The sequence below is a fragment of the Atractosteus spatula genome, chromosome 14 (genome assembly GCF_055471065.1).
Source record: "Atractosteus spatula isolate fAtrSpa1 chromosome 14, fAtrSpa1.hap1, whole genome shotgun sequence".
NCBI lineage: Eukaryota > Metazoa > Chordata > Actinopteri > Semionotiformes > Lepisosteidae > Atractosteus > Atractosteus spatula.
In genome coordinates, this window is record NC_142719.1 from 42,824,814 (window position 1) to 42,968,503 (window position 143,690).

The 143,690-nt window shown below is 43.6% G+C and overlaps 5 protein-coding genes across 6 annotated transcripts; 2 read left to right on the plus strand and 3 right to left on the minus strand.

Moving 5' to 3' along the window:
- Nucleotides 1-33,651: 33,651 nt before the first annotated feature.
- On the minus strand, nt 33,652-39,178 carry mrpl22 (mitochondrial ribosomal protein L22). Of its 2 annotated transcripts, none has more exons than XM_088932362.1 (7): nt 39,059-39,178; nt 38,930-38,972; nt 38,290-38,500; nt 37,440-37,505; nt 37,069-37,146; nt 36,161-36,230; nt 33,652-34,616 (listed from the first exon to the last, which is right to left on the minus strand). In XM_088932362.1, exons 1-7 carry the CDS (start codon nt 39,084-39,086, stop codon nt 34,408-34,410), a joined length of 705 nt encoding a protein of 234 aa, XP_088788488.1. In that variant the 5' UTR covers nt 39,087-39,178; the 3' UTR covers nt 33,652-34,407. The 2 variants fall into 2 exon arrangements, with proteins under 2 accessions (XP_088788488.1, XP_088788489.1); XM_088932363.1 differs by having other exon boundaries at nt 38,290-38,422; nt 39,059-39,172.
- A 422-nt stretch (nt 39,179-39,600) lies between these two features.
- On the plus strand, nt 39,601-59,859 carry gemin5 (gem (nuclear organelle) associated protein 5). The gene is made up of 28 exons (XM_088931827.1): nt 39,601-39,817; nt 40,213-40,367; nt 41,096-41,277; nt 41,881-42,035; nt 42,485-42,589; nt 42,837-42,969; nt 43,814-43,979; nt 44,864-45,076; nt 45,916-46,001; nt 47,072-47,154; nt 47,917-48,047; nt 48,443-48,516; nt 49,220-49,401; nt 50,428-50,567; nt 51,270-51,441; nt 51,682-51,912; nt 52,727-52,864; nt 53,661-53,783; nt 54,461-54,556; nt 54,694-54,831; nt 55,195-55,342; nt 56,047-56,166; nt 56,650-56,860; nt 57,082-57,336; nt 57,755-57,917; nt 58,321-58,777; nt 59,137-59,221; nt 59,517-59,859. The coding sequence occupies exons 1-28, from the start codon at nt 39,676-39,678 to the stop codon at nt 59,703-59,705; spliced, it is 4,473 nt and encodes a 1,490-aa protein (XP_088787953.1). The 5' UTR covers nt 39,601-39,675; the 3' UTR covers nt 59,706-59,859.
- A 2,010-nt stretch (nt 59,860-61,869) lies between these two features.
- On the minus strand, nt 61,870-68,224 carry cnot8 (CCR4-NOT transcription complex, subunit 8). Its single transcript, XM_088932557.1, has 7 exons — nt 68,083-68,224; nt 67,057-67,252; nt 66,132-66,325; nt 64,798-64,959; nt 64,250-64,394; nt 63,565-63,675; nt 61,870-62,771 (listed from the first exon to the last, which is right to left on the minus strand). Exons 2-7 carry the CDS (start codon nt 67,171-67,173, stop codon nt 62,643-62,645), a joined length of 858 nt encoding a protein of 285 aa, XP_088788683.1. The 5' UTR covers nt 67,174-67,252; nt 68,083-68,224; the 3' UTR covers nt 61,870-62,642.
- Nucleotides 68,225-70,193: 1,969 nt separating this feature from the next.
- fam114a2 (family with sequence similarity 114 member A2) lies at nt 70,194-82,666 on the minus strand. The gene is made up of 14 exons (XM_088931829.1): nt 82,523-82,666; nt 80,379-80,660; nt 80,092-80,188; nt 79,265-79,366; nt 78,994-79,103; nt 78,447-78,581; nt 77,613-77,771; nt 75,689-75,812; nt 75,096-75,181; nt 74,029-74,154; nt 73,415-73,554; nt 73,194-73,266; nt 72,409-72,462; nt 70,194-72,089 (listed from the first exon to the last, which is right to left on the minus strand). The coding sequence occupies exons 2-14, from the start codon at nt 80,583-80,585 to the stop codon at nt 71,988-71,990; spliced, it is 1,515 nt and encodes a 504-aa protein (XP_088787955.1). The 5' UTR covers nt 80,586-80,660; nt 82,523-82,666; the 3' UTR covers nt 70,194-71,987.
- Nucleotides 82,667-82,684: 18 nt separating this feature from the next.
- Nucleotides 82,685-89,809, plus strand: LOC148821401 (microfibril-associated glycoprotein 3-like). The gene is made up of 3 exons (XM_088931830.1): nt 82,685-82,742; nt 83,067-83,476; nt 84,217-89,809. The coding sequence occupies exons 2-3, from the start codon at nt 83,209-83,211 to the stop codon at nt 84,996-84,998; spliced, it is 1,050 nt and encodes a 349-aa protein (XP_088787956.1). The 5' UTR covers nt 82,685-82,742; nt 83,067-83,208; the 3' UTR covers nt 84,999-89,809.
- Nucleotides 89,810-143,690: the final 53,881 nt, after the last annotated feature.

Here is a 143,690-nt window from a genome sequence, read left to right on the forward strand (position 1 = left end):
AAATAGTGCCTTTCATATAAAATATCAAGAGCTCTCCTTGATATTGTATACAAATGTTACAATTGTTTCAGAAACTAAAAAGATGAATTAGAATTTTAGCATGAAGCACTAAAGAGCGTGGTCCCTTGTGATCGAATATTTTGTCCCTAAGCAACCCTGTGAGAGAGAAGCAGTGCATTTTTGTTTCCAAATATTTTTATATCTTCCAATGCAAATAATGAAACGTCTTTGCAAACTCAGAAGTAAGCCAGGCGTGAAGGATGTGCTCAGCCCTGGTTTTTCTCCAGGCAGTGACATCGCTGTGGAAAATGTTTAGGGGAATTTCATTAACTGTGTAAACAGCCTGAGTCTGTCAGCAAGAGACCTGAAATGAAAAACTTTACTTAAAATCACCCCTCATGGATACGGTTTATTTTTAACCCCATCAGTGCCATATTATGTGTATGCCATACACGAATGGCACCTCCACCTCCACAGCTGAGTGCTTCCTTCAGCCTCACTCTAAATGACACTGTCAGGACTGTGGGATTTATTGATCTATCTATAGAAAAGTTATTAAGATAAGCAACTTCACATCCTTTTTGTGTGCCTGAGCCCTTGCAGGTTACAAGAATGAATCACAAGTCATCACGTGTCATGTGGTGGGTTCCTCTTCTTTAAAACTAAAGTCGATACCCTTTCCTTTATTGAGTTCTGGGGACTTACCAATGAAAGTTTAGATTGTGTGTCATACCCTGAGGCGGTCTTTTAATAGGCAGATCTCAGCAACCAGACACAAATAATTCTCTTCATCTTATATAGTGAAATATATTTTTTTCTAACAAACAAAGCCTAGCTCTCTTTTCAAGCTGTATTCAAACTTCTTTACTGAATCCCTCTCTACCAGTAACTTGTCAGCTAAGCTTCTTACCTGCATCAAAAAACAATGTTTCTTGCAAACTCTTTTCCAAACTCCCTACTTCAGTTGTTCTCTCAGCTTCTGAAGCCAGACACTACAGGTGAATGAGCTCCTGTGTCCAGTTTGCACTTAATTTTCCTCAAATCATCACCCAAGCACTTGTCTTCTTCCCAGCTGGCCAGCTGAGGCTGAATCCCACTGCCTTCTGGGAAATGTGGTTCTGACCAGGACCTCCATCGTGTCTACACCAACCACACACATGCGACAGATATGAAGGACGTGTACCAATGTTGCATTTATACAGAAACTTTGAAGAGGATTGTGGGTAATTTGTATTGTGGAATCTGTGTTTTCTCATTCTTTTTCTTACATTGGAAACATATTTTAATGAGTATTTGCTCATTTCCTTGCAAGGAATAATTTCCTTATAGTATAATTTATAATGTTTCAGTCTGCATATAAATTAGGCATCAACGTTACACAAAACATCAAGGTTTTTAGAAATTTGCACTATACTGTACATTAGTCAAATAAAAAGGTCTCGGTGAAAGAAGAAGAAATATTAAGCACATTCTTGGAACACTGTTAGCCGTACAAGATAACTACACATAAGAGAAGAGTGTTTTGTCCAGCAAATTGTTAGCTGAATTATATCGATAGTGAGACGTTTAAAGAACATCGAGCCACAGGTGAAAATCTGCTATATGAAATCCAGATACACAGGTTCAGCTTCAGCTAAATTAACATTATCATTAACCTCTGAGAAACCAATTAGCACAAACACTTTATTTCAAATGACCAATCAATCATTCTTGCCATTCCACTGCGAACTTACCCGTCACCACAGAGAAACAAGAAGAACAAAAGTTATAAATAAGAGTAAAGATGAAGGAATAAATAAGGACGAATGTTGAAAATTAATCTGAATTCTGATTCTGTCAATGGTACTAAAAAAGAAGGCAGACTTGATCCAGGCTGTAAGCCTGTTAATAGGATTGTGTGGTATACTGCAATAATAGCAATAATTTAGATCGATTGCTGAGGTGTTAAAAGGATGACCCTCAATTGCCATATAAGTGCTGTCAAAATCATTGATTTCATCTTCTCCTTCTCCTCTTAGAACGGCTTGATTTTTCTATTAACAAAAACAGTAAGACCGCAAGCTTCAAGGATGTTATTGAAAGCCCATAAGCAACATTGTTTTTCAGATTTAAATTATACTACCGTCGTTTCCATGATAATATAGATGGGACATCTCGGGAAAGTATAAATTCTTCTTAAGTCATTGCATAGGTATCAAACATTTTTTGGAGGACAATAAATTGGTCTGTGGAACACATGGTATTTTAACATTTTCTCCCATGGAAATCTTGACATGTATTGTTAACAGCATTTGATCCTGCTGATATGAAGTCTAGCTGTGTGCTACATTCTTTAAAATTAGCGACATATTTTAACATAGTCTCTTCCTGCCTCGAATGATCATTTTCATGCAATCGTATGTAATTGTTCGGCATGAGAAGACTAAGTGGAGATGTGTTTCAACTCTTCAGATTCCCTCTAAACAGACAGTCAGTCGTGAAGCAGAGGACACAATGGGAATCACGGGGGAAGTGGTCTTGAAACTGAGAACAGGAGTTACACAAAGGAAAGTGGGAGTGTGGAACAAGCTACCCAGCCACGTCGCTGAAGCTGAGATCCTGGCTTCTTTCAAAAACAAAACCTGGTTGAGATTCTGAGATCTCTCTGCAAGCAAGTGGGCTAGATGGGCTGAGTGGTCTCCTCTCATTTCTGCCTTGTGTTTTATATCTTTATATATCAGAGAAAAGACCATTTTAAGATACTGTGCATTAATCAATATAGTGCCTCTGCTGTTTGTTTCCTCTATGTTAAATGTGGCATAGGAAACAACTTCTAGAATGGCAAATCACCTAAAAATTTCAGAAATCAGCAGCAATAATTTTCTTCCTTCCTAGTAGGGAATCTTCATGTGCCTCAGTTCTGCTGGAGAAAATGTGCAGGGCGTGACTTCCTGTATAATTATCCAAGCCCAGCAAGAAAACACCTCATAAAATGTTAATAATTCGCTTTAGGAATAATTACCAGGAGTTTAATGAACAATTACTTACATTTTTAATTTCCTTGAGCCCAGAGCAGCATTCCCTTATGACCAAGATTATACTAAATTACTGTATAGTAATGAGACTCGTGAATAACAAAGGCTTGACAATATTTTATTCCCATGAAAACTCTCTCCTTTCAGGTCTTTTTATTTAAGATGTAATAGAGCATTGTATGTGTCCAAAATGGCCCCAGATATTTAGAGATCAGGTCATTTTCAGAGGTACTGTTCCACATGCATCATCCTGCCAGGAAGCGTGCGAATTCCTGTATTGTACTATAAGTGAAACTTGGGTAAGCTCATTCAAATTCAAGACACGTCCCTTGGGAAGAAAAATATTTTAACATTCAAATTGAAAACATGCTTTTTGGGGGTTAAAAATGTGATTAATTATTTTTGCAGTATATATCAGCAGACCTTTGAAGTTATAGTGCTTGCCAAAAGGCGACATGTACAGGCCAGCACATGCAATACTAAAGGTGCTGTTTTCTCTTGTATTAAAACATTGCGTGGTCAAAAAAAGGATTTTTTTATCCCTGCCCGTCCCGATGACCTCAACAGTTTAAAATAATGAGCACTTATCTCACTTCTTATCGACTTCTCAGAGACCTGCGCAAAAGAATCTGGGGTGACAGTGTCGTTTGTTCTTGAGCCCCAGAGCTCTGATTGTTTTGTGTTCTGTATCCATCTCACTTTTGGCTTTGTAAGTTTCTTTAAGTTAATGTTATTGTGAAATGTGTTTTGAGCTTTGAGGTGCCTGCTTTTAAAGGCACTATATAAAATAAATATTCGGTGGCATATTATTAGCATTATTAATTTTCCTGGGGAAAAAACTAAGGAAAATGTAAAAAAATAAAGGTTGTGCCACTTTACAGAACTAATTGCTTCATCATCATTACAATTTGTATTGATTCCTCAAGACTTATGTCTGGCATCAAACTTCCAGACTACATTTTAGTCATACAAAGATCCATTGGAGCGTGTTGATTTTCCAAGATAACTCTATTGGACAAAATATCAGTACTGTTGTCTCCGCTTTGCAGTGTAAAAGGAAAATTGTGTTGAAAATAAAAGCAGATGGGACAATACCACACACATTGTGATTCACAGTGCAGACCTCCATTTCACCTACCTGCAGGCCTGTACCTTGCACGTCAGCCTCTCTTAAAGACCCACTTTCTCTCTAACACGTCCGGGTCATCCCTGCCCTTCCTAATAAACGCTTATCTGCCCTGCAATCACTGTGTCGCCTTGACCTCCCAGCTCTCGACTTCTCAGAGACCTGCGCAAAAGAATCTGCAAGAATGCAAATGACTCCAAGGCACCAGCCAGCAGACTGCAGATAGAGCATAGGAGGAAAATAAAATAAGAAAATATACAGTATATTATATATGAAAGATATTAAAAGACTGATTGTACTGCAGGATGGGCAAAATAATTTATTAACTCAATACAGAAGAGAGTAGAGGATGTAGCTGTGATTTGGTAAAGTGCAACATTTGACTGTACGCACTGTTAAACTCCACTTTCATCACCTAAAACTTCCCCAGTAACACAAACGATACTGCAGCCCTGCAGGATCACGTGATGCAGTGTGTCCCCAGTCACTGTTTAAAAATTTAGCATAAATGTCTCGGTCATTGTTATTATGAATAATGTTGCATTGATCTTCCCTGCTCTTGAAGTGAGATATCTAACTTTAATGCGAATGAAATATATCACCCAATGCCTGACAGACTCCTACATAAACAGAGCTGAGATGAAAGCAGAAGCATGCGTACTGCAAATGCACTGTGGTTTTGAGCATGCTTCAACAGCTATACATCTGTGGCACATGCATATATTTAATCAATAGTGGAATATGTTGGGTGGTGCAAATGCTGATCAGAAACGTAAAACCACCACGCTTCTGCAAGGCTTTTCCAGACGCCTGAGAAGAGAGTGGAATCAAAGAGAAGCAATGATGCATGGGAATAAGAAAAGATGTCACATTCCAGCACTGTAACAGCTATCGCACACCCAGCACTATTATTGATCTAATTTTCCTTTTTTTTCATAAACAGAATTTATTATTATTATTATTATTATTATTATTAATAATAATAATGTTGTTGTTGATGTTATTGTTATCATGTAGTTCTGTGCTCATTGTGCTGATACCCTCCTCCAAGGCAACTTGCAGTTAATTATACAATTAATTTATATGCAAGGGGAGGATTGACTTAATTCAATCAGCTATAGACTTAAATAAATAATGAAAGACACTGCAACAGGGTGACATGTGGTACAAGTGATAGAACGATTCAATAGCAAGCATGGACAAACAAAGAAGTGGATAGACCCGGTGTTCAGTAGTGAGCAGTGTAGGAGTGCGGTGCTGATTAAAGCAGTATGTAGGATGCAGTAGACTGCCTGAGCTTACAGTTTAGCACGCAGTGCTACAGGAGGTGGCATTCAATTGCATAAAGACATTAAAGTAGATCCAACTGCCTGCCTGTGGTTGTTAAAGACCATTAAAGACATTCTTTGTAAGAGAAAGCCAACTACAATCCATTATGCCTAAATTCAAACTCAAGATACAGGTATCACCTACAGGTACTGCATATAGATTTCTTCCTCAGCTGAAGTGGCAGGATCATTTCTTTACTTGAAGCGAAGGGAGTGAACTGAGTCCCTAGCTGTACGTTTTGTCAGGGCAGCTCGTTTCTTGCAAGATATCCTAAAAATTAAAATGCAGAAAATCACAGACTTTCAAAGAAAGACAAACTTAACAGGCACACAGTGTCATCGTCTGAGGTCCCCAGAGCCAATTTCCACAGACTTTCACAGAGAGGCAAGAGCCAGACATGATCAGACAAAGTGATCAGATGAGTGAAAAAGAAAAAAAGTAACAACAGCAAAAAAACTAAGCAGGTTCTGATACGTTCACACCAGTACAGAAATAATTTAATTGTTTTATTATCTAGATAGATAGCTGTTTTGAAAAACAGTACTTCATTTAAAACCTGTGCATTTTATCACAACTCTTGCCTTACAGACAGAACACACATTTCACTAGGGACAATATCATCCAGGAATTTGATGCTTTGTGAATGTCTGGATTATTTGGCAGGGCAGGTCTGGTTTAATCTGCTTGGTCAGTAGGCAGCTTCCTGGCCACAGGAACTCCTCTGGGCTGCTGGAAATTGAATGCGAAGGGAGGAGTTTGAGTTCAGTTATGTAGCTGGTTTGGTGGTGATGGTGATTAGGTGCAGCTGTGTGAGATTGACTTGGCATTGGTATTCCTCACAAATTTCACTTAATAACCTCCATTTAATGTTTAAACGTTGCTTTGGTTGAACTCTGTCCCAGCATTAATAACTGAAGGCTAAGGATTCATAACCTAAAGAACCATAAATCAAAGCAGTAAGCACAGCATGAATGACGGATATTTTAGGTTATTTTGAAGGAAACAAACTACTGTACATGCAAAATGAAATATGAAACCACCATCCTAGCAATGAAGATGGTGACAGACATTTCATGTGCAATTAAAAGGTGTGTGGTTTTCATTTGAAAGTATTACAATTTCAGTGTTGGTTGGTTGGCTGGAAGTCTTTTTTCACAACAGTTCTTTGTCTGCATGACAAGGGGCCAGTCTAAGATGGGCTTTCCCTGTTAACCCCCGAGATGCAAGCTAAGAAGAACATTGTTTGAAGTTGTAATAATAATTCCTTCCATTTGTACTACGGTCCTTTAATCCCAAAGGATCCCAGAGATCTTTCCATACAGTGGGGACCTTCTTCATTCACAGCTGAAGTTCAGTCTCACCTGGGTGATGCACAGCAGATTAGGTAGAGCAGTGAGAAATTACTTGGATGTGTTTGAGCTCCCACACAGGCCAGTCCGGGGAACAGTGGTACCCTTGCTGTCTCTGACACTGTCTCTGAAGAACAGAGGTGCGTACAGTATAGTGCGTACCCAGAGTACTGCTCGAGTCTGCATTCCAGCAAGGAGCCAGCCGCAGTTCCTTGATGTGCTGTATGTTTTTACTTCCTTGTCTCTTCAGTTTCTTTGTAATTGCTCTGTGCAGCAGCAGTGGAGAAGGGAAAGGAACGGTGTCAGAACCTCTTTCGCACAGCTTCTCCAGCCTCTTCCAGTCAGATTAATCAGCCTCTCTCGCGCTTACGTGTCCAGCTCTCAGTCATTTTCTCCTCACTGAGCTGCTCTTGAACTCGGCCTTCTTGCGTCCAGACTCCCATCATTACCCTTTCTTCTCGCTGCTCAGGTGGAGGTGGAGGTGCCAATTAGCACCACCTGTAGAAGCTGACCTCCTTCAGAGAAAACCCTCAGACTGCTTTGCAAGCAGGAGCTCATTCCCAACACCTGAGCTGTGAAGAAGTGAGCAGAGATGGGTTTCTTTCTTATCTCTCCAAAATGCTCAGGAAAGTATCACCTTATAAGCAAAGTGCCTTGTGAATGCATTGAAATGAAAGGTGCTATATACAAATACATTTGATTGCTTAACCCCTGTCTTTCCTACCTGACGGGCTGCTCATGAAGTCCTGTGATCACCACCTGGAAGAATGTCTTTAAAACTGGAGAAGGAAGGAGAAATAATCAGGGATATTCTTCTGAGAGGAGACATCAACCTGGATAAACAGTACAGTGCCTTGCAGAAGTCACACCTTGCCAATGATGTACTGTACCATTTTGTCACAGTACAAATAATTGAATTACAAATGCTTTCAGCCTGCATTGACTCAGGAGGGGGGGATATTTATGGAAAATCTAAAAGTTTTTTTTACTTTTCTTTGCAGTTCTGGCTAATCGTTAACATCTGGGACCCATAGAAGTGCTCAATACGATCTTTCAACTTTTGATTAAATGTCATTTATGAAGAGACATCATTGGGAGGGGGTGAATATTTCGCATATATCCAGTACACTGTCCGCATCCTCCTTGGATTCCAGATGTTCCACCTGTTACAGTTCCATCATCCAACCACCAGGGGGCTCCGAACCCACAGGCAACTACCTCAGTTACTCAGAGAAGACTCCAACGACCTAGACCTCGTCAACCAATCCCAGCACTTCTTCACCACCACGCCTCCCCTTCCCAGCCTACTTCAGCCCAGCTCTCTGGCCCTCCCCTGCTCACTGTTAGGTTTCACTGTGAGAGCAACGCCTCCTGTTCACCTTGGGACAGACTTTGCTTCCCTTTTGGCCTATGGATTCTAGCCTTGCTTTTGACCATGGCTTTTGGATTCTCCCTCAGGTATTTCCAGCTTTAAGACCCTTTGGCTATTTGTTGGGACTTTGTATTTCAATGCCGCCTGTTGAACTCTGTTTTCCAACTCTGGGGTTCCCTGGACCTGCAGAGGGTCCATTCCTTACTATTTCCTTCACACCACCCCTTCCTAGAGAGTCAAAGTCTATTAGCATTGACATCTGCAGCAGTGAGCAGGCAGGACACGGGAGTCTCGGTCCCAGCAGCAGGGAGTTTACTGCCCTGTGGCCAACGGGGGGCGTGCTAGTTGTTAGAGGAGAGGGAGGGAATGGAGGAAGTGTCCCATCATGAGACACCTGGGGGAAACAAAAGAGAAGAGAGGGGATGGCGTTATATAGTCAAATATAATATTATATAATTATAATATATATAGCATTATATCGTCAAAGATGGGTATCACATTCCCACACCGGGGGAAAGGAAAGCTACTGTGCATTTCATTCAGTTCTGTTACATGTTATGTTATGATTCAGTAGGATAAACATTCTTTTTTTGAAAGCATTTATGGTATGGATTAATACAAAGGAGTCTTGTGAGAGAAAGCGAGGTTTGGCACTTCAGGGGATAAGAGAATTTCACAGGAGTATGGCTGTTGACAATTCAAATCAGATCATTATGGGCTGCTGCACCTGTAGGATTTAGAGGTGAAGAGTGTTAACAGACAAAGTATCCTTGTCAGAAATAACACTCCCCACATTTTTTCTCAAGTGTTAAAGTGCACATTCTGAAAGTACTAACACAATTTTCAACTTACTTAAGACAAAAGCTGAAACTGTCCTCATTTGTAAGGCCGCACACATACTACAGTTGCTAACGGACAAAACGCAAGATTCTGCACCAGCTGTTCCCTTCAACTAGTTCTCATTTTCAGTTTGCTGTTGCATGCAATTAATCCGTAATTATTCGTTTTGGGGGGGGGGGGGGAAACCCACTCACAACCAATATCAATCTTGTGTTAAATATTAATAAAATAATTATGTGAGGTAGTGTTTCTTACCCTTTACAGACAGTTATTTTTCCTATTTTTTTAGTTTCTGTTCATGTATGTAGCTTTGCGTACTTAAGCTGTATGTCAAAAGTGCGGAGAGAAGTGAGAAGTTTCTGTCACGAACACGGACTGAAATCCGTGTCAGATCTTATAGAAGACCCTATGCGATGCGGTAAGAGCTGGAGAAAACAGGAGGCGTGGTAAAAGGGAACACACAGGGGTTTAACAGTGCACAAAATAATAGTGACAGTCCGTGAGACAGTGTACGGGGAAGACAAAACTGCATCCAAATCCAAACGGGTCCAAGGGCAGGTCAAAGCACAGTCCGAGAGTCCATCAACAAGGAATCCATCCTGGGACGCGACAAAGTTAAAACCCCCGGGAGGGGGGAGCACACGGACAAACAAAACATGGAGGTCCAAGGGTGACGGGGCGAGATCCTCCAGACCCCGGGCTCAGGAAGCGGGAGGTGTCGGGGATGAGGCCTATGCCCTCAGGAGACGGACGTAGGGTTTCCTGGTGCTAGGCGGGCCTCGCGACATCTTACCCTAAAGATGAGCCCCGAGGACTGGAGGAGCTGGTCTTTAAATAATAACTCTAAAAGGGTACACCTGGAGAGCTTAATCACACGAACAATCATGAGAGCAGTGGATCGCCCTCTAGGGAGGGATGTCGGGCGTGACAGTTTCATTTTTGAACTAGTTACGCACAGTTTACACCTTACGTCCCATGGTGTACTCATGGTATACAAGTAGCAGTACAGCAATATTTCATGAGCTATGCTGTTAATACAGTAAGCATGGACATTTTTTAAATGGAAAAACCAAATATTTCGCGCACTACCCCATTTTTGTTCGATAGGAAGCGTGCACTGACCATGATCCCCGTCCATTCCGCAGAGTGAACGCCGCAGTGAAGCTGTTCCTCTCTGGAACCAAGACACAGCAATAGAAAATCCCGAAGACATGTTCCAATATTAATGGTCCTTAATGCATGAGGTGTGAAGCATGAGCCCCAGAGGAAATAGAAATTGCGTAAGGACACACACGGCGTTACATTACAACACATGTGACAGAAGAAATAATGGAACTGAACAGGCTGAAAATGCACACAAAGAGAAATCATCTAAATTGATTTGTCTTTTGATTTTAGGCGGAGACTATTTCAAAGAAAGAAGTGATACAAAAAAATAAATCAATTAGCATGCGATAATTTGCTTTTTGTAGGCTGGGGCTCTGGAAAGAAATATTTCCCGGTGAGCTTTGTGTTGCGTCTGAAATTTAAGCAATGATTTTTGACAAACTAGTGGAACTTTCTAATGAGAAAAAAAATTTGCGTTTTGGATACGAATGTTACGGTGTTCACCTCTTGACTGTCATATCCTACTGTAAGTCCCGCCGTCACGTGATTCTGTCCTGAAAAGAAGGACAATAACAGTCTCTTCACTTTGTTCAGTAGAAAACTGTGCTATCATCGCAGGTGAGATACAGCTGTTGTGCCCTTACAAGATAATTCACCACTCCTAGCTGATTAGCTCAGGTGTGTAGGACCATTATTAGGAATAATGGTTAGGGCACAGGATCAATCCCTCTGTGGGCTGTTAGCTTAAACTCTAGAATACGTGATGGTTAATTCAAATCAAGCCTTCATGCTCCAGAACATATTTCATTTCCTTTCTTGCGTTCTTATCCCCGAGCGCGGGGAGGCCCTCCTTTACCCAAAGGGCGATGGGGGTGTGGGACCAGCTGCCCAGCCATGATGTTGAAGCCTTTCAAGAAACAGCTGGATGTGCCAATAAACACGGCAGTGTGAGAGCCCCCTGCCTAGAACACCCATCTACCCATCCATCCGTTTCCAGACCACTTCTTCCTATATAGGGTCTTGGGGATGCCAGAGCCTATCCCAGCAAGCAATGGGCGCAAGGCAGGGTACACTCTGGATGAGACACCAATCTAGGGCAGACTCAGATACACCCACACCAGGCCCCATTTTCTCAGAAGCCACCAGCATGTCTTTGGACTGTGGGTGGAGACCGTAGCACCCAGAGGAAATCCACAAGAACACAGGGAAAGATTACAAACTCCACACAGACTGCACCCCAGGTTTGGAATTGAACCCAGGGCCCCTGCGCTGTGAGGCAGCAATGTTAACCGCTGAGCCACCATACCACCCCTTTCACAGGATATCTCAAATGCATGAATCCGTGTCTCTCGCCTTTTCAGTCCTTGATTAAGTTCTCTGGCCGCTAAAGTAAAAATGTTGCCAGTTGAGAAACCGTTCTGGGGATTGCCATCATTGTTTAAAAATACTGTTACACAGACCAGCAGCTATGCCTGAGAAATTCTAGTCCAAATTTCTAATATACATTACTGTATTTCACTGGCCTGTGGTTCTACAAAGCAATGTATTTTATACACTTTTAACCCAAAATAAGCATTTAAACATTGACTGAAGAACACTAGGCATGCTTGGCCCGTTTGTTTATTTTCCAGTAATTAATTGATCCGAGAATTTCCCATTCAACCATCTCTTGAAGGAGGCCAGGGTATCAGCTTTGGCAGCTTCCATGATCCCACAAGCCTTTGTATTAAGAAACTCTTCCTGTCCTCTGTTTTGATTGCCTGTGTCCTCTGGCTCATTTTCCTGCTTCTCCCAAATATGTGCTCTGGATTGATTTTATCAGTGTTCTTATTCTTGAAGTACAAAAATCAAAAACCAAATCAAATGTAAAAACTGATAGATGAACCAGGGTTAGTGGCTCATGGGGTGGGTAGAGCAAAGAGTAAAACATTTCATATTCAAGCTGCTCAGTGACTGGAAACCTAGACCCGGTAAAACCCCAACCTTTGTAGTTGAGAAAGCCGGGACTGTCCCTAAACACTGATTCTTATAGAAGAACCTTTGGGATTCACCAAAGCTAATTTTGCAGCTTTTGTGTATCCCTCTACAATGTCAAATCCACACAGGGTGAGTTAATTTCTCTCTCTTCCCATCAGGCCATGAGCTGAGCAACTCCCTCGGTTGTGAAAGCAGTCCAGGATTTATGTCTCTCTACTTTCGGAGCCCAAGGTTGTCATCGGCTGTTTCTCTATTTATCTTTCTAACCAATAGCTGCCGAGACGCAGTTAGGCGGTGATTAAGTGCATCTCTCAGCCCCCTCTGTATTCGCTTGGAGGTGTGTGGAGGTCAGACTCTTGGCGAGGAATCAAATTTATAGCTGCCATCATGAAGAAAGCTGTCCGGATTTTAAGTGAGTCGACCATGTAAGGCCAAGCTTAGGGCACCTGGCTTAAGATGTGAGACAGCCTGGCTGCTGCCTGTCCTTGCTGGACAACCTGAAGATCACGAGGAGCTGATCGATCTTATTGGAAAGCCTTTCAAACCCTGATTATGCCTTTCGGCCCTGGCAAAGGCCATGATTCAGAACTCTGCATCTGCTGCTTCTCACCTCCGGCGCAATCTGACTCTCTCTGATTCGCCATCCTCTCTGCACCACCTGCAATTTGTCTCCTTTTGGCCCATTTTGCCACCATTCACCAAAGGAAATTTAAAACATATGTGCCTTGGACAGGCGACAGCTCCAGCTACAGACTGTGCTATCTGATAATAATGTGAGCTGGGAAAAGTAATTTTATTTCGGTATCTCCTCCTGAGCCAACCGATAGTCATAGTTTCTCTAGGCAATGAGACGTGATAGCTAGCCTTAACAATCCCGTGCGCAAACTCCCATTTATGTAAAATTCATATACACCCGTGTCCATTCCTACAAAAGGCATTCTTTTTCAGAAAAGGATTTCCTTTTACCTCAGCTTCTTTGCCTGGGCAGAAAAATGATCACTACATGAAATGGGGAGAAATGCCAGACTTGTCATACATATACTTTACCTGGTGGGTAGCTGCGTCAGCATGCGTAGGCTGCAAAGGAACAAGTAATAGGTTTATTCCATGCTGAAAAAAAGAAGAAAGAGAACACAACGTTTCGGCCGTGGAGCCTTCTTCAGGTGTTCTCTTTCTTCTTTTTTTCAGCATGGAATAAACCTATTACTTGTTCCTTCCCTGTCATGTTGCTGAGGCCAGCACTATGCCTTCCCAGGACATCCTGGGATCAATTAACTACTAAGTACCAATTGATCCCAGGATGTCCTGGGAAGGCATAGTGCTGGCCTCAGCAACATGACAGGGAAGGAACAAGTAATAGGTTTATTCCATGCTGAAAAAAAGAAGAAAGAGAACACCTGAAGAAGGCTCCACGGCCGAAACGTTGTGTTCTCTTTCTTCTTTTTTTCAGCATGGAATAAACCTATTACTTGTTCCTTTGCATATACTTTACCTGTTAACCCTACATTGTAAGACAGCTTGAATCAGTGCCGCCCTCCAGTCTGCTGTACCAGTAGAATCCTATTGGCTAACTGACATAAATTTAGTCATAGTATGTACTTACTTAGTACATAACACCTTGACTGGTGTTGGGACACTATTACTCTGGGACTGCTAGAGTGAGCCCTATACCTAGAAATTTTTTGCATATTGTCATGCTTATGGTTTATTCCGTGCTGAAAAGAGAAGAAAAGAAACACAACGTTTCGGCTGTGGAGCCTTCTTCAGGCTGTCTTGTTCATACAAGAAGCATGGAAATTTTCAAAATGTCAACCGCATGACCCCCGAAGAAGGCTCCACAGCCGAAACGTTGTCTCTTTTCAGCATGGAATAAACATTTACCTGTTCCATTGCAGCTTACACTTGCTGATACAGCTGCCTACTTGAACTACTTGTCATGCTTATGTCAATAATCAAGATGTCTTTGGGTCTGATCTCCTTCATACATGTCCAACACTACTACTGCATGGTTCCAGTGTGTTTGTTTCATACAAAGGGATTCTGTGTCTCGTTGTGTCATTTGGGCATAATATTCCAACACCGGAAATACCTCTTCTTAAGCACAAATGATGGTTTGGCAGTAACAGCTGCATTGCAGAGTTAGAAGGTAAGCACCTCCCAACACATTAAATTAAAGACCTCAACAGTCAAACAGATAACTAACTTAAAAATAAAAGGGATGACTGTTTCTTGGGGGTTTTTCTTTCATGATGCATTAGAATAGTTGGTGTTATTGCCCGTGGCAAGGATAGCATCTTCTAAAGTAGATAAGTGCTTAAAACAATGAAACAATTTACTTCTTAGCATTAACATGCTGTGTAAGTGAGATAACTTACCACTTTCTTTTTTCATTAAGAAGGAACATGTCACATCTTATTTTGTAGCTTGACATGATTATACAGCCTCTTTCACACCTCAGATGTTCAGAGATATTGATTACGCTGTAGTCTGCACTGGGACTGAACATTTCTGCTTCTTTCTTGTGGTATTAGAAACTGATGCCCTCCACCAGAAGTCGAGTGGAAATCTTTAAGTGAGGTTTTCCAAGCATAATTAATCTATTAAGTAGTCATGCCCCCTCCCCAGCGGTACCTCCCCCACCAGGGGTGAAGATTGTACAAAACTGGGCCAGCAGCCATATCACCCTGCAGCTCCCAGCTGGCAGCCCACTGGAGCCCAGCAGTGTGAACCTGGACAGTACCTGGATGGGAGACCTCCTGGGAAAAACTAAGGCTGCTGCTGGAAGAGGTGTTAGTGGGGCCGGCAGGGGGCCCTCACCCCACAGTCTTTGTGGGTCCTAATGCCCCAGTATAGTGACAGGGACACTATAGTGTAAAAAGGTGTCGTTATTCGGATGTGATGTAAAACCGATGTCCTGACTCTCTGTGGTCATTAAAAATCCCAGCATGTTTCTCGAAAAGAGTAGGGGTGTTACCCAGGTGTCCTGGCCAAATTTCCCATTGGCCCTTACCAATCATGGCCTCCTAATAATCCCCATCTCTGAACTGGCTTCATCACTCTGCTCTCCTCCCCACTGAGAGCTGGTGTGTGGGGAGCGGACTGGTGCATCATCCAGGTGGGGCTGCACACTGATGCTGGTGGAGGGGATCCCCATGTAAAGCGCTTTGAGTGGAGTGTCCAGAAAAGCACTATATAAGAGTAAGCAATTATTATTATTATTATTATTATTATTAAACCTGGACCCGGCTGAGGCCATCTCAGCACAGTCACAGAACTCCAATGCAAGAAAGAGAAAACCTAGACGATCGCTTGACGCCTGTGGGTACAATTGACGTGGAGGCTTAGGAATTCAGGCGTAATAATGAGACTTCATCCCAAACCCATTTAATCTCCACCTGACCATAGAAATACCTGACCATAGGATCAAAAGGCTTCTCGCCCTCTCGTGACCGAGCAGCACCACGCAGGAAAGCCATGTCTGCAGGTGTGGCCAGCACTGTCAGGGACAAGATGGCCCCCAAAGTGTGTCTAACAGCAATGCGCTTCATTGCTCATATACTGTACGTCTCCAGACTGGCAACAGCACTTCAAGCATGGCATAAGAAAGACACAGGGCGATGGCTCATGCATCCAGGATGGGATCGTTTCTTTTTTCAGCAAAATATAATAGCAGTATCATATAACATCTCTTCAAACAGAACCCACTGCCCTCAGTGGCACTATGTATCATTTCAAGCAGTGTAGGACCTAGCTGGGACTGAAAAGTCAAATAACACCCAGGAGAAAAGCCATCAGTACAAGGTGATTTACCATTTTGCAGTTCCTGCAATGCTTTCTCTAGCCCAGGCGGGGATATAGGATTCTCAAGTACACCAGACAGTAGGAGGAAGACAAGGTAATTGAAGAGATTGGAGGATCTGATTCAATTTTCCTGATCATATCGGATGTCTGAACTGCATAATTTGGAATAAAAAGGCAAAATGTGGAATTTATCTGCACGGCATCTGACAGCAGCACTCCCTTGTGCCTATCTAATGGATGGAATATCTGTAAAATGCTCATTGCTGCACAGGGAAGATTAAACTTTCTATAAACTTGTGCAGAAACTCAGTCAATAAGTCGCTATGTGACTCTGAGACCATGCTGACTGTCAGTTGGAAATACTAGCTCATTTTAGGAAATATTAGGCGATAATGGTTCTGTGCTCATTTTTGATACCCCCAGATGAACCTCACACCCTTTCTCTCAGAATGAAATTTAAAAAATTAATGTTTCTATTGCTTTGTCTGGATGTGTGTGTATATATTTAGGTCTCTGTTTAACAGATTTTATACACCAGTGTGAATTGCAATGTATATTTTCACTTGCCACTTGCCACTTGCCATTGCAATATATATTTTCTGCATTGTAAAATAATTACCAGAATTTTAGAAGTGATGAGAGGCAGTTATGAATGTTAAGGATGTGACATCAGTGTATTTAATCATTCTGATCAGCACAACCAGGGCATTACAATATATAGGAAAGAACAGCCCAGAAAGGGGAGAGTCTTCAAATCTGGTAATTGATTGTGCTCCAGAGTGTAGATAATATCCTAACATTATGGTGTCAGTGAAATATAAACCTTTTGCAGTATGGTTCTCTTCTGCAGCCCCGGTGAGTGATGGGCTCTGAAAAAAACAATTTGGTCTTCAAGTTCACTTGCACATAACTATAGTTTATGTGCTGTGTGTTCCCACTGAATATAACACTTACAGAGCTTATAGACAACCGTCTCTCACCTTAACACATCTTCAAAAAGAGCCCATTCTGGAGTGCATAGTCCTTTCTCATGCTTTATTTATTCCCTCTCCTAATACAATGTTAGCTTCAACAAGCCAACTGATTGAGATAATACATTTCAAGTGTTAGTAATGCCACCTTAAGGGCTCTTGGAGGTGCGAGGTAAATTAATAGTCCCAGCACCTCGATCTCCAGCAATTGCATTACCCTCTGATTTATGGAACAACAGCCTTAAATAAGCCTGTAACCTTGAGCCTGCAAAATGCAAAGTAAAAATGTGTTTACTGCTTCAGCGCCGGAATTAATCCAGCAGCTGAAAATTGAACTAAACTGGAAGACCATATGGATAAGCATCTGTTTTTTCAGTTAATGAGCTTGTTCTATTTTTATTTTTTGTATTGAGTGCACAATGTGAAGTTTTTAACGTCTTAGACATACACATCCTATTAGACTTTGTTGGGATGAAAAATGCATTATTCCAAGTTTCGGTGGGAGTTAAAATCAGCAATTGTAATTATTTATGGGCAAGAATGTTAATTGACTCTTCATCCAACCTTCTCTTGTGGTGTTGTAAATGGTGAAATAGCTACTTAATATTTATCATATTCATTTGTTTGACAGCTTGGAACAAAAGAGTTCAATGCATAAACCAAACAAATACAAGTGAATAGTGGGTCATACACTCTGTAACAATGATGAGCCGAGTACTGCACATGTCAAAGAGCACACTAAAGCCAAAGATCTGAACTCATCTCTGGACTGCTGATAAGAGTCTCTTTCAGCATAACCCTGCCCTGAGACAACAGGGGAGCCCAAATTCAACCAGATCTGCTGATCTGTGGCAGAGGTACTTGGAAAATGCAGTGGTTGGCCTTCTCAAAACGATATTGGACTGTCAGTTTTAATCTGCTCTCCTGGTTTCGAATGAGCTCCTTTGCACTAGCAGTCACCTTGATGAACCTCATCACGAGGAGGAGATGGATCAGTTATTACATTTCATCTTGTGCTGTCATTTAAAATGACAGCAATTCAAGGTTTAGAGTTCAACAGTGCTGCTCAACACTATTGAAGCCTCTAACTTTGCAACGCTGATGTTGGAGCCTGCAAGCATAACCTCAGTCTTGTCACAAGTCAGCTCTGGAAACTTTTGTTGCATTCAAACCTTCATGTCCTACAGTACACACACCTGGAAAGTTCAGAGACCAGGCCAATAACATTGGATTTGTTCTACAGATAAAACTGTGTGCCATGTTTCTATCTGTACAATTCTCATTGGTGATGGTGAATGCTCCGTCCAAGAGGTAACATACAGATACTTATTAGAAAAGAGCCCAGCACAGATCCTTGTGGAACATAAGTAAGTGGGACAACATTTATGTATTGGTTCCTGTCAGCCAAACAAGACGTAAAAAAGAGACACTAACTGAGGACATTCGTTGTTAATATTCTAAATACAGACCTACTGTGTTGGTCTGGAGTACTGCCCATTCTTAAACAAGGTATAAATATTACCATGTATGAAATATATTTGTTTTATTTGCTGATACCGTTCCTAACTTTCTATTATACTTACAGCAAAAAAAAAAACATTATGTTTCATTTCTTTGGTCTTGGAGTACAGTAATTCTGCAAAGTAATTCAGAATACATTTTTGAAATGGTATTTGGTTTACACCAGCATAAGAACTCTCAAACTTAAGTTTAACATTAAGGGTGTAATAATAGACATACTGGAGAGTATAAGAACACTGGCTTAAATGTTGAAAATTATGGTAACACCTGCATCAAGGCAAAACTATTGTTAAAGTGTGACACCTTTGCATCAGCAAATGGGAATCCTACAGGCTGGCTAACTTGACAAACAGTCCACAGGGAGAGGTGGATGAGTTGCTTCGAAGTGTCTCCATGAGTGCGGAGAGATCCGCGCACACACCCCTTAGTAGCCAACTGTCTCCTGATACTGTACCCCAAGTGTCTCGTCTCACAAGTGACACACAAGGTGCTGAGTGTTGAGGCAAAAGGGAAAAGAGAGGGAGAAAGAGATAAGTGTGAAAATCTTGCCTGGCCCCTCTGGGCAAATGACTCGCTGTGTTGAGTCTCATCTTCCTCTAAATTGACTCTAACGTCCTCTACAGAGTAGTTATTCAAACCACATGTTCGGATGAACCAAGATAACAACTCATCACTCCCACAAGAAAAAGGAAGCAGAAAAACTGGGAATAACCCAATGGAGACATAGTCTGTAAGAAAAGCAGTAGAAATAAGGTTGAAGGGAAGACCTGTAAAAGTGGGGTAAGAGGCTTAAGACTTGATAGAAAACGTGAGATCATGTGAAGAAAAACAGTGCCGAACATCTTTTAGAAATCCGAACCAAACAAAAATGAAGACAACAGATCAGCCTGAATATTTGGTTCACCCTTTAAAAAACAATGCTGGCAGTACTCCAATTTGAAAACAGAGGAAATGTACAAAACTATGGCAACAAACAATCATAAATATCATTTTACATTACTTGTAGGAATGGGTCTAGAAAACTAACTGCCTGTAATAACGGAGGTAGGACAATCGAACAGATGGTAAAGCTTGCTGGGTCTGGATTGCCGGACATTTCTAAAGACATGTTCCCAGTGAAGTCAGGCAACCATTAGGACAGTGCGTTGGATGGAAAAAAACAACCAGAAGGTTCCAAAATCAATCAACAAAACTAAAAGATTTTATTCACGTACGCTCTGTAAAAACTCCTTTATCTGTTTTCTTCCAAACCACAGTCTGTGTATGATACAGGATCATTTTAGGCCTTATATAACCTGTATGTTTGAGTATATCAGAATATTGTGGTTTTACCACACATAACTTGAACAAACTTTAACAGTATTGTACTGTACATGGATCCTGAGCTGAAATCCCTGCTGAATAAAGTGAAGTGCTTTCAAGCAGCCTCAGCACCAGCAGTTGACACGATGGGCAGATAAAGGCTTGGGACCATATGGGCTTGTTTCTGAGGCTCTGCCCTTTCATTCCCAAGCAAGTGTGTGTGTGGATTTGAACCCCCTGGGAAACCATTCTGACAGGCCAGGCAGCACGAGACAAATTACCATTAACACATACACACAGGTCAAGTGCAAGGGGTCACTGATTAATTATCAGAGGCAGGCTAAAAGGGGGTACAGATGTCTAGACACACCGCATATAAATGATTGAGAGGTGAAAATGATGGCATCTTTACTCATACTGAAAGGATACTTTCCTTGGCTGGTGATTAATCATTAGCACTCTAAATTACAGCAGCTCAGCTGGTCTCTCTATGTTCACATTAGGAATTCAATTTTTTGAAGGGGTTTCTTTCAAAATTTTACTTCAAAAGCTTGGAAACACGTTAGTTGTTGCCTCTACAATCATAGATATATACAGTATGCATATATAGTAGCTTATCATTACTTGTGTCTCAGTTTTATCGTGTATTTTGAAAAACATTGTATATTTCAGATGCAGTAGTTAACAATGTCCCTCAGCAAAGGAGCTATTCGATTTGTGGTTCTCGTGTTGGATACTTTTGCACATTTATCAATCATGCAGAAATCCGGTCCAAAACAAGATTTTTTTTCTTTGATAGGAAGTATATGGTGTAGTAGTACAATCTTTAATTTATAGGAACGCAGTGTAAATTTTGGAAGATTTTTGCTCTGTAGTCTTTTGAATGAAGCTCGTGGAAGAGTGGTAAAACGTGATTCAGTCTGTCTGAAATTTCACCATTTCCTGCTTGTACTGCTGTTCTTCCATCCTTCAGTGGAGGTGTTATGTCAGCCAAAAAACAAAAGAAAATCCACAATCAAAGAGTTCACCCCTTAAACCATTCTACACATTCTTCCTTGTGAAAAACATCATTTGTACAGCTACTGTATCCCTTTATTTACAAATGAAAAGGTATTTTCCCTGTCTTTTAAACATAAAGCTATAACTCTCACTGTCAGATTATTATGTTTCAGGCTGCCTTCAGTTTTTCAGCATCCAATCCTTCTGTAATGTGGGCTCCTCAATGGGCACGAGTGGAAAATCAATGTCAATCATCTTGTTCTGGACATCCTGGCCTTGAATCCAGTGATCATCACACTTAACAATCCTCCAGAGTCTAACAACCACCACTTTTATTACATCCGCCCATCCCATGTCATCTCCATCAGCCGTGAGCATCTTCAGCTAATGCATGGCTAAAATGATTATTATTGCGATCACTTTTGTCTCTCAGGAAGACACAGAACTGACACTGGCGAACAGTATTTTCTGGATAGGCCTGACAAGCACAAGCACCTCCTCCCTTCTAAACAATTTTTAAAAATGGCTGGAGGCGTTCAGGAATGGGTTTTGCCATTTAGATTTGGCATCACTGAGCTTGCAATAAGATTTGACGAAATTAACCCAATAAATGAGTGTTTTTCTCTACCACAAATCACATTGGCCTCCCAGTAGAAAGCTGATAAAGCATCAAGTTTACAGTGCGTTGGAGTTAAGCACCTGAATTAAAGCTGCATATTCTGGTAGATGTTCATATGCCACAGCAATAGAGAGGGACACGTGAGGGCTCTTCGCTCCTCGGGTTTGAAACAGGATGATTGTTCTGGACGCAGGCACTTCATGTGACAAGCGCAGATCATCTGCAGTACAAGCAGCACCAGGAGTCCACTCCACAGCGCAGGGATTATTGTAACCATAATTGCAGGGAGCATCTGCTTGCTCAGCGTATGACTTACAAGAGGCGAATGCTGTGCAGGGGTCTCTCTGTCCTGAGGCTAATAGATCCCAGCAAGAACCAGGTGGGTACAGAACCGCAGAAGCAGCACACGCAAGGGGAGAAGAAGACCAGCGCTGTCCCTGGTGGGTGGGGGCGCCCCTGCATGCATTGCTAACATGTGTTTGAGCGAGGCACTTGTTCCAGGGCGATACGGGAGCTCTGTCAGATTGAGCGGCAGGGGTGTGTGCAGAGGATGATCGGAAATCGCCCCGCGCCCTCCTGGAGCCAGCAAGCCAGCAGCAGGGCCGGCCTGACGGGAGTGAGCCAGGCCAGGGAGGACAGCCGGCCACTCTTGAACAGACTCAAGAGATCGCGTTGTCTTCAGGCCCTCCTGTAGGCCTGGGCTGAATCTTGTTGACACGGTGAAAGCCGGGGGGTCCATTTATCTTCTTAAGAAGGCAAAGCCACCCTGGAAAGCCTCGGCATTTGCACTTTTTCTCCGTCAAGCCTAAGCGTGTTTACAAATCAATTCAGGCTCCAATTAAGGATATCTTAATTAAGCACCTGTAGTGCTAAGCAATCACAGAGAGGCTTTGAAAAATGCGCCTGTCAATTTATACTGACCTGAAAAAAATTAATTGCAAGCAGACTAAAATGAAGCATTACTCTTGAACAGTTGATCCTTATCGAGAAATTAAGACACGGATCCCACCCATAGCATTACAAGCTTGTTCACTCAAGAATAAGAGTAAGAATAGGAAAAGGAAACGGACACAGACACAAGAAATGAGCTGGGTGTTTCCAACAGCGTCCTGCTGGCTTTCGAGAAAAAGAACAACTTTAAAAGTAGACAAGAGTGGCCATATCACTGCCACAAGTCAGATGGAAAAAGCGCTACCTTTCTGTAGGAATAGGGAACAGTTTTTGTTTTAGAATTGTGTAACTTAATGTAGAATGGAATTTAATGTGCATTTGTGTGTTCTGTTATCTGAGTTTTTTTTTGTTTGAAAAGACAATAACAGCTACTCAGCTGCTGAACAGCATCTCAATACAGTTCAATATGGTTTTGAACAGACATTGATGCTGATATTTTAATTGTTTTTGTAAATACATACAGTACACTGTAACTGTGCTCCTCGATTTGCCCTTCATTTTTCTGTAAATGTCTTGGTATTCCATAGGTATTCCACCTGAAAACTGGGAAGTGCGGTTTTGTGAACCAGAGGAGTAACCCTGGGCATTCACCGTGGTTTTGGAAACTTTCTTGAATTTCCGACTCAGCGGGTTTCTCACCTGTTACTACAGTATGTCACAGCCAAGTGTTCTAGGGGCCTCGGCGTGCGCTCTTCTGCGCAGTGAACTAGACAGTAATGTATGGTTTACTCAGAGGGGTGCACTTTTGTACTGTGAAAAATGTCCTCTGTTAAAAAAAAAAGTTGATTTTTATGCTAGCTGATTTGTTTATTAAGACGACCGAGCAATGAGATGAAATCTGCAACATTCTAACATATAACCAGTATAAAAATCCAGCTTCAGTGAGGGAATCACTTTGAATGTGATGCAAAAGGCTTGTGGCTAGGTCTGACACAATTAAGCAAGTGTTGTTTCATAGTACAGTATATTCAAATCTGGCCCAATCAGAAGAAATATTTCCGGCAAATTCATCTCCTCACTACTTCTATACTTCGAGTTTTATTTATTAAGAATATTCCATGTTTTTTTTTTACCCTGAGCATTACTCATCTTTGCAGAAATACCTGTATCATCAGCCAGCATCCTACATTGTTTCCGACTGTCAACACATTTGTCTTCTCTACAACTGATAACTGCAACAACCTAGTTCCTGGGGTATCTAAATCCACATGGAAAAGACTGCACACCACTCCTGTCCTGGAGTCACCTTCCCTGAGTGCTTTCAAACCCAGACTCAAGACCTTCTCCGTCAGAAAGGCTGTTATTTGATTCATGTCTTTGCCCATTTGCATACACTACTACCTTCTAAACCCCACTTGCACTAACTCTGTGACCTCCTGTCATCCTTCTTGGTACAAAGCACTTGCAGAAGCTACTTTTAAAGGCACTACTGTATACAAAATAATGTTTATTTTAGAATAATAAAAATAATAATTGGTGTACAACTATACAGGTCTTCTAATATACAGATGATTCTCTTTGTTTCCCTTTTCATCCAGAAAGGAGGACAGCAAAATGTAATATCTGTGGAGGAACAAAATAGCACAGCTAGAAGAATGTTGATAGTACAGTCGCTGTTTTAGATTAAGCATTCTACAAGAAAAAAAAGATGAAACTGACAGCAACAGAGCAAAACACTAAGTACAGTAAAAGCTCCTAAGGATCTAATACATTCTCAGATGAATATTTTATTAGGCATTAGAAGCTTGTTTACTTTATCAAATGCTGAATGGGAGCCAAAAAATCATTTTGTTTAGTTTACTGATATACTTTGTCATTACCAAATTGCAACTTCATCATGAGCCCTAATGGCCTCATACAGTATGTTAAAAGAATCACTGTTTATGCCCAACGTAGAGGGCACACATGAGCATACAGACAATTCAGAATACAATGCCTGACCTTATTCAATAATCGTTCAGGTGGGTAGCTGCGTCAGCATGTGTAGACTGTGTGTGAGCCACCCCGAAGAAGGCTCCACAGCCAAAACGTTGTTCTCTTTCTTCTCTTTTCAGCATGGAATAAACCTATTACTTGTTCCTTATTTAATATTCATGTGTATAAGATGTTCTGTGTGCTTGAACGATGTCTGTAAAAAGAGATTCTTCTTAGTAATTGCAACATTGTGCAACATAAAGTAACAACAGGTAGTAAACACAGATCCATAGAAATGGTATAAGAATTGGGCATCATGCAGATGTGGGAAACAAGGCAAACAAAACTGAGCTGCCTGCTACAGAGAGAGCAGGCGGTAATAAACACGAACCAGAAATTAGAAGTGTTCGATCTTCTTAAACCATAGTCCTACAAGACGAATATACACTGTGGTCAATACTGGATTTTACTTATATTAAAATAATATTTGAACAGTAATCTGTAGCATTTTCGCTGCACAGTCCAGAGATGATTTTTGATCACAAAGTCACCAGACTCATTTGACTATTCTAGTAGTTATTTTTCTGTCCAAATTAACTTTATTTCACAATAAATATCTTATAATAAGTACACACTCATGCAAATTCATGCAATCTCTAATATATTACAAAAGTTCTTTAAAAAAGGGTGACTGTCCTTTTTCAATCAAAGCAAGTGGATTCTGGGGCTGGATTTGCATGATACAAGAGTCCCTCCAAGCCCTACCTCTTACAGTTCTCCACACCCTTTCCCTGTCCAGCTCTGAATGCATAAATAATAAGTCAGTCCCTGTCTTGTATTTCCCTCTCATTTAAATTAAGTACAGTGACCCAGCACACCTTCACCTGTCAGGCAGTTTGCTGTGTGTACTAACATAACATCACTTTATTAGCCCTATACAATTTCTTGCATTAGGAATTCGTCTTTTCACATACCCCAGCTTGCTCTCCATGAGAAGCATAGACACACAGACAGGGAGAGAAGCACAGGGTCAGCCATTGTACAGCACCCCTGGAGCAGCTGGGGTTAAGGGCCTTGCTCAGGGGCCCAACGGAGTAGGATTCCTCTGTCAGCTGCAGGATTTGAACCAGCAACCTTCCAGCCACAGAACCACTGCTCCGCCCTGTAGGCAACAGCACCTCCTTCTTGCCAAGAGCTCAGCTGCCACTGATCTCCAGTGTGCTACCTCTCAGTCTGTCCAGCACACAAGAAATGAGACATTCATGGAAAGGATATGTGTTCCACAATCAGAATCACTGCAGGTGGCAATATTTTAATACACTACAGTTTAATATCAAATTGTCTAATCTGCATGATCTCCACCCTCTTGTTGAGATTTGTTCCTCGGTCGTCCTCTGTCACACTTTGAGGTGAAGGTATTGCATTAAAGCCCTTTTCATCAGTGTTCCATTGATGCCTCTTTGGTTATTTTGACTCCTTGTTAGTTTGGAAGTAGTCAGTACTGTCACCACATGATTCGGTATTGATTAAGACAAGATAAGGCACATTTATTTAGTCCTCTTTTATATTGGTTGCATGATTAACAGAAAACAGAAGTCAGAACTTCAGTATTTAAGTCAGAAGTATTTAAGAGATAGAACATAGTAAATTGCTACAGCTACAAACTATGCTGTAACTGGAAGAATTTATTGTGCTTCACAGATGAACACAAAACTCAGGATTCATTCAGAAGATTTTTTTCGGCTTGCACAGCTTGTGTGTCATGATGGATTTCATTAATCTGTTGCGTCAAAACATGAACAGGACAGGCAGAGTTCATGTGATTCACCCAGTAGCAATCTTTCTTATTGAGCTCCTGAGATTTGATCTTAGAAATAACAACCTTTACAAACACCTTCCAAAAACCAGTTTGAAAGGAAGAATTTCTGATAACTGAGAAGAAAGGAGTTAAAAGAGTAAGAAAATATTGCTTCTAAAAAATGATGTGCTTGTTGACTTTACTTTAAAAGGCTGTAGATCAATTTTTTTTTATATTTTAGATCTTTCCTTTTGTTTGGAAATTGCAAACAGATATAAACTTTGACTCTGTCTAGATTCATAATTAGTTTATAATCATAGCAAAAAAAACAGTTTCTTGTTGTCTGAATATTCAGTAGAGGCACTCAGTAATGCCTTAGCATTGCTTAAGCAAAATAAGAATGAGGCTGATTGTATTCAATGCCAGTTCTGCAGTGAAGTGGTGTATACATCAGGAGCTTTGTCTCACCAGGAACAGGAAGCAGACATCCTCGGGGATAAGAAACAAACACATGCATATAGGACACTCTTTTGTGTGTTTGCTGAAAGGTGTAGGTTGTAGTTACTTTTACAATGTGGGAAGCAAAGGTACTGTTACAGAGGTACAGAGTTCACAAGGCAGTCTGAAACATTTATTATCTGTAGTTTTAAGTACCTGCAGCTGACGTCTGATGATGCATGAGGGAGCTCTGCTACAAATAACAAATTCTGAGCTGAAGTGAGGTTGTCAAAAATGTTATGGACAACGTTACCCCAAACCCCGAGGAGGGGCTAGTGTGTGTTGGAGGTTGGGAGTGGTACTGTTTTTATGGTGCCCAGAAAACCCTGTGACAAGAATAATGCCCTTTTCAGTTTTTCAAGATGACTACTGAAGCAAACACCAAGCATATGGCACGAAGAATATCCCATTAGGATTCTGCTTTCTTGTGCATTTTCCATTCTGAAGGTTCAGCATATTAATTGCAGTTTAAAACATAAAATCTTTTCCTGTGGATCTAGGTAATGGGAGAGGGTGTGTGTGTGGGGGGCTGTAATAAATTTTAAACAGGTGTATTAAAGTATGTAACACGCATGAGCAAGTACTGCTTGATTGGATTAGAGCCATCTCATATTTAATCAGCTATTCTTGCTCAATAAATTCTTATTAAAAGCAAAACCTAGCTACACTGATGCACATAGCAAGAATAGTTTCATTTTTACTAAAAATAGATGCAGATTTCATCGAGTCCTCAGCTTTTCGAGACCCAGCGGCATTGGGATGCCACACAAGATAAACAGTGACATCTAGCGGAAGACTCGGGGTACTGCTGGAGTGCCGCAAAGTGGAGGAGATGCGCAGGCACTCTGTAGTGCGGCTGCTGCAGAGCACCATGCGTTTTTTTCATCTGGTTCTACGACATCCATTCAAAGAAGAGGATTAATTGAAAAAGACACGTTGCCCCTGCCTGCCTTCTGCCCAGTTTGACTCTTCTTTTGGCCAGACAGAGAAATGAAGCCCTTGAAAGAACAGGGCGAACGAAATGGCAAGAGGAGCCTGTCTCCTCCAGGGACGAGAGTTAAGAGTTAGCAGAGATGGCGAAGAGCTACGCCTGGAGTCTGCCAGTGCCGCCTCGCACTTTCAGGGTACGACACCGTCCTGGAATGTGTCGATACCAGTTACAGAGGAGTGTGAATGCACTGGCCAGATGAAGAATATTCCAACGTCGTTGCTCTGAGGGCTTTGTTAGCTGCGGGATTTAAAAGCTGCCTCTCCTCGGGAGTGATGGCTGATGCAGGCTCACCTCCTGGGGGGGGGCGGCTCCCTAAGCTGCCAAAACCTCCCCTGCGGCCACTACATCTCCCCCTGCCTTGCCGCTCTGAAGAACGTGCTGGGGGAGCCCTCACGTTTTCATTGGGGCAGTCGGGCTCGACAAAGATATCATCTACAGTCACCAAGCGCAAGACAGAGCAGGGCTGCGCCTTGGCCAGGACACAGGGCCTCAGAGCCGGGACTTGTCAGGACACAATGTCAGCGTGTGGGGATTCGAAGCTGCAAGCTGCAAGTAACTTGTGGTTCCCAAGGTTAGGCAAAGAGGAATCTAGAGAGGGCTTTGGAAGCATATGCACATAGCATAATGATATGTATTCCACAAGGGTAGTTGAGAATTCCACCAAGAAATCTTTCTCTGGTAATGCTGAACTGAGAGAGAGAAGATGTGCAACACTGTGCCCCCAGCATAAGTGTCAGCTTCCTGCGAGGGTGTCTGCATCAGGCCCTGCATGTGTCTGCTTCATTATGTTCTTAATGCGACATGTGGAAAATTAAAAACATGCCCACATTAAATAGAGGCCTTCTGTCAATTAATGACATAATCAAATAAGTCAACAGAAACTAATTTATTTTATTGAAATGTTCTATAATTAATTTCAAGCCAATTCTTCCATTTCAGAAACAATTTGTTTTTTCCATTTGGCACTAATTCTGTTACCCTTATTTTTATTTCTTAATTTGTTCAATCTGAGAATTAATTGTATTTAACTGATAAGATGGATGAGGATATCTTCTTCTGCCAAAAGAGGAAAATTCTTAAAAAATAAAATCTGTGTTATCTTGCAATACTCCTGGGTTTCAAATGTTTTACTGGGAACATGATGTGGCCTCATTAATTCTTAAAAATCCTAAAATTAAGTCTGACAAGAAACCCAAGCACACCACACGAAGAGCTGATTTGTAGACTAAGTGATGGGAAGAATGCACTTGAGGCTGTGCATTATTGAATTAAATACTATTTGTAAGTCATTTTACTGCTAACGAGGATCTGCAATCAGGGAGAGCAAATTGAGGCGACATCTTTAGGAATTAAAGGACACCACTTCCCTTAATACGCTCAGCTAATTTAAAGGCATCTCTCCCCTGCCTGTTTGCCTGCTCTCTACAGCCTCTCCTCCCCTTGTGCAGTGGGGTGGCTTTTGCCCGTTGCTTTTGTGTCGTGTTTCAGAAGAACACAAAATAAAGGAAGGGGCCGAGCACTCCGGTTGACCCTCTGCTGGCATGACTGTGCGAGTCACTACCCCCTCCAGAGCCCCTGTCTGTGCCCTTCCTCACCGCCTGGCCTCTCTGCTGGTGGGGGCTGTGACTGCCTCATGGCCAGGCCGGTGCCACTCGGACAAGCAGCTGAACGCGAACGGACGCCTGAACGAATGCACCGCGTTCCCGGGGCTTGTTTCCATCATCTGAAATCTTCAAATTGCAGAGACTTATTTCTATAATGCAAAAGCATGTGCAGCTGTTTTACTTTTGTTCTGTTTTCACAGCAGCCTCCTGCATTAGAGGAGCAGCTTCTCTTGAAGACTGCGCGAGCAGAGACTGCGGCCAGCATGCTTGAGTTTTTAAGACTTCAGTTTTACATGCGGTGTGTACCGTATATATGTCACGGATGTCGGAAAGGACGAGCCGTGGAATGGCAGGAGAGCGAAAAGACCCTGTGCGTAGCAGCAAGACGGGGGTTAGCCCGGGCTCAGCTGTTCAGGGAATGCCGTATAGAAACCTATGCCCTCAGGTAGTGGACATGGGGCGACCTGGTGCTAGGCGGGTTTCAGGACATCCAAACGTCAATGCTGAGCGAAGGCAGAATGAAAGACCCGGAAATATATAGTCCCAGAGAGAGAGAAACACCGGAAGGACAGCAGAGAACTGGAAATGAGAGACAGGACAGAGAAGGAGCGCCCTCTGGCCGCAGAGGGTGTGACAATATACAGTCGAATGCTCACCAAAGACAGATGATTGCCTTTGGGAGAAACAGAGATTTTCTGCCCTCGGCCTCAGGTAGATAGGTACACCTTAAAATGTACAGCCAGTTTGCCGAAAAATCATCTTAATCTGGAAAATGTTATATCTTTTCATGTTTAATGAGAAGAGAGGGAGATTAACCATGTTATGGTGATAAAAAGGTCGCCCTGGAGCACAGTCCTTGTGGTGGGATAGCTGAGAAAAGGCATGCCAATTTATTCTTCGGAAACAGAAAGCAGGGACGAGGCCAAAACGAAAGGAACTCAATTTCGAAGCTGCTGTTGCCTAGCATGATGCATAATGAGTTCGACCCTGGGGACAAACTCAAAAAAATGTCTCACGGCTGAGTCTTTCCATGCTTTCCTTTCGAACAGCACACTTCCTGGAAGGCCCACATGTCAAGCAGTCCTTTAAAGAACATTCTTACAAATACCATGGCTTAAGAAAAGCTTAATTTAAACTCCACAGAAATTCAATTTTCTCACTGGGAACTGAAAGAGAACTTTTGCCCCATACTTGAAAAGTGGTTGGCAGACTGATTTTCAAAGCTTTTTGCTCCCACGCTTGATTTGCGACCAATTTTCAGAAATTATCGCTGATCCGTCTTAAATTGCCGGGGACCTGGCTGAACTCTAGCCCTAGTGCAGAGGAGGCGGCGGTATGTTGATGACCGAGATGCACTGTGGCTGTAAGCTTATTCCATTCATGTCCAGATTCAGCTACCTGATGTACATGTATTTAAGCAGCTAGATAATGACTCTTTCCTTTGTTTCAGGTGTCACACTTTCTGTTTTTGCTGATGTCTTTGACTGTGGTGTAGCATCTTGAGTAAGAGGAGGAAAGCAAAAAAAACAAACAAACTGTGTTGCATTTTCATCCAGTAAGCAGCCAGATAACCCAAAAGAGACAAAAATCACAAACACATCTCAGTTGGATACAGAACCTTTTAGATATTTTTTAAACTTTTTAAACTTTAGCTAGTCCTGTAACTAAATTTGTCTAAATTGCTTGTCAAAGAAATGTTTTGTACCTGAACTAAATTCGTTTTATCACAGCAGAGTGAACGTTCATGCTGTTGACTTTTTTTTAGTTTGGGATTTGTTTTTGCAGGTGCTGCTGACACGTAACTTCTGTCACCCCTCAAAGCGCTCATTTTGAGAATTCAAGCCTTGATTGAAAACCTTAACTTTTTAAAAATGTGTTTGTTTCTTTTTTAAATTCAACAAAACAGGTTGTCTTCGGAATATTTCCTCAGGGCAATGTGAAAATTGTGCCCATTTTCCTGAAACCCCCCATACATCGAAAGCAGACCAATCAGGTTAAACTTGCTAATGCGCTGGCCATGCTATCTGTCCAGTACTTCCTGTGGCTCACACGGGAGGTTTCCACTTTAGTCTGTCTCACCAACAGGCTTTGACAGATACTTGGCAGGACGCATGCAGTGCAAAACTCTGTCTCAGCTCTACATCTCAACTGCAAGGTGAACCAAGTGGGCTGTTTCCGACTGTAAATGTTGCGTGGGGACTGTGTTTACTGGAAGACCATCAGATAATTTCAGGACACTTTCTACTCATTACCTGCCAGAGACGGAGCTGCTCCTCTGCTTTCCAATTCAGTTCCGATTCTCTGCAGAGTTTTGAAGCAGCAGATGGTAATACAATTTTTTATGATATAGAAATATTTATGATTGCTTGTCACAGACGAAGAGAAAGGCAAGCTGTGATTCACTTTCACCCAGTCAGATACCTGTCAAGACACCATCCCTGTGCAGATATAAAGTGCCTTACACTTTACTGGGCCATGCATCACCTGCATCAGATTACTGTATTTTACAAGTGGGTCTGAGCTTAATGGTAAAACTAATGTCTAGGGATCTGTTGATAATTGTCTATATATTAATGTTAGTAATAGAAAATTCTACAAAGAGTTGTGGTTGAGATTTTGATCTAGATGGAGGTTTTCTTATTGATATCAAATAATTCTACAGGGCTAACATCACATTTACACCACTATGTTGATGATGTATAAATATACACTTGCTAATACATGCCCCATTTACTAATTTGCAACCCAAACCCAAAGTCTACCCGGTATATTAAAAAACTTAGGTCCTCTTGTACCCACCTTAAGCCCCGCAGAAGCAGATAAAAGCAGCCTCCAATCACACTGCTGGAACAAATGAAGAAGAAAGCAATCTGACAGCTTTCCAGTGGTATTTGATTGCACATCGACTATAACTGAATATGACTGGAACTGGTTTCCCTGCATTAAAAATATATGAAATCCTTGCAGATGTTTTGTGTGCCTGTCAGACAGAACTAGAAAGTTGTTTCCTGGTTACAAATATTGCCTTCAGACAGATCATATGCATATGAAAAAGACTGATCGGAGCAGCCGGGGATGATCTGCCTCGCTTTTTTTGCCTTGTTCAACAAAGTGACACACCAGCTCTTTGCTTGAGCTTCAGCTCAGTGGCCTCGACAGCCACACGCCGATACTCTTCACAGTCCTTTTTTTTGTTCCATTACATTTTTTTCCTAAGGCGATCGATTTTATTCAATGATGACTTTGCACGACTGTTTTAGTCATCAATTCTCTTCAACGTCGATCGGTTTGTCCCATCGGCCTGGCACCCATACAGCAAGAGGTAGAGGAGGAAGAGCAGGATCTCTGAGTCTTCCTCCAGCGTGCACCCATGTGTTGCCGCTGTGCTGTGTGACCCGCCTGCGCGAACAGCGGGTCTCTGTCTGGCAGGTGCCCACAAGTGCCCTGGAGGTGATGCGTTCACTCCAGCAGTAACACAGGGCCAGGCCAGCTCTGTGCTGCCAGCTGGCGAAGAGGGCTGTGTTTAGTAGAGATGGGTGTGGGTCATTGCGACAGACCAGCTGACCCGCCACTAGAGGTCGTGTGATTGCTTGTTCACCTGAGGGACATCATGAAGATTAACTAGATAATTGGAATGGGCGGAGAGCCACATTCTCACATGGGGTTAACTGAGATTCATTTGGTATACAGACCCACAGGGATAGCTGGTGTTGGGCTGGTTTAGATTAAGTCCCGTGTAGCAAAGACGTGCCTTAATAAAGACTCCCGTGCACAATACTTAGCTGCCCATCACGGTTTTCACGTGCTCTCGAGTCTCAAGAGCCACCTGTTTAGGACAGCTTGTCACAGCAATATATGATAATAAACTTCAGGCATTCAAACGTTTGTGGCTCTTCAGCACTTAGATTGGTTAATTAAAACTGTCCTTGTTTTAAAACCACAATTTAAAAAAAATAGTATTACCGACAGACAACTGAAGCTGCTTAAAAAAAAATGAAACAAGCCAGGAGCTCGTCCACACATGTTCGTTTGGTACAGAAAGGAAATTATTTTGTGTCTTTTCTCAGCCCACCTGCATCACTCATTTCTCTTTTCTGAGCAAGGTCAGGCTCGCCCCAGCCCTTCTGCCGCCTTTCACTCGAGTGCGTCAAGCGTGTTTTTGATTGTTTGCGTGTCAGTCTTTTTCTTGCTCTTTATTTTGGTACAATGTGAAAGCTGGGGGCATCAGCCCCCTTCCAGCTCGCTGTGTTGTGCTGTGCCAGGAGCTCGGAGAGGCCGGGTCTCTCACCTGAAATTGAGGGCACTGCCTACCGAGATTGGGGCCGGGAGAAGGCGTTTCATTTCAAAAATACACTCCAAGTAATTCCAGCGCCACGCAGAAATGATTGAAACTCAACGTCGAGACAGCCCACGGTACAGGACCGAGGGGAAAGCGCAGAACGCCGAACGCCACGGCCGACCCCCGCGCATGAGGCAGACACGTGAAAGGAAGGCTTTCAGGACAGAAATAAAGGACCTGCCACTGTGAACAGATGAAAGCAGAAACCATCATGGAGACTAGGGACTGATGTGCAGGATTATTTTTAAAACAGAATGTGGCTCTTAGGGCACCACCCTCCCATTTATTTTTATTGAGCTGTTTATTTTACAGGATGATGAAGAGCTTTGTAATTACCGGCCACAAGAAGGAAAAATTCTTCTTCAACATCAAAGGTTGCCATTCAGAAGCGCACAGATGAGAATATAAAATGCACATGAGCAGGCTTTCAACTTTGAAAAGAACTACGTTTTTGTTTTAAAATGACTATTATTGTCATAACTGTCTCATCTTCTTTCACGGGGTGTCGAAACACAGACTGCGTGGACTGCTTTGATGTGGCTTTTGTTTTTCCTTTGCCACAGCCAGTCCGGCTAGAAGATGATCAGAAAATGAAAGCAATGTCGCCCTGCCTGAAAAAGCACCATTGACGTTACACCTGCCGCGTGTGGCAATCGCAGACACAGGGTCATGAAAATTCATGAACACTGTGTTCACTTCAGCTTCTATATTCGAGAGGACGTGGTTTGTTTTTTTTCCCCATAACAAGCAGGCAGACAGCCTGTGACATCATTCATACCCCTCAATCGCTAACAAGCTAATGTCTGCATCGATCGGCCATGGTCAACCTGCAACAAACAGCAGACCGTGCTCCGTCTCCACAACTGAGCCGGAGCCGGGCTGTGTCAGGAAGAAAAACACACCTCCCCCGAGAATTGACTGAATGCAATTTCATATTTACAGATTTCCAATAGTACATCGCGCTCAGCAGGGGGCGCCACTCCTGCTAGAGGCTGTGAATGACAGTACGGTCCCTCAGCTGCTGCACGTACTCCTTGGCCTGGTCGAAGCCCGTCCTCTGCTCCTCCTGCGGGGGCGTGCCCTCCACCAGCTTCACGAAGTAATGGCAGTGCACCTTATCCATGATGCCGAACATGCCCCGGCCGTGGTACCGGATCCTCTTCAGGTACTTGCCCTTCCCGGACAACGACTGGGCTAAACATCGGAGAAACAAGGGGGTGAGGTCCCACTCATCTGCTTTCAGAGCGCCACCGCCATGGTGAGCGTCACGGCCCACGAGGAACGGGCAAACAAAGAGGGAACTTGAAGTTTAGAAACCGTTTCAGAATATTCAGGGGAAAAAACCTCAACGTGCAGTGTTAGAGCACTACACTGCCTGCCACACTGAGTAATTGTAAATAACTGGCGACCTCTGCTGGGCTAAAGGACTGGCTCAAGTCATGAAGTTCTCCTCCTCTGTATAATGGCAAGACCAGGCCATTCAGCCAGGAAGGGCTGCCCACATTCCTGTACGATGACAGGTTCTATTACCATGCAAGTGTGGAAAGTGCCCAGTGTCTCAGCCTCCACACTGATTCTTGGCCATCTGGCTTTTATCTAGTTCCCACTTATATCAACACATTCTGTGTGTTGAGTGTCATCTAAAACAACTACTAGAGTCAACCTTATTTATTCAAAATTCTAAAAAAACAAAACATGTATTTTACTATAGTGCAAGTATGTATTCCCTCTCTGTTCTCTTAACTCACCCTGATTACCACCTTCATTTTACATAAATATTTAATGAAATATAATGCATAAATATTTTAGAGCAGAGGCTCACCAGAATACTGTTTCCTATTCAAAGTCAAGTGAATTCAGTTGAAAAGGCAAAACAAAATATTGGGTATTGCTACTCATAGCAAGTCAACTCTTTCCGGGTGACAAATTCCGAAGGAGAACCGCCACACCTGCTGGCAATGAAGTTAAATCTAAAACACACTGGAGCACAAGCAGAACCAATGCAGGAGCAATTAAAGAAGAGACAGATCCATAGGAAGAATTAATATTCCAGTGGAACATTAATAAATTTATGCATAACACTGAAATCATATTTGATGACTTTTTTTCCCCACAGCTCAAACTATTGTATTTTTATGCGAAGAAGGATAACCATAAAGCACAGAGAATGAAAAGACTGTGTCTTACAGAAAAGGCATCACCTGGAATCGGAACAAATGTAGCGCGAGCAGAGATGAGCATATTACTTATCTAGCCATGACAATGAATCTGGATCAGCAGTTTCTGTCTGTCCCCAAAATAAGAGCAGCTCTAGTAGGTCTGGTACAGGGCCTTATTCATATTGTTCTCATGCCAGGGCAGCATTTCCCACAGAAAAGAAGCAGCTGATTCACCAAGCAGTACAGAGAACGCAGCAAGGAACTAATGAGCTTTTCTCGGGCAGATGGGCTCAGTAATCAGTAAGACTTTTTTTTCCTGCAGATAAACTCATGAAGAAAATAAGTCTGTTAATCTGGTTTTGATTTAGCCTTTTTAAATCACATTTTTTGGCTTGCCTTCATTTCTCGGATCATTCTGCAGTGCATGTGTTGTTCGATTTTCCTGAGGATTATACTGTCTCTAGTTTCTCGTCTCTCGTCTATGAAATGGACTCTCAAAAATGTGAGACAGGAACCCACAAGCATGACTCTGCACATAAAAATGAATTTACAGACAACAGCAGCGGGGAGCACACTTACCTACATACAAATTTGATTTGTATTCTACGTTGTGATTTCTCACTGCCATTTCCTGGGCTTCTAAAAGAACCTAAAATAATTAACATCAAGTTAATTAACTAGACAAGACCCATACAGAATGAGTGAATAAAGTCCACTTATGAACACTTCAAAGAGCATCCCCTCACAATTTAGAAAAGGCAGGTATTTTTCATTTACCCTCCTCTGTTCCACATTGCCCACTGGGCTCTCTGCTACCATGTTTGTGTGAGCACAGAGGTGACTGGACCCATGAACGCCTCCCTCCCAAGCATGCTCCTGTCAGGGTGGTCCAGGAGCAACATGCCCATCACTGCCAATCCAGCACACCTACAGGCAGTCAAGCAATGTGTCAGCTAATGACACAGCCCTGGTGAGAGCTGGTGAAGGCTGAACTATAGGACTCACGCTGTCCCCTGCAAAATAGTGTTACATCCTGAATCCTGCTCTCCGTATTATATACACAGTACATCAACATCCCTTTTCCCCACATTCGCTTTAATCTGAATAATCTGACAGATCAGATTTCTGCCAAGACAAACTAATCAGAATATGCTCTGCCTTTCAGATATCATGTTTTCAGTGCTAAGCTTTATTACTAGTTTATAGTATAACTAGTTCTAACTCATTAAAATTACCTTTGGGGATCCAAACCCTGAAAGAAAGACACTGGTAGACAGTAGTATTGAACAAACATTCTCTAAAAAAACATACAGGTGTTTCTGAAACACGTTTTGTGAAAACAAAATTAAATCTCTACAGCTTTATACCAACAAACATCAAAGAGTCAGACTTTTCAGATCTACATAGAAAAACCAAGCACAATCAACAAAACATTTTAAACTTTCTGAGATTTAAGGATCGCTACATCAGCATCTTATCTCACCCACCTCTCTAATAATTGCAGCCCCCTTCTTGTCATTGAACTCCAGCTGGGCCAATGCTTGATCTATCGTCATTCCTCGAATCTGTAAGTATTAAATAAAAACATTTTTTTATTATTTATTACACGGCTGAAACGTTCATCCAAGGCAACTCTCTGGCAACCCTGGTGAAATAGTTCCTCATGTATCAGCCTGCTCGACTGTGCACCAGGGCAGCTGGCACACAACCGCCGCCCTGCGTCACCCTGGTGGGCACTTCAGTTATGGAGGAAACGAGTCCTCTCCTATAAGTACAGCACAATGGCATAAACAGCATCACATACATGCAAACAAATTCCCTAGAGAACACAAGGCTATTAATCAAAAGTCTAATTTACCAGTTTTGCCAGATACCACATCTTGTCCTTGCTGTACTTTATTTGTCTTCTACAGTGGTATACTTCCTGCAAAGAAAGAGAGGTTAATATAATTATACAGTTTACAGTTTAATTACACAGATTCATTCAATTGATTGTCTAATTAATTAAGATTAGACAGGTAAATTCAAAGTACTCTGTCTCTAAAGTGGTACAACAAGATAAGATCAGATCAGATCACTTTATTGGCCATATACAATTTCTTGCATTAGGAATTTGTTCTTTCACATACCCCAGCTTGCTCTCCATGAGACACACAGACAGAGAGAGAAGCTGGGGGTCAGAGCGCAGGGTCAGCCATTTATACGGCACCCCTGGAGCAGCTGGGGTTAAGGGCCTTGCTCAGGGGCCCAATGGAGTAGGATTCCTCTGCCGGCCTTCCAGCCACAGGCGCAGATCCTTAGGCACGGAGCCACCACACCACACCAGTCAGTCAATTCTTTTACTTTTTCCTTCCACCCACAGCTCCCCAGGGCTTAAATAACAACACTGTGACAACACTGGAAAGCCCAGTGGGACTTGGTACGACAAAGGGGCCCCAGCGGCATCTCAAGCAAAGAACACCGAGAACTCCCTGACTGTCTGAGGCCCACCCAGGCCCAGTGTGCTGAGCCCAAGGCTCACCACCGCACAGAGAGGGCATGCAGCACTGAAAGTTGGCCATGCTTTTAACTTGGAACTGATGCCCTGGCGAGAATTCACTAAAAATGAGCTTTGATCACTCTGAGAAGCAATGCACCGAAACATATCTTTGCCAGGACTGCAAAGCGTGACAGAACGCCTGCAACCACGCGGGGGAGCTCAGACTCACAGCTGGCCTGCGGGGCTCATCCGCGAGCTGCGGGGGATACACGATGCGATTCTTCCTCTCCCAGTTCTTGACCTCCAAAGCCGCACTCGAGTGAAAGCCGGAAGTCTGTACAAAGCTGCATGACCCAAGCAACCTGCACAGAAGACACGCATGACCCACTGCTTTTACACGTCCGAGTGTCTGTGCCTGGAACATGCAGTTCACGAGTGGGCTAAAAACAAAGGATCATTGTAAAGTGACACGAAACTATGGAAAAATCACAATTGCCAATGACAAGGAGGTTACCCATTTCTGCAGGCCTAACGTAGTTACCTTATTCTTTCAAAGTGCTGCCATAGATTAAAATATTGTTGGGTGTCCGAAAATGCCCCCCTTTGCAAACTTATGAATTTATATTACTTACAAAGGACATCTACCGGAAAGACTCGACATCTTGATTTTATTGTGCTTAGCACTGTTTTAAGGCATGTATCGGCGGAGAACACACAAATTGGAAGCGCGCATAGTTTTTACATGTTTCTTACACTTCAGGAAGCTGTTTAGTTTTACTGGGAATTGTGTATTGCTATTGTGCGTCCTTCCCCAAGACATACCGTAACAGCACAATGCTACTATTAAAATTGTAATTAACTTTACATACCTCGTCTGCACCCGTCCAGCAATGCTTCTTAAGAATGAACTACCTGTTGTGAATAAAAATCACACGTTTTAAAAAAAAAATAAATCAAAAGTCACGTTTCAAAATACAGAAAAAAACGAATACTCTTACCCATTCCCAGCATACTGGACGCCGCCATAATGCTTCCAGAATAAATCACGTTACGGCAGGAAGAGATGTAGAAAGCTGCTGCAAAACCAAACACAATTCACAAGGAGAAAGTGAATTGCTGAAGAGTTGTAATACCACAAAACAAGAAACGTTTAATATTAAATATCGTTAATCCCGCAGTGTTCGTTCAAAATGATATAGATTGATGACCCCGCGACCCTCACCAGGCCAAACATTAAAAATGGATGGATGTTTATGATACTTGACCGCACCCGCAAGAGTTATAACGTTGATTCATATAAATTAATATTAACTCATAAAAAAGCGGTGCCTAATTCAGTTACAAATGGTAACGCTGAAAATACGGCCAAGTAAATTGCTACAGTTAAATGTTATAGTTGGTGTACATATAACTTCTTCGCCGCGTAAGAAGGTGAATGAAGTTTAACCCTGTTCGCTTCCTGTAGTGTTTTTGCGACAGTTGTGTTCGTCGTGCGGCTGTCGTTCTGTTTAGACAGCAGCATGAGCGGATCCCCGGCGTGCGTCTGTTCCAGTTTCGCTGCGTGATGGTCCATACTTTCTCAGCTCTTCTTTAAGTACTGGCTGAGCGAGTTAGGATGGCCGAGAGACTTCTATCAGCGTCTCCAAACTGGTACTGCTCCCGGTCCAGTGACACGAATGTCAAGGGAGTTTTGGGGTTTGGAGCTAAAAATTCAGTATATTTGCTGCAGATCAGTGCACAATCGCCAGTCATCCTAGGTGAGCTGTTCCTCACATTCACAATCCCCAAAAAAGGCTGTGTTTTTTTCCGTATGTGACACCTTAATGATATTGCCAGTACCTTAAAGCTTTACTTTTCAATTCTGTTTATGTAATTTAGTCTCATTGCTGTGAATGAACAAGCGAGGTAATTTTATTTTATGGTTATTACCGGATAGAGGTTCTTATAAGATAAAAAAAACAGGTGGTGCTGGTTTAAATCGTGATGCTTTACATTTCAGTGAATGTCAGATGTGTGATGGGTGTGGCTCAACTTGCTCACCGCTCCTGTTTGTAAAAATCCCGAAGCCGTGAAATGTGAGACTTAACATCCTTCCCTATTGCAGCTGTGTACTCTGTCCTGAGGTGTCGAATAACTGCCTTGTTCCTCTCAGGTGAGCTGACTGGCCACAGAGAGCGAGTCTCGGGTTTTACTTTTTGTCACTACCCTGGCCAAGAGGACCTCTGCGCAAGCTGCTCAGATGACGGGACTGTCAAAGTCTGGGACTCGCAGAAAAGAGTTCTGCTGAAAGAACACAAAGCCCACCAGGTGAGTGCAAAGCTCTCTAGGCTCCCCCCGGGAGCTCTATTCAAATGAGTCCTTGTTGTTTCTGTGATTACTCCAGAGTGTTTTTATAATAATAATAATTGCCGTCACTTATATAGCTCTTTTCTGGACACTCCGCTCAAAGCGCTTTACGGGTAATGGGGATCCCCTCCACCACCACCTGTGTGCACCCCCACCTGGATGATGCGACAGCAGCCATAGTGCGCCAGAACGCTCACCACACACCAGCTCTCAGTGGGGAGGAGAGCAGAGTGATGAAGCCAGTTCATAGATGGGGATTATTAGGAGGCCATGATGGGTAAGGGCCAATGGGAAATTTGGCCAGGACCCTGGGGTTACACCCATACTCTTTTTGAGAAACGCCCTGGGATTTTTAATGATCACGGAGAGTCAGGACCTCGGTTTTACGTCTCATCCGAAGGAACAGCGCCTGTTTACAGTACAGTGTCCCCATCACTATACTGGGGCATTAGGGTGAGCACCCCCTGCTGGTCCCACTAACACCTCTTCCAGCAGGAACCTTAGTTTTTCCCACAAGGTCTCCCATCCAGGTACTGACCAGGCTCACACCTGCTTACAATACATCCCCTTCATAAGAGAATCACAGAGACCACAAGTGCGAGGCGGTGCTTTGGGCAGGTCGTGCTCTTTTTTGGGGTTCGTCTGACTGCTCCACTTGTGCTGCAGTATTTTGGCTGTTCTGTTTCCAGAGCACCATAACAGCGCTGCACTGGTCTCCCATTGAAAAGGACCTGGTGGTCTCCGGGGATGAGAAGGGGGTTGTGGTTTGTTACTGGCACAACAGGAACGACACACACAGCTTCTTCCCTGAGCCCAGGAATATCTTCTGCTTGTCCTGTTCTCCTCACAATGAGAACCACATCGCCGTGGGGTAAGTACTTGCCAAATGAGTGGACATTTTCCATGCAGCTGACGAGTCATTCTGAATGTCTTGTAATATACAAACTGATCATCTCTTCCAGTGTGTTATGGTCCATAGCTGGTGGGGGATGGGGCTGGTACCCCCCGTTCCTGCCCTCTGACAGCTCACTGTCCAAACCTGGGGTACCCAGAGTTCTCCCTGTTTTGTCACTCCAAATGATCATTGTTGCTTTTATTGTTCAAGCAGTGCGCCTTACGTTAGTCATGTTCATGACACAAATCTGAGTTGGCTTTATTTGCATATTTGTATTTTGCGATCACAGTGATACCACATGTCATTTCTCAATAGACCTGTTGAAAAAAGCTTTTCAGCATTACCAGTGGTTCTCATCTAACTGAAAAAGAAAAATCTCAAGCTCTTGTCTTAAAATCAGTGTATACCTTGAGTTCTTGGTGCTGTATTTTGATGGTGGAAGTTACAGAAAAAGGAAGAATATCCACACACAGGAGATAAAGGTGGTTTGTTATGTGGCTTTCCTTAAGAAGGTAGGGGCCCATCTGGCCTGACGGGTCTTGGTGCTGTTAGCGAAGCTCTCACTGACCTCTCCCACAGGTACAAAGATGGGATGGTGATTGTCATTGACATCAGTAAGAAAAACGAGGTTGTGCACCGGCTGCGAGGCCACGATGACGAGATCCACGGCCTGGCCTGGTGCCCCCAGCCTGGCGAGGAAGCGCTCTACAGCCGGCCGGCGGAGGAAAGCACAGGTACAAAGCTCTTGCCAGGTGACCTAGGTGGGCATCATGGATGATAGGTGCAGGGGTTCTGAAGAGGTGGAAGATGGAAAATATGAAGAGCTGGAATCGTCCAGCTCTGTGGTATGAATGTCAGTCTTGTTTCTGAGCGTCTGCTTCAGACCCTGCATGATGCACAAAGCCAGACTTTCACACAGATCTGTATCTTCTGTGCTTCTCGCCTGGCATTGTGTGTCCCATTCAAATGATCTCTACTCCAAGGCTGTTCATTTGGAAACATCAGGGCTCTGGACTGCTGTAGCCAGCAGTCTCTTTTTTTATTTTAATTGATGTTGAGTTTCTGCCTTTTTCCGTTTGGTAAGACAGACAGTATTACTTATTGTTTGCCAGCTATCAGAGCATTCAGACCCGCTGGGCGAACGCACAGAGCAGTTCCCCTGACTCCGCTGTTCCTTTGACAGAGGTGGCCAATGGGGAGGTGGAAGATGAGAGCGAGAGAGGCTGTTACCTGGCATCGGGCAGCAAGGACCAGACAATCCGCCTTTGGAGCACCAGGAAGGGAAAAGGTTTGCTTTTTTTAAGTGTACTGTACTCTCTCAAACTCCTATAAGACCTGTGGTTGTTTAAGCCTTGAACTGAGCTTCACTGGTTTATTGACCCTTGAGGACTTTTTTTATCTCTGTGGCTATAGGACACTAGCAGATAAGGGCTAGGAAGGGTAACCTGTGAACAAGACCTTTAGTGAATTCAGACTCGGGATGCGGTAACTTACGCCCTGCAGAGAAGGAGCTCACGGTGTCTTCTGTGTTTTAGGGGTGATGACACTAAAGCTTCCGTTCCTCAAGAGGAGAGGAGTTGGGGTGGATCCCGCCGTGAAGGAGAGGCTGTGGCTCACAGTGCACTGGCCTCAGGGCCAACCGACACACATAGTGTCCAGCTGTTTTGGGTATGAAACCACTCTGAAAAGTCTTAAATCGAAAGGGCCCGGGGCTGCCCTTGGTTGCGTGCAGGCCTGTACCTGCAATCTCATTTTTTCGGTCACTACTCGAAGCTCGCGACCACAGGTGAGGACAGGGACAGACAGTAGACCCACCAGGAACGTGTGAGCTTCATCTGAAGGCTCAGCTTCTGTTCCACCGCCGCGGTTCGGTACAGCGGCTGCACTGCGTGTCTTCACCAGCTTCCTCCCCCCTCACCGGTCGAGGAACGAGCCCCCGAGGTGCTTCGAATCCTCCGCCTCACCTGCAGAGAGCCAGCCACTCTTTCCTGGGACAGAACCATGACCTTAGATTTGGAGATGCAGACCCTCGTCCTGACTGCCTCGCACTCAGCTGCGAACCTCTCTTCCTGCTGTTCCTCGGCCGGCATCATGGGCAGCCTGTGCCCCTGATGAATCCTCTGTAATCAAACCGCATCTTTGTTGTGGTCAAAAGCCGTCTTGTTGGAATGATATTGTTTGGGTACAATAGTAGGATAGCTAGTTAGTTTGCAAGCTCGTGCAGTACTCCAGCTGTTGGATAGCTTGGGGCGGGGCAGGCTACCACCTGGCCTGAGGCTGCTTTAACCCTTTGTTTTACCCTTAATAGATTTGTCAACCCAGCTGTTGTGCTGGATTGTCCGAAAGAATCTTTAAGGATCGGGATAAACGGTCAGGATTGTGGCTGCGGGAGCCGGCATTCACTCCGAACAGTTCTGGTCATTCATATTTATCTTGGAATATCCTTTGCAAATGAGCAACAAATGAATGACTTGCGTTTCTGTTTCTCTCCCGATCTTGTCTCTTGCTGCAGAGGTGAGCTGCTGTTGTGGGACCTGGTGAAGTCTGGTAAACAGAAGTGGGCTGTGCTGGGCTCTTCGTCTGAGGGACAGAACCACTCGCGGATTGTCTTTAACATGAGCTCCACGAGCGCTGAGGAGAACAGAGAACTTCTGATCAGCATCTCTATGGACAGAGATGTAAGACTTTTCATTTTCTCGGATGCAGCAGCAGCAGCAGCAGCAGCACACGGAGGGAACTGTGTTGCATTAGCAGATAAGAAAGGCAGGAAGCTGAAATAAAGCCAGACAGAACAGATGTTCTCTAGCAGACTTTTTTGCTCCTTGAGGTGCAGATAGTGTGGTTGTGAAAAACAAGGTGTCCTGCATCATCAGTTTGCCACACTTGTTTGGTATCATTACCAAGATTGCTGTTTATTGCTTACAAGCTGGGCTGTTCTTGGGCCTGTCTCACAGCACTTGGGTTTCTCAGACGTCAGCTTGCATTTTTTCCTCGAGGCTGCAGAAGGCCGTGCTAATCCAGAAGCAAAGAGGGTTTGTTAATGAAGCCCAGGACTTCATTAACAAACCTCTCATGGTCTGAGCCATTAACAGAAGAGAACAGGCAGCTTGGTTTTTCCAGGATGTGACAGTGATAGTGAACCCTTCAAGCAGCACTCATCTTTCATTTAAGAACATGAGAAAGGTTACGAACAAGATGTCTTTCAGTCTTTCTTGCTCATGTGATAGTATCTAGTTGATGAAAGGATCTCATCCAGCTGTTTCTTAAAAGATATGTTGTCCGTTTGCACCATACTCGCACCGTAGTTCAGGTGGGTAGCTGCGTCAGCATGTGTAGGCTGCAAAGCAACAAGTAATAGGTTTATTCCATGCTGAAAAGAGAAGAAAGAAAACACTCGCACCATGCCTGGGGTAAACTGGGCACACCTCCTGTGCTCCCGGTTCCATTGCTCATCCACACGGTGTCCTCGTGTGTCCTCTGGGTGGTGTTTCACCGCTCTGCTGGGGTGATGTTGTCATTGCCTTGGTAAGCTGTAACGGGCTCCGTTCTTCCTGGGTTGCAGATAAAATGCTGGGACTTGTCTACCCTGGAGTGCTGCTGGACGCTGCCGTCTCTCGGCGGCTTTGTGTACGCGCTGACCTTCTCTCCGGTGGATACCGGCTCCCTCGCCCTGGGCGTCGGAGACAACATGATCCGAGTCTGGAGCACCCTGTCCCTGAAGAACAAGTACGACACCAAGGTGTTCTGGCAGGGAGTCAAGTCCAAGGTTACAGCGGTAGGTCACGAGGGGTCCGTTTCTTTAAGGTCTTCAGTAGGGTATCGAAATATTGTTGTCTTTTAAAAGTCTTTAAAATTGTAACATTTCTGAGATCTCCCACACAGAAATGTGAAACTGGCTATTGTTCTGCTGTAGTTGTGTGCTAGACTTAAAACAACATGCAGTTTCGAGTATGAAGCATCAGTGTTGCAATTATCCATGTGTAGGTACATAGATGTGGGGGAGAAAAATACATTCTTCTTTGGAAGGACTTGAATTTGTTGTACTTGTTCTGTCTTTAGAGGTTTTTTGTAATAATCTGTCAGGCATACTACCTATTCCACCAAAATATCAGGGGGAGGGCTATTAGTGTTGCACCTCAGTGTTTTCCCCTTCGGTGAAGGGGCACGGTTTGCAGCCTGTAAACATCCTGGCAGTATCTGTAGACACCATTCATAGAACAGGAGGAAGCAGGACACTGTAGGTATTAATGTGTGATGTAGCCAACATATAACGTCTTGAAAATGCAGGTGATAATGTCAGCTTTCTTTAAATATTTCTCTGTCACACTGTAAAGCTTAATTCATGTTGCTTTTGTCTTTTGGACCTGTCGGCCAGCAGACCAGGTTAGAAACAATTTGAGATCATTCAAACCCTTGTTTCTCCAGCCATGCAAGAGAGATGAAGCGGATCCCCCAGTGCACAGCAACCTAATTGATTTGACATTTCACAGCCTGTTGAGGTCGACGGTCTTGCCTCTTGATTATCTTAATACCTGTTTGTTTAGCCTGAGGCTCTTTTTGTCAATAGACACTTAAAGCATCTTCAGATTTATAGCTTAGCTGTGTTCATTTCAGCTGTCCTGGCATCCGCTGAAGGAGGGCTGCCTGGCATTTGGAACCGATGATGGCAAGATTGGCATTTATGAGGCCTATTCTAGCAAGTAAGTGGGAGAAGGCAGAGCATGCTCTGAGCGCACACAATTATACAAAACTGGCCGCACCATTATTGATGGAGCCCTAACAGATTCACGGTTTAGGCCGTCCCCATGGTGACCACGCCTGTCCACATATAGACTGTCTCCGAGGCGACCAGGCCTGTCTGCGTTGAGGCTGTCTCCGTGGTGACCATCGCTGTCCACATTTAGGCCATCTCTAGGTCCGTGAGGTGTGAGGGAATTGTCAGACCGTCATTGTCAGGCCAAACTATACCCTCACAAGTGGCCCTCCAGAATTTTGTTTCATATTCAAAGAATCCATCACCATTGGCATGCACATTTCAGTAATGCTTGAGGTTGCACATGAGGCTTCAAAAACACTATCAAACAAACTGTAACCAGTGATTGCTGTACATTGTAACATTGCGGGAGTAGGAGTGGGTTAGTAGGGACCAAGAAAAAACACCAAAAAGGGGAAAAACAAGAACAAAAAAGCAAAAAAAAAAATGCGCCGCTGTGCAACACGACATCCAGGCTGGGCTTACCCTGTTTAACGGGGTCCGGTCTGGAAGAGCAGGGAGCACAAGGCCAAATCAAAATAAAACTCGACGAGTGAAGAGGGTCACCCTGCCCCAGTAAAGGTACATGACGGGACAGGCAGAATGGAACAGAAAATGTAAAGAAGAAGAAGAACAAGGGGCTTGCGCTCGGGTACGAGCCCCTCCGGGACTGCCGGTGGAAGTTCCTCCCCTTCCGGGGGTGGCCCTGCTCGTCCCCTCGGGGGGTGTCCAGTGTGCTCTTATAGAGCCCTCAGAGCTGTGGCTCATCCTCAAGCAGCCAGAACAGCTGTGACCGCGAAGGCCAGGCGTCGCCCTTCATCCCGGGCTCCGCCTCCACACTGTCCACGCCCCCGTGTCATGCCACCAGGTGTCCGTCTTATTCACAACATGAAGGTAGTCATGAACAGAGGAATGTTCCCAGCAGGAATACTCTGTTTTATATCCCCAATTATACGGGGCTCAGTAATGTTGTTTGCAAGCCCTTCTGTAACGTTTTGCCATATTTCTATTTGCCAGGCCCCCTCAAATTTCCAGCACTTATCACCGAAAGACGGTGTATACTATAGCCTGGGGACCCCCGATACCGCCTCTGTCGTTTGGTAAGTCCACTTTGTTGCTGAAAGGTAGAGTTAGGCAGGGGTGTGATAGCTACAGGAGTTGTTTTGTTTTATCATTGAGCATCTGTGGGATACACAACACTGAGGTTTTCAGACGATTTTGTATCAGTCAGCATCCCCTGCTTCTATGTCTTCACCAACTCGGCAAAGTGGAAAAGATAAATAAACTGGAAGTACTAAATTAAAACGAAGAAGACAACAGCTTGCCTCTGTTGTAATAAGAGAGCATTAACCAGGGAGTGTTTTAAAAAAAACATTTAATTTCCTTCAGATGTCTTCACAGGGAATTCAAGAAAACAGCTGATTTAACTGGCTGCTGCAAGTGGCATTTTTATTGCTTTGTCATACATCTCCAGAGCTGTAAAGATAATTGCCTCAGTTCACATAGTTGCTGATGATTGGAAAACCCACTCACATGAAAGATTTGATTTCTACTTATTCTGCTGCATCTGTCTTACTCTCTCCACAGACAGATGTGCCCTTTGTGTGTGTTCACGCACTATTGTGTCTCCTCTTCGGAAAAAAGATTCTGTTTTATGTGGCTGCCGAAGCTCTTGGCTTTGTTTTTTTTTCCCCCGCACAGTTTCCTTTCGGTAAAATCACTTTTTCCGGGATAATGTACACAGTAAAGATGTCTTATTGTGTGCTCTAACTGGAGACAGACCTTTGGTGCTTCGGAAGAAGGAGGCTCTTGTTCATTTTGAGTGCTGGTGTAATGGGCCGTCTCTCTGTCCCAATCGCTAGGAGACGACAGGCCTCCAGTGGCTCTGTACAGCTGTGCTGGGGAAGGGGTCATCTTCCAGCACAACCCCTGGAAGCTGGCAGAGGAAGCCACTGATGTTGATAAAGTGATTCGGGACACGAACAGCATTAAGGTGCGAACGAGGGGCTTTGTTTTCAGACGAGACTGTATTCTTGTAGTGGCGGGCAGCGAGGGCGTGGTCTTACGGAGTAACTCTACCTTCTTCTGAAATAATCAATTCCTCCCTTAAACATGACCGTTCAAATGGGGGGCATTTTACCCCAGCAAAGGGGCTTGTCACCAAATAGTGATTTTTAAACGATGTGTAAAGGTCTAACTGTAAGAATGTCAACATTAATAGATTTTATTCCAGTTACATCCAGATTAACAATGGTTAATGTTTTCATGCTAAACATACATGTTAGATTGACTCCAATGTCTGAAATCTAGAACATTTGCTGTAAAGGCAGAAAACAGGTATTTGTGCTTATTGTTGTTTCAAGTGGAATTGCTGTGTTTTTTTTTCAGCACAAATTGTCACCACACACTGATCTGAGCTGGAAACCTGATGGCAAAATACTGGCCATTGGGAATGAAGATGGGTGAGTTTCTTAAACTTTATGGAGAATAGGAATAACCTGACCTGTTAGCACTCTTCAGACTCCAGTCACATTTGCAGTGTGTTCTATTAGAGATATAAGATCCCACTTTTACAACCGTTAGGAGCTGCTGGGCTGAGTCATTTGGGTATTGCCTATCTTGCCATCATCCAACAGAATGATGATGATCATGCATTGACCCACAGTACCTAATAAAAAAAAAAGTTGCACCTTAACTTGCTCGGCAATGTGTTAGTTTAAAAGGTATTTAACGATTTAACACCCTGTGGAAGCTGCACCCTAAGGTTATCAGCTGTGAAATAATATGACACATTTACATTGCCATGCAGTTCTGCAGATCGAGGGGGAGCTTTTTTTCCCCATTCTGTTGTTTGCTTCAGCTCAGCTTTGAAAACTCCTCTGCACTTTCTTAAAAGTCATGGGCCCGCAATACTTTTGTTGCCATTTTGATCATTTGGTTTGTGCTTTTGTAGCTCAACTCTTGGAATTTCTTTATTAATTTCTCTTTGCTTAATAAAGCACCCTACTTTGTTAGAGTGCAGGTTGTCTCTGTGTTCTGCTAATCACTAGTTCACTCTTTCTTTCATTCTTTAAAGGCACTTTAAGTAAAGTATTTCCTTCCAGAAGGCCCAACCTGGATGCTGTGGTGTGGTGTTTGTTCATCTTGTGTGTTTGTGCTCTGCAGGTCAGTAGATATATTTCAAGCCCCTCATCTCCAGCTGTTCTGCACCATTCAGCAGCATCACAAGATCATCAATGCCCTCTGCTGGCACCACGAGCACAGCAGCCAGCCGGACCTCGGTTACCTGCTAGCTTCTGGCTCCAGCAACGCGGTGGTGTACGTGCACAACCTCAAGAGCGTGATTGGTGAGCAGGACTCGGCGTGCACACCTTCGCGGGATTTTTCTGTGGGTGAGAGGGCTGGGCCTGCATGGAGGCTCACCGGCTCAGGATTGTGGTCCCCACGCTGCTGGGGTCGGGGGGGCCGGGGTCGGCCAAGGGTCGCTCGCCCCGCGGTGCGTCAGGCGCCGGGGACCTGCCTGGGGCCTGCGGGCCTGCGGGCCTGCAGTCAGATTGGCAGGAAGGCCCCCCTCTTGCTGCTCACTCTCCTGTTGAGCCTCTGACCCACAGTAAGAGGGGCCTGTTCTGCCACTGTAGCACAGTAGCAGTGAGCTGCTGTGCCAGGCCACTGAGCATTCCTTCCTGGGCTCGCAAATAGTGGAAGGTTTTTATTAGTACAAACGGAGAACTGGCGTGCGCCCGAATCTCAGATTTCACTGCCTTGGCATTCGAGAGGCTTGTGCTCCCCTCCTGATGGAAGAGGGCCGGTGTCGGATCCGACATCCGGGATCGAGGTCGAGCGTGCCCGGAGAATAGCTCCCGCCTGTGCTCCAAGCACTGGTGTTTAATGGTTGAACCTCCAAAGGGTCCTCATTCCAAACGTTTAAATTTGAAACCTTCACCAGATAGTTTTTTTTTCAACGAAGTGCCCTATTAAGTCAAGGCACTGTCTTGCCTTGCCCAGAACAAGAACAAATCCATATCTGGAATTTTCTGCCTTTCCCACTTGTGCAGTAGGGATTGAAGGGAAGCAAGAGGCTGGTGCCTCTAGAGGATAATATCCCCGTCGTTGTGTGAAATCCTAGATCTGAAAGTGCGAGTCGGTTCTGCAGTCCTGCAGTGAGGAAATTCCCTTCGCCTCCATCGGCTTCATTCATGGTCTGCTGTAGGGAAGCAAGACAGCAGGCAGCTTTATAATGATCCCACTTAGGGTTCCTCACTGAAGACTGAATCCCTCTTCTTCTCAAGCGCCTGTAATCCACCCTCTGGAAGTCCAGGTTGCTGTGGGAGGAAGGGGTGATGAATCTGTTCTCCCTTTCTTTGTTTGAGAAGAGGCTCCTCCAGACAGTCCTGCCGTGGTGACCGAGCCCTACCGGAGTCTCGCAGGCCACACAGCCAAGATAACCGGCCTGTCCTGGAGTCCCCACCACGACGGGAGACTGGTCTCCGTCTGCTACGATGGGACTGCGCAGGTTAGTCATGCACGCTGTTCTGCTGGGACCGACTTGCCAATTTTTTAATTCTCAAACTTTATTGCTTAGGGATTTGGGGTTTTTAGTAGCAAAAAATAAATTTTAATCAAAAAGGAAAGGTCAGCAGTGTAGGTTTTATGCATGTGTATCGAAAATACCTCTTTCAAAATGGCATAACCCTCCTGTAGGTGTTTTAAAACCACGAACATGAACATTTCTGTCAGGCCCTGCGTCATGCATGAAGCCGCTGTCATCTTTGCTTTTTTAAGTTTCAGTCCAGTTGGCACAGTTTATACAGAAGAACAGAGCCTGAGTGCACTGTATTTCTTGCATCCTTAATTTCAGCAAGCTCAGGACAGTAAACATTGCACATCCTTTAAAAGTGTTCAGATCTATAATCGCAAAATTATCTCGTGTTCAGATTGCATTGTTTTATTTTACAAGCAAAAATAATAGCTAACAATTATTTAACTCTTTCGTGCCTCATTGGCTTGTATGTGGCTGTATAGAAATACTACAGCAGTGACCTTGTCCCTAATGCTGCCTTAACAAATCGCAGTTAGATTTATTTCAAGTGCTACTTCTTACAGATTTTGCTTTTACTTGGTTTTCATGTGTTTTTAGTGATACACGAAAGGATTACAAATAGACCGCAGGCAGTCCTGACCTTTGCCTGACTGCATGTGTTGTAATTGTATGAAGGTGTGGGATGTGCTGAAGGAAGAGGCCGTGTGCAACTACAGGGGTCACAAGGGCCGTCTGCTGTGTGTCCAGTGGTCCCCTGTGGACCCCGATGTGGTCTGGACAGGAGGGGATGACTTCACCGTCCAGGAATGGGCCGTGTCCAAGCAGGAGCACACAAAGCCCCCAAAAGGTGAGCCCGCTAACGGCACTATCTCTTGCATGCTTTCACGATCACCACCCTAATGACAGCAAGGTCGGTAGGGAGCCATCCCAGCATGCACTGCTGTGGGGGCGGACAGGGTACAGGGCGGAATGAGCCATATCGGTTCCAGAGGGATTATTTCTGGGTTTCAACGTTATTGAAGTTCTTGGACACACCGGAGTGCAGGAAGCCTTCCAAGTGCGGTGTGGTTTGTCCTCCTTTGGTCAGGAAAAAAGGGGATTGAGCTGGAGAAAAAGCGGACCACCCAGCCAAAACCAAAGGCCAAGAAGAAGAAGAAGCAGCCCAGCCGGAGCGACAGCAGGTCCGAGGACAGCGAGGTCGTCAACGGGGAGGAGGACGAGCGCGGCGGCTCCGCGCGGCTGCAGGAGGGGCCCGGGCACCTGGAGGAGGAGGAGAAGACAGAAGCCCAGAGGACAGCCGCTCTTCCCAGGCCTGCAGGTATTCCCTCTGACCAGTGGGAATTTAGCCATCAGTTCCTGATTCAGTCTTGGTCAAGTCGACTAAAACGTCTATTAGATACAGTCAGGTTTTCTTCACACTTTTTTTATTTAGTCGACTAAACTTTTCACTCTTGCTTTTAGTGGGCTAAGACTGAATTAGTTTTAGTCACGTATTAGTCATGCAGTTTAATTCAGTTATATAAAATGTGTTTTAGCTTAATTCATTTTTAGTGATTGGAATATTAAGAAAATGAAGTTTAGCCCTTTTCTAATTTATCACTAAGACTGTCCCCGGACCCCTGTCCAGTGAAACCTAGCCGCCGGAGACAGGAAGCGTCTCCAAGACCGGAGGGGTAGTGAAGCCCTGTGCTCTAGAGCAGATCACTTCTCGTTCCCTCCCTCCCAGTTACATCCTGATACTTCCCCCAAACTTCAAACTACGTCACTTCTGTGCATTGATGGGCCGCTCTGAACGTTTGCTTTTTTTTTCAGAAACTGATTTGCAGGCAGTAGAAATGTGTCTGGCACCATTTTGAAATCCCGACTGATGCTCTTTGTTTCCCTCCCGGTTTGTGGTGTTGTACTGAGACGTTACGAAGCCCTTTCTGTCCTTTTTTTCACATTTATAAGTTCCCCTCACATTCTCAAGTACCTGAAAGTACCGCTGTAATCAGATTGGTTTCTGACTTGAAAAGGTTGGAGGCTGTAGAGCAGTTCTTTCACCTCCTTGCCCGTGAGTTAGAAGCGGCAGGGAGATACAGGGTGTTCCGTTAGTGACGGGTGGGTAACCGGTTCATTTGTTCTTGTTCCAGCTTGGTTTAAAGAATCTAGGAAGGAATTTAGTCGCCAGGAAGACAAGGCTGTGTTGGAAAAAGTACACAATGGAGGGAAGGCCTTTTCTTTTGTGAAAAGAGAGACAATTAACGATGAGAAGAAAAGAGTAAAACAAGGTTAGTCTTTATCTGTGATAAGTCTTACCTCCCTTTCATTAATGATCTTGGCTTCTTGCTTTCACCTGTGATTATGACTGTGGACCAGATGATGAAATGAAAACCTTGTCCAAACAAGGGGTGTCCAGGGGTATTCAATCACTGCAATGAGTAGAAGATCTGAGGCTTTCTCCAGGCATGGGTTCCTTTTTCACAACTGGGTCGTAAATTGAGGTTTGGATTAAATCTGAGCCTCTGGCCGAGTAACACAGTCTGTAATCAGGCTTCAAACAGGACAAGAGGAGACTGAAACGGTTACTCAGATGCTGGTTTGGGGGCATCCAGTCTGAGTTTGGAGTTTGGATTTGAAGAGTGTCAAACTTATTTGACTCTCGTAGAGTCGGTGGAAGGTCATCCCATAACAAAGAAGCAGTAAAAGCACGCTCACTAAAATTTAGTCCCAGGGAGAGTGAGTATGAAGAGCTGCACCAGCGCAGGCTGATCCCACAGACTCTCCTGGCTGTCCCTCAGCTGGAAGTGGGCTTCACCGTTCTCAACCCCCCACTGCGGAGCCCAGCTTGAGTCATTGTCTCGTGCAGGTCTCCCCTTCTCTCCTCCTTCTCCCACCCCTTCTCTCCACCCTCTCCCACCGCTTCTCTCCTCCTTTCTCTCCTCCCTCTCCCATCCCTTCTCCCACCCCTTCTCTCCTCCCTCTCCCACCCCTTCTCTCCTCCTTTCTCTCCCCCCTCTCCCCCCAGCATCAGGTTGTGTCTCGGCTCCCTCTCACCCCCCTGCCGCCATGTTGCCTTTCCCCCAGAGACAGCAGGCAAGAAGAGGAAGCCCCGCTCTGTCCTGCCGCTCAGCTCCGCCATGGACCACCGGCCCAAGGAGGAGCTCCACGGAGACTGCCTGGCGCTGGCCGCGGTCCGGCACGGCTCAGGCAAGACTCCTGCTCTCGGCGGCTCACACGTCCGCGCCCGGGCCCGGCTGCTCCTGCACACCCCCGAGACGGGGCTGGCTGGGACGTGAGCTTGCAGCACTTCGGCCGCCTGAGTCCAGTCCCGTCTCGGTCCTCTTTGTGGCTATGGTGTTTATTTAAACAAAAATGAGAACGAAAACTCAAGGTCAAAGACCTGAACTTAACTTTTAAATAAAGATGTAGAGGGAAAGACAATTTTTTAAATAAGATCAAGGTCAATCAGTGCATTAATGCGTGCCCTGTTTTCTGTAAATCTACTGATTCTGTGACAAAAGTAATCATTCTAAAAGATCCCTAAATATTGCTTTGATTATAAATTTGTTGCTGTTCTCATTGTGCAGGCTTCCTGTTAACAAGTGTCCACAGTCTTTGTATTCAGTTTGCTAAGAATCTTAAGAATAACTGGGTTCGATCTTATTTTTTTTAGGAGGTTCAGTGAATTCTCCTTTTAATCCTCGACTAATTCCATTTCTTCACTAAAAGCATGATCTATATCCCTCTAGTATTTGCCATTTCTTCGATGTAGTGTTTTATAAACCCTTCCCGGTCCACTGTGAGATTTTATTCATGCGTGTCCCTCGCCACGTCTGGCCCGCAGTAACCCTGGCCGGGTGGTCTCTGTCCTGTCCCCTCTGCAGCTGTGTCAGGCCGGCATGAGCCCGGCGCCGGGGACCAGATTCAGCTCGGCTTGTTTGCAGACAGAAAAGCTCTCTACAGGATGTTTGAGGAAGAAGGTGAGAAATCGGACTGACAGCATCTTTAAGTGAATCCTTCTTTTTCACACGTTTCTGTATAGTCCCCAAAACGCTCCCGACTGTGTAAGGGCAGTTGAGGTGTGAACGGCAGCCGGCCTGTTTTTTTTCCCCTCTAGAGAAGAATCACGTGGAGGCAGGTCACTGCGATGCTGCTGTCTGCCTGCTGCTCTGGAAGGGGGACATTGCTGGGGCGCTGCAGCTGGCCACTGAGAAGGGGGAGCTGACCGAGCACTTGGTCTCTGTTGCCCCAATGGGTAGGTGGTGGTCTCTTTGCTCTTTTTCTGGCAGTGTTTGAAGTGGTGAAACTGGAGTCCCTCCGAGTAACAGTGCGCAGTGAAAATGCTTGGGGGAGTCGGTGCTGGAAAACTCCGAACCATGTGCGAAGAGAAACAGCCCTGACCTGCTGTCCACACGTGACGAAGCACCACCGTGGGCCCCCCGGCAGAGCCTGACGTGGACGCTGACATGCTGTGGGCCCGCGGGTTGTTGTGGGGGAAGCCGGGGGGGGGGGCTTGGTGCGATGTTCGTTCTGACACGACGGGCCTCTGTGTGTGAGCTTGAGAGGTGCTGGCGCTCCATACCGTACCTTTCAATAGCCTCCTCTGCTCTTCTCCTAGCCGGCTACCAGGTGTGGTCGAGGACCGTGGAGGCCTTCGTGAAACAGCTGTGCTTCCAGGAGCAGTTCGTCAAGGCCGCCTCGTACCTGCTCTCCATTCAGAAAGTGTATGAGGCGGTCGACCTCCTGAAGTCCCAGCAGCTCTACAGGTTATTAGCGGAGTCTTGATCGGGAATCGCCGACTGGCTGACGGATCCGTCTCAGCTTGACTTACCCAGCTCTCCGAAGAGCTGAGGCACTGCCCCTTCACAGGAAATCCTGTGCACCTGCCTGACTCCTCGGGGCTCCAAGGGATAGATTTAGGGTTTTAGGGGTGAATGGAGATTGCTTGTTGGCTGGGAGATGAGTCGAGGTTAGTTCTGGTCAGTTCTGGAAAAAGTAAAGGACGAGGTCTAGACGGATTTGAAATGGTTTTGGAATTCTCATTGTTGCCTGAGCACCACAATACGCAAGGAGTGAGTGGTGAGGGAGGTGTCTTTGTCAGGCGGGGCAAGCATTGTGAGCTTTCCTGGTGTGGTGCTCGTAAAATTGCAGCTTTATCAGTAGCTCTGCTATGTATATTGAGATCGCATGAGTGAACTGTAAAGAATTGAAGGAGTTGTTCACACTTCGGAGAGTGTAGAAACTCTCCAACCTCTCTTTGGAGTTGGGGAGAAGAGCTGAGGCATGGATTTGGCTTTATAAATTGTTGTTTTGGTCTTGGCTGTAAAAAAAAAAGTAAATGGCAAGTTTTAAAAAGAGGAAAAAAATGCAGAGCACTCATTCCTGCTGACTCCCACACAGAGAAGTGCTCTACACTACAGGACAGGAAGAGCAGCAGAAGGACATGTTTAACGTTTCTTTCACCTTCAAGGGAGGCAATAGCACTGGCCAAGGCCAGGCTGCGCCCCGAAGACCCTGTTCTCAAGGATCTGTACACGGCCTGGGCCACAGTGCTCGAGAGTGACGGCCACTACTCGACAGCCGCCAAATGGTAAGTGCAGAGCCTTCTGGTCTCTACACCCTTAACACTAACCACTGCGACTGACTGGAGCAACAGGAGTTAACCGCCTTTGCTCTTCTCCGCAAGGTAGCTGTTCCTGGAATACCATTGCCAGCAAATTGATGGTTCTTTTTGGTTTTTTCTGAAGTCATACAACAGGTTTCTTTCACAACCCTCTTAGCAGCCAGCATATGAAAATGTGAGGATTGCTTTGTGGATTTGGTACCAGAGCGTTAATTATCATTTGAGCTAACACTGTTTTCAGCACTGAATGGGACAGAGAGGGAAGGAGGGACGGATTAACGGATGTTTTAAGAAATAATGAGTCAACCTGTGATGTGTCGTTTTAACCCTCAAAATTCTGTGTTTGATCAAAACTACTAGTTTCTGCTTCAGTTTAGCAAAGTGATTGAAAGAAATGTGTTTTCTTAAAGCAGGCAGCAGATGAATTCCGCATGTCCTTTGATCTTTTAGTTACTTAGCAACAGACTCTGCCTTTGATGCTGCCAAGGTGATTGCCAAGAAGGGGGATGTAACATCATTAAAAGTGGCCGCAGAAGTGGCCCTGATTCTGGGAGAAAACGACCTGTCACACCTGCTTTCCCTGAGATGTGCGAGGGAGCTGTTGAATTCCCAGGACTGGCTTGGAGCCCAGGAAGTGCTTAAGGCCCAGGAGGGCTTACTGGTGAGTTAGGAGCTTGTGTCAACACAAAGCACCTGTTGGAGCTCGTGCAGAGGACTGGCTTATTAATAAGCTCAGTAGCTCGCGCGATTGAGGTGATCGGACCTGGGGAACTCATTCATTTGTTTCCCACGAGGGGGGTATTGAAAGAGAGCTGGTGTGTTTGAAAATGTGCGCTGGCTCCAGTGTCCTGACTGCCGACTGCTCGGTCTCTCCTGGCACAGGCACACCGGTTACTGTACTGCACCAACGAGCTGCTGGTCAAGAGCCTGGCAGGAGCAGAGCTGCTTAACTGGAGCAGCGCCTCCACCCACCGCTGGGCGCTCGGACCAGACGAGGCCCTTCTGAGGGGAGTGGGCAGGGTGTGGGAGAGGGAGTTCGACGTCTCTGCCGCCGATGTGGGCAGAGTGGAGCTGCTTCACCAGCAGCTGAAGACCGTGGAGAACCCGGCCGTGACCGTGAACGTCCCCACAAAACAGGTCAGCTTCTGCCGCGCAGGCGCCAGGGCAGGTCTGCTCATCAAGAAACAACACGCTCCTGCAGAGCACTGTTCACAATCAGACAGGCACGGCTTTGGCCTTGTGACACAACAGAGGCTGCAGCCCGTGAAAGAACTAGCAGGTGCCAAATTACATTAATTTTGACGTCATTATTTCCCATCTCCTAGTACTTGTCTGAAAAGAAGCACAGGATGCTGCCTTAGAAATATCTTTAGCCGTTGTTTGACTATAAAAGGCTTTATCCATGTACTGTAGGTGTCACTCGCAGTGTTTTGCATGATGACTTGCTACAGAAATTAACACCTTTCGTTCTGTAGTTTGCCGTCTCTCGACTCTCGACCCCTCGCTGGGTCCTGCGGCCCTGATGACCGGCTCGTGTCTCCTCTCCCCCGCGCAGCTGCTGTCCCAGCTGTCCCTGGACCTGACGCTTGCCCTGCTCAGCTCCCTGGGGGGCTCCTGGGGGGCGGCGCTGGAGGAGCTGCTGCAGGCGGCCTCCCGCTGCAGAGACGCGGGACACCTCCGTCTGATGAAGGAGCTCTGCACGCGCCTCTTCCCGCGCGGTAAGGGTGGCAGTCGTCTCCGCTGGTCTTCCTCCATGCCTCCTCGCGGACCAGCTGCTGGGTGAACTGAAGCTGAAGCATCTGTACTTCCTGTGCTCCCAAATTAACAAAAAATCGCCTAGATTTCCAGTTTCAAATTAAAGTACACTTCATGCAAATAGCTACAGTTTTCTAGGTCTCTATAGAAGCAGCAGCTTCTGGGAATGAAAACCTGCAGAGACACAGGCCCTTCAGTACCGGGATTGATTGGGCTCCCTGGATGTCCAGACCGAACAAAGACTGGCTAGTGCCCAGCTCCCGACGTCCTGTAGAAAGCCGAGCCATTGTGGTGTTTCAGTGAAGAGCGAATGGCAGCCGTGCGGTTGAAACTGTCGAGCATGTCTTCCTTCCTTTGTTCCTGCAGGCCCTGAATCCGTCCTGCAGTTCAAGGAGAAGCTGGACTCCGGAGACGTGAAGGGCGCGGCGGCAGTCCGCAGCCTGGAGGCCTTTGTGTGTTACCTGCAGCTGTACGAGTTGTGGTGGGGGAGCAGTGAGCCCACTGCTCAGCTGCAAGAGGGGGCAGGCATTGCGCCCCCTGTGGCTCTCGTAGACAGCGGCGCATGTGACCATTCTGACCCGCTGAATGGCTCCGAGGGCCCGGGTGAAGGAAGCGCCGGACAGCGCCCGGACGCCAGCTCGCTCGCGGAGGCCTGCCTGTCCGAGCCCCACGCCCTGCTCCAGGCCACTCGCAGGGCCCTTGCCGACCTACAGCAGCAGCTGTCCAGCATGGTGCAGCAGCACCGCCGGGCTCAGGACGGGCCTGCCGAGGCCGAGGCCGGACCCAGCGCGGAGCAGGCGGCAGCCGGGGAACAGGGACCGAGGTCTGGCCAGCGCAAACACAGTAGAGTGTTCTTGTACATCATGAGTGTTTAACACATCCCTAAGGAAACTGCCACTGCTCTCTTGCTCTAGGGTTGGTGTGAGTTCGGCATTGGCATCAGGGAAGCACAGCTTAAGAGGATGCTTAGTAAACGTAGCCACTGTCCTTTCACAATCACAGCTGTGTTTCAAGGGAAACGAGAGGAGACAAGCTTGATACAGTTTAGTGGCTGTTGAAGGAAGTGTTACAGGTTTCTTTTTTCCTAGGAAAACATCATTCCTATTGTATTTTGAGTGCTAACACACTCTTCTTTGTATCTCTTTTTTTTTCACAAAGTATTATTTTCTTGTCTCATTGTAGTGAGGAGCCTGGATCTTTAATACCCTTGGTTTCTCAAATCGCCGAACAGAATCGGCGACTGGATGAGATTCCTGAGGATGTGAAGGTATTTTCAAGTATTTTTTGGGATCCTGTTCCGGTGTTTTCATTCCAACAGTTTAAAAAACAATAAACTAGGAATTTCACAGTGTGACCGCAGACCGTGTTTTGATTTCAGGAGGAATGATGCCTAAAGAGAATATTATTTGTAGCCATAGAAAATTGATTTAGTATATGCCATTGAAGATACCCCACACTCTTTGCTGAGGTGTGCCACAGCGCTTGGCTGCTCCCTTGCTTTAATGCTCTTGTCTTCCTTTCTGCCTAATGCAAGCACTGCTGTTGCCTCTGTCTGCTTTCAGCGCCTCCCTTTCCCGGACGTGGTGGAGTGCTGCCTTGTCCTCCTCCACATGGACTGTGTTCCTGAAGACGTGAAGGACAGAGCTCTAGGTCTCGTGCAGCAGTACGGAAATACAGACGCCCAGCGGAAGGCCTGTCAGAAATTCTGCACAAAAAATGACGAACCTGCTGGAGAACCTGCTGGAGAATAAAAAAAACCGAGTGGTTTTTCCTATTTCATTCCAGGAATCCTGGATCCGTTTCTCCCCTTTTGTTGTGAATACAGCAAGAATACCTAGATAGCAAACCGGCCTCAATTTTGTAAGCTTGTAAATAATAAACTGTTTTTTCACTATGGCAAGAAAACTTGTACGTCTTTCTTAAAGCACAAGTTTTGGCATGGGGTTCTTCATCATAAAAGATTGTTGATGAAGTGTGAACTGTTGGCTGGTGTGATTGCATCACAAACGATAGAGCTCTTACCCCAACAGTACCTGTCCTGTTTTGTCCGAGAATGCTTCCCTTTGCTCCAGGTGCGTTTCGAAGGTGGCCGGGCAGCGCAGCCGGTCAAACACTACACAGGTTTAACGGGAAGCCTCAAAACCTGCCCACTGGCCTGCCTGGACACTTTTAAAAGACCTTCACATCCCGCAGGTTTCAGAATCACCTCTCTGATAAGACTGGAAAACTCAGCTGCTCTTCTCATCCGCTTCACTGGCCCAGTTTTCATTAAGGCACGAGATGGAGTAAAGAGCAGAACAAATGTGGGACTTGAAGTCCAGGGTTGTCTGCCCCTGACGTGCTTTATTCTCATGTGGCTCATGTTCCGGCTGGGAGACACTGGATAATGGTGCCCTGAGGTGTGTTTGCTGCAGTGGGTTCCCCAGGAGTCTCTATCTGCAGTATAAGCCATTGTTCCAAGGCACAGTTTTCACCATACGGCTGCTACAAGGGCCAGCTTCCTATACCAGCACCTTGAACATGTGGGTTTGTATGTTTAGCTAGTCTGCCTTAACAACTGAAGAAAATAATGCCATCAGGAGGGGTTTTAACAAAAGGGGGGAGTTTGAATTATTGCCTGTACAGACAATGGAGACCAAATTCTTGCTATGGAACAGTTAAGAAAGAAGAATCAGAATAAACTACAGGTTTGGTTACAATTATATTAATTCATCCCAAAACAAATGACCTTACTCTTCACAATAGATAGCAGTTATAAAGCAGAAGAGACCAAGACATCAATCACAGGCGATTGTAAACTAGTTTCCTCCAGAATACACATTCTCAACAGTATCGTACCGAATGTTGGTAGTGGATCAGAGATGGCGGAAGAGAGCAGAGATGTGTCGAACACTGATGATTTTCACTTTAGCAGGAGCGGACGGTAAACAGGGTTTTTAAATGTATATCAAGGTTCGGGTCCTGAAGTAAATCCAGCAAAAACTGAGACGAAACCAAGAACATACCACTTGAGTGGGTGGAATGTTTTTTGTTCCCAACGCGAACAATGCTGTTCAGAAAGGTAACATGGATAGGCATTTCGGCGCTGAGATGGTGCAGGCGTCAGTGCAAGTTCCCAGCTAAAAGAACTTGAAAAAACAAATTGTAAGCAGGTGGTTCATCAGAATAGTGATGTGCTGTTATGAAATAATGGCAGAGGACCTGCAGGAGGTATCTGTGCTCCTTGTGCCACTGCGCAGTCTGAGCACAGCAGCCTGACTGTGACAGCCTACCGTCCTCCTCTCAGCAGACTGAACAGGCTGCTCCAGCCCCCAGATGACGTGCGCACGTCCCTCGATCTTCAGCTGCTCCCCGTTTTCGCCTTGAGCTCTGAATTCATGCCCTGGTGGATCTCACAATCCAGGAACACGTGCTTCCGTCCGGTGCTGTGCCGATGATCTCTTTTCCCTCGGATTTCCAAGCTGACAACACCTTTGCCTCAGGAACATCAGCAAGTCCAGCTTTCCTGGCTCACTGAAGCTCCTGCCAAACACACCCCAACAGCTACCTGTCATTCCCGGTCACTGAGGTCTCCTTATGCAGCTATGCTAACCACAACAGACATTATAGACAATCAGGCTTGCCCAGTATTTTTGTAAATAACCTTGAGCATGCTGTTTATGTTAATTACATTTCCTTAATTAACATGAGCCAGACCTGTGTGGAAACCCAAGTTTCTACAAACTGGGTTCGTCTTACCCAAGCTTTTCCATTTTTTCCCCACTACCTGTTAATGCCGTTCTATCTCATTTACTTGGGCTTTTCTCTCTATCTGAGCTACGCCAATATTAATAGTGTTTAGGTACATGCCATGCTTTTTTGATCCTGTGGACACATACTTGTGCCACAAGACAGAAGACATGATGAAAGTTCAGATTCCTTTTGTACAAAACACTTTAATATACAACGTTTTAAAACAATAAACGATTTAAAAACAATATAAATCACACCCATCCATTGAAAGGAGCTCATTGTAAGCAACTTAAAAAAAGCTCAAGTTCCAGTGAATTTAAGCAACGGACGTTTCCTTTCCTAACTCCACTGATTCAGCTTAAAGTCTAAAATCTCACTGAGAAATGGTCAAACATAACGGCCTCTTTGAAATTTTACATTTAATATACATACCTTTCCAGCATAAATTTAAAATATTACAATTTCTACAAACATGATGATAAAAGTATCCAACAGTGATCTGTTTGATTTTTTTTTTTAATACTCATAAGTCATCTTCATCACCTTTGTGAGTCAGGTCACCTTCTGCTGGCAAATTCTGTAAGACGACCGGTCTTGAGCGTTTAAAAAACGGTACCTCTCGCACTTTGACAGCTCCCAGCCTCTGGTCCCACGTTTAAAAATAAATAAAAGTCTAATACATTTGGGAACTGCACCGCTGAAGTAAAAAATGGACTTCAATGCCAAATTCATAGCTAGAAAGGTCCAACGGTAGTATCGCTGAGAACTTGTATTGTAATACTTGAACTGTAAAAGACTTAACAATACAAAGGGTTTCTACATAAACCAACGTCCTTGGAGAATTCATGCCTTATATACAGAAAATCTTTTTTTGGCTGCAGAAAGACGTATATTTAACAAAAGTGTTCGATGAAATAAAAGAAGTGCGTCTGTCCAAGGCCCTGCGATGCCTTGGGTCAGTGCTTGCTGTTGGCCTCCTCCTGGGCCACGCTGGCGCTGCCGTTCTGGGTCTGGGACGATCCGGAACCGAGGCCGTACAGCCTCCCGCAGTACTTGGCGTCGTCGATGTTGTCCTCGAAGAACAGCTGCCAGGGGAAGAGAAGGGCACGTGAGCAAAGGGAGTTCCCCGCCCGCGCCCCGGGCGAAAAGGTCAAAAAGGCGCGTTTTAGGCTTTGAAAGCAAATATCATGTCAATTTTATTAGGTCAATTATTAGGCTGTGCCGGGAGATGAAGATACAGTCCGTCTTCATCAAGGGTTCAATTACATACTGCGGGCTCAGCCAGAACGAGAACCTGATTCTCTAGAGTCAGGACTGGGGGTCCCTGAGCTCGAATTGTGGTTTGTATGAGGGTAACACTTAAAGTCACACCTGAAGGAAATGACCTTCATACTTCAAGTCTTCCACTTTTGGAGCTAACAAGTCTGTTTGTCCTATCACAAGCTGCAAATGTGCAATTAATTAATTAAATGGATATTATTTCACATCCTGTGTTGATCACACTAAAACTACTGTGAACTTAGAAATACATTTTCTAAATGATTTCCGTGATAGTTTAGCTGGTCATTGCATTGTGGCAAGCAACATCACGGAGGCAGAAAACATTCATCTTCTTTTGAAATAAACCAAGTGGAGAATTATTAGAAATAATTCATTCCAATATAAAATAAATCACCTGAAATGCACTGGAACATATAAACTTTTGTTCTTCTAAAAATATAAGCAAACAAATACTACCATTTCTGTGAAGGGTTAACATTTAACATAGCAGAAGACGCATAAGAAACATCTGGATCAGAAATTGTACTACCAATGGCAGAATAAAAAATTTAAAATGAAAGCACTCAGATCAAATTAGGAGTTGTTTTTCACCGATACCTCTTTCATTCGAAAGAAAGCCATTCCAGTGAGCAGAGAGTCCGAGCCCGCTTGGTGCTGCCTTCCAATCCTCTTCAGCTCCAGCTGGTCAGCCACCTCCTGCAGCCCTCCCTGCAAGAAAGGGCACACGCCTGAACACCTTCTATTGGACTTGATCTAGTACCCACATGGACAGGATCCATAACACCTTAGTAAGAATATCCACAGAAGTGCACAAGATGCATCTCCTATCCTATCGTAAAGGTGACACGTACCATCTGAAGAACAGCAGGACACCCTAAAGATAGATAGATACTTTATTGATCCCGTGAGGGAAATTGCAGAAACATGTCCTTCAAGGATCTTCAGTGCTTTAATCAATGCTTACAGCTTTGCTGCCTGATTAGATAGAAGTACCGCCGTATGGTAAGTGCACAAGGCACACGTGTGGGTCCATTTCTTCAGCCTAAATAAAACGACTGCAGTTTGTTTGCAGTGGAGCAGAACATCCCACTCCGCGTTAAGAGGAAGGAAGACAGCAAGGCAGAGACCCTTCTAACCCTCTTCTCAAATCCTTCTCCCAAACTAGGTCTTTGTTCAGCCGTTCGCCACATTAACTACAAACTGCACTTCAGTGTGCGCTTCTAAGAGCCTTCAGCTGTCTCACGCGGGGACCTCCGGCAGAGCTGAGCAAGAGGCTCCCAACCTTGAGGTTCTTGCAGCTCTTCATGAGGTACTTGACGTCGTAGATGGCAGGGAAGAAGAGGTTCAGGATCTGGAAGAACTCATGCTCCTCCTCTGGCAGCCTGGCGTCGGTGAGGAGCTTCACCAGGTAGCCGAAGTCATACCCGCTGCCAACAGGAAGACCGCAAGAGTGCAAACAGTCTCTTCTGAAGACACAGTCAATATGCACACCAGCCCCTAAAGACAAAATCTACAGAAGCACCTCAGCTAATTCCTGTGCATTCTGTTATCCTCTGATGCTCGGATAGAGCTAATTTAGCCATGTGCATTATCACGTGTAATCGGGTGTTCAGACAACTACCGCCAGGGCAGTTTCAATAACCTTCCACTCTAAACCTGTCTATATTGTATCCAACTAAACAGCAAGACAAACCGGAAACGAGGCACCGGCATTGCCAGTGCTGGATCGTGTCAACGCTGCACAACCCGTTATTCCCTATATCTGAACTAAAGCTCCTCTATTAACTCCTTGATAGTAATATACTATCACCTTACTCTCAGGTCTCTTACCTGTGAAAGGAGAGCCACTTGACATTTTCACACAGCACCAAGCCAGATGTCATCAGGAGTTCGGCAAAGTAAAGTGTGTCGATTCCCTCTTCCTCGTGCTTCTTAAACTGAAGCCCCGAGTTCTGCAGAAGATCTATAGAATCCTGAGAGTACATGTCCTCCCTGAAACGGCAAATCAAAGTGACTTTCGCCCACAGCATCAAAGCACAGACATCAAACATGCCCACGTCAGCGCAGGAGCGTTATTAAAACCCAGGAGCTGTCGTTGGCAACACAGATCTGTTACAAAGCAATTCAAAAGAGCCCGATAGCTTTCTCGAGATGCCTAAGGATCACGTACCGACTCCACCTGAAAAGAGCGTACAACCTGAACTGGGAAAGCAGAACGCAGTTGACTAGTGATCTGGTTTTAAAAGATCTTAAATATGAGAAATTCATCAAACTGAAAAGGTTTTTCTATTATTGAAATAAGATGGTAAATTTGTGGATTTTATCTTCACTGCAGTGCAGCATTATACTGTATTTTGTATATGATGTCTCTCATATTTTTTCTACCTCTGTTATTTGAAGCAGACCAGAGAAAATTCTAAACAGATGGGTTGATCCGGCATAAAGCTGACTCTGACCTGGTAGATTTGTAATGCTCAGGTAATATGCCTCGTTATAGGAAAGATGGCAACCACTCCCTCTCACAAGCTTGTCAATGCAGATCCCTGCAGACTACTGGGCCAGCTAATATCTACCAAACAAGCTAGATGAGCCAAGTGGCCTCCCCTCATTTGTAAAAAAAAATGTTCATTCTAACCACGTTCTTAATTACTGAACCATGAACCATGACGTTTTCTAGATGAGCTTTTCAAACTGGTTTTCTGCATTTCCGTGCTACAAAGACATTGAGAAAGCTGGTCAGTCTGTCCTTGTTGTTTAACTGTTGCTCTCCGACTTCAGTCTCATCGGATCAATGGATTAGAAAGGATGTTTTCACAGCAGGTGGAGGCGGAAGGTGTGCAGCTCTCAAGGGTTCAGCTGCTGACTCCTGCTCAGGAACAGGACACTGACAAGAGTTCTGAAAACCAGAACATGGCTGAAAGACCTTATTTATGGAAACCAGGAACGTGGCTCTTAGAACACTTAAATTCTCTCCCTTAAACATCCTTAAAACCCCTCGTTTTCAGTGTAAACCGATGAGATGTCTTTTCGTGCAGACACGGCGGCGAAGCAGAGGGTCAGACAGGGCTGCGTAATGAAGAGCGCGGAGGAAGATGTGGCCCGGGAGGCCCGGATCACGGCGGCGGCGGCGTTGTCGGCGTCGGCCCGCAGGGATTCTCACGTACGTGAGGTTGAACTTGAAGTTGAACTGCCAGGTGGTGGTCCCGGGCGGGTAGTCCCCGCTCTCGTTCATGAAGGTGAGGCCCAGCTGGATGATCTTCAGCAGGTCCACGTTGCAGCGCAGCAGCTGGTACTGGTAGTCGACGGTGCTCCTGAACTCGCCGATGGGCCGCACCACCACGCCGGGGAACTCCGTGTCCTGGGGAAGCACAGGCAGAGCACAGCTCACCCTCCCGGCACTCCCGCGTGGGGCAGCCTGCTCACTCAGCCCGCCGGAGGAGGACATGCCCTGCAGCCTCAGGGAGGTGAGGAGACCACGCGGGCACCTGCTGCCCGTGCCCATCAACTAAACCAACCCAGCGAACAGTTTCAGAGTGGTCAGCGAGACACGAACTTACCCAGAAGTGTATTTAAAACTGAGAACAAGAGGCACTTTTTTTTTTAACCCAGAAGGTTCAGAGAGTCTGGGACAAGCTACCCCACCACGTGCTTGAAGATGATACTTGGGCTTTTCAAGAAAACAGCAGGGCGAGACCCTGCGATCAATAATATTGCTACCAAACCGGCCAGTTGGGTCGTACGGCCTCCTCAATGAAATGGCATCCCACAATGAAACAGACTTGGAACACCCATATTTAACAGGTTCTTCAGGGACTGGGGACAGAGTAACCTATAAACAACCAATACAGCTACAACTATCACCAGCTTTCCGTATGAAGACATGCTTGTCCTGCCTGCTAGCACTTTGTAAATGATGCTGTGAACTTTGAACCTTGTGAGAAAGTTGTCTGGGAGGACAGTCAGACATGGCCTGTTACAATCTGTTACCATCACCAAAGACGCACCAACTAATATTACGCTGGAGCTGTTGCCCTTTCTGACAATAATTACCGACGCAGGCTTTTCCCTAAACCCAAACCCAGTAGTTACCATGGCGATGTAGTTGTAACTCTGAATAATTTGTCGGATTTTCCTCATTTCCTCTTCCACATTGCTGGCCCAAACTTCGCAGATAATCTGGCTGGTATCTGCAAGCGCGGCAGGCATGTTGCGCGGTCGGGGAAAATGACTGAAAACTCCCGGGAAACCTCTGAACCACCCAGGAAGACGGGCTCTCAGGCAAACCCTGAAACGCAGAAAGACACAGATGAAACTCGGGTGTCGTCGTTCCGTTTGAAGACGAAATCAAACGTCTACCGTCTGACCATGATACTGGTATCCAATTGGACACTGTTATCAGATACCGATTTTAAAAGAAAGTTATGACCACGTGTGGAGTGTTCATTCATTCAAGAACTGCAGGCTTTTAGCTGCAAAATATCTAGGTGCTACAGTTTATTGTGGAAACACTGCATATCATTTTACATCCCCCGTATGACAAAGAGACTCGTCAGATATATTTTCAGAAACGAATAAGCCCACAAACTGCAGATTTGCCTTTTTTTTTTATCTCAGCGGCTTCAGATACAGGATTTAACAGGACGCACAAGTACCCGACTCCAGCAGAACTTTCGACATTGAGAATACACGGGGTCTACTGAGAGGTGACTTGCAGGAAGGAAGGGTGTTTGTAAAGCGATTGAATGTCCTTCTGAACACAAGGAGATGATGCCATTATGAAAAAACAAGCCGCAAAAACAGTCAACGCGCATAACCCCACCAAACCAAAACAACTTCGGCTTTCGAGAAAAGCATCCGCAAGGGACTTGATTTTCATCTGGAGTGACGCGTCAAAGCTTTCACCCATCTGTTTGACGTTGAAATGCTATATTTAATGCGAACAAAATCAAGAACGCGTCCTGTTTTTATTCTGCGACGGCTCTCGCGTTACTTCAGGGCCGCGTAACCCCAACCCCAACCTCAACCCCAGCCGGCAGCCATCACGGCTCCGTCCGCTTCCCACAAGAGGCGAAAGGCCCGGCACTGCTGATCATCTCGGGCGCTTCCGTGAAGTACCTGGTCAGGTCTACTTCGGTAATTCCCTCGGTTTATATTGAAGCTGCCGCTTGATCCTGGTCCCCTTGTCGAAAGCGAGCACGGCGCAGTAGTAGCTCCGCGCAGGCGCACTGACAGCCCCTCTCACCCCTGACCCGGTTACGATAGTGCGGCGCGGTCACGTGGGAGGGCGGCCTACCCGCTGCTGCAGCGTGAGAAGCGTCAGTATAGGAACCCGGGAACGAGATGTACACGGATGGAAAAAAGAAACGCAATATTGTCTGGAATGAGAATACTATAGTTACAGCTTATGTACTTTCACAAAAAAAAGTTGTCAATTTGATTCAAGCCCACTGACCAGCAATACAGCTTGTGCAGTGAGGCATTGCAACTTGCCAATCACACGAAAGTTCGTTAGGTGCACTTTTAGCCAACGGGATCCAGGTGGAACAATGCCTGATCAGGTCACCTTTAAAAGGGCCTAAATTCAAATCTTAGGTCACTGCAAGAAAAAGGCCACACTTAGTCAGTTTTCTGTGCATTCCGTGGTGCCTCGAATGTCACCAGAAGCAAGGGAGAGGGCCATTGGCATGCTGCAGGCAGGCATGTCATGTGCCAGCGTTGCCAGACACTATGTAGTAAGCCACTCCACTGTGTCCCGACTGCAGAAGGTTCAGCAGACCAGCACGTCAGATGACCATCCAAGATTTGGTCACCCCAGAGCAGGACTGACACATCAGACTGGTCCATCTGAGAGATCATTTCAGATCTGTCACCCGTACTGCTGCTGAAACTGCCAGCAGACACAATGCCTGCATCGGTGAGAGGACAGTGAGGCTCCATGCTGCTGGCCTTAGAGCCAGGCGACCTGTCAGAGGCCCTCTGCTCACACCTCCTAGACGTCACACCCGACTGGCTTGGGCCAGACAGAGGCTGTGATGGACTCGTCAGCAGTGGCATCAGGTCTTCTGCACAGATGAGTCACTCTTCAGCCCGTTCCACACAGTGTGGAGGAGGTGTTGCGGTTTTTTTTTCCATCAGTATATATTATTAGGAAATAGTTAAAGGAGGGGGCTGCATCAGCAGGCGTAGGCTACAAAGGAACGAGTAAAGGTTTATTCCAGCTGAAAAGAGAAGAAAAGAAACACAACGTTTCGGCCGTGGAGCCTTCTCAACAGCTGAAACATTGACACCCGAAGAAGGCTCCACTGCCGAAACGTTTCTTCTCTTTTCAGCAAGGAACAAACCTTTACTTGTTTCTATATTAGGAAATGTTTTGATCCATGAGAGCCTCAGTCCAACATGTTTTGGAGGTAAACATGAAGTTGACAAGATGCTTTGTCCTCAGCAAAACAGGTGGTTTGTTAAATTTAGCATTAAGAACAAAACTGAATAGTTTTCATATTCTGGATGGAGAAAAACTCTGATTACAATGAGGGTTCTAATCCTGGAGTCCTTCATGTTTGACAAAAGGAAGGAAAGGTTTTCTCCTGTATACTGCTAGAGCACTGGTTCCCAGCCAAGACTGTGCTTTTCATTCCAGCTGAACTCTGAATGTCCAGTGCTAACTGATGACTTAACTGGTCTGCTCACTTGTTTAGATCCTCAAGTTGTTCTTCAGTCAGTCCTGCGTTATCAGAAAACCCCACTTCAGGGGCCCTCTGTCAGACACAGATCTTCATAACATCTGAAGTAAATGTAATCGGACACACCCACAGAGGGAGTGACCCTGTAATTGGACACACCCACAGAGAGAGTGACCCTGTAATTGGACACACGCACAGAGGGGGGTGACCCTGTAATCAGGAACACCCACAGAGGGAGTGACCCTGTAATTGGACACACCCACAGAGAGAGTGACCCTGTAATTGGACACACGCACAGAGGGGGGTGACCCTGTGATCAGGCACACCCACAGAGGGAGTGACCCTGTAATTGGAAACACCCGTAGTGGGAATGACCCTGTAATTAGATACACCCACAGTGGGAGTGACCCTGTAATCAGACACACCCACAGACACGCACATACTCACACCAGGGCCAGTTTTCCCAGAAGCCAATTAACCCACCACTATGTACTTGGACTGTGGGAGGAAACCAGCATAGTACTATATAAAGGCAGCTCAAACAGCTCAAACTGGATATCTTTTATTGCTTACCAATACAACATGCTCACTGATAACAGCTCAGCCTCATGACAGGGAGGGGCTGTCAAAGTCTAATAGCAGGGTGCTTGGAATATCCCTTCCATTTTATCAATTAAATAGGATTTCATTTTTACCTAACTGGTAACATTTTACACACTTTTTACCAATTGTTGTCTAATAAAACAATCCTTACTGGTACAATACTGTAATACAGAGCCCCGACAAATTCATGTTTATGTTTATAAACATAAATACCGTTACGTAAAAAAACAATACTTTTAATATTTTAGTATTTTTTGGTTAGTTGATGGTTAAGTGCAAATGCACAGTACAGTGTGTAAGAGAAGAAAACTGCATAAATATAAGAGAAGGAAGAGACAGAATAGTTAAAACCAGCTGTGATATTGTGAACATTGAATACTACATGCTTTTCATACTGTAGCTTTACTCTAAAAATACACTTCATGTAAGAGAATTGAATTCAATACAATAAAAAAAATCCAACAGGACTCGTTAGCCTTAACATGTAGCTAGTTCAATACAAGTACGAACACATGACATAAATATATACAGTAGGAGCTACCAGGTTTGGCAATTTACTGTAGCCTTACACAGAGTCTCTCAGTGTCCATTAAGCAGCTCAGGAGTAGCTTTGCTACATTTTTAAAATGCATGTTTCTTGTGGTTTCAGTAAAAATATCTGAATTGCATTGCAGTCATGTTCCCTGTTTGTACCAGCTCATACTTTCCTGTGTGACAAATTTACGAGCAGCCCCTTCTCTCCTGCTGTAACTGTTTCAATGGGCACTGCAGTCCATACTCACATTTGGACCGTGGGCGCTATACAGAGAACTGACAAAGAGTCTTAGTTTTAATCATGTTTAAATCCCACCAGGAGTCAAGGGTCAATGGTGGTGTATGTAGGATAACAGTACAACGAGGCGCATCATAGCGAAGCTGTACAATTGACTAATGTACACTTCACCGCTTCACAATCTTCACAAAGGACAGTGTTTTGTTACTCACTAAAAAAAAATGAAAGCACACTCCCAGATGTAACTTTCAAAAATATCACTTAACATTCGATCCTCAGCACTTTTTTTTAGAGAAGTGCCGAAATTATTAATATAGGAGTTAAATTTTTTAAAAGAACTAGATGATTTGTAGTTTTCAAATTCACAGGTTTCCCTGGCACACTGCACATGGAACAAACTCTTTTCCTATTTACACTAAGGCTAACAAAATCAAATATCTTACATTTTAAACAGATTATGCTGTAAAATAGTTGAATTTCAGCAATACTTTAAGTGAGAGCTGCTGATAAAAAGGACCTGCAAAAGAACTGACTAGCAACATTACTGCATTTAACAGCAACCGAATTCTCATATGCTACCTACTTCTAACTCCACAAACTCCACAAAAAACAAAAATTAGTTTGAATTATGTAAAGGAAAAACCTACACTTTTACCGCACTGCATTTCAGATTGTGTCCTCAAGGTGTACTACAACCTAGTTAAGTAGCTCAGACTCTCTGGCACCACGCACACATTACACTCAAGTAATTAATCAGGTGTGCGGCAGTAAATCATTCTGGGTACCTATGATCTGATACTGTGGTTCTGTTCATTCTCACAGGTGTCAGGCATACAGAACGGGTTTCCATTTCGCCAGGTTTATTGACTGTCGGTTTATCTTGAGCAGGATAGCAGAAACGATGGCCGGGTCAGACACGCCGCGGCCCTCCTCCGGCTTTGGCACAGGTGAGCTCCAAGCGCTGCTCACAGCTGCGCGGAGTTCGTACAGGTCTGGATGTGGGCGATCTCTAATACTGGCAGCAACAGCTGGAAGGCATCCTGGACATAAGACGCACTGTTGGAAGCCTGGGGGAAAATCAGTCACAGACACACTAAATAAACTACACGATCCTCATAGAGCAAGGAGAAAATACTGGAGTCTGTTTTGTTTCTGTACTCGTGATTGTACACTCTTAATTCTTTATCCAGACAGCAAATGCATTCTTGTTTCTTTCCCGAATTTATTGCAAGATATTTTCGAACTGACAAATCTTTAAAGCTACAATGCCTTTGTAAATCCGGGTCAACACAACAGCAGTAGCTCGGCTTCCGGTCGTATTTTCGATCCAACTGGTAAATATTAAGAATTAAAAAAGACATACTGAAAGATACCAAAAATACCTACCTCTAGAAAGACTCCTGTGATCAATGGATTGAGTACATCACCCTTTTCATTTGACTGGAAAAAAAATAAAGCTTGTATCTTACAATGGCTGATATTACAATTTCAGAAATTTTAATTTCTGAGTGTCAAATATCAATGAGTCTCAATATGATCATTATAAAATAAGTATGGGCCTTCTGCTACTTGAAATGCAACAAAGTAAACAGCACAGAATATTAATCCTAATAAAGAAAGAAAGTTTATATGTGCTGATATTTATTTATATAGCATGTTTTATGATACAGTGCTAAGTCACCCCTTAATCAGACAGTATGTGTAACTCCAGGAATTATATACATCCCACCATCTGGGTATCAAATAAAAACTGCATTAATTATAAGAACCGTGACCATTATCATACACTGCTAGAATTCAAAAATTGTGATCCATAGATGTTTTCCCTCTGCACAGAATCTTCCACCACTATTGACAAGAGATAACCTTGCCAGCACTGCAGGACTGAGACTTGCAATGTTTGAAACGTGTTATTTGTTTAAGTAACAATACAATACATTTTTTAAAAGATTAAAATTCTGTCAGAGTAATTTCGGAATACAATACTGACTAGCTATCATGTGGGTGACAGTGTGAGGGAGGGCAGAGAGAGGCTGAGGATGAAGAGCTGGTCTAAACACTCCTCGTTCAGATTTTGCAGTTTTCACATTAACTGTGCACTGCCTCTCACTGCCACACCAGGTACTGTGCTACCTGACACCTGCACTCTAGAAAGAGCAAAGTCCTCTCACCCCAACAGTAGTTAAGCAAGAAGTGAACCTCCTGGAAAGCAAAGATATCTCTTTGCATAAAATCACCGTCATTCTGAAAAAGAAACATTGACACGAAAACATTTCTTATTAAAGATGCATGTTTAAAAGCAACGTTTGTCACGTTCCGAATGTTTCGCGGTATACGCGGACAACACAAAGCATAAACAGGAGAGGCTAGTTCAAACGGCGCGCTGCCTTACTGAGAGAGAGCTGAGGCCTGGCCCAGCGTCGTCGCCCCCGCGTTCTGACTGTGGAGGATGAGTTCCGCCACCTTATGGAATTGCTCTATGGATCTGGCCGTCAGCTCCGCTAGGCTTGTGATCGCAGATGTGTGGATCTCCTGCGGCAGACAAGCAACGGACAGCTGAGCTCCAGGAACGCAAAAAAAATCTGACCATAGGCGCTACAGGCGGAAGAAGAAAAGATGAAAAACGCAGAACATACAGTATGACCAATTCTGTGTCTGGATAACTGGAAACCTCTCAGGTAAATCAGAAATTGAAATGCCTTGCATTGCGTTTTTTTATCGCTTAAACCCTGACTAAGCACTAATGGGAGACAGGGATTGACCATTTGCTGATATACTACAAACTTTACTCACAATGTATAACCCCCAGATACACACATGCAAAAGTAACTAAACTATAAACTTTCCAAGATTTTATTTCGTGACTTGTAGTAGTAAGACAGACTGTCGGTGTCCAAGTGTTAAAGAGTCACACCTTGCCCTGGCCACAAAGCGTCAGCCTGATCTGATGGAGATCAAGTCTGGAGCTCACGGATTCAAGGAAGTCCTATACTTCTCATACTGTACCTCCACAGAACACCTTGAAATCAGTTCAGCTCCACTGGCTTCTGATGCTTCTTTCCCAACTTCCACCTGTGATCCCTCAGCTGGAACATTCAGCTCAGAGATCCGATCACAGGCACTCTTCCTGGCCTGCGGAGACATACCTACCGCTTTACTTTCAAGCACAGCAAGATTTTGTCCACTACAGCTGATAAACTCAAACTGCCTTATTTAGCCATGTCATACTGCACATACTGTAAACTGTAAAGCCTAAATGTACAATCACACACAATAAAATATAAAAAGATCATTTGAGCAGTGGTTTTAAGGTTTACCTTTCCTATCAGTCTTTCTTTCTCATTTATTTTTAAAAATCGCAGCTTCTTTCCAGTAGATGGCATCAAAATGCTTTTGCTTAAAAATGCTTACAGTCAGCTTGTAACTATTGATAAATGCTATGTATGTTTGGCTCATAAATCACTTTAATTTTGCGTGTTAATAAATTAGATTCTAGAAATGCAATTTTGAACAAACCTTTAACACTTTGATTTCAGTTGTCTTGTAAGTAATTCATATTTTCTGGCGCAAAGCCCTGCAGGCAATAATGCGTTTTCATTTAAGAAAATCACCCGAGGTCTACTGCTCAAGCAAACTAAGTGAGCCGTGGCGAGACTGTTTCTTTTGATTAACACTCTGGATGGGAGAAATTAATCACACAGCTCACAGAAGTGCAGAAATTATGTAGAACACAACAGTGTATAGTAACTACGCAATTAAAAGTAACATTGTTATGAGATGAGTGGGCTTCATAGGAGTGCTGCTGTATGTGTGGCTGCTTAGAAAGATTAATTTTTAAAATGAAAAATCACCCTTTGCAACAAGTGATGAGTGTGATGCATACATGTAGGTGGATATTTATTTTTGACGTGAATATTTGACCTTGGGTAGAATCATGTATTGAATAAAATACCAATATCAAAAATTAAACTAATAATAGACATTAGGTACAGAGAAAACAAGTCTCTGAGGGGCCAGGGTGTCATAGTCTGCCTCCCTTCTGGGAAACATGAGAGTTCAGTTACAAGACTTACTCTGCTGAGCTTGTCTGCTGTTGCTGAAATCTGCAGTTCTGCCAGGACATCTGTTAATTCCTTCACAAACTCTGTGCCATCCTCATCTGAAAACGCACAAACACTCAAATAGGTAACCCCCAGCATCGTGGAACAAAGTAATGCCTTGCAAAGGAAAATTCAAAGTGACCACAGGGGTGTTCAATCTTGTAGGTCTATGGCTCTTCACAAGCCATTGGAATTAATCAATTGCAAGACAGTTATTCTTTAAGAACATAAGAAATGTTACAGATGAGACATGGACATTTTACACATATAGATTGTCTGGTTTTCAGGAGCTAATTGATCCAAAGATCTCATCCAGCTGGTTCTTAAAAGAAGCCAGGGCATCAGTTCCAACAACATAGTTGGACTTCCACAATCCTTTAAAAGTAGCATGTGTACATTTAATCGCATCTTCCCAAAACATTCAAGATATTTTGTGTCCTCTCAATAAATCGGAAGAAACCCTCTCCATATCTGAACTACACCCTTTTAAGTCACGAAGGCACGGCTCTAACGAGTCTCCACAGAGCTGGCGAAACACACGGTAACCAGTCTTCTGTGCACACTACCTTTTCTTCCATCCAAGTCCTCGTCATCAAAGTCCACTAATGAAAAGGCCTCTCTGATCCGCTCCAGCTCCTCTTTCATCTTGTCCAGTTCCTGACCAGACATCGAAGCCAGAATGGATTTCACCTGTCACAGGAAACAAGGACATTCCCAAAGTCAGAATTATGCAAACTACTGTGATTAAGGAGAAATAGTTTTCCTTTCATTCTACGGTAAATGTTTATCACTGCCTGGACAATACCAACGCTGTGTAGCTCTCATGGACCACAAGTATTCATGTCTGACTGAACCAATTACCTTACTAAGTTGGTCAAAACCCACATGTGTTCAGTCTTTAAGATTGACGATTTAAGGGTGACAAGACCTGCCGGACTGTGGATCTCCATTACCAGGGTCAGCCCTAAGTTACTACATTAAACAACTCTAAAGGGACACAGTGATGTCTTGACAGTGTTGGAAGTTGGTTTCTGCCTCCAAAATAAAATCGATAAATTCCTCATTTACAGCAATGAAAAAAAACAAGTTAGAAAATTTGCTTGCTGAACCCTCCAGTGACATGCGGTCTGAGAAGCTCCTCCTGTCTTTCCCTGCTTGGCTCGACTTCCTGTGCCTGTGCACCTGTGCCAGGACTGTAACCTTTGTTTTGCCACATGCTGCAGCTGTGGTCATCTCCCGTCTCCTCCATGAGCTCTCATGAAGTCTGTCGTCCACTCCGTCCTCCAGTGCAGTGTCCTTAAAACATCCTGCTGCTTTCCAGGATCGCCTTCCATATTTTCTCAGTATATCCATTAACCGGAAACTCATTCACAATTTGTTATGGAGCTCCACCTTTCGTTTTCACTGCCTAGATCGTTGCATTTTTGGGAGTTGAAAAGCGGGTTTCAAATGTTTTCAAGAGGCTGTAGAGGAGTTCAGAGTAGATGATGGTCACTGCCCAGGTCTGCTACCCTGACAGCTTTAGCGTCCATCAGCGAGGGTCTGCATTTCCTGGTGACTAAAAAGTTGGTTTATTTGGTTGAAGGACCTGCCACGCACAGACGTCAGTGTTGATTTATGATTGTCTTGTGTTAGAATATTGTGTCTCACCACATCTTGTGTAGCTGTGCAAGCTTCACTGCCTTCATTACTGGAACCCATGTGGTGGTCATGTCCTTAATTACAATCAGGACTGTAGGTCTTAAGATCCATCTTAACAAAACTAAAGCTGAAAACGCAGAACAAAAAAAAGACCATAGCTATGAGGGAAAACTAGAGAGGATAAGCAAGCTCAGACAGCAAGCGTGTCTGTTTCATCTCTGTAAGTAGCAAAATTAAGAAAGGGTTTTCTGCAACAAGCTGCCAGACAGCAACTAGAAATCTACAATCTTTCGTGCCAAGAACAAATTAAAACTTCACGGATCCAACATCTGCTCAGCCCTGCTGTATGCCTCAGAAACATAAAAAATAGAGAGAGAGGCAGCTCAGAGGCTTTGACAGAACATGCCTCCAGTATCCCGAGAGACAGCACTGAGCACTGAACACGACCAGCGAAAGGATTTCCAAATGCACAAATACCAGAAACATTACTTTAAAAACAAAATGTACAAGACAGCGATGGTTCAGACAAATCCAAGCCAAAAACACCCATTCAATGGGCACTAAAGTGGAAGGAGAAAGAGGCACAGAACTTGGACACAGGGACAGAAAAGGAAAAGAAACTGACTAATAACTTGGTTGCCCAGGACTGAGCTGGAGGGAGGTGTGTCAAAGCCTAATGCTCCAATGGGAGCTAAAAAGATTAATTAAGATAGAAAATGTAGCAAAAAAAAATGGAAATCCTTTTAAATGAAACAAATATGAAATGAAAAAAAAAAATCAATTATTTTAAATGCGACCGTGAACATAACTTCAAAGGCATCAAACAACACCGGCGTTCACTGCGATTACCTTGGCCTCGCTCTCTCTGGACAGAATCTCCAGAGCCTCCAGGTGAGACAGTCCTTGGAATTCATCAAACAGCATCCCGTAGTGGGCCTTCCTCACCGTGTCTGCGGACACCTCCTCAGCCGTCTGCTTCTCTTCTCTTTCCTTGGCTTCCCGTAACACCTGCAGCGCACGGGGACACGGCAAAGGTCATGGCAAACGGGTAGAGGCCGGAAGGCAGACCTGGCCAGCTAACTGGTCCCAGGCCCTCATCCCGCTGTTTCTGGAAAGAAGCCGGGGTACTCCCACAGCCTTTTGGGTAAAGAAGTGCCATACGTTCTTGAGTTTAAATGCACTTACAAAAGTCAGAAGACATGCTGAGCTGTTAGAAACTCACTTGTGTGTCTCTTCCTCAAACTATTATACTTCACATTGCTTTTTATACCACAATCGTCCACACTGCTGCCAGGTAGTAGTCCTATAAGACAATATCGTTTTCATTTTTTGTTCCTGATAATGTGTCAGCAACACAACGAAATTACGGAAGATCCCACACATTTTCTGAGGATGCTAATATAATTTTTTTGCATAAGCAGAGAATGAAAGATAAATGCTACACCTCATCCTTCTGGATCAAGTGGTACAACTTCCTCCCAAAACATCCGTAGAGTCCCCTGGTTTTCAATCCCACCTAAGCTCCTACCTTTGTGACAGATCTGATCACTGGCTGTCATCAGGCTACAGATACAAGGAGACCATTTCATGGGTTTAAACTAGTGGGATACATGGTTTCTGTGGAATTTTCACAATCACTTCAAATAACTCCAGACAACAAAAGCACACACAAAATGAGCTCACCTGGGATAATGTTGATGTTCTGCTCATCAGGCCTTTAGTTTTCTTAAACCCTGGATCGCCCTCTGCAATCACGTCCATGGTCTTTTTACCAATAAATTCTAATGCATCCAAACCACCACTTATCATGGTCTTCCCCTGAGAGATAACAATAAAGAAAAGCAAAGTTCTTAATAAATCATTACTTAAGGAATTGCTCACTGTGGTTTGAAAAGCATCATCAATGCCGATTCTTTGGAACCCTGGAATATAAAAAAAGCACTGCAGTGCCCCTTTAAGAGTTAATAAAGTTACGTTACTTAAACCAAAAGAGACAGTGGTGAACCAAGGTAAACAGCACCACCGGGTGTTCTGCACATAGGAACATCAGAAAGGTTCCTCTGAACGAGAAGATGCCATTCTCCCCATCTAGCTTGTTATGGTCATTAGTAGCCAATTGATCTGAGGATCTCATCCAGCCATTTGGAGATATTTGCTTTATCAACATGGCCGGGTGTCTATTGTAAAGATACCGCCGAAGAAAAGCTCGCCGTTCAACCCCGGTACTTACAGTGCTCTGAACGACACTGGACAGAGATGAAAACATTCCTATTGCGCCTCCTATTGGGGACGAACTGTCGCTTTCCCTTGATGTGCCAGGATGCTCGCTGCTTGATGAACCTGACGTTAAAGAAAGTTCACAAAAGAAACAGCACTGATTTAGATTTTAATAATGTCAGCTACACACAGATTTATCTACAGTATATAATCATATAAGCCTTTTGTTGTTTTTTAACATCTTTGGCAGATGTTAAATACACAAACAATGTAAATACCGTTACCTTCTTGCTTTTCTTCCTCTTTGATCTGTGTCGACAAGTCTGTGGGGTTCGGTATCCCAAGCGACGACTCTGCTTTCTCAATAACCTGGGAGATACCTTGGCCTTTAGGAAGCCGAATATTTCAGTAAGTGCAAAGTTCCCAATAACATGTTAACCGATATACTTCACAGGTGGCAGAACACAAGAAATCAAGGAAAGGCTAAGAGAAGTGAGAAGCCTGGTATAAGTTTACTCTTCAAGCTTGTTGTGCAAATGAAGATACGGTCACAATAAATCACTAAAATGTCATCATAATTTTACCTGAATACTGCAAACTAAAAAACTCAGACATACCTCTATTTGTTTTAAGTTAAAAAGAATCTTTGTCCATCATATCACAACAAGAAATGATGCTGTTTGTAGCTATTACAGGCTACAATTTTTTTATAGTATCGGTTGATGAATTCCTTTACTCAAAATATATCACATATGGAAAAGGCTCTGAACTCAAAACTGGAAGGTTGCCAGTTCAAATCCAGTAAAACGTTTTGCTGGAAAAATGGGGGGTAAATGTTTCTTCAGATTTAGAGAAAATAAAGTCTTTATCATCAACACACTCAACAGTAATAAACCGATTGACACGGAGAGACAGGGCACTGAAAGGTGCTCTTCCTTGGTGAGACGTACAATGAGCTGCGATGTTTTAGCTTTAATTGAAGCCACAAACCAGGCTTCTACTGTATAAACTCCCAGCGATATTACGAAAGGTTTGAGGGGACATCACACCAGGCTGAAACTGACTCTTTTCCCAGAGGGAATAAAAGACTAATCCCCTCCCCAGAACTCACCGACAGTGGCCACAGTGGCCGTGGCTGTGGACAGAATGGACTTGCCCCAGCTGCCCCAGTAACCCCAGCCTCCCTGGGACGCAGGAGCTCCGGACACCTATTAGGGAACATAGAGGCACATTCTCTAAGGTCACAAGGTCACACAAAAGTCCCCACTGAGGCTCTGGATACAGCGTTAGAAATATATCGAACAATACTCCCAACGGGATTGTTAAAGTCATGCTCCCTCCCAGTATCATCCAACACCCGGTACAGGCAGGCTGATGTGCTTATGAGCTGTGTTTTACCTGCTGGGAATTTTCATTTGCCTGCTTCTCCTCCGGCTCCTTCGGTTCAGAGGGGAGTCTGCTCTCCGGTCTTTTGCGGGTCACTCGCACCTCTGCCTTCGAGGGGTCCACATCCTCAGGAGCCGGAGAAGGCGGCTGCTGTGCGTCGCTGTTCTCTTGGATCTCGGTCTTCCCTGCAGGATCGCCGGAGCTCTCAGTTTCCGACATCCTACTGCAGGGCTGGGCTGTCCTGGTCCAGCAGCGAGTCTGCAGGTTTTCTAGGTTTCTTCAAAGCAACAGCACCTAAAGAGTTGGGAGGAGCTGTTAACTTGGTTCCGTTAAGACGATAATTGAGCTCGTTAAGAGCTGAGAGTATATAAAAACCTGAAGATACACAGGCCCTCCAGGACCATGAGTGCCCACCCCTGTGCTAAAGCATGACCTGGGCTCACAGATTTCTGAAGAAACCAATTGGCTCAAATCCAATGTCTTAGTAATGTAACTGCAATAATAAAGAAATGATAGAAAAAGTTCACCCCCCCCCCCTTCACCTCTCCATTTCAAAGTGAGCTTTGTACAAGCAATTCCTCAGAAAACCTAAATAGCTGACAGATGAAAAATATTTCCCTGCAAAGTCAAAGTCATAGTTTTTCCTATGCAAAGTCAACAACCAACTGTTTGCACATAAAACACCTGTATATTCTGAAACTGTATTGACAGTAACGCTGACTGCACACACAGCACCTGATCAATACAAGTCAATACAGTGCCACCTCCTGCCCTGTATGGGGCAGAAGCATGGATAACTGTGAAACAAGCATGAAAGCATGAAGCACGAAACTGTGGACAAGAGCACGCTGCCCTGCCCACAGCCCTAAAGCAGATTCCCCAGTGAGCCGCACAGCCTTCTCTTACTTGCAACAAATGTTTTCCCTGTGTTGATCCGCTAAGACAAGAAAGTCAAGGCAAGCAGAGGAACTGTTAGAGAACGAACAGGCCTGGATAACAGCAACTCCCTGCATTAATATGGTGCATCACATGTGGAGAAGGTGCTTCGTCATCAAATTACACAGCAGGGGTAATGCACTTCAGTACTTCCACCGTGGGCCTTAAGAAGACTTCAAACATCCCACTAAATTCCAGAATCGATCCTTAATTTCTTAATCAGCCCTGGTGCCGCAGATCGCGTTGATCATTAAGGATGTGATCACGCAAAGGCCTGCGATGGAAAAGGTGAGCCCAGGCTGACCAGCCCCGTGACAGAGAACAGCCCACTGGTGCTCGGCGAGTTCCTTGTCCACAAACTGAGCCACATCAAATGGATGATAATCTCCCTCTCGGTCCATTTTTGTTACATGAGCAAATTAACCCCTAGGCTTCCATCTTCCATCGAAAAAACAACAACAATCGCAGCACAATCACTGGAAACATCTGTTGAATGCTTCAGTGTGCAATCTGGATACGTGGCTGAGACAGCAGTGTAATGTACGATGCTGCTGGAGGTCAGATTGCACCTCACAAGCACACCCTGAGCCAGGGAGGTGCACAAGCCGGCGGACTTGGACCTGTGACCTTCGGCGCTCAACGTGGAAGTTTGCTGCCTTCCCCCACAACACAAACTACGAACCGTCCACCAGAAACCACGCCTGGACTACTCTTCGCTTGCGCGTCTGTTTACTAGTAGGAAATCACGTATAAATTCAGAATTTAACACTTGAGCATCTATTTTCTGATGGTAGACGTCCCAGTACTTTGTGCGATTTCACTAAGTTTGTGCTGGGGTATTTTTTTTTTAACCGATAAGCTATGTCGCGGCATTTTAACAATATGCCAGTTGTCAGGTACTGTTAAATTCCGACAACAAGGTGGATGTGATCAGTCAATGACAGCTGGGCTCATGCATTCACATAACACACGGTTCTCTTCTGCGCTTCATCCTTTTGCTACACAATTGCAAGGTCGCCTTTACATATGGTAAAACAGACACGCCAGCTGAATGATGGTGAAGTTCATTCTACATCAGGAGCGTCAATAAGTGCTCAGTGAATGTCCCCTTCCCCATCCTAGCCTGACGCACTTTGCTCATTAAAGTGCTTAAATCTCGATCACCGACAACAATTCAACCGCCCCCCAGCAGTGGCCCAGAGAAGGTATTGTTTATGTACCTCTGCAGCGCGTTCAGCCGGTCTGACCACAGTTTCCCCGTCTCTAGTGTCTTTTTGCCACGTCACTGGAGTTTTGAAACGTGCCTCTTTTTTATCTCATACTTTTTTTTCCTTCTTCACCCTTCGCAGCGACAGGCAGGAAGTGGAAGACACGGGCAGTTCCGGTTCCTGTGTGCCGAACCAGGAAGTGCGGGAGCGAGGGTGATGTTTACTGAGCACCGTACGTGTCTGTTTACAAAAAAAATCTCTGATATCAATGTACTATCTCTATGACTTGTAGTGGTCGAAAATACGCTATGTTTTAAATAGCGGAAAACGCTCTGGTAGCTTTTCTGTTGAGGCTTGTGTAGATGCTTTTGGCCGTGGTGCTTTGACAGGCTGCGGCACAGTGCATGGTGTTGTTGTGGGTTTTTTCGTATAAATATCGTGGGAAAACGAGCGTAAACCTAAAACTACCAGTATGTGTAGTTTATTTATAGTGAAGCATTTCTCGTCACCCCGATGTCTTTGAGTGTTTCGCTAAACCACGCATTTTGTCTCGCAGGTTTTATCCAAGAAGACCCGCAGCCACTCAGACCCCAGTTCCCTGGAGATTTCGTTCTGAATTTCTCAGCCGCTTTCCACTTCATTTTGGATACGTGCGCGGCAATTGCCCTGCGCCGACAGCTGCCGCTCGGGCTCCGGATATGTTGCTCGCAAGAAGGGGGCAAGCTGTATTCCTGATTCTCTACGCGAGCTGTGCCGCCGCCGCGCAGGGGGCGGACGGGTCCCAGAGCGACCCGCCGGGGAACAGCTCTCTGATTCCCGCCCACCGCCTGGCTAGCCTGCCCGCCCTCCGGGACATCGTAGTGAAGGAGGGCTCCAGCACTCTCATTGAGTGCAACGTGACGGGGAGCCAAGAGGGCATCCAGTGGTACAACTCCAAGGGGCGCGTACTGGACGAGGAGGGGGGAGGTAAATCGATTGCTCGGGAATCCGCGGTCAGGGTCTACATGGTTGATGATCTAACCTTGTCCGGACGCACACACGGTTCGGGACAAGGTTAGATCGCCTCGCTTCTTGACCTAGAAATGCCCGTTCGCTTACCCGCCCCGGCGTGGCCATGATGGCGTGTCCACATTTATGGGCCTCCGGTCTTCCCAGGGTCCGTTCAACGATTTCCTTCCATGTCGTGCGGAGGAAAAATGTTTGCCTGTACAGCTGCGAACAGGCCTCACAGTCCCCGAGGTCGTCTCGGAAGTTACCAGGGCTTTACAGTGAAGACCAGTAGGCCTGCTTTAAAACTGGGGTCGTGCTTTCTTGTTGGAGTTTAGAAACACTGTCGGTGTTCCGTTGCCTTCATCTTGAGAGGCAGTTCTGACGTTCTGTCCTGTCCCCGTGTGCCAGTGACTGGAGGGCCAGTTAGCGCCTACAGCAGAGTGCAGTACGTTTTCAGATACCTGGATCCCTGGTATCTGAAAACTTTACAGAGTAGTTCTGCCGTCAGGGTTGTCCTAATATTGAAGGTGATATGTAAATGGGAAAAAATGACTTTTTAGGGAATCCAGAAAGTGTATGGTCAGTCCCAAGCAACAGTTGCTTCACTTGACAGTGGCCAGCAAGTGGCATTGCAATAGAGAAGCAAGGTAGTGTCGCAGCCAGACTTGAAAGCTGTAAAGTTTGCTTGCAACTTATAGTTCGGTTTTTTTTTTCAGGGGGAAAATGGCTCATTTTGGATAAAGGCATCTTGAACATCACCACTGTGACTTTCGAAGACCGAGGCAGGTACACGTGTATAGCATCCGGCCCGTCCGGGACCTCCAACTACACCATCACCCTGCGCGTGGCGTACACGCACAGCGGCCTGGGCCTGTACTACGTCATCGTGTGCCTGGTGGCCTTCACCATCATCATGGTCCTCAACATCACCCGCCTCTGCATGGTCAGCAGCCACCTGCGCAAGACGGAGAAGGCCATCAACGAGTTCTTCAGGACGGAGGGGGCAGAGAAGCTGCAGAAGGCCTTCGAGATCGCCAAGCGCATTCCCATCATCACCTCCGCCAAGACACTGGAGCTGGCCAAAGTCACCCAGTTCAAGACGATGGAGTTCGCCAGGCACATCGAGGAGCTGGCGCGGAGTGTCCCCCTGCCTCCCCTGATCCTGAACTGCAGGGCGTTCGTGGAGGAGATGTTTGAGGCTGTTCACCTCGAGGACCCGGACCAGCCCAGGAAGGCGGGCAAAGAATGCCAAGCCATCGACCGATGCCCAGACGGGTGCCAGGACAGGGTCTACAGCATCGAGTCGGCGGTTCAACATGGCAGCGGAGGAGGGGAGGAGGCCCTGCAGGAGCAGAGCCGGGAAGTGCAGGTGTCCATCCACAAGGAGTCCAGCGCTGGGGCCCAGAGCGAAGGCCTGAGAGAGAACGAAGAAGAATTGTCTCTCTCTGTGCTGGAGGCGAGCGCCTCTAAATGCGTCGTTTATGAAAGCCACATCTAATGAGGGCGTGACTGCAGGTCTCACAGGCTGCAGTCTGTTGGGTGTTAGGTGTGCTTCAGACCCATGAAGGCATTGTCAGTGCAGACTGTAAGATAATTCCAGGGTTGAGAGAAGACTTTTAACATTCAAAGCTTGCCACAGCTCCAGGCAGAGGTGAAAACAAAACCCCAAGTGCTCCTGTGTTTTGTAGGGTTGCACCAGTTCACTACTGGTCCCCTGATCAGAATCTCCTGTCTTGGCTAGGTCTGTCCAGGACCTTATTTTCTCTGCACATGCTTTCACAGAAAAGAGACCATCTTGAAAGTAAGATGGAATTGGCTCAATTAAAATGTTAAGAGAGTTAAAACAGAGTGAAACAGTTCTTTAAAACAGAGTTTAGGCCCTTGGACTAGAGCTGTTTCCCTGGAGCTTACATCAAGATATAGATTTATAAAAATACATTTGGTGCACATAATTGGTGGGACTAACTGGATATATTCATTGCTGTTGGGTACGGAGGAACTCTTCGTTACTCAAAAAAAATCCGTAGAGTGTAGTGTTAGTTTTGTGTTTTGTAAATCATTTCCTATTCGTTAGTGTTTCCCAGGTGATTGAAGCAATGCTGGAATGCTGTGCAGCATTTCCTTCAAGAGAGGCTGGTGCTTTCACAATGACAAGCTACTGTTCGCTTCGGGCTCCCAGTGAAACGGCATGCAGGGGCCTGCCGGGCGGCTCAGCCGGTACAGGCGCTCGCCCGGGAGCAGGTGGAGCTCTGTGATCACGGGTTCAAGCCAGGGTCTCGTCACTGGCAAAATATGCATGGAATTTCCCCAAGCGAGGATGAACGGCTGGTGCTGGTTGTGGGTGGGACGAGTCACTCAAAGAGTGACTCCCAAGCGCCGCTGTCGGTGGGGGACGCAGCCCTCCTCCAATCAGCACTCGCGCTGCGATATTGGGCGGTGCTGCTCGGGGCGTGTTCAAAGGCCCGCGCCTCAAAGGTGGGCGGGTCTTACAGGAGCAGCAGCTCTCCCTCGTTCTCCCCTCGTGCGCGGTGGTGCAGCCTGGGGCTCAGCCAGGAGCCCAGGCACCACACAAAAAAATCCGTTGTCTGCTCCGAGGGGAGTGGGTAGAAGCTAAAGAAAAAAATCAAATATAAACACCACCAGCTTATTTTCCTGTTGTTGGTTTATTGCTTCCTGGGACTAAGGTCCTAAGAACTGAAGAGAAGCAAAACCGTCTGAGGGGGGCAAGAACTCCCTCCCAGAACTCTTCCCAGTTCTCTCCACTGTGTGTCAGATCTGCTCTGCTTTCCCAGGCCAGGCGTTGGTAATGGTTCTGAGCACGGTGCTGCACGTCACTGGAGAGGCACACGGGCTCGTGAGCGCACCCTGCAGTCGGAAAACTGTGCGTCTTGATCGCTCGGAAATAGAAGCCTGGAATGTGATGAGGAGAACAGGAAGGCATTACCACCCAGAAGGAAGTGATGTCCTGAGCATTAAACACTTGGAGCTGGATTATTAGGCCGTGATTAGAGGTTGTCCTAGAGTTTACGTAAAATAGCGTTGTGTAGGCCAGCATCAGTGCTAATCAGAGTTTATGTTCTATGATGTGGTGCTCTGTAGTCCTTAAAGTGCTCTATGGCTGCCCCGTAAGAAAAAGTGTATTTAGCTTACTTGATAATGCTTTCAGCATGTTGTTATACCTCGTCTTTGTTGTTTCTTCAAGGTCTCAAGTGTGAATTCATTATTTATTGTGAAGGACCAGCAGTGCAGTGCATAAAGCAGCAAAATAGTCACAGGTTTACACATTGATTTTCCTTTATGTAACTCTCCTTTAGGTAAGCTTTTGTCGTTTTGTATGTAAGGAAGAGATGATGATATGAACAAGCTTTATATTCAGCAATAACATTTTCAGGAAAGCTGTAGGAGGTCGCGCATTGTAGATCCAACACTTCAGACGTGATAAATCTTTATTAAAAGCCATGCTTTTGGTGTCATCATATTGAGATTGTGCTGCATATAGCAGTTATTTATTTTTTTGCACCTCATAATCCTTATTTTCTCGTAACATCAGGAAGATTTTTTTTGTTCTAAGTCTTTGAGTGCTGTTTAGCTCATAATGTAAACGAGCTCAATTGCAGTGCTGCTCTCGTCCCAGCAGGTGGAAACCTTGTACAAAAACCTTGTATTTGGCGTGCCATTTGTTGAGCTGAATCAGACAAATATTATTCTTTCTCATGATTGTAAAAATAAAACATCCTGGTTTGACATGTACAGAAGCTTCTCCAAAGAGCTTTCTAAAAATGGGAACTTGTCAGTATATTACCTTTTTTATAGCTGGGATGGATGTTAAGTATTGTAATTGCTTGCATCTGTATGGCACTTTGACAGTTTTCTGTGGAAGAGATAATTCATACAGCACTTTCAGACCCAGAGGATCCCAGTGTGCATTACGAACAAAAGAGCACCCACATGAGTGACATACAGCAGGTCAGGAAGAGAACAGAAACTGCTTCAGTAAGTGAACTTCAGGGTGGACAGCCCTTTGTTAATCCCCTTGTGCTTCATGAGATCTTTAAGGCCTCAGTTGAACATCTCGTTTTTTTTATAGACAAATGCATTACTGCATTTTCACAGTATTTTGTGATTGATTAGGGGTAGTCATATTGTTGGATAATGAACTTTTTTTGGTAAATCTTTAAGATAGGCATTATGGTAAAGGCAGCTGAATCACTTAGTTTTTGTTTCTGTTTTACTGAAGGATAACTATATTAGGGCATTAAAGAATATCTGATTTGTTTCTGTCCAGGGAATAGATTAAAAATGTTACATTTAATCCAGATCCACGTATGTCCTCACTTCACCGAATGGTCTTAATGCTGTTCCAGCATTTGTGACGTTTACCATCTCCAGAAGCTGCAGAATCTCTCCCTGAATGTGAGAGAAAAGCAAAGTCCCATAAAAAAATTGAAGTGGGTGATGTTTAATAACCTTTTCTGTCATTCAAACAGGGCCCCTGTATTTGTTTACTCTCATCAGTGTTTGCCTCACTTAACCAGCGCTGTTGGGGGGAAAAAAGGTCCTTTAAAGTTTTTTAGCACTTATAGACTCTTCTCTTCGTATCTGTGATTCTTGCCTTATCTGCGGCTTTGAACTAATTATACGACCCGTTTGCAAAATATGGGCGAATGACTTTGAAACAACTGCAGTGTTAGAGATTGCATTTTTTTTTTCAGATTTAACATAAAATGCAGGGGAAATCATTTGATGCGTTGTGATTTTGTTATAGAATAAGTAAGTTACTCTGAATTATGTTTTCAAAGAAAGGGCCCACTGTGTCGTGGCAAATTTGCAGTTGCCATAGAAACACTGTTGCTCGGTCACTATTCTGTTCCTGATGCGCTGTAATTGTTACTAATGTTCTAATAACCATGGTGCCGTACCTGACATAAAAGTGAAGCATTTCAGCTTGTTCTGAAAGCGGTCGGGTTTGTTGTTATGCGGACTGAATTGTCCTGTTGTCGTGGTCATGAACTCATAGTATTTTAGCAACAGCACTAAGGCTCACTGACCCCATCCTACAGAATATTGCCACTTTGCGTTTGTTCTGCATGGGAGCTGAAAGTCTGTTAGGGGGTTTAATTCAGTGACGTTATACTATAATTACCATATAAAGGGTTTGCATGACAAATGCTAAATCCCGTACTTCAACAGTGTGCCTCAGACGACTTTGCAAGAGTCAGTGCGACTCAAAGAGCAGACTTCTTTCTGCACTATTTCAGGTCAAACGTTGTGCGGCTATAATAATGGAACATGGGTCGTGAAAGTAAACCACAAGTTTGGAAGTTATTTACCAGCATGCTTTTAGGCTTTTTAAATTCTTCAGGTAAAGCAGGATATAATGTGAATTTGCAGTGGAACAAGAACGTGGCCCAATTTGTAACTTGTGTTTTGCCATTAATTCCTTTCGCACTGAATCAGTTTGAGTGAAGGAGTGCCTAGGACCTTTTGACACGCACTGAAATCCCCGAGATCTGCAGTCGAGTTATTTTTAATCACTATGCAGCTCTGGCCTGGAAAGACGCGCCCCTCATTGTTGATCCTGCACGAATACACGCGTCCTTGCTTGCATTTGTGTTCGGCGATAAACAAATTGAGTCTCTGAAAGCACTGCCATGTTCCAGATTACAGACTTTTTTTCAGATTTAAAAAATAAAATGCAAGGGAAATCCTTCGATTCAGGATTTTTGTTATTAAATGGGTTCTTCTGGATTATAACACAGCTTGGATAAGTAAAAGCTCCTTATTTGGTTAAAAAGCATCATATGACTATCTGTGTAGAGTGTGAAATAGAGTATATATACAAGACTATATTCTTACTTAAAAAAAGATAGCCTAGAGCTGTTAATGCTTCAGAATTAAGCTGTTCCCAACACTGTGCAATGGACTTTGGGTAAGGGAATACATTATACAGATATTGAATGGGTTATGAGGGTTTAGAAGAGAGTCCTTCCTTGAAACACTATGGAATATTCATCTAAATGTTTTATCCAAGAGCTCTACATTTCTTACTTTTCTTCACTCTTGTGTAGTGGTATATTATTTAGTGTATCCATATTGCCAAACTCTGTTTTCCAGGGAAATATGTGAAGAGTAACCCTACATGTGTAGCCTTTTCGTTGTCTGTATAGGGAGGTGATCGTCTGCTGTTATTGTAACTACTTAGTGTGTTTATTGTTCTGAACCTTGGTGCTGTGTACTGTAAGTGTAACGTTCACTTGAATTTCCTTCAGGGTCTTCTTCAATAAAATAATATTTTTGGAATCAAGAAAACGTGTATTTGCATGATTTGTGTAACGCTAAAATACAGGACTTTGAGAAAGGGCTTTATGTGGTGGTCGTTTGTAAAACTTTTATTTTCTTGGACATTTAGTTTGGAAGGCCTTTCTTCTCACATAAATACTTTTTTGATGGGCACTCCATACACTTTTTGCCAGTAGCGATCGGAGGTTCTGCGTTTCTGTAGCTAGCAGTTCTTCTGCACAGCCCTTTACTCTGGATATTAATCTGGCAGATTTTCAGTGGTCTGTGGGTTACTGCTGTGTTTGTGAGGAGCTTCCACCCGCAAAAGAATTCCCCGGGGCTACACATCTAGGGAATGCGGCAGTCACACCCAGGCAGGAACAAGGGATCCCTCGTGACAAGTCATCAGTAAAGTTTGCAGGTGGCGGGGCGGAGCTCCCAGCATTGACTGTTTTAGTGAGAGCAGCTCTGTGAATACCATCAAGTGGCCATGCGAAAAGGTCTGGAGCCCTCAAGTGAATTTGGGCTCGGTATTTGACAAAAACAAATCCTATCTTCAACAGAGCTAAGCAGTTCATCAGGTAATGGTCTGTAGCCTGAAGTGTTGGGCCGGTGTTGTTCAGAGAGCCTCCTGCGCGATCAGCGTTGCTCTCCGTTTGTGCTCTCGGATTCCCGCTGGAATGGGTGAGAAGTTTCCTTGAGGAGAAGTCTGAGGAGGGGCAAAAACTTGTCTCTCTTAGCTATTCCACTTGACATGCAGGGAAATACAGCTCAGGGACCAGAACAAGTGAAAAGTGTCAGAGTAATGGGCTATTTGCATAACATTGCTCTTATTATTCAGGAGAACAGCATGACTGACAGGCCATCGTTAGAGGGAGTCCTATTTGTAGCACCTCAAGTAAAGACAGACATCATTCTTCCTTATATAAAATTATAATACATCTTCCATCTTTCTGGGGTTTTAACCATTAATAGCAGCACTGTATATCTAATTTTGTCTCCATATAGTTTTTATAGATAGGTGCTCAAGCTTAAAAAAATCTTCATTTTCCTTTTGCAACTGTGTGTTTATTAGCCATGCGACAGTGTGGCCAGATTAAACGAACCTGCCCAGAACAATGCGTGTTGTACAGGCACACCATGAGAAATTCTCATTTATTAAGTCCATTGATTTGCTTGGAAGTCATCAATGCAGTTATTTCCCCCTAGAATCAAAACTGGTACTTTTTCTTGTTTTTTTATACTTTGCCTGAGTTCATGTGGTCTGATTAAATCATTCTGGCCGTTTCTTCAGATGTACTCTGACTGGTAAGTGTGCTATTACCCCTTTTTTTTTACTAAAAAACTTGTCAATAACCTTACATGTAATATACGTGAGACTTATGGGTCTATAATCTCTTGTGTAATTAATCTTGAGAGCCTCTAGTACCTGAAACACTTCTGCCTTTTCTATGTTAATAGTCTAATAAAGGACTTTGGCCCTCTGCTGCCTGAGGCATGTCCTTGACTTGTTCCTTCGTGAACCCCAGAGCGAAATTCTCGTTTTACTGCATCAGCCATTTTCTTTTCACTGTCTAGAAGTTTGCCGTTATTGCCTCGGATACGTTTTAATTAATATTTAATGGTACTTTTGCCGTCGTAGTACCAAGGAAAAAAAAACATTTATTTTGGCCTCCATGGCAATAGTCCTTTCCTGCCGTCTCTGTTGTCCTTTCTAACGTCCTTCTTAAGCCCATGCTTGTAATTCTTCAGCGGGACGGAGGTCAGGTTTGGGGACTCGGACAGAAGGGCCTTGACAGTGACTTACCCAGCATGCCCCTCTCGCTTAGCTGCTGTTAACTGCCTCTTCCCAGGATTCCGCCATAAAGCGAAGCTGTCATGTCGTAATGGAAAATGTCATGTTGAGCCGTAATGGCTTGAAAGGCTGATAGAAAGTCTAGATTCGCTGAGGAGCAGGTAATTACACGTACCTCCTGTACAGTGCACGGGCACTCCATCAGCGATTTGGGCAATTGATTGTACGCTCATTATCTGACTGGTGTCTGTGGAAATTTATGGCCACCATGACACCAGCTCCACTGCTCATGAATTCGTTCAAGGGTTGTCATCATTTTGCCAAGGAAATCTTTCACGATCTTTTGGCTCTGGGTACAGGTCTGATTATGCTGTACATTAAAACCCACTGCCTGCTAAGAGACACCCAGACCTTAGCAAAGGGAAGAATAGTTTAGCTCCATCAAGTCTTAAAGGCCTCCTGTACCAGTAAGTGTGGTTCTGAAAGTGTCATTTTTTTTTAAAGTGCATTTCACTCCTGCCATGTGCTCAGATTCCAGCTTCCATCTCTTGATTGACAAATAACCATCGAACAGTGGAAAGTGGAAGACGTGTCTTTATCAGTTTTTTTAGCTGAATTTTCTTATTTTGTTGTATTATATCCTTACTGTGTGATATTTATTGTATACGGTACATTGTAGTTATATCTTTGAATTCTGCATGGAGGAAAGTGTCTTCACATGTCTTCACGTCTTACACATATTTGTTATTATATTATAAAAGATGTTGTTCAAAGTTAAGGTTCCAGTGTGGTGGACTGCATGGGGACATGGAGATCAGCACTGCAGCCTCACAGCTCCAGGGTCCCAGCGCTGATTCTGGTCTGGGGTGCCTTCTGTACAACCTGGATATTCCTGTGGGGGCAGCCTGGGTTTTCTCCAGTTTCTGCCCACCTGCGATAAACGGGCTCTGTCCAGTGTGGATCCTGCCTTGCTCCCCTGCCTGCTGTATTAAGATAAAATAAGATCACTTTATTGGCCATATACAGTTTCTTGCATTGCAATTTCTTCTTGCAATTTGTCTTTTTCGCAGACCCCAGCTTGCTCTCCATGAGACACACAGACAGGGAGAGAAGCTGGGGGTCAGAGCGCAGGGTCAGCCAGTTATACGCGCTCCCCTAGAGCAGGGGGGTTAAGGGCCTTGCTCAGGGACCCGATGGAGTAGGATTCCTCTGCCGGCCGCAGGCGCAGATCCTGAGCCATAGTGCCACTGCTCCGCCCGTGAAGCTCTGGGTCAGTGTGTTTCTATACCAGGATAGGCGTCTATGAAACATGGATGGGTTGATCAGATTTAGTGTATTGCCTTGAAGAAAAGGCTGCACAACCTTTTTACCTCCAAACATGAATTATTGTGTTTTATTTTTGCACTTTCATGGATATTTCTACTTCCTTACTGGCCTGAGCCTAGGCACTGACCAAATGTCTTTCCTCAGACTGCTTGCCTGTACTCCTCTTAATTATCTACAGAGGCACAGCTCAATTACACTGGAGGCATCCCTGAAAATTCCTTTCCCTCGTGTGGAATTTCGCTCACTCCTGGTACCCCACCTGGTATCCTGGTGTGTCTAGTTCTTCGCCTGTTTTTTAGTTACGTAGCAGCCATCTTGGCTCAAGGCCACACCACAGCTCAGGTTTGAGCCAAAATGCTGGCTTTGTGAAGAAGCCTCTCACTCTGCCACACCTACCATTTCTAAACACTTGTTCACTGTCATCTAGGATGCTAGTTTTATAAGAAAGGATTAGGAAATGATCAAGATAAATACAGAAAATACTATATAGTTGAACTGAACCCCTTATTCAAGAGTGAGCTATTTCCAATCTCACTCTTGGGTTTTTTTTGGGAGGGAGAGGGTCTAAAGCAGGTATGTGCACCTCTTGTCCTTCACACCTGCACAGTCCCTGGTTTTCATTTTCCCCAAACTCTCGAGAACCCAAAGGAAGTTATGTTCTGAGCAAAAGAAAGTGAGTGCTCTTTCCAGATTGTAAGTAGGTGGTGGAGGACTCCAACGGGGTCTGCTACTGCTCCAAAAAAGTCTGCTGTGAGATGTTTCCTGCCTTAGTATGCTAGTTTCTACATTTTCCTGGTGCATAAGCTGAAAAACAAATACCAGCGCTTCCTTCCTCAGCTGTCTCATTCCTTTTCATTGATCTCCCTTGAAAGAACAAACACTGGACTTATTACATCTTTCTGAAAGTTCTGTATAAGCTATCAGTATTTGCTGTTGACATGAGTCACAGTGGATTGTCACCCACACAATGTCATTTAATATTGGAGCGAGTCTATAAATAAACCTTCTAACTCTTTAGTGTGAATCAGACAAAAACCTGAACAGAGCTTGGCTTTATTTTCAGGGGTCTTCAACTTTTCTGCCTGGCCATTTCAAGAAATGCATCCGACTTAAATGAAAAATCCAACTGAAGCCTATAACTATTATAAAAAAATAGTGCTATTAAGATTATCCATCATTTCCAAAAAGCAGGTCCACTGTCAGTGTTTTGATCTTACGCTTTTCTAAACCAGGGAGTGGGGATGATAAAAAGTTTATTTTGTTGTGGGGAGCCCCTAGACACTCTGTGGGGACTGCAATATCAAGAGTTAAGCAGCAAGAAGATCTGAGTCAAGGACCTAAACAGAGAGTTTTGTGGTTGAATGACAGTTGAGTTCCTGATGGATTAGCTGATGGACTGGCAGATAAATCACTTTTACATTTTTGGCAGACTTCTATGTAAGAGGAGGCAGCACGGTGGAAAGGCATCATTCTTGAAAGGAGCCGAGATCCTGGCTTTGTCAGCATGGCTGGGTATCCTTACATGACCCTTCGGGTAAAGAGACGCCTCCTGATCTCTGCTTTAAGTTTGCTTCCCCTAAGTTTCTACTTCTTTCCACTGTTTCATTTTTCACTACCGAGAAACTGGAAGTTAGAAGAATAGCAATGAGATGCTTAAAGGAAAAGCTGCAGTACTTTGTTTCTGCCCCTCGCAGCTCCAAAATAGACTTGTTCTCCAAGAAAGCGTTACGTTATATATGTCAGTTCTTTATCCATTTACACCAGACTACAATTCAAATTAATTTGCTTAGAAAATACAAAAAGTCTGAATGGGTTAAGGTGTCAAATAACTACAAATAGCCTAGGACACACAAGAAGCTCTTCCACAACGAGGTGAATTCACTTATTTTTCAATTTCCTATAGCCAAACAAAGGTTTTGCATTGTTAATTCTCTGACAAGCATTTGTTGATATCATTCCTTAATGTCATGCTTCCCCTTAATAGTTTCGAAGTAAAATTTCACACCGCAGCAGATAAGCTAACAAGATCCAATTAATGTTTGCGATCTTCATAAGATAATGACTACTGTTCTAAACGAGACAACAAGCCCACAGGCACATTACAATGATGCCGAACCAGTCTGCATTATCCCATGGTAATGCTCCCAATTTAAAGATGAACTTTCTTTAGTTTTAATGGCTTGTTAGGTTTATATTTCTGTACAGTAGAAATGAATCATGCATGCTAGCAATTAAAAACTTGAAATATTGATTAGCACCAGCCACCTACAGTTTGTTAATAGAGATGGAAAAAGGGCCAAGATCACTCTTCATTATGAGCAAAATGCAGCAACAAATAAACATGGGTTCATATCAATGAGCAAACACAGGGCCCTTTAAGGAAGCTGGAAAACACAGACACTGATTTTGCTCTTCTTAACTGATCCCAGAGAGCCATGCCGCTCCCCTTCAGAGTTCAGATCCATCACACCGGAGACTGGCAGTGAGGTGCTTCCTCTCTGTAGAGCGCAGGGTGACTTACCTGCTTCCCTGCCCACAGTAATAACACACTGCTGAAGTGCGAGACTTTGTCAGTGTGAAATGACTCATGTCTTGTTTTAACATGCTTAAGAAAACATTGGTGTTTTCCTGATTTGTCTAAATCACACTTACAAGCCCATGATAAGTACCAGCTTTTAACAAGGGAAGATACATTAGGGCCTGCACAAAGTACAAGGTGATATGGAATACCCTAGAGTTTCAGGGATGGCTCTGTTTTTGCTTAGTCTTGTACTCCATATTCTGCAGGTTACTGTACTTACTAGTCTGCTCCTTTACAAAATAATTACAGAATGGATTTTTACGTTCAGCTCAGCCTCTTTCCGGTCAGGACTGGGTGACGCTACCTAGGCGTACGCCAAGACATTGAAGCCCAGCGCTGTGAGGCGGCAGTGGTAAGAGCCCGTCCCTTTCTGCTTTGTTTGATTTCTCTCGCATGCTGAAAGGAAAATTAATATTTTTGTAGCAGTTAGACCTCTTGTAAAATATTTGAGCTTAGAAACATGTGTTGTGCTCATGTTTGTTTTAATCCTTTCAGTCTGGATTGTTCATTTAGCTGTTTAAATCCCATACGCCCCCAGCCTGTAAAATTTAGATTAACTGTGTAAAATTCAAATATGTTCTACTATATATATTTAAGTCCATGAAGAAAACGAAATTCAGAAAGGAGGCCAAGAAGCCTGTTGAAGCTCATTGCCTTCTGATACACTGGTATGCTATCACATTTCTTCAAGCTCAGATCTCTGCCCACACAATGTGACGCCATCCAATAGTGGGAATTCTTTATGTGAAAAATGTATTTTCTACTATGTTCTGCTATTTGTGCTATTCTTCTATCTACCGTTGGTAAGAAATTAGATTTAAACACTTCCAGTAATGTCTGGATGTTCTCCTTGCTGAACATAAATGAGTTACAGTTTCTGCAGTGGCTGGAGCCAATCATGTTTTTGAAATCCTCAATCAAATACCCACCTAGATATATCACGGAGAATGAAAGGATTACTGTATGTTCCTTGGGTGTCATCGTAACTCATCTCCTTAAGCCCTGGAATGAGTCTTGTTGCTCTTCTCAGAACTCTCTGTAATGTCATCTGTGGTATCATTCCAGTCCTTCTTAATAGAGCTTTTAAATTAAGTGCTGCGTTTAATTCCCCCCCAAATTAAAACCTTGCACTGAGAGCAGTGCTCCAAATCACTGTGTCCTGCTGTTACAGCCCAGAAGCGATTACAGTCTCTGGAGCTGCCCCAGATCGCAGCGGAGGAGTTATACAAGAGTCATTGTTAAATAAGGGTGAAGCCTGCGGTCTGCACATCAGCAGCTGCAGTCAGGAGCCTCTGTTGTACCGGGGAAATGAGACTGCTGCATTCACAAATACGTTAAACAAACAGGAGGCATCTGCTGGTATCAGAGCATGAAAGATAACTTGTTTCAGCCACGTAATAGCATGGAGACGGAACAAATACCCCCCAAATAATTTGTTTAATCTCTAAAAACCTAAAATATTCTGGTCTGCGCAGAGAAAGAAAGTGAATGCCTTCAGTGGGGATCAAAAGACATGCAGGATTCTGAGGAGGGGTGCGTGGGCTGGCGCTCTGCTTGATCAGAGCCCGGGAACACTTAACACCTCAAAGAATTTCAAAACTAGGGCAGACACAGTAATGAGGAAGAGCTGCAACTTCTGGTTTCCTTCATGCACAGCATGCATATAAAACAAGACTAGGGAGTGGGAGATTAAGCTGAAAAACAAGGGGATAAAATATGCCCCACTAGACAGTAGGAAAGCCACTGTCAGGAGAAGCTCCTCAGCCGGTAAGCCATTTTTAAGATCTGACACAGTCGATGACTTAGCAGATAAAGGCAGGTGCCTGTGAGGCATCAGTGGGCTGCAGGGAAATCAAAGTATTTAAAGGGAGCATGAGACAAACAGGATATAGACACGCACCAGACTGGGGCTATGTCTTAATTGACAAGACGCTCCTCGTTTTTTTCTGCGCTGAGGCTGACAGCAGCTCCAGAAGGAATGTTATTGTTCCTTAGGATTAAAGCAAACACATCGACCTGCAGCCAGCAGCCCCACAGTCGGTGTGCACGGCGTCAATTAGAGCTTTTTTGAATCAATCGTACCTGATGTTCTGAAAGTATTTAGAACAATCTGGGGTGGGGGCAAATCCGACTGGGGAAAACAGAAAAACACTGTGAAAAAGTAAAAAAATTTAGAAAAGTTTAAGAATTTCAGCCTAATCTTAAATCCGGGAGAAAATCATTGGAAGCAGTCCTGATTCTAGATCAAGGAAGGCTTAACTGTTAAACCACTTTCATCTACCTTTGTAAATTAAAATTAAAGATGAACTAGACACCAGTCACCAGTCACCCATTATACTGAGGACATGAGCGCTGGCCATTCGGACCCTCCAGTACCGGGTCCAAACCTAGGTGTGTCCAGGACTCATCCTGGAGGGCCATCGCATCTGCAGGCTTTCATTCCAGCTCAGCTCATTACTAGATTCTCCTCTTAATGGCTTTGGCCAGATAACTGGGACTATTTAACACAGAGGTGGTGCTGTTTCAAAGAGAACGGGGAAACACGCAAACACACCGCCCCCTGCAGGCCCGGCCGAACGTTGCCCTGTAGTGCAGTCACGCTGTCCTGAGTGAGGGGCAGGACCTCAGGCGGCCCCAGCGTCCTCTCTGCCAGCACCCTTTCATATTCCAGCAGGCAGGCGCCAGCAAGGGGGAGTTCTCTTCTAGCCGATGGCGTTTATCTTGTCGTGCCCATGCTTGTCAGCCCCTTTTCTCGTCAGTCACGTTTTTTGGTAGCGGCAGGCTCTCATCATTTTTTAGTACCGTGCTCCTAGAAGACAATAATCGTCCCGGGTGAAGGGGCGCCAGGGTGAGAGAGGAAAAATAAGAGGGAGCTGGAGAGCACGAGTGAATGAATGCAGAATCCTCTACATTTCTTCTGAAGAGGATCAAAGGCTGGTTGTCCCTCCTTTCTCAGGGCATGAGATCTGTAATTGTTTTCTGACGTGGCATTTTACAGCATCGCATCCCTTAACAACTGACATTTAGAGTAGGCGATTTTTTTTTCATTTCTATTTAAAACTTCGGCACTATTCCCAACTTGTTTGCTTAATTGACTTCACGCCAGTCTCGTTACCTCTGAGTCTAGGTCCGTGATTAAAATGAGCTGAGAATTGAAAGGCACTGTTGTTGCTGTGCAGGATGTGAATGTGGTAAGTTCATGGTCAGTAAGTATTAACGATCTGAAGCAGATGATTTCATGCAGGGAAACTATTTGTACACATTGTTACTGCGTTCGCAGCTAAAAACTGCAGTGTCTAGAATTTTTCATGCCTATGGGAACTAGATGCATTATTTAGCAGTTATTGCTAGTAGCTTAATTTACCACAGTGTCACTGGAGTTTATCGGCCATGTTAATAGTAGAAGCAAGACCGCAATTTGGGGAAAAAAAGGGAGTGGAAAAAGAAGCAGTCAATTGATTTTTTAGGAGAATTATTAAGAGTGTTAGTATTATATTGAAAATACACAGCAGTCTAACTACACCTGCCTGTAGTCTTGAGTTTCATTATACAAACTTATCCAGGGCTATGTGAGGTGTCGCAATTTCCAACTTAGTCCAGATCAGCCTGATAAATGTGATACTGTCATTGGGCAAAGGAGATTTATTTTACCATGATATCAAAGGCAATTGTTACTAAGCACAATAACTGTTTTAACTGATATTTATAACTGGTTGATTTTTTTTTCTGACAAGCACATGTTAGGACTGATCTATCACAATGTTTGTTGTTAGCACAAGATTACATAGTAAATCGCAGGATCCTGCCTTAACACAAAAGATCCATGGTTATTACACAACGAACAGCCACTTCATTTAATTCCAGCAACGCCGGAGGAGTGACACCTGCTCAGACACCTGTTCCCTGCTCTCTCAGCTGTGCCTGGGACTCACACAGAGGGCCCTGCAGACGCAGGCTGACCTGTTAGTCACTGGCGCAGGGAACTGATGCCCTGTGGCTCCAGCCCAGCTGGGCCCCACCGCTCTGCTGCAGCACACAACAAGATCCCTCTGGTTTTAATGGTGATTTGCAAGTTCTCTGTTCAAGCAAAACAGAACAACAACATTTTGATTTTCCTTCATACTGTGTGTGGCCTTACTCTGATTTCACAAGGTATAACAACATCCAAGAATCCAATGTTTTGTGAATGTTTGAGTATTTTAGGTGGGATGGTTTTGGCTTGACCCACCCAGTGAAGGGGCAGCCCCCTGGCCACAGGACACAGGGGCTCGAACCCCATTCCGAGAGAGGAGTTAGCCAAGGGAGAGCTGCACGTTGGAGATGAGGTGGAGGAGGGATGCTGGAGACCAATGAGAAATGTGTCTGAGAGGAATGAGAAATGAGAATGTGTTAGTGTTCCTTGTATACAGCTGATTTCAGTAATGATAGTGATTAGGAACAGCTGGGTTCTAATTCATATCAGTTCTGCTCTTCCCACAGATGGATCCAGGATTCTGCAAGGTATCCCATGTCCACTGCGGTCTAGTGCTTTCACTGCCTGCCCTTCATGACTCCCTGTCTCTTGAGTCAAGACCTCTGATCGAGCTACACGATGGTGAAGTCCATTTCCAACAAGAAGATTTATGCTTAGAAATTAGCATTAGCTTCACCAAGGTAAGGATGCCCTTCATTGTAATTTGAATGACTGAATCAACAGTGTTTGACGTTATTTATTTCATTTCAGCCTCAATAGCAGATTGCTCTCTTAGTGTCGTCAAGCAGGCGTAGCCGAGCAACATTCTCTTAAAGGAGTGGAGGATGGGCTGATCGAGCTTCTGCTGTGGAGTATCAACGAAACCAAAATCTGGGGAGAAATAGCTTTGAAGGAAAGCTACTTTAGATGGCCAGTTAGGAGTTCAGTAAGGGTCAGTAATCAAGAGCTCATTTGTAAAGAAAATCAGAGAAGACAGAACTGAGAACAGCTTTAAACTGCAGGCTCCTCAGAGCTGATGTTTGTTGGCTGGAAAAGCCAAGGTCCCTGTAAATATGATACTATACAAGAGGCCTGCCTGCCTGTGGTCTGTATATCCTGTATTCTCCACCAGGCTGGTGAAAGTGGTTCTTTTTGTTCATGCCATTGCTTCATGTTTTTGAGTTATGAAAAATGTATGAGCTATCTGAACTCCAAAAAGGTTGTAACCATTTCTCAAACTCACAGTCTTTAACAATCGTGTTTCCCAGGACCCTTACATATCATTTAGACATTAAATAGCATTCATAAATAGTATGAAATAGTACACTGTAGGCTTACATAGTGTAATAAATAACTTTGAACAACGATTGGGCACTAAGTAATGATTGGAACAAAATTGCATTCATTGTACATTGCAATTTTCATTGTCTAAGAAGAATGGGGAAAATACGTCAGTTTCTGGACAGATTCTGTACGAATCTTATATTGTTTCTTTCAAGCACAAATAAAATCCCTTTCAGACTATCAGGAGATTTTGTTTGTTTCATGAACAAATCGTCTCAGATTCCTTGAAATCTTTATCACCCTATAGAGAGTTCTATAATAAACACTACAGGATGTTATGGGGCATTTTATGAGGAAGGAAAGGAAAATACCAGTGATGATCTCTGTGTCTCAGGTGCTCTCAGCAGTACAATTTTATCACTGCAATTAATTGGAGTATCTACCCTTTATTATAGAGTTTATCTAAATAGGAAACTGCAAGTACACTAGTTTAAACATTTTCATTTTGGTATAACATTTTCATTGCCAGAAGGTAGCAGTTATTTCAAGTTTGTAGTGTTGGTGGAGAATTTTATTTTCATCAAAATCAAACCAGTTGAAATACTATCAAACATACAGTAGGTGTTCTTTCACAGACCAAGCCTAGCCTAATTTCTCAATCTCTCAGCAAACAGATCCCGCAGCAGATATGGATAGAATTGATTCTTCACAGTCTGGTGGTTAGGAGAGTTTCCACAGGTATCTTCTCCGTGCTTCGGACTTTTAATAGAAGAAGTGCTTTCGCTGTCCAGTAAACAAAAATAATCTGCTTTTATCTTTTACCAGCAGGCAAATGAAAAGTCGTGGCCCTATTTTTCCTTGCCTGCCTCCACGTCGTTTGGTGAGAAATTGTGCAGTTTGCATTTGACTTTGGAGAAGAGACACTTCACAACCTGTCTCACTCTTAGTTTTCTGATTGCTGCAAATGTTTTGCCACACATTCACCTAGGACCATCCAATACCTTTCTTGCAGTTTGCCCCGAAAAAGCCTTTCTAGTGGAGAGCAATGGATCATTCACCTCAGCATGCAATCTGTGAATGTCTACGAACCAAAGAGTTAATGACACAGAACTAATGCAGAATCATTTCCAATGCAATTTCATTCATCTCATGAGGTCTAGCATCAGTCTGGAGGTTGATAGAAATTATTCATTGCTGCTGGAGGACACTGTGTAATAGGATTACTGAACTGGTCACATAATACATTTATGAGTATCCTGAAGGGAGTTTCAAGCACATGCAGCATCTTGATTTTCTGATTAGAGAGTGGGTCCACCAGCTTCCACTGCTCAGCATATTCAGTACTTTAAATGGCTGAGCTAACTGCAGACATGAAAACTGCAGTATTTTAGTACCATTCAGGCAGTTAAAAGTGGGGTCACATTATGTCTGTGCTGCATGAAAACATCTCATGTGCTGTCAAATACAGCACTAGGTTTTGTGTTTGCTTGACTTTAAGTGTATAGTTTCCTTAACAAGCACATTCAATCAGCCTGAACGCTCATGTGCAAAATAATTGTTGGCTTTTTGTAACGGAAAAAATCCATGGTGCCAGAGCAGAGATCTCCGATAATACCGTACATATTTTATTGCATTTTTATAAAAACATAGTTAATATGACCCCTTTAGTCATATAATTAACACAATCTAAATTGTGAATGAGATAAGAGTAAATTGTATCACGAGTTTGACACTGAAATGAATTCTGCTTAGCTCCGTATTGCTTGCGGTGATTTCATTACTTATTCATGCACCATTCAAATTAAATCATGCTTAATTAATGAAACCTCTTTCCGGGTCGTACATTCTCCAGTGAGGTTCGAAAATCAGGACTTTTCTTAGAAGATCTTGGGGGGATATGAAGTAATTTATTTAAATATGACTGCCCTCAGACCACTCTATTGATTTCCACAACAATACCCAACAAAGTTCCGGTCTACCTGCTAAGCAAAACAATTCCATTAATTAGATCTGCTCTCTTCGGTTTCATGTCCGTTGTGTGGGAGTTTCTGTAGGCTCGAGGAAGGCTATTGTCTAATGAGTCCTGCAGGGTTGAAAAGTCGAGCTGTAATGCATTTGCTTTTAAACCTGAGCTGAATGATGCCCTTCCATTCTGAGTTGTGAAGGTTATTAGCACCCAGGAGGGGTTTCTGTACTTTAGGAATCAGAAACATGAAGGTTTTTTACTGTGCAGCCCCCCTCCCCTCCACACACTCACACTCAAGCCAACCACAGCTATACCAATTATTGAGACATTTCTGCATTTAGGTGGAATGAAAAATGAAGCCTTGTTCTGATTTAATCCTTTATCAGCTAACTGCTGCTATCTATTAACCCCCTGATCTCTGGCCCATGAAAGCAGAAACCAGAGACACAAGCACCGTCAGGTTCCAGATCCTGCAACAGTAATAATGTCACACCCACACCCTTTGGCGAAAGTGTCTCAGACCTTTGGTTAAGTTCAGAGATAAGGCAAGCAGGTATAGCCTGCAAGATGAATAATCACTCTTCTGTCACACTGATGAAGACAGGGATTCCTGACTGAAAACAGGGAGCAACACAGGAGACACGGCATGGCATAATGGTGACACAACAATAACAATAAGTGTACCTCTACACTGTACACAATGCACAACTGTAACAAAAAATGTGAGTTTGTCTGTTTGCTCCTTCTCTGTGTGAGTCTCAGGTGTTTACCCCATTCAATACCGTTTTCAAGGTCACTCTCCTCCTAGAACAGAACAAAGCTTTGTAGTGCAATAAGAAAATGTGTCTCCTGTAAATAACTGTGAGCGGAAGTCATGCCTCCTCATTTTGACTTGATGTTTTTTGTCCCTTGCAATCATTAGTTTTTATTGGAGAGCCCGTGTTACCAGAGTCTTTTAAAGATATCCTAATACTGTCTACATTAGTTTCAGTCATTTCCAAAGGATAATGCAAAATATTTAATGCAAAACCACAGGCAACCATGAAGGCACAGCAGTGCTGATAACTGTGTGTTTTTCTCCTTGAAAATAATGTGCTATCACTTGAGAACCTGCCCCTGCTGTGTTTAAGTAGCATTATTCTTAAGTGATGAAGATTGCTTTCTGGGAAGATTTTATTTTGATACACCATTATTAGATTTGTCATAAAAGGAAATTAACCTAAATTACAAGTAATTTCATTACGCTGCAACAGACCTGTAGGACAGGGTGTTCACAGTAGGTGAATGGGTAGATTTCAATCAAAAGTTCAGTGTTAGATCCGTGTTGAAATGCTCAGAGCTGTTCATTTCATGTTGCCTGACCTTGACGCATCAACACAGTCTCTGTCCTGGTCAAAGTAATCCTCTTTCCTCTCAATTAGGTCTTCCGTTTAATGAAAATGTAATTTCAATATTACAGTCATGCTGCCTGCCTGAAGACCAGCTAAGTGCTTTGAGTTTTGGAAATCAACCTTTTTAATATGCTAATTGTTAAGTTTTATGCAAATGCATTTTAATTGCCTAGAAATTGGATGCAGGCAGTAATTTGTTATTTAATGGACTGCTAGTTTATTCCGAAGGTGGAAAGGGAGTTTACCCATATGTCTTGAGGCACTGACATCAGCTCAGGAGCAGGAGCATTCCAGAATGTCGGACCACAGGTCCTCCCGTGTGGAAAGTGTAATTTCTGTGGACAATTCTTACAAGCCTGCGCAAGTGGAATGTGTAGGAAATCTCGGGACGTTTTTTGGACGTTTTATTTCTTGCACCATATCTGTCATATTTAATCTAGCAGGTGCACTTAGGGACAGCGCAACGGCAGGGGTGTTAGACACAGATCGCCTCTGGATCGAGGGAACACTTGGGTTCAGATCACAGGGCTCACATCCACCCCAGAGGGCCGCCCCGTGGCATCGGGGTGCTGGCAGCAGAGAGAATGGGGTGGTGGTGGATCAGGCAGGAGTTTGTGTAAGTGCTTTTACAGGGAGCTTACCCAGGTCCTGCTTTTAACTAACGTGGCACTCTGGTGTGTCACAGAGCATACCGTTCTTTATTTATCACCGTTTCTACAAAGTCTCACAATGCTCTTTATTCCACATACTGTACTTCACATCCAGGTTATGCAGACTAATTTTGCCTTACGATAGTATTGCTTTAGTGACTTTTTGACGCAATCAGTAGCTATATTTTTTGGCAAAGCCTTAAATCAAACTGCACTCTGGTCCCCAGCAGATCATGGTCTTATTTCCACATCTGGCAGATGTGATTCACAAGGAGAACAATGCAGTTCTGCTTCTCCTGTCACCATGTGTGCTGTGCCACTGTTTTCATTGAGCGTTGCAGAAGTTCATATTCTATTGTTTCACTGCAATTACGCTCATTAGGCACCTGTTCTGTTTTTATCTTTCATTAGAGTAGAACTGGTGCAATCGGTGGATTGCATTTGCTCATTAACTCTGCAACCCCTTCCCATGCGTGTGTGTGTCTGTATAATATGGACACTTCACAGATACCACATAAAAAACACTGCCACCATGAAGCCCTGAGAGATCATGACCATCCCAGGGTGGAAGGAGATAATACTACCCTCAGGATGGCTGATGTGCTTGACAAAGAGGCAAACCCAGCAAAGGCACAGCCAAGGTGAAGCAGTCGGTCAGTCCAAACACCTGTTATTCCTCTGCCCAAGAAGGAGCTGTAACTCAAGGTGAGCAAGACCTCGATAAAACACCTCAAGGGGTTTGTCACTTCAAGGGGTCCAACATTTACTGAAAGCCTATCTTGGAATAAATATAGTTTCTGAAGTGACCACTGCTGGCAAGGTGTTTTTGACAGGAAGAAAAGGCAGACGATTCACGATGCAGCGACAAGAAGCCATCTCAAGCTGGCCGAACAATAAGTGACCCACGGGAACTCTGGAGAAGAGCAGGTGGCCAGCTGTGCACAGCTAATAGAGCAAGAGTGTACAGGCACCACACGTTCGAGACCAACCCACGCCCATCGCTGCCCAGGCTGCAGCCAGAGGAGGACGAGCTGGGAAGCTATTAGTGCCAAGTGCTCCGGCTTGATTAATGATCCCGTCAGCGTGGACAGAGCCGGCTTTCATGCAGGAGTGGCCCGCCTGCTGAATCAGCTGAAAAAGGAAGAATTATGGTGCGTTCCGTGGGGGTTTGCTGAAAAATGTGCGTTACCTTTTTGGCAAACAGGAACTCTGTCATTACAGCGAGTATTATGATTGAAATCTTCATCGCATTTAATACCTAATCTGTTGAATGACAATTCTGGCAGCTGTTTTACCATCATTTTCTCTATATGACGATTGTTAAGCACTATTTCTTTCAACCCAGGTCACTAACGGTGCCCTTGATCCCTGGGAGTCTGGTAAGAAATCAGTAGCCTGCGCTTGAATGCGCTCTCCAATACGTCGGGAAAAAAAACCTTAAAGAGTGCAGGCTTCCAACCTATAAAAGTTCAAGATAATATATTAAATTAAGTTAATTTGTATTAATTAAAATGAATGAACATGTAATAAAAGGCTTTTTGAATAACTTAAAACACATTTAGTATTGGTTACAACACAAGGCATGCTTCTAGTCAATTTTTAATTCTTCATAGAGACTATGTCAATATGACACAGAAAGGTTATAAACCACAGTTACATTTGGCCCATTGAGCTTGTTTGTTTTCTAGCAGCTAGTTGATCCAAGGAGCTCCTCCAGCTGCTCCTCCGTGTTCTCCCAGTCCACTTGTCACTCAAGCCTGCTGCTCCACACGGCTGCCTGTGACCACCGCCTTCTTCTGAATTCCTAGAAGAACCACCTACATCCGTGTGTCTGTACCAACACTTTGGGAAGCTCCTCTGTGTGCCCATTCTGTGACACCCGACTCTCCCCGGACTCTGGCTGCAGTCCGGCAGGGTGTGTCTGTCCCGCGCACTGCTGTATTGAGGTCTCTGCAGGGGCAAACACATGGGCAGGGAACTTCATGCGCTCCATGTGCCAGAACAGCTCCCCTGTTTGCTCTTATTGTCACAGTGCAAGAATATGTTTCTGCGCCTTCGTAAGAAACTCAAGGTCAGTGTGTGGGGGCAGTTTCAATAGCCAACAAACACTGGCAGCTGGAGGCAATAAGTGTAGTTTATTTGTGTATCATAAATAGAAATCGTGCTTATTTTACAGAAAATGAATTGGGCATTTATGGCACTGTTAATGTCAAGCACATCTCTGAATTCATGTTCACATTTTGTCATTTTTTTAAATATTTGCTGCTGGTTAAGAATTTGGAATTCTTTGTTGTATAGTGAAAAGATTTCTACAGAGATTCATTTTATTTAGACTCACGTGCTCTCTTCCAGTTTGCTTACTTTATATTTTGTTCCTGTGTAAATTAAAATCAATTTTAATTAAATACACTTCACAAAATAGAAACCACAATGATTTTCTTCCATATTTGCACATAAATTGGGGGATATGATTCTGTCCAATATGATAATTTTAGGAACATTAGAAACAAACTAACCTTGATCTGGCTTTTCAGATTGCAGGCCTGGAGCAGTGTTTGTCATTGCCTAGAACAGAGCATGTCAGAAGCTCTCAGTTAATCTGTGGGGATGTGTTTCTCTTTGTTCCATTGGTAGACTCGACATCAGAACCCCTGAGTGACTGATGAAGAACTCAAGAGCATGGATTTGTTGATTGTACAGGGAATGAATGCAACTGGAAATTGTTCAGACTGGGAGCTTGATCTTTATAGCACTTTGTGCAGTACTTGAGTAGGAACTCTTTTGTGTGCTCTACCTGACGTAATTACCAAAAAACCGCCATCACGCCCCCCCTGTCTGTCAACCCGTCCTGATCCTCTTCATCTCCTCCCTGATGTCCTTCTCCACTTACTTCTGGATTATACCGTTACATCATGGTTGTAAAGCACCTTGAGAAAATGTTCCGTGAGAGGTGTTATAAAAAATGAAGATTATTATTATGGTGATTGCCTGTGTTTCTTTCTTTGTTAGGTTCTGGACTAGGTTAGACACCTCTGCCTGCAGGAGCAGGAAAATTCATGAAAGAAGCTCAGGCGAGATGTAGCCATTAAGGTCTGACAAGGTCTGAAACTTCTCTAACGACTACCAGAGTTTACCCATGTGTGATAACTGATCTAACAGAATGTATTAATAAAGAAGCGGGGCTGTGTGGACTTTGACATGCTCATCTCTGACAGATGGCAAGGCAGATGGAGGTAGTAAGTCATGTCCGTTTTTCAAGGCCTGGAGTCCCCGTGCCAGTCATGTGCTCAGCAGCACTCTGCCTTTTCAGACTGGACTGAATCAGAGAGAACTGTGTCTGTGCTTCACATGGGCCTGGTGAAAAAAAGAGGCAGAATTCAGCAGCACTGACTGTGGTCTGACTTGCCACAGCGGACACAAGGTCATGAAGCCAGGCAGACATCTGTGACCGAGGAACTCATTAACCATGAGAAAGACTGACGTGAACATGCATTGCTCACAACAGTCTAGGCCAGGCGGGTATGATCTTTGAGTTTTCATCCCATTTTTTGTTCTAGATTTAAATGCATAAGATCAAAATATATGAATATATTATCGATTGAGAAACATGAACAGTTTCATGTCCTTTCAAAACATCTTCAAACTTTGTTGTTGGTTATTCAAGCCCACACACCCTCCTACCACCATCACATGAATTTGTCTGGCTAAGGTGTTTCTCATCTAATGACAGGGCACAGCTATATTGTCCAGGAATATAAGAATTATTGACTTTCTTCACAGTCTGACCTCCAGATAGTTCCGGCTTAATTCAACCATTGAAGCAATGTCTTACTCCTCTGCCTGCTCAGCTGTGGAGAGGGGTTGGTCAGTGATCTCTTCCTAGATACGCAAGGCATTTACTACTTCTTCTTCTGATATTATTATAACGTCACCATAACAATAATGGATCTGTGGACACTGTAAGCATTGTTACACTCTCCGACTACTCTGCAGTGAGCTCAGAGTTTAAATAGCATGGATGTGCTTTTCAGACATGGCACCACTGAAGCACATACTGCCAGATCCCACATGCAGACTTCAGTAAGGCTTCTCCTAACACCCCAGCTGGGCATCAGACGTCCTACAGCAGTAGCGAAGTCCCCCTACAGAGAGGAGTGGATCACTTCTGTGAACCCAAAAACATACCACTATACAAGTCCTAGTGAGAGAGGCTTCTTTAAATCGACAACACTATCTTCTTTTTTGCAGACAAAAGACACCTCAGAATGGGATGGCACAGAAAATGGTGTCAAAGAATGAATGATCCCACGTCAAAATTGCTAAACAAAAGATGCACATATGCAAACAAAAAAGTGAGACTTTGAACTGAGCATCCAACAATCAGTTTATTTTACTTAAATATGAGTGGGACTTAACACATAAAAAAACTGAAAGAGCCAGATCCTTCACCACACTTTTTAATTCAGCAAAAACGTGGAAGAAAAAATGTGTAAGAGCCCTGATTTATTCTTCTTTGCTGCCTTTTTTCTTGTGATGTCCAAATCTCCTGTTTGGCTCTTTTGAAGTTTGTCTCAGTTTTCCAGAAGCACTTTAGTCTGCTTTTGTATGAGCCGTGCTGAGTCTGCAGCAGTCTGTTTGGTTTCCGTTAAATAATTTAAAATGAAAGCTTTGCAATAACCTCACAATCGTGAGATGGCCGGAAGAAGTGTGTCTTTCACATCTGGTTAACTTAAAGAAAGAAAAGAAACATTAATAAATAAATTGGATTTTAACACCTGCTGTAAAAGTAAAACAAAACACACAGCAGAGTGTAAAAAGTAGATCAATGATTCCTGAACTTTTAAACAGAGAATGACCATTGTTGACCTAGTGTAAGTCTTAAAATCGTCCTATTCCAGCAAGTTCTAAAGGCCTCTCTAAATCAGTACTTGCATGAGGCCGGGGAATAAAGGTTGCATTGGTTCAGTGATGTGAACAATGAGTTTAAATAGCTCAGGGAGAAAGAGAACCTGAACACCCTCTCTTAAGGAGCACGGTCCCGGGTGAAGGTCGTGCTGCTGATCCACACCCCTGCCCTGTGGTGGGTGTGAAGAGAATTCCCCCGCTGGAGACAGCCAGTGTAAGCAGGAGTCAGGGGGGACTGTTCGGATGTGTGAGCTGGTTCTGAATTTCAACAGAAAAAACCATGGCTATCTGTTTTGGATAACCCTCAAAAGAGTGCGGCATATCCCCCATTTTCAAAACCAGACTCACAATTATTATTATCAGCCTTGTTGTTTGTTGTATCTGGCAGACGCCTTCATCTACTGCATCTCACAGCAATGCCAGGTCTCAGGCAACAACAAAAAGAAAAACTTTTTACAGTTTTTTGGCTTTGCAGTTAACATTACCCTAAAAACAGCTTGAATGCACAGCATGCCGTGCTAAAGGGAGGAGCGGTGAGAGCAGAGACCCTCACGCTTTCTGGGCAGGAAAGCCAGTATCGACTGGCCATCGCCTTCCCCACACCTGCAGCGAACGAGTGCTTTGCACTGTTTGGGAATAAGAATTTTATAGCTTTCATCAATTTGTTTGTTTTTTCGATCCAATTCAGTTTAGTGAGGCAGCAGAGTGAGTGGCTCCAGGACTTGTAACTGGAAGGGCTGTGGCCCCCAGATTCTGGATGGGACCCCGTTATGAAAGCACCCCTGCACCAGGTACAGTACCCCGCGCCGATCACTCCAGGGAAAAGTTACACGCAAAACAAAAAAGTTGCTCCGGATAAAAGTGTCTGCTGGATAAATTGATAGTAAAGACAGGAATTGTCAGATGCAGGTGCATTTGTTATTGCGCTTGGCTCCCTCGTGAAGACTGTGACGTCTGTAATGAAGGATTGTGCCTCTCCAGCCACGCTCATCAGGGTAGAGAGGAATCTGGGCTGGGCGCTGGGTTCTGCAAGTGAAGGGAAGACGTTTGTCCCTGTCAGCACACCTCTCTCTGTAAACATTTTTCAGGCTCATTAGTACCAGGCAAGCTGGCCAACAGACGGCGAGTGCTGAGATCATAGCCAAAGACAGAAAAAGATGGAACTGCTTCCTTTATTGTCCCAGATGGGATGTTTTCTTTGCAGACCGGTAAAAGACACGACACAATGCGCAATACATTTAACACAACATGAGCCCATCAGCCAACCAGAAACATACTTGAACGAGATGAGGAAGTTAGCAGCTGAAGTCATCTTCACGATTTAGAAAAAACAACAAAGAAATTGGGTCATCAGTGTGTGAGACTGATATACATGCTGATCCACCCTAGAGAAGGATACGTAATTGTTGACATAAACACAAGGCTGACAGAGTGAGTGAGTCAAGACCGTATTTATGAAGATTAATGACAGATAAACAGATTTCAATAGATTTGAAAGGTTTGAATAGTTTTTTTAGAAAAACACAAGTCCACACTTTCAAGACCAACTTTCCCCAACTTCCTCCTGCGCTGTTCTGCATTTCTGAGCTTTTGCAGCAGGGACCAGAATTCTTCACCACATAATAAAATAATAAAATGCTAGCTCTATAATATGTTTCTATATTATGGTTACTAATATTTTTTTTCACTTCGTCCTCAAAGATAAACCTACCCAAATTCTAAAGGAGTGTGAATTTTTCTTTTTGAAATGCAGTGCAAGTTTAATAAGTCCTTTATTATTATTAACTTCATCTGAGTCTTGATAATCTTTCAGATGAATCACTATCACTCCGAGCCTTACTAAGTCTCAGATTCTCCACTGTACTTCAGCTTCAGGTTTTCTGTTCAATATCATAATATTTTTGTGATGCTGGGAATTATTTGTATTGCTTTTGTTATTGATATTGTTATTATGGAAGCTTCTAACTGAAGTTCTGGAGCGATGACGGCAAAGAGGACAATTTCGCCCAACTTTCCAGAATCGTAATCATTGCCAAAGTTAAGGGCCTCTTTCTACATCTGTTCGAGGACTGGCTGGTGACTCAGAGGGATATTTTTCTTTGATGACTGGCAAGGGTGTGCTGTTGTTCTCTTCCTCTCTTTGTCTTCACCCTGTCCCTCATTTGCAGGTCTGGTCCACACCCCAGAGATGTCAACCCTGACTGCAGTAATTGATGAGAGCCTCCGTCAACCGCTTCCACTGGGCTAAAATAAGGAGGTGGGAGCTCCTCCTTGAAAAAGGATCAGCTGTAGAGATAAAAGAGAAGAGCCTCTGCAGACCTAGAAGCCAGCACCTAGTGAGTTTCTCTTTTCCTGTGACAAGCTGCTCTTGCTTAACGGGCTTCAACTGAGTAGCACTAGGATCCAAGGGGGGTATCTGTGTGCTGAGTAGTCTTAGTTTTTTTATTAAACAACCTGCCTTAGCTGTATTTATCATGCTATGGCTATTGGAAGTGCCTATTGAGGCATCTTGAGAATCTAGGGAAACTAGTCCAACCTCTAACTAGTGTCATTTGAAGTTCTCAGGAGCTTCAAAGCAAGAAAGGAAACTGAAGTGGTTACTTGGGTCTGAGACACACTGCTCAAAGGAATCGTCTGATCCTTGGATTAATTAACTTCTGGGTAAATGGTTAAAAGTCATCAATAACTTGAGGTAAGCAGAGATTGGAGAGAAGGAGCAGAGAGAGGGAAGGGGAGGAGAGAGGAGAAGAGCCGGTGGAGGCCGGAGGTCCTTGTTCCAATCACCTTTAAGACCAGATTCAAGTTAAGTATATAAATCTTGTTGAGAGAGATTACTTTAAGCGATTTTTATAAAACTCTGATTTCCTGTATAGAGAATCCATAGGTTAAACACAGACTCTCCTTGTTAGTGGGTACATTTTAGAATAAGGAGACAGGTTTCCCATTCTCTTTGCATGCAGATTTATATATCGAGAGATTAAAATTTAGGTCGTGTTCTGTTAAGTTTAGAATGTTAATCTCTCTTGTTGGCCTGTGTAAGTGTTACACAGGGTTTGAATACTTGGTAGCAGTCTGGGGTTTTTCCTTGTTCATCAGGACTAAGGCCTCTTTCCTAAAAAGCTTTACAATTTGGGGGTTATGGTTATTTGTTTTAATTAGCGATTAACCTGCCCGGTTGATTTCTGTTTCACCAGTATCAGGACCTCTTTTTGTAACAATTTGCAATTTTTTTTGTGTTAAGTCTCACTCTCCCTCCCCCCCATCTCTACGTGCGCAGCTGCCCCCTGGTTACCCCTCGATCTGCAAAGAGATCCCAGCCTCTTTGCCCTGTGGCGTTCGCAGAAACGTCCGGTTCTTGGGCGTCTTTATTTCTCACGAAACATCGCTAGCTGTCTTTGGAAGAAGAAAAAAACACTGGCAGAGATAAGAATTCAGACCAAGACTGAATCCAGTTGTAGCTTTCTCTTTAGGCTTGAAGTGCAGTGCCCCAAAGTGGGTGAAAATTCAATTTATCCAGCGGAATTAAATAAAATGGCTATTTCCATCGTTAAATTGCCAAGATAATTTATTGAGTCTTAACCCCGTTAACAAAGAGCTGGCGCTGTGGAATGATTCCCCTTGTGCTGTGACCTTCCTGTCGGTGAATTGGTGACACAGGAGCAGCGAGTTTCTCTCTTCTCTTATCTGCATTACTTGGGGGCTGGAGTCTGTGAATTCCAACTGCTGGTCTTCTCAGAGCTCTTGTTCAGACAGCATGTGGGCACCCGCAGGCTCAGCAGACGGACCAGTGCGTTGGCAGCCACGAGTGTGGTTAAGAGGACCTGGACAATCTCGCCGAAAATCATCTGATAAAGCAAGAAACAGAATGACGTTGAGTCACAGAAATCTGTACTGCTGAGCCCAAAATTCAAGACATCACCCATTTGTGTCACCACAGTTTTTTCATCAACATATCCTTTTTCTTAAATCCTCTCACACTCTTTTGTTCTCATCTCAGTCTAATTCACATCTCAGAACCTACTTGCTTCAGTCCAAACCTGCTTTCATTGGCTACAGGAGGGTCCAGCGCATCAGCTTTAAAACCTGTTTTTATGTGTGTTTGGCATTTTTTTGGTAGGTTGAGTCTGTCTCTGTGTTTTAGGTTGCTATCATGATGAATAGCACATCCTTTACTTAGAAGTCGTCTTCCTGAGGGAGATGCATAACAGTGAGGGATGGAATGTTATTATGCCATAAAAATCTATCTTACTAAACCTCCTATTGGAGTGCTGGCAAAGTGCATAAAGAAGTATAAGATCTGTGCAGAAGTGCAAGGTCAGTGAGTGCTGTGAAAAGATGGATTGTGCCACCTTGTTAATTTCCATAATTAATTAATTACATTCATACAGCGCTTCTCATCCCAAAGGATCCCAGAGCAATTCACATACAGGACTGCATCCCCAGGATTTAAATTTTAAGAGATTTTAAAATTCATGTGAACTCTCAATTGTGTTCTCTCTTGGATTGTCATTATTCAGGAATAAATAGCCACACAATTAAGGCAATTGTTTATTAAAATGATTATTTATTAACCGTTACTAATTGTTTATCAGTTAAATTAAGCTAAGAAAAATCTGGGCTTGCAGTCACTTGTGGCCTGTCAGTTCATGACCTTGAACAGAGCTTTCCGGCTCATCTAGAGTTTATTTTGATCTGGAGTTTCTAGTAACTACAAACTTCAGCTTTACAATTCCTCCCTTGGTGATATTATAGATTGTATCGCTCAGGAAAAAACTAAAGAAGCATCATTCGCACATTATTCTCCTTGCTACAACAAGCAGCTTCGCTTCATGAAATGACATGGTTATGAATCTGAAAACAGAAAGAGGGGCCTTGGTCTGTCGGTTTACTTGACCTGCAGCAACACCAGTAATCCTATATGCACGGATTGTGCCAGCCAGCTTTATTGGAAATCTAATGGAAGAAGGGAAAAGTAATTCTAGAAGTATTTTTATTCCTCAGTTCTTCATCTCTTAAATCCAGTAAAGAACACCATGCTTGATGACTCCAATATAATCTGAAATTACTCAACCCTGGAGTTAGATTGTATCTTGTGATTCCCCTGCTGAGGATAAATTATATTCTCTCAAGCTCAGGGCATTTCTCCTTGCTCACTGCCAAGCAAGATATGCAACCACATCTTCCTGGAGTCCTGTTCCCACTGTCTTCCTGTGTTCACACTGAGCAACTCTGCCTATCAGACAGACATCATCAACAATTCACTGAAATCTGGCTTTGTTCTCACTGCCCTTTAAATTGCATTTATTATTTTCTCTGCTACAAAAGAAGAACTTAGACTCTAGCCTCCTCTGTAATTATCAGTCAGTATCTAACAACATTTTGGTAATGTTTGGGCTGCTGCTGTTCAGTTACAAGCTCACTTATCTGCAAATGAGATTTATGAGCAATTGCAGTCTGGATACAGATCGATGGATCAAGAGATGCAGTTATAGTGTTTGCTTTCTTACAGTAGAATCCATAATTGCCAAAAAGGAAGGATATTTTTATGTGAAATGTTTCCAGTGAACAAACAGCAGAACTTGATTTGTTAGGTTTAATAAGTCCTTTATTGAACCTCATCTGAGGCTTGATAAACTTTCAGATAAATCAATATTACTCTGAGCCTTGATTTCAATTAGATTGTCTAGCTGGACTCTAAATTGCATGTACATAAGAAAGCAAAACAATTCAATAAAGACACATGATGAAAGCAAACTCATAAAACTAGTGTCTATTTTTGACAAGTTGTCTTTAATATAATCTGCATCTCTGGTGGCAACCTGTCTCCAAGCTGGAGCTACTGTAAATACAGGAAAGTATAATTTAAAAATTTCTGATTTAATTTAGTCTCTCTGGAGGACCGTGGTGCCTTCTACTTTTATTTCCACTCAAATGGTCTCATTATCTAATTGATTAAATTAAATATGTCTTAAAATGTGAATTGGAACAGCTTTATAAATGCAGTTAACAGCAGAGAGAGCAAACGATTTGTCACAGTGCTGTCTGAAAGATCTCCACTGGGTAAGGAGTGCAGCCCAAGCAGGAGAGCTCAAGGGATCTGCTGTCTAGGTTGCGATGCTTGGCTGCCTGTGTCTGTGTTTACAGTATTGACACCTGAGCACACGGTGACCCTTTGTGTGGTTCTAATGAGGTCAGGCCTGTCTGTTCTTTAGTCAGGCAGTTCTGAACAGGTTGCTGTTGGACCCACACTGAGACCATGTGGATTGCTGAACTGCAGAATCAGATCAGCTGGCTGTTCTACACGTAAGGTAAATCAGGATGAGGAATAATCTGTATGGCAGGGATAGTGGATCCATTGACTTGCTAATGGGGGATAGTAGCTCCTGAATAAGATGATTACATTTATTTATAGTCCGTACAGCACTATAAATAAAACCATCTGCTCTGAAAGCCATTTTTAAAAGGTTCTCACATCTCAACACAATGAAGTGCTTTGTGCCCACTGGCCAGAATATTCCCCACCAAATAACACATTGGGTCTTGGTGCTCATAAAGAACAGCCTGAGCAAGAGGTGTCGTGCATCCCAGTGAGTTTTGGAACATGTCCAACCTCGATCTCCAGATGACGTTGTTCCACCAGTTCCTTATGTTAAGAATTGACAAAAATTTTCAAATAGCATTCTGGATCAATTTCAGTGCGTCACCATCTTCTTTCCTGATCCCTATGGTGTACGCTGGAATGTCTTTACTCTTGTCAGTAAAGCTCTCTGTCTCTGTTCAAATCCCAGCATAGTGACTGTCTTTGCTGTGCGTACTGACTCACTGGGTAACAGTCTATTCCAGTTGCTCCAGCAGGAAGCAGACGGAGTGGGAGTAAACACCTGGACAGAACTCTTCTCTGTGGAAGGTCCTGCCCCCCAGCCATGCTAGTACTGTACCTGTTAATACAGGTGTGCAGACTGCCCCCAATGCAGTGGGGATCGTGTACTAATGAGTCCCTTGAGCCCTTACCACAAAATGGTAGAACACTGTAACATCTGACGAGCCCGTTACTGAGGAGCTCTTTTCTCACCCTGAAATATTTATCCATTAAGGGACTAAATGTGTCCCTCAGAGAAGAATCTGGGTCAGCAACCCATAACCGTCCCAACCTTCCGGTGGGCAGGAACATTGGTAATGTGTTGTGGTCATCATGGTGGAATTCATCCTCCTCATTTATTCCCATTGATCCTCAGGTATAAAAATGGATAAACGTACTATAAGGTGTATGAGAAAAAGAAGAAAGATTTTCACCCAGCGTGTAAGGTGATATTTTTACGATGATGACTGCCCTCCTTTTTTTTAGGTTTTAAACACCCATTGCAAGAATCCTTTTAATATTTCAAAACCCAGGCATCACTCCATAGAGACTCTGAAGTCATACACTTCAAATGAGCACAACAGAAAGTTCCGGCAAATGTACCCTATCTTAACAAGTCCCCCAGGCCAAAACAGTTAAGCCTCTGCTTTGAGCTGTAAAGACACGGAGACAGAACCAGCCATCCTTGGCTAACAAAGCTAGGAATAATGACTTGCATTCCCTTTTACAGAAGACTGTAAAAGCCAGTTGAAATATTAAGGATCCAAACTTCATTTCTTTCTCAATGGTGTTTGAAATCATTTGCTTGAAATTTTCAATGAAAATGAAGATTCTAATTGGCTCAGTTGGCAGAGCACAAGGCCCTTGATGGGTCCCATAAAATGGACACCTTAGGTTTGAGCTCACGCTTAGCAAGATGAGTTGGCCTTGTTGGTCTCTGATAATGATGAGGCTCCACACTGACAGGAGATTGACTGGGGTACAATCTGGTGTTCTGATAATGACTTTCAACTCAGAGCATCAAAAACATGGGAAATCAGTATTGATTTTAGACTGGAATATAATACTCCCCATCAGCATCAATGACCATCCCATAGTGACCACACATTCCTTCAAATGATTGGAAACATATATAGGTGATGATCTTAAATGGAGCACCAGCATAGATCCGAAGTTAGGAATGTGCAGTAGAGGATGTACTTTCTCAGGCAACTTAAGAAACACAGCGTGAACCAGCAACTTCCTCGTCAATTTTGCACAGTCATTATTCAAAGTATTTTGACAGCTTCCATCACAGTTTAGTATGGGAATCTGGGCAGCTAAACAAAAGGAAAATTGGAAAGGATCATGTCCAAAACCTAAAAATAATAAAATGTACCAAAAGCAAATTCCACCAACTACTGTTGTGTGGCAACAAAGCATGAAGAAAGAAACGTGCTCTGAAGCGGTTAATTGATCAAGCACCACTAGGGGGCTTCAGTGATGGTTTTCTCTTCTTCAATGGGCAGCAGAGGACTGAGGTGCCTTACCAGAGACAGCGGATAGCTTACCGGATATCTGCTCCTCCCATCAATATTGGCTCAGCGTGCCAGAGTGCCAAGTGGCAAATGTGGGCGTGCAGGAGGGGTGTGCCACAGGTCATCTTTTACCTGCGCTCGTCTACGAGCTATTGGCGATTGGCCCAGGAAATAATAGGCGATCTCAAATATATGAACCCCAAGTATAAAGGGTCAGATCTAAGATCCTTCTTTCCCAGGATTTCTGTCTACCTCTCTGGGATCCCTAAAGCAGGGGTTCCCTAATACCTCACGAGCTCTCCTTCAGAGGGTTTCAGATAAAGAATGTCTGTAAAATCTCGGCATGTCTTCCACTACCGCAGTAATGTGCTGAAGGCTTTGGAACTGTTGTCGGTATCTGAAGGTTAGCAGCGAGGAGCTCTCAAGCTCTTACTTTTGGGGTTGTTTGAACAGTGAAGTTTTTCAAGGACTTTTGCTTGTTTTCTTTTCGTTGACCACACAGCTCACCCGGTGTGTCATGAGGATGGATAACCAGGGGAACGTCGACCCTTCGAAGCAGCTCTGTCAGGAAATAACTGCATGAACTCAGCCCGTGACTAACTTTTAACTGCGCTGACATGATGTATCACCGGGCTCCGTTCTGTACACCAGAGCTCCGAATGAGGGAAGGCTTCGGCACTTTGAGGTGACATGGATGAAAAATGTTACCTTTAATTCTGGAAGTCATCACAGTAAGTCAAACGGGCTGCAGCTTGACATTCAACTCTATCCAGTATATTACGAATATATTGCCATTCACAATAATCTATGACACTGGTTGGATGTAACTCTCTGGCTGATCCCTTGCTGAGTTTTAAAATATGAGACATAATAAAATCTGTAATAAATAAGTCAATACCACTTTCAGAAACTGTAGTTTCACTTGCAGATGCCTTTGACTCAGGGTTGAATATATGTTAATGAAATATTGCATATATTAAACACAGATTATGCCCCGGAGGAGACATTTCGTTCTCGCTTTTACCTAGAAAAAGAAAATTGGAATTGAATGCTGTGCACAGAATTCAAATTTAAATGTGCTTATCAGGGCAACCAGTAGCGTTTTCAAATCTCATGAAAAAATTGGCTGACGAAAAGAATGTCTGTGCTTTTTTCTGGGGCTGTTAGAACAATCAGAACGTCAGTGGCAGTGGAAGACAGGGAGAAAATGAATGCTCACCCTTCCACTCTGCTCTGTATTGGAGAAGGACTCTAACGTCTGTAAAAGAAGCTCTGAAAGTGTCATTTACACAAGGCTGGCTGATGACTTTTCTTCGGAGACCCTTTTCCAGGGCTCACAGGCTTCTTGTAAGAAAGAGCATAAAAATGCTTGTCATAAAAATTGAAACTTTACTTTGATTGACATAAATAAGGAGAAACTTTTGCTGGTATCCCAAGAGGAATTTAAATTTCAATACTGACAAGACAGCATGAATAGCAAGCTGCAGTTTCTTATGTAAGTCAAATCCCTCTCGGAAATTCTGCATGGAGGGCACTTTTAAAACATGAATTTCATGGCTTGTGGATGAATGAAACTTTACATATTACGTCTACTAGTAGCTGTAAAATACAAATAACACAGACAACCCCGCTAGATTATTTTAAAGTTGAACAGGTGACATTTTCCTTGAAAAGACAATAATCTCTCTTGGTGACTACCCAAAATGAACTCCACGCTGGTCTCCAAACTAGTTACATTCATACATAAAAGGACACCAATTGGATAGCTAATTCTGGAGGACATAAGGCTCTTCAATCAGCACCAGGGTCAGTGAGTACAACAGGCACTACCTGCAGTCCCCTAGACTCTGAGCTAACTAAAGCAAGCAATTCCAGTAAACGGTAGTTTGTTTTCTTTTAGTTTAGAAACCTTTTAGGACCATTGTCCATTTTGCCTGAACGAATCATTTTAGCATTTAACTCTGTATCCCTTCTTTTAACTCTGGAGGGAGAAACATGTCATGCACCTGACCAACCAAAATAACTACGAACTACTTCTGAATTAGAATTCAACTGAACTACAGGAACAATTGTGTGTGTTCTTTTCTAACAGTGTGTCATGCTGCTACACTAGAGCTGAACAACTGGGGGGGGGAGGGGGAGCAGCAGGGATTTTCACTGATAATTCTGGAAGCTCACAGGCACCTAACAAGGCTCGAGCTGCTGCTGTAAACTCTCCCAACACCAGCGGCGTGCAGCCATCTGTGTGCAACGGCAGCCCTGATTCAACCACATTGAGCCTGATCCAGACCCAATCAAACTAACAGGGATGGATGACTTCTGAATCAGTGCTGTTTTGCTGGCTTAAACTGTCAGCCATAGGGGAGACAACACCAACAAAAATCAACAGAAACACGTGGAAAGACATGACAAATCAGGCTTTACAGTTTTAAAACTGCTTCCCTTTCCTTTGTTTTGCTGAAGTGCAGAGTGATTTCAAAATCCTTTTTTTTCTTCCTATAGTTTTCCATAGCAAACTTCTACAGTGATGGGGATGATAGCAGTAATAGGAGAATTAGGAACTTCAGTGTTATCATCACATATACCATGGACATTTTCCTGTTAATTCATATGTAAAAATAGAAATAAAACACTGGCATCTTTTCATTGGGATTATATTTGTAAAGCCACACTTGTGTGATTTAGTCTCCAGAGAGACTTCTCAGACTAGTGTGCTCTCTGCAGCCAGTAATAAACAGGTTAGTATTTTAGCATTTGTTGCCTTTTCCTGCTTTTCATCTCTGGTGGATGTTTTTATTCCCTTAATATTTATTCTATTGTAGAGCTTCAGAAAAACATAAAGGTTTTGCAAATCAGAATGCAAATGATCACATTTTATTATATTTTTAATCCTTTTTGTTGAATTTTTTTTCCTTTTCTCTTATTTCTTCGTAACAACAAACTTTTTTTAATAGCGTGGGTGTTATTTCATTTTCCCAACAATTTTAAAACTGGATTATGGTCACATTTGGATACATGAGCGTTAGGTGTCTTGATCTTTAACATACTGTAGCACAGATGCAATGAGATATAGTTGTAAAAAACTTTTGTACTCCAGTCCAGAGTTAAATCCATCTGATAATATCTTGACACAGCACCCTTTTCCGTGCAGTGAAATGGGTATTTTTGCTCCAACTTGTTCTCTGAATCCCAAAAGGTTGCGATTTACAAAATGAAACTGCATTTTTTCACAGTATTCTTGGCAATAAAACATGGTAATGAATTTAGATTTGCCAACATTTTATTTGAAGCCAAAAAGAAAATCTTGTAATTCTGCATATACAGTATAGTACCTTTTTGTGCTGTAACTTGGAATACAATCCTTCAGGAGCATAAATCATCATATTTGTCATTCTGTTAAGTAAACACAAAGCCCCCCACTTTCCTCTTTATCATAATACACATCCTGACATTATCATTTTCAACACTGGGACAGATGCAACGTCTGGTGTTACTTTTCTGTGTGAACCCTGGTATTTAAGGCATATGTAGTGACACATGGTGCGGTATTCTAGTTTGCAAGAAGTTTTGCTCTTTTATTTTTTACAGCTACTATTTAACTGCTGCAAAATGTAGAAGTTACATGTACATGTAATGAAATAACACTTCTCTCTGCCTACACAAGCCATTCATCATAGACTTTCAGGGAAATGGGATAGTCAAATTACCCTTTTTTAATTTCCCATTATCAGGCTTGCAAGGGTAAGTAAAAATGATATTAGCTTGTTATTATTGAGGCATTTTCCCTTCACCAAATCTCTGTGATTGATTACAACACTAATGTGCTTAGATTAGGCAACTTTCATTTTGATACCTACTCAGAAATGTGGTAATGACAGAGAGCCACATAAGAGGAAGAAGAAAACAGAAATTAAGAGCTTAGCAACTTGGAACAGTATTTCACTAACCATATTTGAACCTGACTGGGACACACTGCAGTTTCAGTAGGCATGTCTGCCTGTCTAAACTCCAATTTCTGTTGAGTGATTTAACTCCCTATTGTGCTTGCTATATTAAGAGGTGATCTGTAATGGGCTTTCTTTAATTTGATTTCATTCCTCGTTTAGTTTTGTTACCACCCCTCCAGCAGAATTTCAAACATGCTTCTGAGAATATCCACTAGACAAAGGTCAAATCTCACACAGGACTCTTGAAGTTCAATTATATTAATAATACTAAAAAAAAATATTTTTATTTGTGAAGTTAACTAATCAGAAGCAGGTGGTATTTACAGAAAAATATTCACATATATGAATGAGGGTCATTTTCATTTCCTGGAACCAAAGTATGTAACTCCTAGTTATATATTTAGTTCTATTTTATATTTTGATTTCTCATCCATATACAGTAGCGAAGATGCATGATTCCTGCGATAAGAAAATTCAACAGGATACATGTCCTTTAGGATTCCTGGACCTGAATTCTTGCACATTTCTTACGTACAGTAGAACTTGTAGGGTACCTTCAGAAATGTCGTTTCTCCTGATTAAGGAGTCTTACTGCGTTGTGTTCAGTGTCAGTGCTGCCGAAATGTGTAGGAGTTTAGTCCGCAGGGGTCTCACAGGATTTGCATGAACCCCACAGGAGTGGAAGTGTGTGTCTGTGCTGATTCATAACCTTCTGTCTTTTGTGTCAGTGCTGTGTCATGGCTACCTGAACATCTTTCTAATGAAAAAAAAAACGAGTCCCAGGACTAGAGCAGTTTAAGAATGTGACACAATGCATTATCTCCCCGATGTGCACAGCCCAATCACTTCCCTGTGTGTGTGAGACTTCATCTGCCGCGGCGGCGAGAGGCAGTTTTCCACGGCCTGGGAGGGCAGCCACAGAGAGTCCATCGTTTCTGGATTCAGGTCACGCCTGCTCCTCAGCTGTGCGCACAGCGCAGACTCCACTGGGATCGGACCCTTCCCGCATCGTCTCGAGGCACAGTGCGCCGTTCGCTTTAGTAATAAAACACGTCGGATTCAATTGCTGGAAGTGCAATATAAACCAAAGCAGAAGCATCCTCCCAGCACTTGACCTTGCCCTGTTCGCTTATCGATTTGCCTTCCCTTATTACCCCACAGATTCGCTCTCGCTGAGGAAAAAAAACCTGTTTTAAATGAGTGGTTTGCTTTTGTCATGCCAGGCATTGATTCAGCTCTTGCTGCCATTTCCACAGATGTAAGAGTCATATTTTCTGACAAGCGTGTTGCAACAGCCAGCTGTTGCCAGGTGTGCAGGCTGGGGCCTGGGAGCTCACTCCAGGAACCTGTTGCACCAGGTGTGTTTCAGGCCCAGAGGAAACCTCCATTCAGAGTCTAGTCTAGTGTGTGAGTGTGTGTTTGTGTCTTTCTGCCCTGCGGTGGACTGCTGTCCCCTCCAGGATGTGTCCTGCCTTGTGCATGATACTTGCTGGGATAGGGTCCGGTTCCCCTGCAGACCCTGAGCTGGTCGGAACAGGGGTGGCTGGGCGGGTGAATTCTACTGCACCTTGAGCGAGGGGAGCTGTCGGAAGAGAAACATTGCTTTCAGGTTCTTTCTCATTCTGTTTCCCCCAAGCACAGTGCTACTCCGAGAGAACCACAGTCAGTCAGGACCTATCCAGAAAACATCGGCAGCTTGAAAAAAGATAGATTAACTCAGTCTCTGGAGGGTCTCCATCTGGACCTCTACTGACTCATGTTTAATTAGGTATGTCTCCCTTCAGACTCTTATGTCTGATGTATTTCAAACAATCTATTTCATTCTAATTTGGCAGCCTGGCATGCATGCCAGAAGAAAAGTCTTTGTTAACAATGCAGGCCATGCAAAATAATTTGGTTTTTCTTTCTTTCTGGATTATTTTTGTTACCGTAAAACACTGAGTCATTTAATCTGAACAGCTGCTTGCCTTTGAAGCTGTAAATGGAAAATACAGAGAGATCTCACTCAGCTCATTTATTTCTGCTGTTTACCATAATTTAAATGTAAGAATGATTATTGATTTTACTCATGGTAATCATGTCATATGGTGTTGATAAATTTTAAAGAACTTTTGTCTAAAAGTCCCTGTTTTAAACATATAAATAGGGAATTACTCAGTTGTATTAGTTGTAATGATTGAGGTTGGGCAATTAACACATTACTTGTCCTCATAATTCTGTAATCATCATTAATAAACGTCTTATTAGTTCTGGTGCAAAGCAATTTAATTCATCTGATAATTAAAATTGTTTTTAAAAAGGATTATAAATCAAGGCTTGCCCCAAATACAAGCTAAGGGATCATTAATAAATGCCTACTCCTTCTCATAAAATAATGTGTAGAACACATACAGTAGCTTATTAACCCTTATACTGCATATACTTTGGAAATCATGGGCATGATGACTGACATTTTACATCATGTGGACTTAGATCATCATAAAACATGAAAGCACAGTGTGTGACCTGAACGTATTACCCGTTCATCAGTATTCCTCACCTCTGCTGTGACAGAGCAGTGTGCTTATTGTTGCAGTTCTTCTCCAGGCGTTATTATTAATTTCTTAATTAGTCCGCAAGACTCCTTTCATGAGGATGTGATGAAGGTGACTGGTCCTGACAAAAGGAGCGTGCTGGAGCGTGCTGGGAGACTCATAGCCTGGATAAGATCAGCCTGGATGGGCGATGGTCAGGGAAGTGGACCCTGTGCAGGAGCCAACAGACTAGGGACTACAGGAACAACCAGAAGACTAAATCATCAGGCAAAGTCCAAGAACAGGCTGAAATCAGAAACCAGGAAGGCCCTCTGAGAAAAACCCCAAAAGACGCAGGAACAGAAACCCAGAGGGTCCAGGAGAGAAAACAGCAGAAGTGATAAGGACAGGAGCTGGTCAAAGAGCTGGAATGCGACAGGGGTAAGGAACAAGGCAAGAATCAGGAGGAACAGCTACAGTGACCACATGGACAAGTGGCAAAAAAATGAAATATTTCTTAAAAATATATTATCCGTCTGCGGCAATACCACAGGAAGTTCATAAATAAAAGCAGCATACTGCGATATTGCCACAGCCGGATAAGATATATTTTTTAATAAACAAAAAAGTCATAGCGGGTAAATATAGCCGAAACTCAACAGACACCAGCGTGACGTATTGACAAGAACAGTATTGCACACTCACTGGATGTCTGGAGCCTCAAAGATGGAGCTGGGTCACACGTTTTATTTATTTTTAATATAATAATGTTAATTTTTGTGCTGTGTAACTCAGGTTGCTTCCTATTGGCAAGGAACTGTGGCCGTGACTGATTGATATTCCTGTCTTGTTCTTTCAGAGTCAGAAAGTTGATATTTTAATAATGCTCTCCTGCTGCTGTGGCAATGGAGAGCAGACGTCTCAGTGTTCTGCTCCATCTTATTATTGAAAATAATTAGATTACTTTGAAATCGGTGATATTCATTACAGCTTCAAGCCAAGTCTAAACATCATTTTTGCTCATGATAGTTGCAATATGCATTTTTAAAATAATATCATTGCCTATGAAAGATTACTTGTTTAGAGTAAGTATTCGAAACAGGCGTGCTTATTTCCTTATTCATTTGAAGGCAATGAGAGATTCATTCATCACTTTGCCAGCTCCTGTATTATATTGTAATCAAGCTAGGAGTCAGCAAAACAAGGTAATAAATATTTTAGGTATGTATCAGTGGGCAAAAATCAAATTCCAAATCATATTATTTAAAATTATCGTTTCCACAAATAGTGTCCCACAACAAAAATTCCATAACTCCCATTTTATTGTAAATGTGCAAGAAGGAATATTGCCAGTTTGTTTTATTATGGGTCATTTATAGAACAGAATTAAAACATGGTTCTTCTTTATTAAATTGAAGTGTGTATAATAATAAGTCCAAAATCCTTCCTTCGCTGTTTCATCATCTCAGGATGCAGACAGATCACACACTTGGTGTTCAGCTTTCTGTTGCTTTACCACAGAGCACAGACTTTATGTCTTTATGTCTTCATCTCCACACGGTCTTGAGATTCTCGCTCCACTGGAATGAGACAATAGTCATGCTGTTGCCCCTGACAAACATGCGGCACGTTTCAGCTTTTATTGAACCAATCAGAAGGAATGATTGCCTGTGATCCAGTCTCCTTACAGCAGCAGCACCCGAACCCTCAGCCTGAAATCAGCCTGGCAGTGACACTCAAACATGCTCAGACACATGCAGCTGCGAGTCTGTGTGCTGAAAACAAGTCTGTGTCAAAGCAAAATCCAGACTGACACAACAGCAGCTTTGAAAACAGAATTTCCTTGCTCATACCTAATCAGTAAAGAGTGTTAGCTTCATGATAACACAGCCGGGCAGATTGTCCAAACTCAGTGACTCCTCGTTGTAGAGGCACGCCTCCTGTTTTCCATCCTGATGCTTGATGCTTGTCCTGGAGTCCTTGCACTGGCTTCCTGTCAGGTTTTGAGTCAACTTCAAAATCCTCATGCTCCCCTGTAAGGCTGTACAGTATGTGTCTTGGCACCTCAGTACCTGTGTGAGCTACTATTGTCCCACTCCCCACCTCGCAACCTTCATTCATCAGAGTCTGGTCTTCTCTATGTGCCTCACTCTAGTTCATATTCTAGGGGTGACAGGGTCTTCGCTGGCTCCACCCCAAAGCTCTGGAATTCTATCCCCAAGTGTGACAGAGAGTCACCTACTGTACGCTGCATTTAAATTTCAAGCTCAAAACCTTCTGTTCAGAAAGGCTTTTATTTCATTAGAGTCTGTGTCGCTCCATTTTCTAATGACCTTGTAACTTCTGCTGCACGCTAACTGCTTTTGTTTCTTATACAGTATGTGCTTATTCTGTAATTTGCTGTCTTCATAACTGTTTTGTGTTTTTACACCAACTATATAGAGCTTTGGAAATGCAACATTATCTTGAGTTTTGGGATTTATTTTTCAATGACATACAGTACACTGACGTAACTACGATGGACTGGTGTCCTGTCTGGGGTGTGTGTGTGTGTCCCAGGATGGAGTGGTGTCCTGTCCTTGGTGTGTGTGTTTCCTGCGATGGACTGGTGTCCTGTCCTTGGTGTGTGTGTCCTGCGATGGATAAACTGGCATGAATGATGTAAAATGACATCAGTTTTTTTTATTTCTCTTTGGTAAACAAAAAGATTGAACTGGAGCTGTCCAAAAACATTAGGAAACCAAATATATATTCATATGTCTGTCTGAGCTATTTATTTTTAAATGAAACTAAATTTTCAACTAAAGTTGAAAATACATGGGTAGAAAAACTAATTGCATTTGCCAACTGTAACAACAAATTGCTGGGATTAAATAAAGAATATTGCCGACAAGACCTAATTTACAATGATTGTGTGTTATTCATCTCAACATGATGAACACTTTTCCACATAAGAGATTATCATGCCGAGGTGCAAATTAACACTACAGACAAAGTACATTAATATAAAAGGTAGCAGCAGACGAGATGTATTTCGGTGAGTAACAGAATGTGAACTCAGCAGTGATGGTGGGGATGAGGGAGTCATGCCAACGCACGGGCCAAGCATACGCAGCAAATGTAAATTGCATGCAAAATAAACAGAGGACGAGTTAGATCAAATGAAGGAGCTTGTTTTTCAAACGCAATCACAGCTTCTTTGAAAGTGCAATGGCTCATTTCTTCTGTCAGCTTTGGGTTGTTTAAGGCCTGAATCGATCTGTTTCCTTTACATTCCTGCTGATGAAGTGGGGAGATATTGTTTGCTATAAAGAGACAATTAGAGCTCCACTTCATGTCGGAGGCAAAGAGGACTGAAATGGAAACAAGGCGTGGGCTCTGTATAAATTCTCTCCACATTGTGGTGAAATTAGATATTTTCTTTTTGTTTTCTCAGGATACCTGAACACTTGGACAGACAGGCACAGTGAGAAAGGCCACCCTTTAAGAACATCATCATAACTAATCAATGGCCATTCTTTCTTACCCCTGAAAATAAATAATATTTGCAGTTCCCCTTTAATAGTAGTCAAACATATAATAAGAGTGGAAAACATGAGCATTAGCTTGAAGTAATTTGTTAATACGCATAGCATATACGGCATATAGTAACTCCAAACTGTCAAGATATCTAAGACATTTGCAGAATAAGATGTGAATGTGGGCCTTGTATATACTGTATTATATGTAATATCAAAGGACGTCAAATCTAATGTTTTTGATGCACTATAAATTGAAACAACAGTGTTTACCAAGAGAAGAAAAAGTACACAGTAATACATAGTAATATTTCTGCATATTATGCTTTGAAATGATAGCAAGGAGGCAGCAGGCAGCTATACCCATCCAGCTGTACCAGGTAATATCAAAGTTATTTAATATCTTAAAGTACATTTTATATTAATGCTGAATCCTGGTTACTTGAGTGGAAGCTCTGGGATGTTGTCCAGTGTGTAAGCTATAGGAATTGCAATCAATTTCTCTATTTTCTTTCAACTGTGTGACCCTCCTGCCTGAACCTACCTTGATGACAGTGTGTACGCAGTTATGAAGAGACTTGCAGGCACACATGGGCAAGAGGTGTTTTGCTCTGAATGGTCAACAAGAAAGCTTATGTTCAATTCACTGTAAACCATTGAAGGTCCAGCTGGGATTTACTGTTTCTCAGCTTTCTCTAATATTATGTATGTTACTGACTTGCCCCGAATTCTGAGCTGCTGGGCTATGCAGAGAAAGCTGTGCTTGTGTGCTCTAGCGGGTTTCATTTATTTGTCCTGGTGCTGCAGTGTTAATGAGTCTGCTGATACATTGTTAATCAAGATGTACAGGGCAACAAATGAAGCAGAGCAGAAAAGTTAATTGGAAAGTCTGTGAATTAAAATATCAGTCATTTACCTATTTCATAATAAGTTAATCAATTACATACATGCAGCCTGTGATCATATCAAAAAGTAAAATGCAGAATTGTTTTTGCATTTTTGCATTGTTTTGGAGAATTTTTTGTGATCGGGCACATATCCAAAATGGTACTGTATAACTAACTATGTCTAAATAAGCCTTCTATTAATGCTTCTGAGCCACAATGTCTGCAGAGAACTGTGATTTATTCGATTTAAAATCATAATTCTGGTGCTTCAATTTAATAATGGGTCTATATTGAGTTATCAGCACCTTGAATCTAATTTATTAAAGAAAGTTATGTGTTCACAAAGTATTAGTATTAATTCAAGTATCTGATGTGTGCAGAAAAAGCAGTTGGAACAGTTGGAAAAGGTGAATAACTTATCCTTTGTGAATTACTTCCTAAAATATCTATTGATAATCGAAAAATAAAAATAGTTCTATAGGCTCCTGTGTTTAAGAAGATTATTCTTTGAAAGATTTCACAGACGACAACTGTCACGGTCGGCACCCCTCCCCTAGTGGGCGGTCTAATTGGCCAGCCTTCAGACTTGATTATTATCTGGTGTGTCTTGTTTTTGTGCTGTTATTTAACGCTGAGCCTCGGGTGTTTCGGGGCTCAGCATTTGGAAGATGGACTCCCGGAAGCCCAGGTCCAGGAGTGGCCCGATGGCACAGGATTCAACAAGGCATCCTGACCAGCTAAGTCCGGAGCTCGGCGTCCCCAGTCCCGATCCCTGTTCCATGTCAACGTGTCTGTCCTGCTTCCCTCCTTCTGGGGATTTTGTCCTGTTTGTCTCAGACAGATTACCTGGCTTTTCGGATCTTGGGCTGCCCTCTGTCTACCCGCCTGGTCCTGCCTGGACTTGGATGCCTAAGGCTGCTTTCCCCTGCACACTGGATCACGAGCTGTAACCCCTCACTGCCTTCACAACAAACCCCGTGTGTCTTCCCTGAACCCCATCTGTGGTCCTGTTTCCAGATGCGCCGCCTCGCATAGGGTCTAAACACCATCCCCCCAGGGGAGACCAACCCGGCTCCCGTAACAACCACAGACTGAGGCTTGTGGCTCCAACCGAGAAGGGCACTGAGTTATACCCGTTACACGAGAAAGTTTACAAATGAAAGGAGACCTTTCAGCCCCCCTGGACTGCTTGGTTTTAGTAGCTAATTGATCAGAGGATTTTATCCAGCTGTTTCTTGGAAAAGATCAGAGTATCAGCTTTCTGGCTGGGCAGCCTGTTCCAGATTCCTGTTACAGTACATGAGGCCAAGGCTAACTCTTATCAATATCAATTGTAGGCTTACTCAGCTGTGGCTTCTCATTGCCACTTTTGTATATGAATGTGTTGTTTGGTTGCCTACTTGTACAAAGCGAATTTATTTTAATCAAATGGACAACAAAATACATTTAAATGTCATTGTCGCTTAGCTTTTGTGATTTTCTTTTAGTGAGGATGAGGCCGCACTTTCAGTGATAAAATATCAGCAAGACACATTGTGAATCAAATTTGGCCTTTTTTGCTGTATTCTCCGAGATGCTGAGTTGTAAGCAAACCTTTCCCCTCTCCTCTTTTCCTTTAAATCAAGGCTGTCCACTGTGCAGAGTTAGATTCATCACTTGTACAACACCAGCACTCCTCTGGTTTTGCATGTGAGATCTCTGAGCTCAAACAGGTTTCTGCTGCACGTGCAAGAAAAGTCCTTCTGCTGTCCACTGAAACACTCTAGTTTGGCGTTACGCAAAGTCAGAAGACTTATGGCTTGGTGCCTGGATTTTAAGAAAGTTTTATGAATAAATGTGAATAATTATATGTATAATAATTCTGGCTGTTATTGTTGTTGTTGTGAAGGTTGCATCCATGCATGAGGGTTAATGTGGGTATCAAAGAGAAGAACATAATTGAATTCTGTGGGCTGTGCGAATATGCATCAGGTCCTTTTAAAGTGTTCCTTGCTAGGCAAGGCAGACACCAGACGAGTAAACTCAGCCCTAGATCTCCTGTTCTTGGATTCACGTCACTTTCAAAGGAATGCCTACTATAGTGCACATCGTATACTCCCAGACAGGCTCAATGTATTGTAGGAAAGCACAGAGAAAGCATCACCTTAGAAAACCACAGCAAAAGCTAAATCTAAGAGCATTATAAAAGTCAGAAGATACTATGAAAAATTCACCAAGGGGAATTCTTCATAAGAAAGCAGTTTTCTCTGTTTCCGTGAAGCACTCATGAATTTCTCAAAGGGTATGGCTTCTGTACATCCTGAGAGGTGTCGAACACCGATCTCGGTGCAAAGATATCCTTTGTGCCCTAAATGGCAAAGGAAAACACTTCCACTACACTTTCCTGCAGAGTCTGAGGCAGAAAACAAAATCAATGAAGAATCCAAGACACCCACACACACTTACTTCTTTGAGCACTAAAATATTTTCTTTCTTTGACCCAGAAGACAAATCCGACAGTGTCAAAGTTCCTTTCTGAAACAGCTCTTCAGCCAGAAGGAGATGAAGCAATTGTCTTAGATCAAAATCTTGGTCTTGTCAGTTTTATCTTTCGGATCAATAAAGAAAATCTTTGATGGGTCATGGAGCTCAGAGGACTCTCACTCCAGAGGCCAGGCCAAACCCAGATCAGCAAACACCGCCTCAGTCCACTGGAACACAGAGACTGGAATCTTCTTGTTGTGATGGAGTCTCTCATCTGCCTGTCAAAATCAGACACACAGAAAGGACAATATCATGTTCTGGTGGGAGGATCTATCAAATATGATTTACACAGACCACCAGTTACAGGGAAGTTCATAGAGACATATTGAGCTGCTTCTAAACAATTGTCCACCTACAACACATATACTGTATGCTGTATGACTGGAAAGGAAAGCGTGACTTATGAGACGCTCAAGCAGGATTTTAAAAATAGCAGACAGCTACATAAACGTTAGCAGTTCTGGAAAGTGCCCCTGTTTGCAAAATTGTAAAAGTGTCTGATAAAAAAAAACATTAGAAAAAAAATTGGAACTACAAATCTGCATAAAACAGAGACACAGAAAAGATACTGTGTACTGTTCTATGGAAAATCAACACCATGTCCCTCTGGTCAGACATTTCCTACTGAACTCGGGTGCTGCTGCTGTGTGGTTTTGAATCACACACCTACTGTACTGTGTGCTTCAGCGTGTTGGCTTGGCTGTTGAGTCTCGTACACACAAGTGTCGGCCTGCTGTCTCTCTCAGGCTGCCTCCTCCTCCTCTCCTCCTCCCTCCACCGCTCGCCTGCTCCAGCCTAATTCCTCCATGATGTAGGTCACAGTGTAATCACAAGAGCCTCCCTGAGCCCTGAAGACACTCTCATTTTCTTCCTGAATATCGGATTAACATTGATTGCTTTCCGCAGACTGGAGCAGATCAGAAACAGTCTGTTTGAAGTGATTGACTTGGCCTCGCTACTTCAATTCCCATTTAGGCACAGGTCTGACGCTCCAGCGGGCGGACCAGAGGGAGGCGATACGTTACAGGGTCAGGAGAGGTGGAGCAGGGGAAACGCTCGATCTCCCCACCTCCCATCTCAACCAGCGCTTGTGTCCGAGAGCTAGAGCCCACAGAGTTCAGGGCGTTTGTTTAAGCATCACCACTGGTGTAGAAGGAGTGTCGTGTAGTGTGGTGCTTGTGTTTCCCCAGTTCAGTAAATACTGCAGTGAGTGAAGTCATGTCATTTCCTACAGTGTCTAGTGACACACAGTCTTCATCCCCGTGCAAAATGCTATTCTTTTTCATTTGAAAATAAACCCAAGTGAAATAACAAAAGAATGTTTAAGGAATCAGCATGGCTATTTTGCTTCTCACATATAGAGTGGTTTCTTTAAGGATCTAACTTTTAATATTGTACGAAATCAAGTTCAAATCTTTCTCTGGAGAACTATGAGACCTTGAAGTCCACTCCCTGTAAATGTTTAAAACTGAGAATTTTGCAGTGGAAATGGACATTCTTAATGAGTATAGTCATGTACTGCAGCAGCAAAAGGCATCACAAACTATTCTTTAGCTATTCTGCAAACCTCTGTGTATCTGAACAGGAATAAACAAGCCTGTCACAAAGGCAGAGAAGATTGGGTTTAATTGTTGAAACTGCAATACTTTTCTCCTTCAGCAATCCTCATAAGTGTGATCCTCAAACAAGTGAGTTGTTATATGTAATCAAATTATAGGCTGTTTAATTAAAGGGATTAGCAAACCACTGGAAAGCCTCCTTGGAATACCTGGGCTGCAGCCTTTTATAGATTTCTTCCCTTGTGAGAGGTAAGAGAACAGGGCTCCTGGATGCTGCAAAGACACACAGGCACGTCTGTAACTTGCTCTGGAAACAGCACGTCCAGGTTGTAGTGATGACGCCCATCTCTTTGCAATGAGTTTGATGGAGTGGCTGGGAGTAGGAGTCACTGTCTTGATGAATGGAAACAGAATTAAGTACACTCAATGGGAAGTCAAAGGATTAATGCACCTGTGTGGGCAACATCAAAACCCCCAGCTATGGGGATGAATCATGTCTGCAAAAAACAGTGCTTAGTATTGACACTGGATGTATGAAATGAGAACATAAGAACTAAATTGACATTTATATCTGATGCAGCTTAATCTGCTCTTAAAGGATTCGCAGCGGAATTAATCATTATATTAAAGCTCCATCTTAAATAATACCACCGTAATGCAAATACAGGAGTTTTAAGTGCAATTGCAGAAAATGCCTTAACCTTGTTTCTGACTGATCTCTTTCCAAGAAACTAGCTTTTAGTGCTTAATCGTGTGAAAAAAGGAACCTGATTTATTTGGGATGGAATTTTGGATTGGGTACAGTATACAGGAACTGTATGATTCTTGTTTTCAAGTTAGTAACCATTTGTTTGGGAAAAATAATGTCCAAAAATGATTGTGTTTTTATACTCCACATACTGTACAACCAAGGTCTTGGTATTATGACTTATTGTCCAAGAGGGAAATAAGATTTAAAAAAAAAGATTGCATTATATGACACATTGCTGACTCAAAGGACTGAGTAGCCCTTCAGCTCAAATGGTGAACCTAATGGATACAACCCCCCTTTTCCCAAATACGTTAAGCCCTATGATAAAATCCCATCCCGTTATTCCAACGGAGAAAAGCTCCTGATTGATTTTTTTTGTTAATTGGGTTTACTCTGATGGAACCCAGTCCAGGCTTTTTTCTTCCCTTCTAGGACACAAAAGAACCCAAAGCTAAAATCGTGGAATGTCTGCAGCCTTTCAGGACCATGTGTGGAGAGCGCCCATCCAAAATGTGCTCCTAAACTGTCACTTGGCTGCTGAATGCCCATTCTAATCTTTCAAGCTTTAATTAATTCCAGAGGCTTGATTTCTCACATTAATTTTATATTTATGCCTCTGATTTTAATTGATTTTATATTTCACTTCTTAATTTATGGTCTCTTTGTCACTGGCATTCTGGCACTCTTACTGTTCTGCTGCCTTTCTTTTTCAGATGTTGTTATCCAACAGAGGTATGACATAGATTAATGGGTTTTAATTATGAGAATAAATTCCTGATATGTTTAGAATTTTTTTAAAGCTTTTGTTCTTTGGGCCAGGAGCCAGGCTTAATCAGCCTGCAGTGTAAATGAAGGGGGTTATTATATTATCTAACTTCTTTTATCCTTTACTTCATGGTGACTGATGATTATAGCTGGGTTTCCCTGTGGACTGTGTGCAAGAGGAGCTAACAGACATGTTATTATGAAAAAGGAGACTCTGAAATGGAGACTGTGGTATAGTCAAAGAAGTAGTTCCAGTAGGGAGCTGTGTCAGCATGCGTAGGCTGCAAAGGAACAGGTAACAGGTTTATTCCAGCTGAAAAGAAAAGAAAGGAAACACAACGTTTCAGCTGTGGAGCCTTCTTCAGGTGTCACAGAAGAGCAGGTTATCAGCTACATAATCTGAAAACAGATGCTCCTCACACTTGAAACATTTGCACAAAAGCAAGATACACATACTAGATGCCCAGCAATGTTGTTGTTCAGAAATGGCTTGATGTAGTCCTTGGATCACTTAGCAACCAACCTCTAAATGGGCTAGATGAGCTGAATGTCTTCCTCTTGGCTATAACCTTTCTTGGGTTCTTAAATGCCTTGTAGATTGTTTTAAAATGCAATGAAAAAAGACTCCCAAAATCAATTTTTTCCTGTTTGCATTATTTTCTTCTTGACTGTGTAAATGTTACCTTTCTCATCTCATTGCTGTGAATGTATTTTTGTCAGTGGCCTAGATAATACCATGAAAGCGCTGTAACTAACTGGAATGACAGAGTTGTTGTGGTTGTTGTAAATTACCTCATGAAATTTCCTCTCTGAATAAAACACAAAGCAGTACCAGTTTCAAGGAAAGATCTTTTCTAATTTATTTTTCAGCAATTTCTTCTAGTCCTGCTCACCTGAGCAACTTATTTCCCAATTCATTTTTCAGGAAATGTTTTAAAGACAAATGATATGGCTTAAGCATCCCTGTTGAAGAACAGGATGAACATTCCATCATTTCCAGAACTTCAGCTCTGACAATATCATCGTAACTTCAGCAAAGAAGCAGAAATCACAGGTGTAGATATGCATCACTATGGAGTGGGACTCGTCTTGGTACTGGCAAGAAACATCAAACACAAAGATGTCTTGTTTATTAAAACAAATATAGAATAGATTTTTTTCTCCATTTTTATCTGTACGTACATAATTTCTTCTGAGCTTTCAGCCCCAGTATTATTTACTTTTTATATTAAGCAGATAAGGACAGTCTGCCTACAAAATCAGCAGGATGATTTCTTGAGTAAATTTAAAATGTTTCTTGAATTGTTTTCCCCCAGAGTACTGCTCACCTGTTATCCAGGAAACACATTATTTGTTTCTGGAAGCTTCTATACCCCCAGAATGAATCAGAGAGCGTTTCTGGGCAGAGTGTCTGGGGTAGAATTTCGAATTCGATGACATTCTGAGCAGTAGGGGTTGGTAATAATGAGGCCCTCTGGGGTCAGCTACAGTATGAGCACGAAAGGGAATGTGTACTCTCTAAAAGGGAAGTCATTGAAAGTAGGGTGTTTTATGTTTGAAAAAATCTCAAACCAAAATGTTTAATCCCCAAAACAAGAACTGGAAAATATTGTAATGAATTGACTTTTTAAATTGTCTTAGAACAGTATGCTTTTCAGAATCACAGCAGCAGTTCATGGATGGTATACAGTAAAGTAGGTAGGTCGGTGAGCACAGCACGTAGACCAGTCACCAAGGACTGACTGGGTTAGGAGGCCAGGGGTGGAGGAAGGGGTTAGTACAGGTGTCAGTGACAGTACGTCTGTCCAGATGTGTGGTCCAGCTCCTTTCTTGACTATTTCCCTGCTTTTACCAGACATGAGCTGTGATTGGCTGGAGTCTGACCCAATCAAATGCTTTGAAAAGGTGACCACATTACCTTTGCACTGTATACAGTATACTGTGTTTTTCCAGGATCTAGTTTGTGTACACCATGTGCATGTGCAATGCTTTATTGCATATTGCATTTGCTGTGATTCCCCTAGTTCTTACCATTGCATGTGTTGTGATATGTCTGAATGCATTGCTCCAATATACAAATGTGTTTGAAGGCATGCTTTTGGCTGCTACTGCTATCTGCAGGAGTGTGATACGTTTAGTTCTTTGAGTACTGTCTCAGCTGATCAAAGCTTGTCAGGGAATAATGAAATATCTATGACCTTCAGAGTGTCAGCACTACACTTTTGTTTTTATATATTCGTCATTTCATTTGAATGTCTACCCCTCTGACATCTGTCCTGACACAGGACAACTTTAAAAATACTTTTCTGGAGTGTAAATATGATTTCCATTGTTTCTTTCTCTGTGTAAAATCTGTTTTGAAATAACAAGACTAAGCTGAAATGAAAATTCCAAAAATATTTCCAGTCCAGTACTGTATCTATCATGATTTACTGATATTTGTACTTTTTTGCTCACTCTCAGTAAACCAGGAGAGAATTATATTCTGGAGCATAAAACCTTGTGAAATGCAATGTTACTTCCCAAGGTGAATCATTAAATTTAAACATTTACTGAAATTTACAAAGCATTCAGCTTCCTTTTCCAAAAGCAATCTGAAAAGCCATTAAATGCACAACTGTGGCCTTTGAAAATCAATCTATAAAATAGGAGGAATACAAATGATACTGTCACTTAAATAAACCTTTGTATAATTCTACTGAACTGGAAATGTGGACCAGGTTTCTGCGAAGGAGCATTAAAGGTTGTTCAGATTTACCAGAAGACATCTGCAATATATTATGTTGCCAATTTCTCTGCCGTTGAGGACAGTTTTCCTGCAGATTGTTAAATTTACTTTCAGACATGAAAGGCCAACTAAAAGCTGCAGGGCTGCAAAAGCAATGAAGTCCCTCAGACACCGCGACCAGGAGGACAGAAAGATGAGAAACTGCCATAATATTCTAAATTACACCAAAGTGGACTTAAAAGGCAATGAAAATACCTCAAGCAATTGAACTATAAATACAGAAACACGGGCGCATTTCTGCTGCTGTTGCCTGTCATTGGTTCTCCGAAGTAAACATTCACATTAGGTCAGGCCAGCTGCATACAACTCTACCTTCAGGCCCCATTAAAGTAAGTGGGGATGAGGATGCTCCACTAATGCACTCCAGAGATCTCTGTTTGCTCAGAAAAGCAATTTGCCTCATGTGTTGCTCACCCCCTTCACAAAAAGAAAACCTTTCTGTAAACAGTCCATGACAACAGCCTCTGCAGGTGCTCCGAAATCACGGGGGCTCTTGGTTCAACCCTGGATGGAAAGAACAGTTAACTTAGTTGAACCTTTTAAATTGTTTTCAGCTTTTAAACAGGCATAGATATCAAGTCCCTTCAACCCCACGGATACGTAACTTAACCTCCTGCAAAGGACTTCAAAAGTGTTGTTGTGATGAAGTGGAAATGTTTTGCAGCAGGGGTCAGATTCTAAATATTTTATTGAAGTTAATGCATATCTAGTACTTATTACCAAAGTTATAAAGTGTAAATAAATTATTACAGGGACATTATTAAGATTCAGTGATGATACTCTATATGACTACACAATACCACATTTCTTTAAAATGTCCCCTTGTCTCTGTATTTTAGCAATCTGTCCCTTGTTAATGCTTTACGACCATCCATTGCTAAAACTCTCAGAGCACCTCGATATGAAGTGTTCCCAGTGTGAGCGGAGGTGGAGTGGCAGGAGGAGAGGAGAGTTGATCCCTGTTTTACAGGAAGTGAGCCCCGTCATCAGCCTTGATCCCAGGTTTTACTGACCAAAACGTCTCGGGTGCAAATAGGGACGGCAAATCGCACACAACAAGCCCTGATAGTGGGGTTCCAGAGGGTGGAAACAGGAAGACATGTCTTTGCTCAGGAAGTGACATATCTGTGATTTGTCACAGGGGGCTGGCTGAAGGTTTCGAACTCAAGGCAAAACACCTGGGCTGAGGAAGCAGTGGCGCCAGTCCCGAAGCTCACACATGCATCGGTTTAAAGAAGCTGACGACGAGAGCACTGTACCTGTACCCACCCTTGAGTCCAGCTGCACAGACGTTTCCTTCCCCTTAGGCTTTGTCCCGAACTTTACTCTCACCACAGTCCTGAATGTGTTTCGAATGGCCAAGTGAAGAAAACAACCCCCCCTTTAAGGCCGTGAGCTTACTGTGAGTGTTGGCGAAGTTCAGCCACACTCTTTCTAGAATGCTGAAGCCACCTCTAACCCAAACAGCAAAGGCAGAAAGCCTCAGTCATGGTGCTGCTCTCCAGTCGTTCTTCTTCTTGTAATCGTGCACAGCAGTGTCATCTGGAATATTTCTTATGTTTTTGTATTATTTTATTTGAACAGCTTTCAGTTGGTCACGAATGAAAAGCCACATGGATGAGGGGCAGATTTCCTGTACTTGTGGATGGGTGTGATTTCTTCATACGCATGCCTGTGATCCGCACAGTGGTACGAATACATGCTGACATCATGCCATACTGCTCAGGGCAGGGCTGGTAGGGTGTACATTTGTCTGGATTTGTTTCAGCCTGGGAAGTCTTCACAGATCTGTTTGCCATTTCTTTTAAAAACATTAACGCAATGATTTTAAGTCTGAACATGCAAAGCATCGCCATGTTTTGGAGAAAAGACACACGCTGCCAGGAACATTGAGCTCCAAGACAGGAGGTGAGAAAGGTTCAAACTGCTTTGGGAATCAGGATTTGAAGAGTCTCAGGACTCCTCCAATCACAGCCTGAAGCACGTCTGAACACAAGGAGCCATCAGGGGAGCACTTGTGAAGGGAGAGAGAAAGGATACATCTGGCTGAAAACAGTTTCTCTTCTAAATGAGTCTCCTGTCAAGGTGCTGGGCCACAGATAAATTGCAGGAGAAAGAGTTTTATTGTATCACAGCTCTCACAAGATGTGAAGTCCCAGGAGGAAAGAAAACATTTCTGTGTTTGTTCCTCTAAAGGTTCTTGATCACCTGCTTCCCCTGACTAGAGCTCTTTGTGCTTCAGAGGTAAGCAGAAAAAAAATCAAAACACGTTGTTGTAGTGAAATAGAATGCCAGACCTTGTAGGTACAAGGAGATTTGGGAAAGAAATGAAAGAGTAAATATCAAAAGATACACTGCTGTTTTGAACAAAATCGATATGGTGCATTAAAGCATTCCGTACTGTACAATTTTATTAAACCTTAATCTGTCAGACAATTACACGAACCCCTTTTCAAAGGCGTTGCAAACAAAATCATCTGTTTGTTTCCTCCATGGCCTGCAGTGCAAGGCAACGCAATTTTACATGCAGGGTGCTAGAATCAAAGCCTGACAGTATTTGAATTATCCGCCTTCATACAGTTCATAAAAATCTATTTGCGCGAACAGATAAATAAGATGTGTAGCGCACACAGCTGTTCCTACAGTTTATAGGAGGAATAAAACAGAGTGTGCTTGTTTCAGTTCAGGTCATAGTGAGGCCACTGACTGAAAACTCCATAAGAAACTCTTGGTAACTTGAATTATGTGTTTTCTTCATGTAAGGCAACATACATAAAACAAAAACGTTTTGTGCACATATCAAAATTTCGTTGGTAACTGTCCAAGAAAGTCAGAAGGATATTTCTTTACAAGGTCCGAAGGAGAAAGAGATGCATCTTTTCAGCCTTTGTGACATGCTCCGTTACAGTAGTGTGAAAAGAACATGATTATTAGATCAGTCCTGCACATTTTCAGAATATAATTAATTTGCTTGGAGTCTTAGTCTATTGCAGCTCTTCGATTAGCATTCAGCAGATGGTAAACAGATTGTAAATTTTTAAGGACTCAGAGGTGTTGAGTGCCTAACAGGTTTAAATGAGTTGTTTTACAACACTAATTTCTGTGTCTTTAAAACAGACATCAAACAGGACAAAACTCAGTATAACACACACTACCTGTTCTGAGATTCTAGCAGGTGCTATAGGAAATCAGTCTTTTTTTCCTGGAGGCTCATTTGCTTCAATTTTCAGAAGATTTTTCTGTCCTGTGATGTACAACCAATACACTATTAACATTTCAGAATGAAACATTTCTGTCACCCCACAGGAGCAGAGCTTCATAAGAAGAGCTGTAGGAGCAGGAGAGTGCAGGATGTTGAGGCGGACCAGTTTTACCTGATCTCTGACCTCTGAGGAGTACATGTGGGAAGTCCAGGGCTTGCAGGTCGAGTTCATTATGTGTGAAAGTGTCTACATGATGAACAAACAGAATGATCTAAGGGCAATCTTTTGAGTCAAGAATAACACCTGGGTCTCAGGTATTTCATTCAGCTGTACACTGTAACCAGCAGTGCTCAGCTTCCCAGAATTCAGACGTGAGGGACCCATGTGATGTGATAAGGGCACTACTGTAGCTCACCTGCTGCAATGTTTCAAAAAAGACTTCCAGGTGGCAGCTTGCTGCAATCACTTTGATACTGTTGGTGAAGAAAGATACTGTAGCAGCAAAGAAAATACTGAACCTAACTGTAATCAAATCTTTTTCAAAACCAAGATAATTTCTCCAGAAAAATTGCCTCATAGTCCTTTGCAAAAGGTGTAGACAAAAAGCAGCTAAGACAAGGAAGTACTCAAGAGAAACGTACCCTTCCTACTGTACGTAGAATAATTTAACCTTTTTTTTTATTTAGTGAATGGCTTGATTCCTTTATTAATAGGCGAATGTAATGATTGAAATGCACTCGCCGGCATGTATACCAGAAGAATCTGATCAAGTACTGCGGAAGAATGTGGTCAGAAATGTTGGCAGGAGCCAGAGAGGGTACTGGGCATCACCGCTGCCTGGGAGACCGGGAGTTGGGCAGCACATGTTCTCTCCTGCTGCAGGGATGAACTAGCCTGGAGCTGGGGACTGGCCCTCCTGTCGCTGCTCAGTGAGTCTGACTCACTGTGAGACTGGATCCCTTGTACCTGGAGTGACATGCTGGTTCTCATGAATATGTATAGGATTTCATTCATATATCATCAACTCCCACTGCCATGGCTGTGAGGCTCTTTTAAATATTCATGAAGAGTTTGGAGCGATATCCAGTGGGATTTGGGAGCTATTTAATTTTGATTAGATTCAAGGTCCTAACAAGATCCTTAGTTTTGTGTGGGTGGCTTCTCTGGGACACATGTTTTTGAGAAGGGCACAGAAAAAACGGGGAAGATCTTGTCCTGAAAGAGAAGAAACAAAACAAACTACAAATCTTTTGATTGAATTAATCTTTTGAAAGTGACAGTAGAAATAATAGTTCATAGGAGATGAGGAAATGACTTTTTTGATGACAATGTTGAGTGATCAGCATTTTGTCCTGGCTATTTAACACACTGATGGCAGTAATGGAGACCAACACAGATTAAAACGAAGCTCCATGGCATTTAGCAACAGATCAGAAACATTCATACATATTAATATTCTGTGGCTGAATCACTGAGGATTTCAAACACGCATTTAAGCTTCAATCACTCCAGCGAAGTAATGCCTCCTTTGTTGCATGGGAATCATGAATTGAATAAATGCAAATTCCTCATGATACAATTATTTTTTTTTTAATGTCCTCTGTTTAAAAACAGTCTTCTGGAACATCATCAGGTCAAACTGTATGAAACTAAACCTTATGTTTGCTTTGTCTTCTGAATGTAACAGGAGTTCACTAAAGTTAAATGTCACGCCCTCTACAGCTAGAGGGTGTTCCTAGTTTCCTGTGCTTTGCTTGTCCTTCCGGTGTATCTTTGTGTGGGGCTATATATTTCCGGGTCACCCTTTGCTCCTGGCTCAGCATTGAGGGTTCAGATGTCTTTAGACCCACCTAGCACCAGGTCGTCTCCTCCATGGCACGAGGGCACAGGTTTCTACCCGACATCGTCTGACCTCCTGAGCCCAGGCTAACCCCCATCTTGCCGCTATGCATAGGGTCTTTTTCGCTTTCCCTTCCGACATCCATGACGGAATACTGAGCCATCTCTTGACCCCGCAAGCGGCGCCTTTTGCTTTTCCGCAGTGTTTTGGGCCTTTTTTTTTCAGTTCTCCTATTCTAATCGCGAGGTGCTACTCCTGACATCCATGCCTGTGAGCGGGTCATTCAGCGGTATGCCTTCCCGACATCCGCGTACGAATACCTGGCTTTCCTCGGGTTGTCACTCCCGGCATCCATGATTGAATGTTGAGCTGGCTCTCCTATTCTTGTTACTGGATACCACCTCCCGACATCCGTGCCTGTGAGCGGGTCTAGTGCCTGACTTTCCTGGGGATGTCACCTCCCGGTATCAGTGACAGAATGTTAAACGTGTTTTTTGCCCAGTTTGCGGTGTTTTTCTATTTTTGTTCCCGGGTTTTTTGTTGGTTGTTACTTTGTTTTTCTCTTGATGTTTTGGGTTTTTCACTTCCTGATTTCCCTGTTCTCTGGTCCCCCGACCCCTGTTTCTCTGAAATCTTGGTTCCTATCTGTTGTGTGTGGTTAGTTACCCTGGTCTCCCAGGTTTATTTTTGTTGTGTATGCTTTTGTACATGTTTTTTGTCTCGCTCCCCGGAACCCTGCCTGGCCCCCCTTTCCACTACCCAATAAAGGTTTTTACCCTGGAGGAGGGGGTAGCTCTCAGCCATGGACTCCCAGAGGTTTCGTTTCAGTTAAATGAGGTTTTTCCTCCCCCCAGTGCTGGGCAGCTCATTTGTTTTTTGGGTGTCAGGAGCCGGTCACGAAGGGGGGGGGGGGGGGGTACTGTCATGCCCTCTACAGCTAGAGGGTGCTCCTACTCTGTCCTGTCCCTAGTTTCCAATGCTTTGCTTGTCCTTCTGGTGTGTCTTTGTCTGGGGCTATATATTTCCGGGTCACGCTTTCCTCCTGGCTCAGCATTGAGGGTTCGGATGTCTTGAGACCCGCCTAGCACCAGGTCGTCTCCTTCGCAGCCAGAACTCATAGGGTTCTACCTGACATTTTCTGACCAGCTGAGCCCGGACTTACCCGCTACGCATAGGGTCTTTTTTCGCTCTCCTGCCATTCCACGGCTTGTCCCTTCCAACATCCATGGCAGTATATACAGTAAGTGTTTTCTATAATTTAAGGGAATTAATATTCTACTTAACAAAACAAAAGGTTAGGGGCATTATAGTCCAAGTCAATTAAAAAAAAAAAGTTATACAGAAGTTACAATTGGAAAATATTAACAGAATCTGAAAAATGACTCTACTCT

Bases quoted from the DNA above. Each gene is read 5' to 3' on its own strand.
- mrpl22 (XM_088932362.1), bottom strand. From the start codon at position 39,086: ATGGCGGCGTCCAGTATGCTGGGAATGG. The intron at 38,973-39,058 runs GTAAGAGTATTC...TATTCACAACAG, and splicing joins GTCCAGTATGCTGGGAATGG to GTAGTTCATTCTTAAGAAGC. The intron at 37,147-37,439 runs GTAAATTAGACT...TAATACTTACAG, and splicing joins TGTGGTATCTGGCAAAACTG to ATTCGAGGAATGACGATAGA.
- gemin5 (XM_088931827.1), top strand. From the start codon at position 39,676: ATGGCCGAGAGACTTCTATCAGCGTCTCCAAACTGGTACTGCTCCCGG. The intron at 49,402-50,427 runs GTGAGCAGGACT...TTGTTTGAGAAG, and splicing joins CAACCTCAAGAGCGTGATTG to AGGCTCCTCCAGACAGTCCT. The intron at 59,222-59,516 runs GTATTTTCAAGT...GTCTGCTTTCAG, and splicing joins AGATTCCTGAGGATGTGAAG to CGCCTCCCTTTCCCGGACGT.
- cnot8 (XM_088932557.1), bottom strand. From the start codon at position 67,173: ATGCCTGCCGCGCTTGCAGATACCAGCCAGATTATCTGCGAAGTTTGG. The intron at 64,960-66,131 runs GTACGTGAGAAT...TTGCCGTTTCAG, and splicing joins AACTTCAAGTTCAACCTCAC to GGAGGACATGTACTCTCAGG. The intron at 63,676-64,249 runs GTTGGGAGCCTC...CCTTTCTTGCAG, and splicing joins AGAGCTGCAAGAACCTCAAG to GGAGGGCTGCAGGAGGTGGC.
- fam114a2 (XM_088931829.1), bottom strand. From the start codon at position 80,585: ATGTCGGAAACTGAGAGCTCCGGCGATCCTGCAGGGAAGACCGAGATC. The intron at 73,267-73,414 runs GTAAGGCAGCGC...TTTCTTTTTCAG, and splicing joins CAGGCCTCAGCTCTCTCTCA to AATGACGGTGATTTTATGCA. The intron at 72,463-73,193 runs GTGAGAGGACTT...TTTTTTTTCCAG, and splicing joins CTTGCTTAACTACTGTTGGG to TCAAATGAAAAGGGTGATGT.
- LOC148821401 (XM_088931830.1), top strand. From the start codon at position 83,209: ATGTTGCTCGCAAGAAGGGGGCAAGCTGTATTCCTGATTCTCTACGCG. The intron at 83,477-84,216 runs GTAAATCGATTG...TTTTTTTTTCAG, and splicing joins ACTGGACGAGGAGGGGGGAG to GGGGAAAATGGCTCATTTTG.